At 52.7% G+C, this 139,818-nt stretch overlaps 3 protein-coding genes across 12 annotated transcripts; all 3 read left to right on the top strand.

Moving 5' to 3' along the window:
• Positions 1-18,975: 18,975 nt before the first annotated feature.
• IFFO2 (intermediate filament family orphan 2) lies at positions 18,976-70,939 on the top strand. Of its 3 annotated transcripts, XM_030805104.1 has the most exons (10): positions 18,976-19,974; positions 54,131-54,191; positions 55,479-55,574; positions 56,752-56,892; positions 57,397-57,459; positions 58,215-58,354; positions 63,185-63,305; positions 63,768-63,860; positions 64,777-64,907; positions 66,576-70,939. In XM_030805104.1, exons 1-10 carry the CDS (start codon positions 19,313-19,315, stop codon positions 66,679-66,681), a joined length of 1,614 nt encoding a protein of 537 aa, XP_030660964.1. In that variant the 5' UTR covers positions 18,976-19,312; the 3' UTR covers positions 66,682-70,939. The 3 variants fall into 3 exon arrangements, with proteins under 3 accessions (XP_030660964.1, XP_030660967.1, XP_030660966.1); XM_030805106.1 differs by lacking the exon at positions 57,397-57,459 and having other exon boundaries at positions 19,313-19,974; positions 66,576-66,952; XM_030805107.1 differs by lacking the exons at positions 56,752-56,892; positions 57,397-57,459 and having other exon boundaries at positions 66,576-66,952.
• A 1,557-nt stretch (positions 70,940-72,496) lies between these two features.
• Positions 72,497-104,565, top strand: ALDH4A1 (aldehyde dehydrogenase 4 family member A1). Of its 3 annotated transcripts, XM_003271534.4 has the most exons (15): positions 72,497-72,754; positions 85,840-85,933; positions 86,493-86,585; positions 89,431-89,478; positions 90,307-90,462; positions 92,490-92,639; positions 92,720-92,794; positions 94,031-94,218; positions 96,551-96,624; positions 98,312-98,508; positions 98,668-98,715; positions 99,528-99,680; positions 100,489-100,610; positions 101,422-101,540; positions 103,046-104,565. In XM_003271534.4, exons 1-15 carry the CDS (start codon positions 72,693-72,695, stop codon positions 103,156-103,158), a joined length of 1,692 nt encoding a protein of 563 aa, XP_003271582.1. In that variant the 5' UTR covers positions 72,497-72,692; the 3' UTR covers positions 103,159-104,565. The 3 variants fall into 3 exon arrangements, 1 of the variants encoding a protein (XP_003271582.1); XR_004028393.1 differs by lacking the exon at positions 103,046-104,565 and having other exon boundaries at positions 72,606-72,754; positions 100,489-100,704; positions 101,422-101,511; XR_004028394.1 differs by lacking the exon at positions 103,046-104,565 and having other exon boundaries at positions 72,606-72,754; positions 100,489-100,697; positions 101,422-101,499.
• A 661-nt stretch (positions 104,566-105,226) lies between these two features.
• Positions 105,227-137,275, top strand: TAS1R2 (taste 1 receptor member 2). Of its 6 annotated transcripts, none has more exons than XM_030805580.1 (9): positions 105,227-105,769; positions 105,866-107,588; positions 107,682-107,812; positions 114,522-114,598; positions 118,318-118,618; positions 120,954-121,727; positions 126,680-126,889; positions 134,406-134,529; positions 135,705-137,275. In XM_030805580.1, exons 3-9 carry the CDS (start codon positions 107,801-107,803, stop codon positions 136,631-136,633), a joined length of 2,427 nt encoding a protein of 808 aa, XP_030661440.1. In that variant the 5' UTR covers positions 105,227-105,769; positions 105,866-107,588; positions 107,682-107,800; the 3' UTR covers positions 136,634-137,275. The 6 variants fall into 6 exon arrangements, with proteins under 6 accessions (XP_030661440.1, XP_030661441.1, XP_030661442.1 ...); XM_030805581.1 differs by having other exon boundaries at positions 105,227-105,962; positions 107,440-107,588; XM_030805582.1 differs by having other exon boundaries at positions 105,227-107,588; positions 120,954-121,097; positions 121,182-121,727.
• The last annotated feature ends 2,543 nt before the right edge of the window (positions 137,276-139,818 follow it).

Here is a 139,818-nt window from a genome sequence, read left to right as displayed (position 1 = left end):
CTACTATTCCCATTTTACTGAGGCTCAGAGAGGTGGAGTGTCTTGCCCAAGGTTGTACGGCTATTATGTTGTGAGGTTCATATTTGAACGCAGGGCCGGAGCTCTTCGCTACGGTGTTATACCCATCCTTTCAGCCCTGTTTTGCAGCTGAACCACCTCCTTTCCATTTAGATGGATGGGGACTCTGGTTTGACTAGGGAGGCTTGGCCTTTCTCTGCCTCCTGCTACCTTGGCCCCCAGCCCAGCTGTGAGGACACCATTCAGTCATGTCTTTGGCTGGGTTTTTTGTGTTTTTTTTTTTTTTTTTTTTTGCCGGATTTATGTTTAGCAGGGAAGCCCACTCACAGGAGAGAGGCTGGGGCTGGACTGGGAACAAGGATGCTGCTGTGGCCTCCTTTGAGGTCCCACTGACTCAGGAACAAGGCAAGCCTCTTAGTCTGTTTCCTGGCTCAGAAACCAGCATTTATAGGGCACTCTTCTCTGATTTCCTTCCCTGCCTTCCTCTGTCTCTCTCTCTCTCTTTCTCTCTCTTTCTTTCCTTTCTTTCTTTTTTATTTTTATTTTTTTATTTTTTGAGATGGAGTCTCGCTCTGACGTCCAGGCTGGAGTGCAGTGGCATGATCTTGGCTCACCACCACCTCTGCCTTCCGGGTTCAAGTGAATTCTCCTGCCTGAGCCTTCTGAGCAGCTGGGATTACAGGGACCCACTATCACGCCTGGCTATTTATTTTTTTTATTTTTTTTTATTTTTAGTACGACGAGATTTCACCATATTGGCCAGGCTGGTCTCAAGCTTCTGACCTCAAGTGATCCACCTGCCTTGACCTCCCAAAGTGCTAGGATTACAGATGTGAGGCACGGCGTCCGGCCTGTCCTCTGATTTTCAAGAGGCTGGAAGGGACACCGCAGGGGCAGCTCCTGGCATGGCCCTGGGACCCCCGTGAGAAAGCAGACTTGTACTTGGGTGGGCTAGTACAAGTTTGCTTGCACTCAGTTTGCTTGATTCAGCTGGGAGCAGGGGTAGGGTGGAGGTGAGGAGGAAAAAGGGCGCGGTAGCTCACGCTTGTAATCCCAGCACTTTGGGAGGCCGAGGTGGGCAGATCACGAGGTCAGGAGATCGAGACCACAGTGAAACCCCGTCTCTACCAAAAATACAAAAAATTAGCTGGGTGTGGTGGCGGGCGCCTACTGTAGTCCCAGCTACTCGGAGAGGCTGAGGCAGGAGAATGGCGTGAACCCAGGCGGCGGAGCTTGCAGTGAGCCGAGATCGCGCCACTGCACTCCAGCCTGGGTGACAGAGCGAGACTCCGTCTCAAAAAAAAAAAGAAAAAGAAAAAGATGGGAGGGAACTCACCTTTACTGAGTATCTATCCCAGATCTGACACTGCATTAGGCACTGGGGAGTTGTCCCCTTAGGCAAGAGCCAGTCTCCAGTCCCACAGAATCCCCGATCAATCAACTGCAGGGTGTGTGGGAGGGGGAAGAAACTGACCATTACAAATACAGTGCAGTATAACAGCAAAAATTTATCGAGCACTTACTATGTACAGGGGTTTCACGGGTGTTATTCAATCCTAACACTGATCCCGGGCACAATCTACTGTCACTGCACCCATTTTACAGATGAAGCAGCTGAGGCAAAGAGAGGCTCAGTCACTTGTCTAAGAACACACAGTTAGAACTAGGAGGAGCCAGATTGGAACCCAGGCTGTTTGGCTCCAGAACTTGCAGTCTAAACTGCCTGTTCTATGGTCTTATCAATAACAAGAGGCACGGAGGCAGCACAGGGGACAGATCTTCTCTGTTGGGAGTGAGATTGGAGAACACAGTGGTTTCCACACCGATGCCTGATTGAGGCTTTGAAAGATGAATAGGAGTTAGGTACAAAAGAGGCAGGGAGGGTTTTCAGCAGAAGGAACAGCCTGTGTAAACCTAGAATCCTGAGCTAGCACATTAGGCTTGGGAAGTTGTAACTGGTAGTGATATTACTTGGGGATGGGTTTGGGAGTTTCAATTCAGGATCACTGGAGCATCAAACATAAGCAAGGGAGAGGTGAGGTGAGGCTGGAGACCAGGCTTAAGCCACAGAGGACCTCTCCCGTCCTGCTAAAGTGTGTGAACTTTGTATAAGACACAGTTCCCTCCCCAGGGGCCTGTCCTGAGCTTGAGGAGATGAGCGACATTATTAGGAAATGATGATGAATCCACGGCTTCCTCCCATAGAGTGAGGGCGGAAGGGGAAGGGCTGCAGTCCCAGCTACTCGAGAGGATGAGGTGGGAGCATCTCTTGAGCCTAGGACTTCAAATCTGGTCTGGACAACATAGAGAGATATCATCTCTTAAAAAATAAAAATAAAAAAGAGAGATAGTGGGAAGTGTTTGGGGGACATGCAGAACGGAGGGGGTGTGAGTTGTGGAAAGAAAGCTCAGTAAAGCATGTGCCATTTTTAGCCCTGTGTGTCCCCCTGCCCCTTTCAAACCTAACTTGAGTTCAAATCCCTGCTTGCTGCTGACTAGCTGTGTGACCTTGGGTAAGCCACTGAACTTCGCTGAGCCTTAGTTTTCTCCTCACCTATAAACTGGGTGGAAATAAATGATGGCAATCTCCCAGAGTTCCAGTGAGGAGTTCACTGGATCTTTGGCATATCACCAAGATCTTTGCCATATCAGCCAACCACCTCCACCAGGAGGTGGCAAACTCTTCCATAAAGGATTAAAGAATAAATATTTTAGACTTTGCAGCCCATCGTCTGTTGCAACTACTCAACTGTGCCATCATAGCAGGAAAGGAGCCTTACACAAGATGTAAATGAATGAACCTGGATGTATGTCAATTAAACTTTATTTATGGACCCTGAAATTTGAACTTCATATATTTGTCACTACCACAAAATATTATTTTTGGAGACAGGGTCTTGCTGTGTCACCCAAGCTGAAGTGTGTGGTGTGCGCATAACTCACTGTAACCTCAACCACCTGGGCTCAAGCAATCCTCCCACCTCAGCCTCCCAGGTAGCTGGGACCACAGATGTACTCCACCATGCCCAACTAATTTTTAAATTGTTTGTAGCAATGGCATCTTGCTACGTTGCCTAGGCTAGTCTTGAACCCCAGGCCTTAAGCTCTCCTCCTGCCTCAGCCTTCCAAAGTGCTGGGATTACAGGTGTGAGTCACCATGCCTGACTCCTACAAAGTAGTATTCTTCCTTTGATCTTTGTTCCAGCCATTAAAAAATGTAAAATCCATTTTTTTTTTGAGGCGGAGTCTCGCTCCATTACCAGGCTGGAGTGCAGTGGCACGATCTCGGCTCACTGCAACCTCTGCCTCCTGGGTTCAAGCAATTCTCCTGCCTCAGCCTCCCAACTAGCTGGGACTACAGATGACCGCCACCATGCCCAGCTAATTTTTGTATTTTTAGTACAGATGGGGTTTCACCATGTTGACCAGGATGGTCTTGATCTCTTGACCTCGTGATCTGCCTGCCTCGGCCTCCCAAAATGCTGGGATTACAGACGTGAGCCACCGAATCCGGCCATAAAATCCATTCTTAGTTTGTGAATGGTGCATAAACAGGCAGTTGGCCAGATTTGACCCTTGACTCATAGTTTGCAGACCTGTGACCTAAACTATTATATTTTTTTAGATTCACCTTTTACTTACTTAAATAATTCCTTTGAAAAGGAAAATTTTTTATCATACCAACATCACTTAACATAGATACAAGATGGCCATGTAACTATGATAGGCAGGGTGCGGTGGCTCACGCCTATAATCCCAGCACTCTGGGAGGCTGAGGCAGGCTGATCACCTGAGGTTGGGAGTTTGAGACCAGCCTGGCCAACACAGTGAAACCCCATCTCTACTAAAAATACAAAAATTAGCAGGCATAGTGTCACGTGCCTGTAATCCTAGCTACTCAGGAGGCTGAGGCAGGAGGATCGCTTGAACCCGGGAGGCAGAGGTTTCAGTGAGCCAAGATCGCACCATTGTACTCCAGCCTGGGCAACAGAGTGAGACTCCGACTCAAAAAAAAAATGATTAATGCGAATTTACATCATTAAATTCTCGACAGGCCTCTCATCTGAGCCTGGGGCCTGTTCTTTCTTTGTTGAAGAGGAATAGAGAGGTGTCAAGGATAGATGAGAATAAGACTGAGACTTTCTCCTTGTTGAAATCTGCGAGAAAAAATGGGAAAGGAATGAACGAGAGGTTCTCTCTTAATGTAAGGCAATATTTATTCAATGCTTTGCCTTGTACAGCCTCAAATCATCTTGGGATCCACGGTGGGAGGCAGCACTGATGTGATGTCGTCCTGTGCCTGGAGATGAGCCTGGCTCTGTTACTGGAGACTGCTGGTGGCTGCATGGTGCCCTGAGTTCTAATCAAGATTGCTGAATATGTGGGGAGAAAATTTCTGTCTCTGATCAGCCTCTGGGGCATGAGTCAACCTCTGCTAAGTGTTTTGAGCTTGCCTACTAACAAGTTGATGGCCAGTGCAGAGAATTATTATTCTTAAGAAGATAGTAATCACAATTATGATGAATCCAGGTTGATGAGACATTAATGCCTGAAGGCCTTGGAATATTTTTGAAAAGCATCACTAAAATAATAATTGAAATCACAACAAGGGGGAATCAAGAACATAAAAGCCAACTGAGATAGCCTCGCAACCCCGCCTGCCTTTTCTAGACACCAGCTTGCTGGGGGGGCTTCATGAGGCTTGTGAAGAAGACGGGACAAAAGAGTCAGGCTGTGACTGACTCTTAAGGTCCCAAGTGACATGATGCCTTCTAATGTTCTGGGCCTCAGTGGCCTCATCTGAGAAATGGGAATGATAATAGCGTATGTGCATGGACCAGATGAGCTCTTCTGGTCCTGTTCCAATTCTGCCAGCTCTTACTCGATGAGATTCTTAACTCCTGGTACCCAGGTGATTGCAGCATGCCAGGTGCTCTCATTCTGGGAGGAAGTACCTAACTCAGGGGTAGTAAACTCACTGCCTGGGGGCCAGATCTGGTCCTTAGATGTTTTTTATTTGACTTGTATAGTTAAATACTTATAAACAGCTTTTGGGATTTATGACATATGGTAAAGTAATAACACAGACAGAAACAAGTACAATACTTTATTAACTGGCTCAGTGAACTGTCACTTAGCAGACATTGGGGTAACCACCAACCAAGCATGTCTGGCCCCTCAGGATTCACCTCGGGCCTCCTTCAGTCACTTGACACTGTGCCATATTTTTTTTTTTTTTTTTTTTTGAGACAAGGTCTTGCTCTATCGCCCAGGCTGGAGTGCAGTGGTGTGATCATAGCTCACTGCAGCCTTCACCTCTCGGATTCAAGAGATCCTCCCCCCTCAGCTTCCTGAGTAGCTAGAACTACGGGTGTGCACCACCATACCTGGCTAATTTTTAAATTTTTTGTAGGGACAGGGTCTTGCCGTGTTGTCCAGGCTGGTCAACTCCTGGACTCAAGCTATCATCCCACCTTGGCCTCTGGAAGCACTGGGATTACAAGTACGAGCCACTGCACCCAGCCTGTACTTTAAAATGTTACTATTATTTTTAGTCTGGCCATGTGCTCTCTTGCTGTCTTTTTAAGCTGACACTAAACTGTGTTGTTTTTTTTTCACACCTATTCTGCAATTCTCTGACACCAACTGAGTGTCCAATAATTCAATTCCGATAGTAACCACTTGGAGTGAGTGAGGACTGCACAAGTGAAGGGCTCAGTCTCACAAAACTGCCTGACTTTAGACACTGGTCCCAGGAGGTCACCCAGACTTCTGACCAATTGGCTATAAATTGAGAGTTCTCATGACCCCGCCTCAGGCTCAATATTTCACTTGCATGGCTCGCAGAATTTAGGAAAACACTTCACTTATGTTTGCTGGCTTGTTACAAAGTGTGCAACTCTGAACAGCCAGATGGAAGGTATTGGGGGAGGGGCGCAGAGCTTCTGTGTCCTCTTCGGGCCCCCCACCGTCCCACCCAGCACCTCCATGTGTTTACCAACTCAGAAGCTCTCTGAACCCCATGGTTTAGGGGTTTTTATGGAGGTTCCATTATTTAGGCATGATTGATTAAAATCTTTGGCCATGGGTGATTGAATTCCATCTCCAGCCCCTCTCCTCTTCCCAGAGATGAGTGGTGGTGCTGAAAGTTTCAACCCTTTAATCATGGCTTGGGCTTTTTGGTGACTAGCTCTCATCCTGAAGCTCTCTGGGAGTCCCCTCACCAGCAAGCAAAGTACAGTAAATTCTGAGAAACTCAGAAACCCTGCTGAGAACTAGAAACCAGACAAAAAGATTAAATATTTATTTTTTAATTATATCACAGAGTGCCTTTAAGCAAAGACATGCACACTCCAATTTGCCACAGACCCCACCATGCCCTATTATTGCTCACTGCCTTATTCATAGATTTGTGTTGCCTGTTCAGCCTCTGTAGGCATTTGAAATTGTGATGCCTGCTTAATAGATATTATTTGCCTTAATAATAATTGAAACAATCATTGTCATAATAATGGTAATGATAATGTATTAGTCCATTCTCACACTGTTATAAAGAACTACCTGATACCAGGTAATTTATAAAGAAAAGAGGTATAATTGACTCAAACTCCACAGGCTGTACAGCAGGCATGGTTGGGGAGGCCTCAGGAAACTTACATTGAGGCGGAAAGTTGAAGGGGAAGCAAGCACACCTTCACATGGCGGCAGGAGAGAGAGAGAGCAAAGCGGGGAGTGCTACACATTTTTAAACAACCAGATCTCATGAGAACTCACCAGAACAGTGAGAACAGCAAGGGGGAAGTCTGCCCCCATGATCCAATCACCTCCCACCAGGTCCCTCCTGCAACACGTGGGGATTACAAATTTGACATGAGATTTAAGTGGGGACACAGAGCCAAACCGTGTCAAATAATAAAGCAGCTATCAACTGTTGGGTATTTATACTATTCCAGGGGCTGTGCTGATCACGTCAGATATAGCATCTTGTTTAATCTTCACAGAAATTCTTCTAAGTTGGCCGGGCATGGTGGCTCATGCCAGTAATCCCAGCACTTTGGGAGGCCGAGGCAGGTGGATCACAAGGTCAGGAGATTGAGACCATCCTGGCTAACACAGTGAAGCCCCGTCTCTACTAAAAAAAAAAACAAAAAACAAAAATTAGCCAGGCGTGGTGGTGGGCACCTGTAGTCCTAGCTACTCGGGAGGCTGAGGCAGGAGAATGGCGTGAACCCGGGAGGCGGAGCTAGCAGTGAGCCGAGATTGCGCCACTGCACTCCAGCCCGGGCGGCAGAGTGAGACTCTGTCTCAAAAAACAAACAAACAAAAAAAACAAACAACAACAACAATGAAACGAAAAGAAATTCTTCTAAGTAAGCACTCTTACTTAGGGACTCCCTTGGTCCATTTGTCTATTTTTCAGATAAGGAAACCAAGGATCAGAGACTTGGGGTATATTTTCTAAGGTAACACAGCAAGTAAGGCAGAAAGCTGGATTGAGCCCAGGCTGTGAAGTCGCATGGGGTCACGTGGGGAGTGGGACCAGCTCTAACCTTTGGGGACCGGGTTTTTACTGTATGAGTGGCACAGGTTTGGTGGTCAGATGTGCCTGGCATCAACCTTCATGCCACCACCCTAGACACATTACTTAGTCTTTTGAGCTTCAAGTTCCCTATCTAAAACATGAGCACAGTGACAGCCACCTCACAGGGTCACAGTCAGGATTGTATGTCTTAAGCACTGGGTAGAAGTTCTATAAATGATTCTTTGCTGCATCTGGCTGAAGCAGAGGGGTTGCTACAAAGTGTAGGGTCCCCAAGGGGTATCCTAGCTCCACCACCTGCAAGACCCAGTTCAAGGCTACCTGCTCCAGGAAGCCTCCCCAGGTTCTCAGAACCCATGCGACCTGATTCCAGAACCCATACAGCTTCTATGTCACCAAACACTCCCCCTGGGCCAGGCATATTATCCAGGTGCTTTAAGCTCAGGATTATCTCTGCTGCATCCGCCCTGCAATACCTTGGATTTCTCCTTTAATTCTCACACCAACCCTATGAAGTAGGTATGAGTACCCCCAATTTAAAGGTGGGAAAACTGAAGCTTGGAGAGAAAATTGCCTTCTTTTTCCTCTCCTGCTGTTGAAACATAACCCATGAAGCAAGGTTGGCCTCGAAAGCTGCTTTGTCCTCAATATATCCCCAGGGATGTTGGGAATGGTGAGGGCAGGAGAGATAGCATCAGATTTGGAGACAGAAGTTTGAATCCCATCTCCACTACTACTAATTTCATAGCTCTGGGAAAAGCCAGGAGCTTGCATTTCCTCAAGGGTACAAAGGTGGAAGTTACACTAGCCTCAAAGGCCATTGTGAGCCCAAAATGAAATAAAGTGCTCAGAGCAGTAGGCACATAGTAGCTGCCCAATAAATATTTGTTTCATTGCCCTTAAAGCCATGTCTTGTTCTGTGTTCTTATAACACATCTCCAGTTTCTCCCTTGGTCCACTTACCAAATGTGAACAGGTATTCTTGTTATTTAGACACCTGGGGCTGGAAACTTCTTGAAGTCAAGGGCCACTCCCAAACATCTTAAGATTTCCAACTTGGGCCTGTAATCCCAGCACTTTGGGAGGCCGAGGCGGGCGGATCACGAGGTCAGGAGATCGAGACCATCCTGGCTAACACGGTGAAACCCTGTCTCTACTAAAAAAAAAAAATACAAAAAATTAGCCGGGCGAGGTGGCGGGCGCCTGTGGTCCCAGCTACTCCAGAGGCTGAGGGAGGAGAATAGCGTGAACCCGGGAGGCAGAGCTTGCAGTGAGCCGAGATCGCGCCACTGCACTCCAGCCTGGGCGACAGAACGAGACTCCATCTCAAAAACAAAAAAAAAAAAAAGATTTCCAACTTGGGCTAGTACCTTTGATGCAGTCATATCCAATCAATGTGTTTTTTTTTTTTAAAGTGCAAATAGCTTTTCCATTTTTTTCTCCTAATAAAAGTAATCAGCGCTCATTGTAGAATAGGGAAAGAATTTTACCTCCCTCCATCATCTTGATGTGAGGATTACCTGTGATAAAGCTGGGAAGGTGGCTACCATTGTGTCTGTCACAGAGCCTTCCAAGTATTGTCATTTTCATTAGTTCAAAAAACACATAGGGCATTTCAAAAAGTGAAAAAACATCTGCTGATCTTCTGGGATGTCCTTACTGATGTTTTTCCACGTATATAAATTTAGACAATCACAGACATAAAACACACACACTTTTTAAAATGGTTGTTCTGTGTTTTACAGCATGCCTTCTTACTTTAATGATAAGTGGAGGAACTCTTTCTACACCAATAAATACAGATGTGTTTTATCCTGCTGGATGGCCCTGAGTATTATATGGTATGGATGTGCCATGACTTATTTAGTCAATCTCCTGTTGATGGCACTCAGTGATTCCCATAATCTGTTCTGGGTAGGGCTGGAAAGTGCTGGGCAGGTGTAGACCAAGGAAGCCTCCCACTGGCGGAGGCCTCTGCAGTTACAAATCAGCCATCAGGGATGTCACCAGGCTGACACAGTGACTTCTGGCTGGCAAGTAATTTTGAAGTTGTGTTAAGGACAATTAGGGAGACATTCCTGTCATGGGGCTGGGATGAGCTCAGCCGCATTCCTCCTTTTCATAGCGTTGGACGGGGCAGTCCTCCGGGAAGAAGGCCTTTTGACTCACCCTTTCCTTTCAGTCACCTCCCAGGAGGTGTCTCCATTGCTGCGACTTCTGTTTCAGCAGAAATAAGATGATGAAGCTTCAGGGGACCTGCCCTGCTTCCCTCAGAGGGTTTTCCCTGACACGTGAGAGAGTCATTTGTAAACCAGCAGTCAGAGGTGAGGTAAGTGGGGATTTGCCGGGCTCGCCTTCAGCAAGCCAGTGGAGAAGACAGGAGGGACCCCCAGGGCAAGGATGCCCTTGTCCTCCTTTGCCCTGGGGTTTCTGGAACTCCCAGGGTCTCCCTGGCAGCAACCCACTTATCCTGGTCCTGCACTCAGCTGTGGAATCGTCCGTTGCCCTGAGGCTGGTGTGGACATTGCAGTCTTTAGGCAGGACCTGGCTTACTATTTTGGACCTATGATGTCCAGGCCCTGGAATCTTCCCTTGGCCAGCGAGCTTCTCCTCTCCAAGCCTCAGTGTCTCCATGTGTAAGATGGGAATGATGGGCCTTCCTGAAACTGATGAGGTTAGGATGGAATGAAATGATGCATGTGAAGCCTCGATCTGATGCCTGGCACTCGATTTGATGTCTAGGTGCTCCATAAACCACTGCCGTTAGAACTGATCCGAGCAGGGTGAGGTGAGGATGAACGAGAGATAGTGTGTGGAGCAATGAGAAGGTGCTCAGGGGTGTTGGTTCCTGAGGTCAGGGAGCCATCTCTTTGGACAGAGATAGATGCATCGATTCATACTGCTGGGCACTTTACAGTGCTTTCCCATGACGATAAGAATGAAGCAGGAGAGGCCGTCTCTGCTGAGAGAGGGCTGCAGGCTCTGGAGTGGCCTCAGAGAGCCACCCTGATGCAGCACTTGCCCTCTGCCAGGTATCCTTCCAAGGACTTAGCATTTCATCCTTACCCTCACCAAAACCCTAAGGGGCAGAGGTGCCCTTCCTATTTTATAGATGGGGAAACTGAGGCTGGGAGAGGCCTCTGGAAGAAGCTGTCTTGTTAAGCATTGGGCTTTAAATTAATTAGGGGCCAGGCACTGTGGCTCATGCCTGTAATCTCAGCACTTTGGAAGGCCGAGGTGGGCGGATCACTTGAGGTTAGAAGTACGAGACCAGCCTGGCCAACATGGCAAAACCCCGTTTCTACTAAAAATACAGAATTTAGCTGGGCAGGGTGGTGCACACCTGTAGTCCCAGCTACTTGGGAGGCATTAGCATTGTTTGAACCAGGGAGGCGGAGGTTGCAGTGAGCCGAGATTGTGCCACTGCACTCCAGCCTGGGTGACAGAACGAGTGAGACTGACTCAAAAAAAAATTAATTAATTAGGGCACATCAAAGACAGGGGTACTGTGTCCTCAGGGCAGGACTTCTGGCTGTAGGAAGAAGAGTCAGAAGGTGGATGCTTGGGGCTGGGGCCACAGGGTCTGGCTTCTCCCTCCGGAAGGAGCTGTGAGTCGGGCAGATAGTGTCCTTCCCTCTCTCAAGGAGCCCTCCCTTCCTGAGATGGGGAAGACAGTGAAATGGTGGAAATGCTACAGAGAAATGGTGCTTACAATGGAGAAGAACAGGAGGCCCCTACCCTGGGTTACGGGGTGTGGGGTGGCTTCTAGGAGGAAGTGCTGCCCTCACCCTCACCAGAAAGTCTAACATAAAAGGGACTGACTTATTAAATGTTAGCTGGGAGGTGGAGCAATCAGAACCCTCATGCATTGCTGATGGGGAGGTAAAATTGCATGGCTACTTGAAAATCTGTTTGGCAGTATTTGCCAATGTTAAACATGTGCGTCCCCTGTGACACAGCAATCCTGCCCCTGGGGCGAGTCCCAAGAAGAACAAGTACTGTGTTCACCAAAAGACGTATATGAGAAGGTTCCAGCTTGACTCCTAGTAGCCCCAAACTAAGAAACAGCCCCAATTGGCAGTAGAATGTATAAATAAATGGTGATGTTCACACCATCTAACTCTGTGTAGCAAAGAAAAAGAGCAAAACACAACACACAACTAAATGGATGAAGCAAAACACAACACACAACTAAATGGATGAATCTCATACACGTAGGGTTGAACAAAAGAAGCCAAAACTAGACCATATGATTCCATTTAATGAAGCCTAGAAAGGAATCTGGGGAAAGAAAAGTCAGCACCTGGTTACCTTTGGGAGGTATCAACTGAGAAGGAGCACGAGGGGATGTTCTGGTGTGTGGGAAATGAGCTGGTGAGTTCATTGGGGGTGCCTGTGTAGGAATTCATAGAGCTCTATGATTAGTATTTGTGCACTTTACCTATATACGCACCTCTATGCAAAGTCAAAACAAGACAACAAAAGAGAAGGAGAAGGGCTCCCAAAGCTAAGATCTGGCCGATAAGCAAGGGCCAGCCAGTGAGGAGGGGGATGGTGTCTTGGAGGAGAAGCCAGCAGGTGCATAGACCCAGGGGCACGAGTGTGTGGTGTTGCTTCTCTGCCTGGCTCTGGGGTCGCCGATGGTGCTCCTGTCCTTCTCTTCTCTATGCCCCCTTCCACTCATTTGGAGGTTTCCACTGACACAGTGAACTAGGTTGACAGAAGCTCCTCCAGTCCATGTTTAATGTTCTACCTTTGAGTTGTTGCGGGAGGAGCTATAGTCAGAGCAGGAGAGGGGCTGGCCTTGGAATTCAAAGCTGGATTCAAAGCTCAGCTATGCCATGAGCTGTGTGTTCTTGGAGAAGCCCTTTCTCCCCTATGAGCCTCAGTTTCCCCATCAGCAAGAAGGTCTTCTTAACATATAGAGTTTTAGTGAGAGAGTTGGCTGCAGGAGGTGTTCAACAGATGCCCATCATATGGGAATGAGGGAATAAGGTCTGAAGGCAAGGGCCCCATGCCAGGACCATGGCTCCCCCTAGAGTGATCGAGTGTGGCCCTGATAAGGCCTCTGCAAATCCAGGCATTGATCATTTGTCACATAGAACTTAAACCACCACATCAAACAGTGCCTGGCACATACCAGGGATTCAAGGAGCATTGGGTTATAATAGCTGGTGCCTAATACGTGCCAGGCATTGCTCCAAATGTGTCATACCTGTGGACTTCTTTTTTGATCCTCCCAGCAGACCTATGGATCCTCCAGCAGACCCATTTTACGGAGGGGAAACTGAGGCACAGAGCGTTTGAGTGACTTCCTCAAAATCACTCTGTTAATTGATGGAGCCTGGCCCTCGTCCCCTGCACCTAACCACACTACCACACGGCCAGAACAGATGAGGCCACCTAAGCTGCCTCTACCGGGAGGCCTGGAGAAGGTGCCAAAGGCAACCAAGGCTCCCCCATGGCTGCTGACCAAGACCAGTGCTGTCAGGACAGCCGGGGGACACTCCAATGCCCTGACTTTGGCAAAATCCACGCCCTTTTCGAGGAAGGCAAACTCACCCAGAATAATTGTTGAGCCAACAAGCAGCTTAAGCTGCTCATAAGCCCTGAGGTGCCTGTGAAGGTTGAGGCCCGGCAATGAGCCGCCACTGCCAAAACCAGTAAGAGTCACCGTTTTTGCCAAGCTTTTTTTTTTTTTTTTCTTAGCTGTTGTCATTGTTTTTTGGGAGGAGAGATGGGACATCTCAGGAATTCGCCTGTGCTGCTGAATTCTCACGTGCAGCATCATGTGGACCCACAGCCACTCCCTATCCTCTGTACCATCATGTTTTACTGTTCTCTTTAATTCCACCATGAAGAGACTTGATAGGAATGTTCTGGAAACTGCAGCCTAGGGGTGGGGACGGGGGATGTGGGGAGTGGGGAGCAGTTTATTCTCCCTGGCAGCAGGACTGAACTTTGGTGCCAGAGGGCCACTGGGTGTGAGACTGTAGGAGATGTTTGTTTTTTTCCTGCCTCTTTATACATTTTATGGGCTTTCCATATTTGCTTAAGCAAAAAAGTTAAAAAATGACAATGATAATAGTTAACATTTATTGAGCATTGCTGGCATTGATTGAGCATTTATTGAACATACTGACTTTCCATGTATGAACTCACTTAACCCTTACAACCAGCTTTTTTTTTTTTTTTGTAGACAGTCTCACTCTGTCACCCAGGCTGGAGTGCAGTGGCGAGATTACAGCTCATTGCAGACTCTACCTCCCAGGCTTACATGATCATCCCACTTCAGCCTCCCAGGTAGCTAGGACCCCATGGGCATGTGCCACCATGCTCAGCTAATTTTTTTTAAAGTTTTTTTTTTTTTTTGTAGAGATGTGGTCTCACTACGTTGCCCAGGCTGGACTCGAACTCCTGGGCTCAAGCAATCCTCCCACTTCGGCCTCCCAAAGTCCTGGGATTACAGGTGTGAGCCGCTGCACCAGGTCAGATATTCTTCTTTTTTTTTTTGAGACCAGGTCTCACTCTCACCCAGGCTGGACTGGAGTGTAATGGTGCAATCTTGGCCTCTGGGGGTTCAAGTGATTCTTGTGCCTCAGCCTCCTGAGTAGCTGGAACTACAGGCACATGCCACCATGCCCAGCTAATTTTTTTGCATTTTCAGTAGAGACGGTGTTAAGCCTTTGGCCAGGCTGGTCTCAAACTCCTGGTCTCAAGTGATCCACTTGTTTCGGCCTCCCAAAGTGTTGGGATTACAGGTGTGAGCCACTGCACCTGGCCCCAGGTCAGATAGTCTTATAGTCTTATTTCCAGATGAAGAACTGAGTACAGAAAAGGAAAAATTAAAACTATTAAAATTTAAAAAGAGATAATTAATAAAGAGGAACAAACTACTGATACATGCTACCACATGGAGGAACCTCAAAGACATTGTGCTCAATGAAAGTGGCCAGACACAAGAGATCACGTGTTGTAGAATGTCATTTATCTGATATATGTAGAAAAGGCAACTCCATAGAGACAGATCCTAGATTAGCGGTTGTCTGGGGCAGGGGGTAGGAGTGGGGATGATGAAATACTCTAAAACTGGTTTATAGTGTTGTTTGTACAACTTGGTAAATTTATTAAAAACCACTGACATGGGTGAATTATGTAATATGTAAAATATTCCTCAATAAAGTAAAATAAAGAAATGCAATTACGTTCTGCAAATATAACATTTCCTAAGCAGCCATGATCCACTTTACAGGAATTTCTCCAGTAACTAACAGCTTATTCATTTGTTCACCTGAACTCATCTTCGTTGAGCACCTATTATGTGCCAGCTACCATGCCAGGATATGGGTTCCAGGGTGAATCGGGTTAGCAAGTGTTAGAAGGCTGGGCTAGAAGGGGTGGAGATGCAGATGAGAAATCCAGCAATGACAAGAGAGTATACTTGGGGCTGCCACAGGGTGGGCAGTGCTGGCAGAGCCTGGAGGAAGCACCCTCCACCCAGACCTGGCAGGTACTTGAGAAGGTTCCGAGAAGAGAAGGTTCCGAGAAGAGAAGTTTCCATGCTTGGGGTTGGGACCTGAAGGATGAGGGGTTGTTAGCAGGTGAAATGGCTGGGGAGCGGGGCAGGAAGAATAAAAGTCATTTTCTCATTCATTTCTTAATTCTTTTATTCATTCATTCAGCAATTGTTCATTGACAGCGGTTATGCCCATTTCCCTGATGAGGAAATAGAGCCTCAGAGAGGTAAAGTGACTTAGATACAAACCTTAGCCAATCTCTTGTCTTAAAAGCCCATCTCTTTCCACTCTACCCTCTTGCATCCAGAAAGAGTCTGGGCAGGTTAGACATACCACTGTGACTTTGACGGTCAAGGGGGGAGGTACCCTGCCAAAAAACAAAAACCTAATTATCCTTATTCAGTGAGAGGAGGCTGGTGTGCCCCTCAGGGATGTTCCTTTGTCTGTTGGAACCCTCCCGCTGCCTTGAGGACCCACCTTTAGCCCCCTTTGGATCTTGAATGGGGGAGCCAGCCTGCCAGCGCCCAGGGTTAAGGGGAGAAGACCACTGAATTCATTGTCTGGGCCAGGGAGGACCTACCGTTGGAAAGGGAATGGGACCAGAATTCTAGACCAGGCTTTGCTACCAATTATTCGGGTGACCTGGGTCAGTCTTTACCTCTCTGTGGTCCTCAGTTTTCTGGTCCCTAAAACAAGAGCATTGGGCTGGCTGCATCCTGAGCTACAGGACTTCTGGCTTCAGACGCCTCCAGATTGATATGGGATGGAAGTAGGGTGACACATTCGTTCTGATTTGCTCGTTCTGATTTACTTTCCAGGTTTTAGCATCAAGAGAAACCTTCTGAGTCCCTGATAAATTGGGATGGTTGGTCACCCTAGCTGGAGGACTGTTAGGTTAACCTCACCTCACATTTTACCCACAAAGAGCGAGACACGCAGCACCCGCGTGTCTTGTTCCTATGTGGCCACGAAACTATTTTCTAGCCATTTTGTCTGTACATATCGTGTTTCTAGGGTTCAGCTGAAACCCCTTTCAGGTCCAGCTACCACTTCCCTCAATTCCTTCAGATCTTCTGGGCTCTGCTTGGACATCTCCTTTTTCCTCCTCTGCACCCCTCCCATGCCTCAGGATGGTCTTTTTTGGTTGTCTCCATCAGCTCCCCTGGAACCCCTGTAGCTCCTTCCTCTGCATTTAATGCAGGATCTGTGCCGAAGCAGGTGCTCCACAAGTCATCATGGAAAGTCTGAGTATCTCCAGGGCCCAGGGCAGGGCTGCCCCCACCCTCAAGGAGGGCTTCACACCCCAATTCCAGGGCAACTTTGTTGGCAGGACAGATCCTTCCTGGAAGAGGTTGCAGGGAGCCACTCCCCAGGTGTGACTTCTTAACCCTTTCTCTTCCATGGGACCACTCAGGCATTGGGTGGAGCCTGTGGACCCCTTCTCGGAATAATTTTTTTAAAAAGGCATTAGGATTACATTGAAAAATCATTTTACTAAAAATAGATATCAAAGTATTAACAATTTGTCACACAGTAACATATGTTCCCCTTTACTAATACATTAAGATTTAGTGGTGGGTCTAATATGACTTTAATTTCGCAGTTCTGGTAGCTTAGATGATATCTTGAGATGTTTACGGTAACTGTAGTGTGTTATGTAAATACCTGTGATTTCTACTAGTGACAAAATCACAGGGACATCTACTTGCTGCCTACATTCATAATCAAAGGATATGTTAAAAACCATTGGCTGGGCACGGTGGCTCACGTCTGTAATCCCAGAACTTCGGGAGGTCGAGGTGGGCGGATCACCTGAGGTTGGGGGTTCAAGACCAGCCTGACCAACATGGAGAAACCCCCATCTCTACTAAAAATACAAAAAATTAGCTGGGCGTGGTGGCGCATGCCTGTAATCCCAGCTGCTTGGGAGGCTGAGGCAGGATAATCGCTTGAACCCCAGAGGTGGAGATTGTGAGGAGCCGAGATCGCACCGTTGCCCTCTAGCCTGGGCAACAAGAGTGAAACTCTGTTTCAAACAAACAAACAAACAAACAAACAAAGATAACAAAGCATTTAGAGATTAGTGAGGATAAAGATACAACTTTTGTCCACCCCTGTGTCATGGACCCCCCAGAATTCTATCCTCAGTCCTCTTGGGGGGTCCATGAACCTCTGCTTCAAGGCAAAGGGGTTTTGATTCCTTAGGTTACATAAACAAGAACATCATCAAGAGACGAGAGAACGAAGAGTAAAGGGCAGTGTCCAGATTGGGTTGGGTTAAGCAGAGAAAGGTTTCTAGATGAGTGAGTTTCAGAGCTGGGTGTTTAAAGTGAGTCCGTGTTGGCAGGAAGCAAGGAACTGCGGTTGAGGGAAGGAACTACGGAGAAGGTTTGCTTTTGTGGCTAAATCAAAAACACAGCAGACTAACATCACAGCCACATCACTCCAGGGCAAGCCCGTGTCTCCTTTGTCACCAAGAACACCAAGGCATTGTCCATGTAAGACAGTGTGCCTGTCCTCAAGCTTACATACAAAGAGACAAAACAAACACAAAAGTTAGTAACAAGACAAAAATTAAATTGCTATTAAAAAACGCAGTCGGAAGAATCTGAAACATGCCACATATCTGGTTAAGTACATACAACGCAAGCCACAGGCGTTCAAAGGTGGGGGTTCAAGGTGGGGGTCACCTCCCCTCTGAGGTTTGCGGTGAGGACCAAATGCGGAAATGGACACAAGGCCCGAGGCCAGCATTGTGGAAGGCCGGTTAGGGTATGCACTTTGGACCACTGTGGCTACTTAACATCTCAGTGACCTTCTCTGTAAAATGGGGATAATAAATAAGTACGGCGCCTGACATATACTAATGTTTGCAACATGGTTCGGGAGACACCAGAGACTGGAGAACTTGGCCTTTAACGTGGTAGGTGTGAAAACATTTGAATGAATGAATGGGTCCTCGGGTTGCCTCGGTCTGCCCCGGGCGGCCCGCTAAGCCCCATGTCTGTGAAAGGAATCCCCAGCTCTCGGGGTCAGCTTCATCTCAGCGTGTGGGTGTGGGTGTGGGTGTGGGTGGTGGGGAGGTGCTCGGCAGCTCAGCAGAGGCGAGGCCCAGGCCGAGTTTGTGGGTGTCATCCCGGGAGGGTCTTGCTCGGCCTCCCCAACCTCCATGCTACTCGGCTCCTCAGTGGGCGGGGGAACCAGCGGGCTTGGCTGTGCCCGGGCCGATCTCGAGAGGACAAGGCCCACAGCTAGCATCCGAGGAGCCCACCCCCGGGTCCGCAGCGTGGGGCACGTGCCGGCCTAGGCGCCGCCTTATCCCCCGGAAGGTCGATCTGGGCCTCCCCAGACTAGAGTGGGGGTGGGGTTCCGATGCACCTTCGGATACTGTGGTCCCCTAGCCCTTCCAGCCGCGGTCGCCCACATCCGAAGGAATTTGGGGCCAGGGGCATTGGGGGCGGAGAGGACAGAGAAACGGAGCCCTCTCGGCAGGCGACGTGGGAGAGGAGCGCCCTAAAAGGTGGAAGCGAGCGTTGCCGAGGCTGCTGGCCCCTTTAAGAGGCCCGGCTGGCTCTGCGGCGGCTCCAGCTAACCCGGTCCCTGGTGCAGCTCTGCGGTCCGGGTCCCCCAGCAGAGAATCGGCACCCGGAGGGGAGGCAGGCCCAGAGAGGGCGTGGCCCCGCCGGGGAGCTGGGCGGAGTCTATGCTGCGGAGAAAGCGAGAGAACCCGGAGGTGGGCGGAGCCGAGGGTCTGTGGGTGGGGCCCGGCGCTGCGGCCCTCGTGGGGCGGAGCCTCGGGCTCGGGGAACGCTGCAGAGGGAGGAGGGGTGGGCGGGGCCGCGGCGGGGGCGGGGCCAGTGTCTGCAGTGGGCGGGGCCCGCCGCAGAAGGGGCAGTGCCGGCCGAGAGTCCTCTGCGTGCGGCTGCCGCGGCCCCTCCACAGCGTCTCTGACAGCCCGGGCGGTGCGACCCGCGACCCTTCTGGCCCCGCGCAGATACCGCGGCCTCCACCGCGTCCCGAGGAGCGGCCGAGTGCCCTCTCTCGCCTCGGCGCCCGCATCCGGGGCCATCCGTCCCGCCGTCGCTGCGGAGGCCGCATCTGGCGCGCATCTGGAACCGCCCGGCCGGCCGCGCTGGAGCCCGCGCCCACCCTGGCCCGGCCGCGCCGGGAGCCCTGCCCGGAGCTGGAGCCGCACTTGGAGCCGCGGGCCCGGGGCCCTGAGCCGCGCAGCCGGCGCATGGTGAACTCGCTGCTGTTCGGGGAGATGGCCTTGGCCTTCGGCTGCCCGCCGGGCGGCGGCGGCGGGGGCTGCCCTGGCGGGGGCGGCGGCGGCGGGGCCGGGCCGGGTCCGTCGCCGGTGACGGCGGCGCTGCGGGACGACCTGGGCTCCAACATCCACCTCTTGAAGGGGCTCAACGTGCGCTTCCGCTGCTTCCTGGCCAAGGTGCACGAGCTGGAGCGGCGCAACCGGCTGCTGGAGAAGCAGCTGGAGCAGCAGCAGAGCGAGCGCGAGCGGCGGCTGCGCTACAAGACCTTCTCCCGTGAGCAGGCCGTGCAGACCGGGCCCGAGCTGCTGCGGCCCCCGGCTCCCGGCGGCGGGCACGGCCTCGGCAGCGGCGCGGCGGCCGGCGCCAACGCCAATGCCGTGGCCCTGGGCGGCCTGCCTCCCGGCGGCGGCTCGCACCCGCAGCACTACGGCCGCCTGCCCGGGACTATCTGGAGCTACACGCAGGTGCGGCGCACGGGCGGCGGCGGCGTGGAGACCGTGCAGGGCCCCGGCGTGTCGTGGGTGCACCCCGACGGCGTGGGCGTGCAGATCGACACCATCACGCCGGAGATCCGCGCGCTCTACAACGTGCTGGCCAAGGTGAAGCGCGAGCGCGACGAGTACAAGCGGAGGTGAGTGGCCGCCCCTCCCCCGCCGCCCTGGGAGGGGGCGCCCAGGTCCAGGCTGCCGCGGAATGCGTGTGCGGGCCGGGGGCCGGGCGGGCAGCTGGTACTGGCAGGTGGGCTGGAAGCTGTGTTTGCAGAGCGTCTTACGCACGCCAGGAAGGCCCAGTTATCTAGATCCCAGGATGGGGGCGGGCGCTGGCTACCGTGGGGGCCACCTCGATGCTGTCACTGGTTAGGCACATTGTTTTCTAGGTGACATAATAACTATCTGTGTTTTATGCGATCTCATTTAATTCTCAGCACAATACAGCGTATTGTGTAAGGCAGTCTTATCTTCATCTTGCAGATGAGGAAACCGAGGTGCAGAAATGCTAAACGATTTGCCTAAGGTGGCTTGGCAAGTAAGTGGTGAAACCAGGATTTCAACCAGAGATTTTAACCACTCCTGGCTAGTCTGTCTCCTAGCATAGGTATTTTTACCAAGGAAGTAGGAAATAGGCTCCCCTCCGTCAACATATGAAAAGAAAAACTCTAACCAACCCACTGCCTTTTTATTTCTTGAATTAAATGAGATCACGTGTTTGAAAATGGATGGATCTGCCCCTACCCCCTGGGGCCAGTGTCTGCTGTCTTGCTCCAGCTCTGTAAGGTCCAGCTTGCTGGGTTGGATAACCACAACTACAGCAGACTGCTCACAAGCTTTTATAAAATGCCTCCTTTCATCCCTCTTCTCCCCACTCCCTGAGTCTCATGGTTTATTGAGCCCTAACAAACTCAGCCTTAAAAGCCCCCAGGAGAAGATAATGTTGGGCTGGAGACTGGACATTGAATGGACTGAGACCACCATCTCTGGCTAGAACTGGGGTCCAGACTCTGCAAGACTGGCCAGTGCATTCCTGCCCAGCCCAGATTCCCCAGCTGGGAAACTGTCATTGCTTCCTGCCTGCAGTCTGGCCGACAATACTGTCTGCTTGGCTTTCCGGTAAGAGGAGAGGGGTCTCCTATCCTCCTCCTCTTCCCATAAGAGGAGAAGGGTCTGTCTGGCATCTCAGGCCTGGCTGGGGGAGGGGCCCTCTGGCCCTGGCAGTCGCTGTCCCAGGCACGGGCAGCCTTCCATTCGGAGATATCGGCTCTGAACTCCAGGGCTTGGAGGATGTACTGAGAAGGACCCTTCCTTCCATCTCTAAAGGTCTGTCCAGGGAGCTGGGCATAGGTCTCCTTCCTTATTCTCCCACTGGACAGGCTAGCAACTGGGTAGGTTTCAAATGCCAGCCTTATACCTGCTGGTGAGATTATCAAATCACTTGAAAGCCTGTTTGCTCATCAGAGAAATGGGAATAATAAAATCTGCCCACAGTTGCTCGAGGAGAGAGCAGGATGGTGATGCTCTTTGGAAGGTATAAAGTAATCAAGCTGATGTTATTAAAGATGATAGGCACTTTGTCAAGCTAGCAGGGAGTAGAAATGCTGAGAGTCCTCAAGCTCTCATGTGGCACCTAGCTTCCTGGGGGTAGGTCTTACACTCCACTGGGAGATGGGCTTCTCTCCTGTGTTACCTGTTTCTCTGGAGGACTTGAGAATGGCCTGCCTGGTGCCTTGCCACAGGGAGGCCACCTCGCCACCCCTTATGGTCAATGTCATTGGGGCAGGCTAGGGAAGCAGGCACTTGCTCTCAATGGTGAAACTGGGGAAGGATGGGCCGGGCCCTCCTGTCTGCCACTGTTGATTGTGTCGTCATGCCTCAGGCTTGTGTTGTGTTTGTTTTATTGTGTGTGTGCTTTTTGGACCTGGCTACTAAGGTGATGGAAAAACCGTGCCCAGTCTTGGAGGGAGATGGGTTGGCATTGAGCAATGATCTATTCGAGTTGCACCCAGGGCGTGGGGTGTGATGTCAGCTTCTGGCGCTGGCCTGGAATGAGACGGCGCTGCTGAGACAGGTGGAGTGCGGGCGTCTCTCTTCCCGCCCTTCTGGGAGGCATGCACACCTCTTCTTCCATTTTTTTTCTGAAGTTGACTCAAGACTCATGTTGAATTTTTCCAAAGCAGGTATACTCCTTTCCCGGGGCCTCAGTTTCCCCGTCTGTGAAGTGAGGTGGGTGGGCTAGAATTGTGGTCCTTGAAACCCCGGGCTTTCTTAGAGATGCTTTAGGGGTTTATTGAATATCTAATAAAAATGATAATTTAAAATAACATTAAGACGTTAATACAGTGATAAAAATGTGCTCACCCACCTTTAAGTTCTTAATATTCACTCATTGGGTTCCACTAACATGCTAACTTGTTAGTAGTATCTTTTGGGTATCTCCTAAGAATTTTCTTTGGGGAGGAGGGCAGACATTTGATAAACATTTTTTAAAAAGTTGAAAAACCACTGGGCTAGATGATCTCAAAGGGTCTTCCCAGCCTTGGCAATATATAAATCTGAGTTTGAGCTCCCAGCCTGCTTCTGATCCCCTGGCCATAAGAGAAGTCACCGTCTAAGGGATGAGACCCAGGTGTCTTCTGCCTGGACTGTTGTGGCCATGAAGGGCTTTAAATCATGCCAGGATGTCTATCACAGAACTCCAAGCAGTGACGCTCAGAAGGAGCCTAACCCAGAAGGGAAAGGTTCCAGGGTTTCTGCTGGTCCACCTGGAGGAAGCTGCACCTCCAGAGACCCCCACTTGCTTCCCCAAAGGACAACTTGGGCTGCGAGGCTCAGCGATCTTCAAGCCGGAGGCTTATTGAGTTCCACCTCCGTGATTTCTGGCCACGTCCATGTACTACCGCCTGTGCTATTACTTACATAAAATGTTTTAACAACTTCATTGAGGTACAACTTGCATATCACAAAAACTGCCCATTTTAAGTGTACAAATCAAAGATGAGTAAATTCACAGAGTTGTGCAGTCATTACCACAATCCCGTTTTAGAGCATTGCATCACCCCCCAAAAAGATCCTTCATGTCCATTTACAGAAAATTCGCATTCCAAGCCTAAGTCAGGTAATCACTGACCTGCTCTGTTTCTAGAAATTGGCCTTTTCCGGACATTTCATAGAAATAGAATCATACACTCTGTAGTCTTTTGTGTTTGGCTTTTTTCACTTAGAGTATTTTTTTTGAAGTTCATCCATGTTGTAGCATGTATTCATAGGCTGTTCCTTTTTATAGCTAAAAATATTCCTCTGTAGTATAGACCATATTTTGTTTATGAATCCACCCAGGTATTCAATATATTTTAAATTTAAAATGTCAACTCTATACCACCGAGCATCATCTCATGTGCCATCAGTGGTCCACGAACTGTGCTTTGGAAACACCAACCCAAACCAGAGCCCCTGGCCTGGGGTGCCTGGGTCCTGGCCCCAGTCACCACTGCTTTGGTTTTCCCTTGGCCCAACCAAGGTCTTTACCACGTGGGAAATGTGGTTGCTGAAGCTGCAACGAGGACAAGAGGACAAGGTTGTCAAGCGTTGATTTGGAAACCAAAACAAACATCTCTACTCTGTCACCACCCAGGGCCACTAAAATATCCTGTTCTGACTTTGCAAGCTGGGGGCTTTTCCCTGGAGATTCCCACTGAGTTTATCTGAACTCAACAGTGGAGAGTTCCCTGAGTTGGCATCCAGGAGACCTGGACTTTAGGTCCAGCTCTGCCACTAGGTGCTGTGTGACCTCTGGCCAACCGCTGCCCTCTCTGGGCCTCAGCTCCTCCACCTGTACATGCAGGAGTTCCTGTAGGTGATCTCTCTCAGCTCTCTTTCTACTTTAGGTCAGTGACTCCAAGAGGCCTGCGTCGTGGCTGATCTTTCTGCCTCTGGAGACCACACTGTGTTCGCTGAAGCCTTTCTCTGTTCTGGGCTTCCCCTTCCCTCTCCTGTCTCTGCCCCAGATAACTAGGGTCCAGGCTCCAGGCATGGGCAGTGCTGGCCATCCCATCCCCAGGCTTAACTGGTTCAACCGTTTCCCCTCTCTTCATTGGCTCCAAGGAAGGACGCAGGAAAGCTTTAAGGTTGTCAAGAAAAAGGTCCCTCCAGCCTGGCAGCTGCCACGAAGTTGCCATAGGCTGGTAGAGGAAGTTGCCTGGTGCTGGTAGTGCTGGCCTAGCTGCCTGTCAGGCAGGGTGACTCATTTGGGGGCCTGGTGCCCCTGTCCAGAAGCCTGTCCAGCCATCCTGGCCCCCTCAGGCCTAGTGTGATTTGCAGCTGGCTGGCCTTGTTCCCTTCCGTGGGAGTGGCTGAGTGTATGCGCCCCCCAGTTGAAGTCAGCCTGGAGGCTAGGTTTCTTTTTTCCTGGTGCCTGGGGTGATTGGAGGGTGGTTTGGAAGCCTGGAGAGACCACTGTGATCATTCAGCCTGGTGGCTTTCAGGTGGGCTTTTCAGAGCCCTGGAGTCCATAGCAGGGCGCCTTGGGAGACTTGGGGGACAGTGGGAGGCTGAGTACCTGAGATTTGACCCATGTTGCCCACCATAGCTCCAGCCTCTCTGACTCCCAGATTGTCTAAAAAATATTCCATTTTAAAAAGGGTTCTGCTGTTTTAAAAAGAAAGAAACCGCCGATTCAGCTGAGCACTTTCATTTTAAAGGTGAGGAAACCAAGGCCCAGAGGGGGGCTGGCCCTCAGTGCCGAGCTGGGCAGACCTTCCATCTGCCGTGCAGAGCTGGCCTGCCTGCCTCGACATGATGCCCGCATCATCTGCCCGCAGTCGAGGCTTTGTTATGTTCTTTCCACCTTTTTGTGTGTCTGTTTTAAACATTTTTTTAAAAAGCCACTTTCTGGGATGGGAGGGACTTTTGTCACAGCTATTTCTGACTGTGAGCCGGAAGGGGCTGGGCTGCTGGCCGGAATGGAGGCCTCCAAAAAGAGATGGTGGGTGGGTCAGCTGGAGTGTCCCCTGCCCGGTCCCGTCACACCCCAGGGGGGCCCTCAAGCAGGCGGGTGCTGGCCCCTGAATGTCCCGAAGCCCGAAGGCTGCCCTGGAATAGAAAGCTGAGGGCTTTGTTCCCTGCCACTCCCATTGACACTTTCGTTATTTCTGAAGCTGGCACCAATACGGATTCTTTATTTCTGATTTTCCAGTGAGGCAGCCTTCGATGATGGAAAAGGGTTTCGCATCCTGGCTCTGCCACTGTCTGAGTGAACATGGGCAAGTGGCTTGGCCTCTCTGAGCTGCCCTGGAGCTCCCCACTTCGTCCTCTGTAAAAGAGGGATCATCTTGTTGCTCTCCCAGGGATTGAGAAGGAACAAATGAGGTCTGGTGTTAAGGTACCTGGGGCTTGGCAGGTTTTGGGCATGCCTACCCCCACCGCAGCCCAACCCCCTTCCCCTGGCAAAGTCTGTTCCTTTAATTTACAAGGATTTCTCAGCATGGCCCTGACTGCCTAACAAGTCCATTTCAGGGCACGTCGCCGCTCTCTCTGTCCCATGGAGGCGCCAGAGATGGTGTTGGGGGTGGAGGGAAAACGGCCGCTTCTTTGTCCGGCATCTAAGAAGGCTGTTTGACCTACTCTTAGCAGTTGATTTGTGCCTCCGGAAATCTCTCGCCATCCCCCAGCCCTTTCTCCCAACTTCCTTTAAGAGAAACACACAAACCCCTCCATCTAGCGCCTCGGGTCCCTTGAGAACTATATTACAGAATCCCTTGGCTGGGTTGGCATTCTCACTGGGGACAAATTTGGGAGCGATTCTCAGAGCCTCAAGCTAGAGGGAGGGGAATGAGGTCCCAGAAAAGAAAAGGAAGCAGGGAGACAGCTGACGCTGAAGATTCCTTCTCAGAGGAATGCGAGGCGGGGCTTTGCCTTGGCAAACGAGACCGGATGCGGGGCCCCTGGGTCCCCCTTCCCCCCACGTGTATGCACACTCACACACACATGTACATGCATACACACACACTCACATACACATGCAGATGCACACACCAGGCTCTCCATTCAGTCCTGTGGCCCACGTCCCCACACATGACCGTGTTTGAAGGACACAGAAGGGTAGACCCGGAATTTGAACACGCCCTTTGCTGCAACGAGATGCGTTGCCTTCCAGGAGAATTGATTTAAACTGTGCCATGTGTCAGTGACACCGGAGGCTGTGGGCTTTGCGTTTGCAGTCCTGGCTTTTGATCGCATTGAGAGGTGAAGGCCGGCTGGCATTCCATTTATTTCCTATGTCGCGGATGGCTGAAGGCCCGGGACGGGAAGGAGGCAGCCCTGCCAAGTCCCTGTTCTCAGGATTAGGGATGTGTTGCTTTTTCCTGACTTTCTGCTGGCAGGCGGTCCTAAGCGCCCACCACCTCCCGCATCACAGCCCCCCACACCCGGAGTTGTAACCACCTGGCATGTGTCTGCTCCCGCATCGACTGGAAGCTCTGTGGGGGCCGGCTCCAGCTCTGCCTTCGTCTCCCACTGGCAGATCCCAGCCAGGACCTGGCCAAGGCCCATGCTGAGTAAATACTCATGCAGCAGGGAGGCCTCTGTGTCTGGCTGCTGTGAGCTAGTAGGCCTCCAGGAGGATGGGACAGAAGACGGACGACACAGACCACGTCCAGGGATTCGGCTGCTTGTAGAGGGGAGGGCCTGCACTTGGAATCAGAAGGCCTGGGCCAAAGTTCAAAGTTTGAATGAACCCCCAAGCCTGGCAGTGCCGGGTGCTGGGGCCCCAGGGCAGGAGTTAAAAGCCGAGTGACCTTGGGCTAGTCACTGCCTCTCGAGCCTCACTTTCCTCATCTGTAAAACAGGGATGCTAAGCTCTGTGTCCGGAGGTTGTGGAAGAAGTAGACAGGCTTGCCTAGCTACAGCGCAGGGCACGTAAACAGTCAAGTTCGGCATGATTTCACAGGGCAGAGAGTGGGTGCCCTACAGAGGCTGAGCTGTGCTGGCCCTGTGGGGTGGGCAGAGGTTGAGAACCAAGCTGGAAACTGGGAGAGGGTGTCCCGTGCCCTTTGCTGGCAGCATCTGTGGGTTGCACAGCCCTTTGAGCATTGCCAGACTGTGAGGTGCTTAGAAAATTCCAGGCCAGATGGGAGACTGCTGAAGGTTTGTGACGTTGCTGCCGCCTGCCCACAAGGGGAGTGTCCTCCCACCCACACTGGGCACCGGGTGCTTGGCTTCCTGGGCAGGATGTGGTTTCTCATTCTAGACCTGGTACAAGAGAGGGTAGTTGTCACCCAACAGTAAACCTGGCAAATGGCAATGCCTGGTTCTCTGGAGGGTCCGTGGAGCCCAGGTCCTGGTCTGGATTTGCCTGCGATGTGGTCTCAGCTTCACTATGCCCACCCGGGAATGGGGACAGTGGGAAGGTGGGCTTGCCCAGCATCCCTGTGAAGACTACATTCTCTCCGTAATGTAGCACAATTCTATGCATGCCATTTAATCTCTTGCACCTCAGTTTGTCGCTCTGTAAAATGGGGGTGTGGTTTCTTACGAGTTCTGCTTCCCAGGATTGAGGTAAAAGTCAATTAAAACAGTGCAGTAGGAAAACATTTTGCAAAAGGGTTTGAAAATAAATCAATATGGCTTAATGCTCCCGTTTATTGAGCACCTACTTTGTGCTAGGTGCAGTGATGACTTCTTTAAATATGTGATAATTATGGGAGCAGTCTCAAGCGGTGGGAAGTGATTATGCTCATTTTACAAATGAGAGGTTCAGAGAGGTGAAGACATCTGTCCCAGATCTCGCCACGAGTCCATCTGGGTCTCTGGACCCCAAGGTCAGTGCTCCTCCCAGGAGGTGGCCTTGTCCCATGCCCCTGGAGGTTGGCAAAGCCTGGCTCAGGGTAGGGAGGCAGGCAGGAGGCACAGGGTCTCCCCAGCACCTGTCACAATATTGCCACGGCGGGTGGCAGAACAGGAGGCGGCTGCTGCACTGGGAAGACTCCCTGCTGTCACTTTACAGTAATTATTTCTTGAGAAGCAAATGAATCACTGGCAGTAGCAGGCAGATGAGGCTCCCGGGCCACTGTAGCAGGCCTGTCCAGGCCCCTGCTCTTTGGAGAAGGTCTCAATGGGGGCTGGCAGGGCTCGCAGGGGAGGGGTTGGGGAACAGGGAACACATATTATGAACCGTCTGGTGATTTCCATGCGGTCTCATTTAAACCCGGTGGTGGCACTGCAGGATGGAAACCGAGGCGCAGAGAGGAGAAGTAACTTGGAAGTCAGGCTCCAGATCCAACCTTTATCCTGTGCTGTACCCAGAAAGGGCCATGCCCATTGCAAGCCGCTTTCCTGCTGTGAGCCTCAGTTTTCACTTCTGTGAAATGTTGCCTAGCAAAGCTGGGGCAGCCTGTGGATCTCAGACTCTTCAATTAATGCTCCATTTATCTTGCCCGGCCCCTGAGTGTCCTCAGGGCAGCAGCAAGCCTGAGGTTCTCATCACAGATCACCAGCAGCAGAGGGCCTCAGGTGTTCTGGTGGCTGTTTGGGAGCTCGTCTCCGCCCTGGGCTGGAGTCTCCCTAGCTTTTGCTTTCAGTCAGTGCTGTGAACTTTGCCAGGGAACAGGGAAGTTGTTACAATCATTTGGTGCCTCTCGTTGGGGAAGATGAGACTGCTGGGTGTGGATGTCTGAGGAGCCAAAGTGGTGGTGGTCTCAGAACAGTGGCTGAGTACACACCGTGGGCCAGGCCCCTGCCCTCGAGAACTCAGAATCTGGGGACATAGACAAATGTGTCATGCCGTGTGGCAGCATCACGTGACAACAGCGTGTGCCCAGTACCTTCTCCAACAGTACTTGTGGATAGTGGGAGCACAATAAACATGTATTAGTTAATGAATTTCATTGAATATTTATACAACATTTACTCTTTGCCAGGCTTCATTCCAAGCGGTTTGCAAACATTTAATTCATGGAAGCGCTAATAACCCTGTGAGTTGGGTGCTATCATTAGCCCATTTTAGAGATGCTAAAACTGAGCCACAGAGGCAGGGGAGGGAACTGGGCCAAGACACCTTGAAAGTGGCAAGCCCAGGCCTGGTGCGATAGCTCATGCCTGTAATCCCAGCACTGTAGGAGGCTGAGGTGGGTGGATCATGAGGTCAGGAGTTCAAGACCAGCCTGGCCAAGATGGTGAAACCCTGTTTCTACAAAAAAATACAAAAAAATTAGCCGGGCATGGTGACAGGCACCTGTAATCCCAGCTACTCAGGAAGCTGAGGCAGGAGAATGGCTTGAACTTGGAGGGCGGAGGTTGCAGTGAACCGAGATCTCGCCACTGCACTCCAGCCTGGGCAACAGAGTGAGACTCCGTCTCAAAAAAAAAAAAAGAAAGTGGCAAGCCCAGATCTGACCCCAGGAAGTCAGGCTCCAGTTCCAACCTTAAACCCGTGTAGTACCGGAAAGGGCCGTGCCCATTGCAAGCAGCTTTCCTGCTTGAGCCTCAGTTTTCACTTCTGTGAAATGGGAGTAATAAATCTGACCTCATGAGGCTGTTTGGAGGACTGTGTAAAATGATACCTGTGGAGCACTTTGTAAACTGGCAAGTGGAGTGCCTGTGGGGACCAAATCCTTGGGAGCCCTGAGCTCTACCCACACTGTGGTTTCTTTTCTAACTTCCCATGCAGGCGGAAGCTCCTTGAAGCTCCATGTAATGCCTTGTCCTCTCTTGCCTTTACATTCACACCTCCCCTGGATCCTGGGATGGGAAGTTGGGCAGAAGCCTGCTATGTTAGACAGCTTAGAGCAGAACGTTTGTGTGGAACCCAAAAGCTGGGAAGAGAGGAACTTGCAGGGTATATTTCTGCTGCCTGTCAGCTCTGAGACCTTGGGAGAGTCACTTTGCCTCTCGGAGCCTCCATTTCTTATCTGGAAATGGGAATGGTCATGTTGCGTGGATGGCAAGTGCGATGATGGTGCTCCGATTCTGGCTGCTGTGGCAAAAATCACTAAATAAGGCTGGGGGTTCTGGGGAGAGGAGCTGGGCAAGAATCGAATGGCATTTGGGCCTTGGCCCTGGCAGGAGCCCCTCCACGTGGCCGTGCTGGGGGTGGGGCCTGTCTCTGAGCTGTCTCTGAGATGCTTGCTCAGAGCCCTCTGGCCTGCGTGCTCCGACTCTGGGATGTGTGTTCGCACGGACCCTGCTCATCTGCTGCTCGATTGAGAGGCCCCTGCAGTGGAGACAGCGCCTTCCGCCCTCTTAATTGGCCATCTTTATTACTTGAGTTATTTAAGACAGTTCTTGGCTCGCTGCCACCTGTTTGCTGTCTTGGGGGAGGGGAAGAGCTACTGGTCTAAGTAGACCTTGTGAAATTCCCCGGCAGACAGGCTCCTCTCTGTATAGGGTCAGCCCATCTTCCCAGGGCCCGTTGGCACCCCCGTTTTGCTCCTGGCCCACTGTGGTAACAGGCAGAAGGCCATCTTGGGGCGTGGTAGTGGAAGCTTTAGGGAAAGCTTGTTGCAAAGTCAGGACCAGAGAGTCTTGGAGGTCTGGGTGGGACACTGGTGAGACCCTGGGGTGCCCAAAGCCCAGGGATTCTGGGAGGTAATCAAGCCAGTTTAGGGCCAGTCAAGAAAGGCTTCCTGGAGGTGACATCACCTAGGCTGTATTTGGAAGGTTCAGTAAGAGTGGAAGAGAAGGAGAGAGGGTGTTCCAGATAGAGAGGACAGCGTGTACAAGGGCCTGGAGTTGAGCTGCTGTGCAGAACACAGTGTGGAGCTGCTCCTGGTGCCCAGGCTTGAGCCTGGCACTGCCAGAACTTGGCCTGTCCTGTGCTTGCTTCTTCCCTGGCTTGTCCCCTCCTCCCTCCTCATGCTCTTCTTGGCTCTCATTTTCTCTCTTGCTCTCCTTTCCTCTCCCTCTTTCCTTTCTTTCTTGTTTTGATCTCTACTCTTTATGGCTGGCTGTCTCACTCCCATCCTGCCCGGGGCAGGGCTCTGAGGGGCATCCTGTCCCCCATCCCTCAGCCAGATGCTGGGCCCTGGTGAGTGGCTCTTGCTGCTGGGGCCTTGTGAGCCCGTGAGTGTGCGTGTATGTGCATGCATGTACGTGTGTGTGTGTGTGTGTGTGTATACACGCATGTAAGCACAGGTCTGGAGCCTCTGGATTTGGAGCCCTTAAGGTCATTGCCCTGCCTCTGGCCACTGCAGACCCCTTGTACTATGGGGCTAGGGGGTAGGGTCTTGACATCATGGTGGGGGGCAAGGGAGGCTGCCTAATGAGAGAGAAGCTGCCGGTTTGGAGCTCAATGCTGTCCACTGGGGACCCTCAGCTTCCCCAGCCCCCATTATGGTCCAAGGCCTAGGATTAGACACAGGTCAGGAATTGGGGGCTTGGGGGAGGCTTGGCTGCTCCCCTTACCTCTCCCCGCCCTGGCCCCCGATCGCCCTGGCTGTCCCTTCTCCCTCACACCTGTGACTTCCTCTCATCCCCGGAGGGCTCGAGGTACCCTTCAAGCTCATCTCATCCATCCTCCTGCTTCCAGGCAAAATCATTCCCTGACATCCCAACCAAGTTAGGTATGCCTTCTGTCTTTCAAAGCGACCTTCGGCCATTCTTTAGTGGTTTCTATTTCTCTCTCACCCCATTCGCATATTCATGACCATTTTATAGATGAGAAAACTGAGGCCCAGCGAAGGAGAGCAGCTATCTTGAGGTCACGCAACAGAGCAGGGGCTGGAACCCAGGTATTTTCACCCTGCCCCCTCCACAGGACTCTCCTTAAACCCTTGAGCTCAGGGCTCCCTCTGGGGGCTGCTGGCACTTTCAGGAGGGGTTTGGAAAACTCCCAGAGGACAGAGCACTTGGAGCAGAGAAGCCACTGCCAAAGGCATGACTCGGAGCCTGTACAGTGGGGTCTGCAGAGACAGGGCCCTGCTCCTTGACCAGACATCTGGGTCCCTGGCGCTGTGGATGAAGCTCCCTCTGCCTACAAAAGAGACATCTGAGGTTGCCCGTGGGGTTTGTCTCCATGTTGCAAAAGGCACTTATCCAGCCTCTGGCCTGGTTTTGAGGTCTTGGGATGCTGACCCTGACCTGCCTTCCCGATCTGCCAGCCCTGCGCTTGGCTGCACCATTTCTGTGCCTCATTTTCCTTTTGTATGGGATGGGATGGGATGATGAGACCCACAGGGTGTTGGTGAGCCTGGCCCAGGAAAGGCTGCCCTGTCACCTTATCTTTGGGATAAGCCCTGGAGCTGGAAGTCTTGAAAATTTTGCCTAGAATGTTGGAGTTGGGTGAACCACAGAGGCTGATCCTTCATTCCCCACAAAGACTATGTTTCCAGAGCTCCTTGTCTGGGGATGTGGCCTGACAAATAGTACTTTGGGATTTGCACATGTTTTTATATGAAAGACTTTTTTTTTTAAGAGAGGGTCTTGCTCTGTTGCCCTGGCTGGAGTGCAGTTGAACAGTCACAGCTTGCTGCATCCTTCAACTCCTTGGGCACAAGCAATCCTCCTGCCTCGGCCTCCCAAGGAGCTAGGACTTCAGGCACACACCACTACACCCAATTGATTTTTTTTTTTTTTAATAATTTTTGTTGAGATAGGGGTCTCGCTATGTTGCCGGGGCTGGTCTTGAACTCCTGGTCTCAAGTGATCTTCCTGCCTTGGCCTCCCAAGGTGCTGGGATTACAGATGTGAGCCACCATGGCTGGCTGAGTCTTAATATTACATTGCAGTTGGTTTCACACTTACCTTTAAATAAAATATTAGCATTTAAAACATCAGGACTTAAATTTGCTGGGTGTGGTGGCACGTGCCTGTAATCCCAGCTACTTGGGAGGCAGAGGCAGGAGAATGGCTTGAACCTGCGAGGTGGAGGTTACAGTGAGCCAAGATCTTGCCACTGCACTCCAGCTTGGGTGACAGAATGAGACTCCATCTCAAAAAAAAAAAAAAAAAAAAAAAGAAATAATATAAAATAAAACATCAGGACTTATCTGACTTGGAGACTGATGGCCTGAACTCAGCAAGCTACTGCTGGCAGAGCCAGAATTAACCTGATGCCAAGTTGAGGGACCTCCAACTTGTAGGTTATTCTTTTTCTGAGCCCTAAGGCGTGATTCGATTGTGGGGAATTAAAAAGAAATTTCTTCATTTGCTCTTGCTTCATGTTTCCTGTTGGCCCGTGATTTGGGCCTTCTCTTGAGTGGGAGCTCTGGCTCTGAGGTGAGACTGCTTGGAGTTGTGTTACTGCTCTGAGCCTCAGTTCTCTCATCTGTAAAATGGGGATGACAATCTTAGCTGATGAGGTTGCAAGGATTTGATGTTGCCTGCAGAGTGCTAAGTGTGCCGCTGGCCCCTCAGCTGTTACCGCTCCCTCCCTCCTGCCCTGGCCTGGCCCCCACCAGCCCCCAGGCCCCAGTTTGTACATATAAAAATGTGTACAAATCCCAAAGTAGTATTTGTCAGGCCACGTCCCCAGACAAGGAGCTGTGGAAACATAGTCTTTGTGGGGAATGAAGGATCAGCCTCTGTGGTTCACCCAACTCCAACATTCTAGGCAAAGTTCTCAAGACTTCCAGCTCCAGGGCTTACCCCAGAGATAAGGAGACAGGGCAGCCTTTCCTGGGCCAGGCTCACCAACACCCTGTGGGTCTCATCATCCCATCCCATCTCATACACAAGGAAAACAGGGCACAGTGAGAACTGCCTGCTCCCTCCCCCTTTGGCTGAAGACTGGCCTTTTGTGTTCCGAGCACTTCCTCTCCCCAGTAGAGCTGCCTGGGCAGTGAGGAGGAGGTCATGTCCCCTCTCTTCTCGAGCAGACTGTCAGTGCAGGGTGACTGGGAAGGCAAGACCTGGCATTCAAGGCTGTGTCCAGTGCAGGGTGTTGCCTGGAGCCTGTGGCTCCTAGGAGGGCCTGATGGAATGTGGATATGAATGGTGGAGTCTTTCCCTGTCCCCGCCACCCTGGGGATCATGGACTGTCTCAGCCTCCCCGTTGTGTGGATTTGGAAGCTGCCTCAGGGGGTCACATCGCTGGTCTGAGGTCTCACTCTGAGGTAGGGCCAGGAACAGGATTCGAACCTGCCTCTTGCAGACTGTTACCCAAAGTACTCTCTGCCACACGTGCGAGCTCATTCTGGCAGGCTGAGATACGGGAGTTGGAAGACAGGGGTTCAAACCCTGCCCTGCGCCCAGCAGCAGCAAGGCGGCCGTTCCGCCTTCTGGGCCCCCATAGGCGATGGGTAGATGGTTTCTGTGTTTTCATAGATTGCCTTGCGAGGCCTTGTGGGTGAAGGGCCCACTCCCAGACCTTGGCAAAGGAGTGACGTTGAAGGCTGGCTTGGCATTGTTTTTCCAGAGTTGACGTCAGGGCAGCTGGTTTAGGGTTTCATCTGTGAGACAAAGGCTGCTTTGTAGCTTCTGCCCGGTTTAAGTCCGAGCACATCACCCCCCAAGGTGGGAAACGAGGTGGAAGGGATTGTAGGGCCCAAACAGAGAAGGCTTGGGAGGCTTGGCTTGCGCTCAGCCCCTCCAAGAAGGGAGCCAAGATCTCATAATTCTATCGCCATCTTGCTCACTTCCTGAGAGCACCCTGTATGCCCACTGCAGTGTTTGAGCCACACACATGTGTTCTCTGGAACATCGCACCACTCCAGCAAGGTGGCTGCGGGTATGTCCATTGTACAGATGAGAAAACTGAGTCGTGCCAGGTAAAATGACTTGTTCCTTGTCAAAGCTAGAGAGTGGCAGAATGGGCATGTGACCTCAGGTCTCTTTGGCTTCCAAGATCACCAGTAGGTTCCACCACTAGAGTCTCGTGTTGCACCCAGCTTTGGAAAGGGACTTCTAAAAGCCAAGATACCCTAGAATCAGACTGGAGCAGATAAACCTCATGGCCTTTGGGGGGGACCTGGAGCTTTCTCGTCGGGATTCAGAATTAGGTCACTGCTTTGAGCACGTGTTGCGTATTTGTATCTGCATGTGTAGGTATTTGCACATGTACGTACAAGTTAAAGAAGGGATTTGGATACTGGAGGGTCTGTATCACTGGCAAGTGATTCCAGGGAGGTCTTGTGAGCAGGTGTAAGGAGGCATCCCAGGGGACACCTAGGACCTTCTGCACTTCTTTGCCAGGATTACCCTACTTGATCATTCATTCTTCCATCCATCTGTCTGTCTGTCCATCTGTCCATCCATCCATCCATCCGTTTGTCCATCAGTCTGTCCATCCATCCATCCTTTTCTGGGCCACGGTGCTCAGGCCCTATGTTTGGGCTTTGGGGATGATGCTGCGTGAACTGGGAGCTTGTGGAATCAGGGGAGCTTGCCAAGGGACTATTAAATCAGGGCTGGAAGAGTCCTTAGAGATTGGTTAGACCTTTTCTCTCCCTTTTGTCAGAGAGGGGCAGTGACTTGCCCAAAGTTGCACGGGGCGAGTGGCGGAGCTAGGGCTCAAAGTCAGGTCTGTAGTTCCCAGCCCCATGTTTCTGCTTCTCCGCTGTGTCAACAGACAGCTGTCACTCCTGGCCGGCAGCCCCCTTACCTAGCTCTTCCTCCTCTGCTGTTTTGATGTGTTCTTGGCTTTTCGGAAGTTGCTGGCAGCCTCTGTTCTGAGAGACTTCCAGAGGTGTCTACTGAACCAGCATGCAGGCCCCAGACTGCGGCCAAGCTTGGCCATGCTCTGCCCTGAGATGACACTCTCTCACGTCTCCCATGTCTGGAGCAGCAGGTTGGCTGAGCCCCTGAGGGGAGAGACTCCAAGGCCCTGTTTACTTTACCCTACTGGACCCTGGCTTCTTTTCCTCCAGGGGTCTCCAGAGGTCATCTGTTCCTTCCTCATCTTGGGGCTAGGACCACTGCAAATCCTCCCTGAAGATCTTACTGGCTTGGAAGCACATTCCAGAGCCCTTTCTGAGATGGGCCATCCAGTGTCCTTGTGGCCTTTTCCATTGGGAAGTGCTCCCTGGTGTCTAACCGTGATCCCTACTGCTGCATTTCCCCCTTTTTTTAGCCTTTCCCAGAGGAGGAAAGTGGTTGGACATCAATTGCCTGGTGGTTCTCAAGGCAGCACCATTACCTTGCTGCGTACCCTCTTCCCACCTACAATCTCCCTTTTCTCCACTTCCTGAGAGACTGTGCCTTGACTCAGATACAAGTTGAGACACAATCTTCATGCAGAAAAGATCTGGCTGGTCCCTGTAGGATCCCACAAGTTTCTGGGAGGGAGGCACATTCCTTTTCCAGGAGTCATGGAGCCCTCTGAGCCAGAAGTGGCCTGGATCTCAGGGATCACTCTGGTCCCATCTTTCCTGATAGGGAAACTGAGGCCCAGAGAGGTTGAGCAACACGTCCACAGCCATTCAGCCAGCCTGTCCGAGTTGGGTGTCCTCCTTCATGTGGCAATGCTGTTTCTATGGTTTGGGCAGGGGGCTTGAGAAAGGTGGCCGGTGGCCTTTTGGCCTGGCGGTCCCTGCCACAGACAGATGTCCTGGAAGCAGAACCGCCAGCCCCATGTAGCCCCAGAGGGCTCCCTGGCCTGGAATCAGTGCTCCTGCCTGCTGGTTCCCTGGGCTGGCAGATTCCTGGTGGTCCTGGGCTGCCCTCAGGGCCAAGCAGTGGCATCTTCTCCACTCCCACCCACCCTGTGGCTTCCTCTCTCCCACAGCCTCCCAGCCTCCCTTCTGGCCCTAGAGGTGCCAGGGAGGCCCCTCACCTCCGAGGGGAGAGGACCGGAGGCCTGAGTGTACACCAGTAATTAAGTTGCCAGGGGGACACTAGCTCCTATGGCTGGGGCAAGAAGGGGTTAAGCAGTGTTGCCTGCCAGGGCTGGACTCCCAGCTGGTGTCCCGGCCCCTGGGGCCAACCAGGCCATCTGGCCTGACAGATACCACACTGTGTCCCATCTGTCCCAAGGCAAAGTCTTGGGACTCTCCAGGAGGAGACTGCCTTTGAGGGCCTGCAGGGGTGGGCGTGGCCCCTGCTGTCTGTCCCTGGGGGCCCAGGCCAGTTGGGAGGGGGCTCCCCACTAGGCAGGCTGTCCTCTGGCCACGCTCCCTGCAGGGTCTCCCTAGGTGTGAGCTGGGGGAGTCTGAGTCCCTGGTGTGGTCGGAGCTTCCTCGTGCGGAAGGTCTAGAGAGGTGCAGGGATGGACTCAAGGCCACACAGTAAGTCAGCACAGGCAGAGCTGGGCTTCCCCCAAGGCCCTGCTGGTGGTTACGCCCAGTGGCTCCAGCTCACAAGCTCATTCATCCAGTCAATAGCGGTTGAGGGCCTACGGTGTGCTGGGCACTTGGTCACTCTGGATACCAGACAGTTCCCCAGTCCCAGCATGGGAGAGGGAACCCAGAGACAAAGCCTCTAAGGGGAAGCATGGCGCAACTTAGCCAAGCCCGGGGCCCTGGACGCTGTAGCAGCCCTCCCAGTAGCCTCCCTCCCAGCCTTCCCAGCAGCTAGAGGTGGGGCTTGCTCGCTAAGTGGAGCAAAATAATGTTAGGCACTGGTGTTTATGATCTTGTGGGGTCTTCACCATCCCGGGAGGTGTAGGTACTGTTGGTATTCCCATTTTACAGATGAGGAAACTGAGGCTCAGAGAGGTAAAGTCACTTTAGCAGATCACCAGCTGGGGAGTGCCTGAGTTGGACACCCATACCAGCTCTGCCTGACATCAAAGTGTTTTGGGATAAGGGACAGGGGACGGCTGCAAATGGCCTCCCACTTTGCCCCAGGCTGGCTTCTTCTCGCCGCGCTGGCCTGGACCATCTCCTTTTTGGCTTTTTTCTGAGTCCGGGCTGGGAATCCTGTGGCTGGAGGCCCAAATCTCAGAGGGAAGAGAGCCCCCGCTGGGTTGGAGTTGAGAAGAGAGGCTGTGCTGGTGCCAGTTCTTTTGCATAGCTGGGGCTAGTGACCCTCTGCCTCCCCTGTGTGGGGTGCCCGACAGCATCTGGGCAGCACTTGAGGGATTCCCCTCAGAGGACCCTCCATCCGTCTGAGAGCCCCAAGGCTCTGCCCTCCAGTGGCGGCTGGGCCAGGCCGATGGAAGCCTCCATAATGCTGTTATGATTATGTGACCCTGGATGAGTCACTGCACCTTGGTGAGCCTCAGTTTCCCCATCAGCAGAATGAGGGTGAGGAGATGACAAGCTCCAATAAAGATGCTCTCCGAGGGGCTTTGCAGTCACAGAAGGGTCCCTGGGAGGCTTTGCTCCATTTCATTCCCCCTCTCATCTTAAGGGGACTGGCTTCTCTCTCCAGCCCCATGGGTAGGTGGGAGGAACACTCTTGTTTGTGTGTTGTGGGGTTGCCTGGTGCCCTGCCTCCGCACTCCCCACTGGTTCACATCAGGTGGAATGCCAGGGCCCGCCATGATGACAGGAGCCTGGGATTAAGTAATGAGTCCGTCCCCTTGAGCTGTATTTAGTCACTAATTCTTTTGGTGCGCATGTTTGCAGTCTAATTACCTGTCTCAGCTGCACTGGAACCTGCCCCTTCCCGGCCAGTGAGGACAATGACGGCTCTGCACAGACAGGTGGCCGTTGCCCTGTCACCCATCCTTGGTTGTACAAGCCCCACGTGTCTTTTGTTAGCTGGGTCCTTGTCACTCTTCCCTCCTCCCTCCTGGAGATTGCTCTGGAATGTTCTCCTCCCCTTACCAGCGGCATGGCAGGCAGCTCCTAGTCTCTGGAGGTGCACTGAGCCAGCCGCTGCCTGTGTGGGACCTTGGACATATCACCTCCCACCTCTGAGCTTCAGACTTCTCATTTATGACTGACCTGGACGTCCCCGTCTGATGTCCTAGGATCCCGTGTCCTGTGCTTTTTTTTTTTTCTTTGCCCCACCTGGAGCCAGTTTGTGTTTGCCCATCCTCATTTAATCCAGGTGGGGTCATTCTCACCCATTTTACAGGGGAGGAGACTGAGCCCTAGGGAAGTGACTTGGCTTAAGGCTGCAGGGCCTTGCTTTCAATCCAGATGTGCTGACTCTCGCCTGGTGGGCTCTGCCTGGCTGCCAGCCCCTCATTTTTTCAGGCTGCACATGATAAGGAAAATCTGGGCTCCCAGGCAGCTGGCTCCAGGGCGGCTGCGGGTGAGTAAGTATGCGGGAGATTACCCTGAGGTGCCCTACATTTACCTCCAGGGCAGCACAGTCACTTGGAATAAACAGTGGAGAGACCCAAAGTACATATTAGGTTTCCAAAATAGCCTTGGGAGTTGCTGTTTTTCTCAAAGCTGTAAACATAACCCTGGGCCGGGGGGCCCCCACACTCTCCTGGGCACAGACCCCCTGGGCCTCCTGCCTCTTGACCTGAGTGCCCAAAGACCTGCTGCCCAGACCCCCTGCTGGCTTCCACTTAAGCAAGAGCCAGCAGACACTGGGGATGGGGTGGGAGGGTCCATGGGGGCTTGACCAGGCCTAGGCAGAAAGACAATGTCCCAGGGATGGAGAGCCGTGGACACCAACTTTCCCATCATCTGCCCCATGCAAGGTAGGCCCAGGCTTCAAGTGCAGAGAAGACAGTAGCAGAGTTGGCCTGGACTGTGGAGGTTGGGGAAACTGAGGCTGGCAGGGAGGGGCTGGCAGGGAGGCCATGTCTAAGGCGACAGGGCTGCATTGGCCTAAATTGGATCTCCTAGAGAAGGCCCTGGAGATGACATTTACTGGGCCTTTTTAATCCAGTGAATATTTATGGAGCCTCCTGTGTGCCAGGCTCTGTGCTGGGCACTGGAGTTGCAGTTGTGACCCAGAGATGGGCCTGATCTTGAAAGAGATGAGGGCCAGGTGCAGTGGCTCACACCTGTAATGCCAGCACTTTGGGAGTCTGAGGCGAGAGGATCGCTTCAGCCCAGGAGTTTGAGAGCAACCTGGGCAACATAGTGAGACCTTGTCTCTACAAAAAAAAAAAAAAAAAAAAAAATTAGCCAGGTGTGGTGGCATGCACCTGTAATCCCAGCTACTTGGGAGGCTAAGGCAGGAGGATCCCTTGAGCCTAGGAGTTTGAGGCTGCGGAGAGCCGTTGTTGTGCCCCTGCACTCCAGCCTGGGCACATGGTGAGATCTTATCTCAAAAAACAAACAAACAAAAAAGAAAGAGGGAGAGAGAGAAAAGAAAGACGAGTTAAGTAGAGGAGCCCAGTAGGGGATCAGTAACCTCAGTACCAAGTGGCCCAGAGCCTTTGCAGTACAGAAGAGTGGCACTTGACCCTGACCAAGGAGTCGGGTCGGCCTCCTGGAGGGGGTTATAAGCTGGGTCCTGAAGTCACCTTAGGTAAGGGAGAGAGAGAGGAAAATGACAGAGGGGAAGGGGTGTAGAACCTGTTGGGCAGAGAACGCAGCCCATGCCTTGGAAGTGTGATGGAGTCTGGCACAGGGGGGCTGGAGGTGTTGGGGGGATGCTATTCAGCCTTACTCTACCCTAGCATATGGCTTTGTTCTCCAGGGCTTATCACCCACCAGGTGAGACCTCTGTCTACCCTTTTGGAGAAGAAGTGTCTGGCCCATTTCTCAGATGAGCCTGATCTCCCAACCCTCACTCCTTGGGGAAGGTAGAGGGCCACTGGTGAGGAAGGACAGTATTTACAGTGGGGTCTTCCTGCACCCAACGGAGGCAATACTTTGACTAATGAGGAAACTAAGGCACAAAACATTGTTGCTGCAGGAGCTGGAGTAAGGGCCCAGGACCCTGCTTTTCCTTGGCTCCCTTGGCAACTGGGAGCCTGTGGTAGAGAATGCCGGAGAGCGTTCTCTCCAGCTTGTCACACATGGCTCTTTAGAGGGGCACAAAAGCCTTTTCTACATCTGTACACTTGATCCAGAAACCCAATCTGGGTATCCCAGAGGGATACCTGGACACGTATGCAAATGTGAGGGTACGAAGGTGTTCACAGTCTTGTTTAGATTGCAAGGACTCTGCGCTGACAGTGGAGGACCCATCAAACCAATGGCCCTGCAGCCACCTGCTGTGTCACCTGCTCGGGAGGATGCTGCCGTATATTGTCAGGTGGAAAAAACGCATTTGAAAACCACATATGGTTGCATCCCATTGTCGTTAAAAACCAATCTCATAAGAACAGAAAATCTCATAAGAAAAAGCTGGGAAGGATATAGAGCTGATGTTAACCGTAATTCTCTCAAGGAGGGGGATTCATTTGGGTGGGTTTTACATTGGTTTTATCTGGCTTACCTGTTTTTTTCTTTTCGCTTTCTTGTGTAATCATTGTAAACACTCATGCAATTTAAAGCAAGGAGAAAACGAGCAGGTATTTTTGTCTTTTAAAAATTTAAGTGGTTTTGATGTTTTGAGCAGGTATACATGACATGATTCAAAATTAAAAAGATACAGAAGGAGGGGAGATTCTGACACACACTACAGCATGGATGAAGCTTGAGGATATTATACCAAATGAAATCAGCCAGGCTGGGCGCGGTGGCTGACGCCTGTCATCTCAATACTTTCAGAGGCCAAGGTGGGAGAATCGCTTGAGCCCAGGAGTTCGAGACCCGCTGGACAGCATGGGGAAACCCTGTCTCTACAAAAAATAATTTTCAAAAATTAACTGGGCGCGGTGGTTCATGCCGATAGTCCCAGCTACTCCAGAGGCTGAGGCAGGAGGATCGCTTCAGCCCAGGAGGTGCAGGTGCAGTGAGTTGTGATTGTGCCACTGCACTCCAGCCTGGGCAACAGAGTGAGACGCTGTCTCAAAAAAAAAAAAAAAAAAGAAAAGAAAAGAAAAAGAAGAGAAATAAGCTATTCACAGAAGGACAAATACTATCTGATTCTATTTATACAAAGTACCCAGAAGTCGAATCCACAGAGACAGAAAGTAGAAGGGTGGTTGCCAGGGGCTGCGGGGAGAAGGGCATGGGGTGCTACTGCTTAACAGGTACAGCTGCAGTTTTGCAAGAGGAAAGAGTTCTGGAGATGGATGGAGGTGATGGTTGCACAGCAGTGTGAATGCACTTATTGCCACTTTAAAAATGGTTAAGATGGTAAATTCTGTTATATGGTTTATTTATTTATTTTTGAGACAGGGTCTTGCTCTGTCACCCAGGCTGGAGTGCAGTGGCGCAATCTTGGCTCACTGCAGCCTTGAGGTCCTGGGCTCAAGCAATCCTTACATCTCAGCCTCCTGAGTATCTGGGACTATAAGCGGTGCCACCACACCTGGCTACCTGGCTAAATTTTTTGTAGAGATGGGGTTTTGCCATGTTGCCCAGGCTGGTCTGGAACTCCTGGGCTCAAGTGATCCACCTGCCTCGGCCTCCCAAAGTGCTGGGATTACAGGCGTGAGCCACCGTGCCTGGCCTATTATGTGTATTAAGAAAAGATACAGAGGGGACAGAGTGACAGTTCTACCCCATAATCCCCAGCCACCCACTTCCCTGCTGAAGGGAACTGATGTTTTCAGTGTGATGGTGGATGCTTGGTTTCCTTCCTCCTGCCTCTGGGTACAAATGGGCAGTGGCAACTTGGATGGGGCCCCTTCACTCATGGACAGAGGAAGATGACCCCTGGCCCAGGGCAAGCATTCCCTTCCATCCCTGCTTGCCTGGCACAAGGCAGCCAAGTGCCCAGAACTTCCCATGCTTCTTGGGTTGAAGGGATTGAGGATCTGAGGCTGGAGGAGCCAGAGGTCCTGCCCCGGCGAGAGCTCCGGAACTCGCCTCCCCTCTCTCAGCGGGAAGAGAATACTCTTAATCCACTTCTGTGTCCCCAGCACTTGGCTTCTGGGTGAGCACTTGGGAAATAAATGTTTGTTGATTCTGTCCTGGGGGAAGAAGATGAAATGGAAGCCGGCAGCCAGCCTGAGTTGGGCTGTGGGAGATATTCTGGGCTGCCGGGCCTGGGTGTCTCCAGAAACACCCAGCGCTCGCTCCTGAAGGCTCTCTTGGTGCCAGGTCTTGTGCCAGGCACTGGGATATGGTGCCGAATTGGACACAAGGGAGATGGGACGTCCTCCTGTGTGTCTTGACAGTTCGCGTGTTGCCGAGCATTGGTAGCAGAGGGGGCTGGTTTGGCACCCAGGTACCCTGCCTCATCCCCGGGGCCTTGGCCAGTCTACCCAGAGGAACTGCCCTCCAGCTGAGTTACCCATTTTCCATGGCAGGGAGGACAGCAGAAAGGCCGTGTTCCATGACTAATCATAGCTTCCATCTATTGAGTATTTACTGGGAGCTGGGCACTGTGCTAAGTGTGAAACGTGTGTTGACTCATCTACTACAGAAGAACCAGTGGCAAGGCAGGTTCTTCCGTTAGCCCCTGCTCAAAGCTAGGGGACATGGAGCACAGGCGGTCAAGTGCTTGGCTCAAAGGCACACAGCTCAGAAGTGCAGATCCTCTGCCCCTCCTGGCATCCCAGTCTGCAGGGGTCGGGGTGGGATGTCTGCAGTCAGTGCCTGGGGGCCGGATGACAAGCTGCAGCCTCCCCGCAACCCCATGATTTCCATAGCGCAGTGGAGCCAGAAAGAAACAGACCATTTTACAGACCAGAGCAACAAGGGTGCTGCTCTCTCAGACCCTGGAGCCAGTGACAGGGAAGGAGGAGAAGGAACGAGAGTCTCCGTTTATTCGGAGCCTGTGCATACCCTCCTTTTCACAAACTGTAGCAGCCTCCAGAGGCAGGGGGCATCTTTATGATGACCAAATGGGGAGGCTTAGGGGTTGGAAATCACTTGCCCAGGAGCGTGTGGTTGGTACCACTGGGATTTGAACCTCGTTCCATCCAGCTCCAGAGCTGGGTGCCTTTCTTGCTCACCACGTGCCGGCCCCAGCTCGTTGCCTTGGCAGTGGAGGTGGTGGTGTGCCGAGGCCTTCCTGCACCCTGGGTTCTCTGGCACTGAGAAATAAGTACATGAGCAAAGTGGCTTTTTTTCCGGGTCAGTGACTGTGACCCCATGTGTACACATCTGTGCATCTGACCCTGGCATTGTAACCCAGGGGCATTTTCTAAGTGATGTGCTGGGGGTGTGGGCAGGGAGTGGGGCTTACAGAACTGACGAGACACCGTTAGACTATAGAGAGGCTGCCCAGGCTTGGGAGCCATATGGACCTGGATTTGACCTTGAACAGGTCATTTCACCTGAGTGTGTGTAGTGGGAATGATAACATCCGGCTCACAGAACTATGGTGAGAATTAGAGATGGTGGGAGTTGAATGATTAGCACCTAATCAGCATTTTACAATAAATGCAAATTCTTCCCTTCTCGGAGAAGAGTGGAGTCTGATGAGAGAGACAGGGAAGTGAAAATTTACAGCCCCTGGATGCCAGTGCTGAAGGAGTGGGTTCAGGACTGGGAACATCAGAATGGGCATAGTGACTTATGCTGGGGAAGTCATGAAAAGCTCCCTGGAGGAGGTGATGAAGGGGTACCCAAGCCTGGAAGAGGTTGGCAGTGGTACTCCAGAAACTTCATGGTGGCTTGCAATTTGCGATGCAGATTTTTCCTCACTGTGAGATGCTGGTTGAGACAATTTCCTCCTTGGAGTGGCCTGGTGTTTTAGGGGTGGGGGGAGTGCCCACGTGGGTGTAGTTTCTAGACAGAAGCAGTGGGAAGAGGGCACTGCCCAGCATGCTGCTTGGGATTACGAGTGTCCACAGAGCTGCAGTTTCTCCAAAGGTGTTTTTTGTTTGTTTTTGAGACAGGGTCTCATCCTGGTCATCACCCAGGATGGAGTGCAGTGGCCCGATCCTAGCTCACTGCAACCTTGAACTACTAGGCTCGAGGGATCCTCCAACCTCAGCCTCCCAAGTAGCTAGGACTACAGGTGCGTGCCACCATGCCTGGCTAATTTTTAAAATTTTTTTGTAGGGATGGGATCTCACTATGTTGTTCAGGCTGGTGTTGAACTCCTAGCTTCAAATGATCCTCCTGCCTCAGCCTCCCAAAGTGTGGGGATTACAGCCGTGAGCCACCATGTTCAGCCTCTCCAAAATTGTTTTCAACAAGCACTACCACGTGGGAGTGATGCTGGGAACCTGGGCAAATATAGACAGGGGGGAATTGGACAGGTGGCTCAGAAAACAACTGAAACCTCAGATTGGCATTGGGGCAGGTGACCTGGGGGTTCCCTGGGCCCCATGTTGCCCAAAAAAGCCAGCAGCCTCCCTGGGTGAACACCCTTAAATGCCTTGTGTGTGTTGGAGAGACCAGCTGGGCTCTCCTGCCCTGGACCCACCTGCTGCCACAGTGGCCCTTGTTAGGACAGACCTCACAGGGCTGGGCATGCCCATTAGTTCCTGGGGTACGTCTATGAGGTGTGGACGGCGAAAGCAGGGTTTTCAGTGGGTTTTGCTGATAGGGGGGTTCTGTGGCATTAGCATCTGGCTTCTTTCCTTCTGCCACCCCGTCCCCTTGTACTGCCAGCCACCCAGCCAGGTGAAGTCGGCATCTAGCTCATTTTCATGACCATCAACGACATGACTGTTATGCAGACAGTGGCTCTGGGGTCAGATGGCCCTGGGTTCAAGTCTGACCCCCTCACTTACAATGTGGTCCGAGAGCATTCTCCCAGCCTCTCCCCACCTCTCTGAGCAGCTGTCATTGGGAGGTCGTGAGGATGAGAATGACACCAATGGCATGCTCATGGTAGGCTAGGCACTGTTCTGGGCACTTTGCATATGCTATTCCATGGAATGTGGGCAAAACCCCTCGGAGCTGGGAGGGATTACCAAGGCCCAGAGAGGGTCATAGCTTGCTCAAGGTCACAGAACTGCAAGATGGATAGCTGGGATTTGATCTCAGGACCCTCTGGCTCCAGAGTACCTGCTCCCCTCTTCACTACACACACTGGCTGGAATGCAAGGACAAGACGTCTCAGCTGGCTTTTGAGCATTTGTGGTTTGTCAGGTGGCTTTGTGGTCAGCGTAGGGTGCTTGTCCAGGGATCATGGAAGTTGTTTTCTGGCTTGGCTGGGTGGCCCCTTAGAATTCATCCAGTTTGACATCATTGCATTACTGACGGGAAAGTGGTGCCAGGGGAGGGTAAGGGACTTGCCCCAGATCACAGAGCCAGCTGGGGCAGAGGCAGGGACTAGCTTCAGGACTTCCTGCACAAGGCTGCTGCCTTGTTGCCTGAAGGAGTGTGTGGCTGGGGGCCGGAGCCCATTTAGGGGCTTGCCGTTCTTTCCCACTCATCTCTCAAGTCCTGTTGGCTCACCACAGAGAGCCCAGAGACCAGCTAGCTGCCCTGCAAAGGGTCCCCTTGGTCACCAGGAAACAAGTTGGGGGAATGTGATGACCCCACACAGCTCATCCCCCCTTCCTGGCGATGGGACTCACTTTCACCTCCTTGCTGGGAAAACTCCTTAGCAACTCAATTTCAGTGCCACCTCTCTCAGTTGCTCCTGGGTCCCCAGAGGGCCAGGACAGGATGGAGAAGTGTCCTTGGTTAGGGGGTCCAGATTTCACTCACCCATTTGCCCCTCCCTCCCCAGGCACGTAGAGCTAGGGTGATACTTGTGAAGAGCATGGCCATCATCCGTCTAGGGCACCTGTGTGCCTCACTTGAACCTGCTCTCCTGATCCGTCCATGAGCCCTACAAGGTGGGATTGCTATCCCCATTTTACAGAGGTGGAGACTGAGGCTCCTACCTTGAGGTAGGCAGGCCCTCAGGGGATCACACAGAGGCAGATGACTTTCTCAGCTCACCCGCCCTTCCTAGAGAGGTCTGCAGAATTGCCTACAGCCTTCGACTCTCTAAGGCCTGTGGGGCTCGTGGCAAGCCCTCAGGAACTGTTTATGGAATGAATGAGTGAGGGGCAAACGAATGAATGCATGCTCCCACACCACGCTGCTGCTGCTTCTGGGAGAGGGAACCCAGTGGGTGCTGTTGAGTGCAGGCCGTCAGAGCCCTGATGGCACCCAAGATAACTCTGGATGGAGTTGGTGTCCCTGAGGCTGTCACCTCTTCTGGACTCCAAGGAAGGGCCCTATCCAGGGTGTGCAAATAGCACTGCAAATATCGTGTCCCAAGGGATTTTGGGAGATCCTATTACAGATGGGGAGACTGAGGCCCAGGGCAGAGAAGGGACTTGCTCAGGGTCATGCAGCGAATTAGCAACATAGCCAGGATGTGAACCAGGACCTCCTGCTTCCTAGCCCAGTAGCTCTCTTCCACAGGGAACTTCCCTATGGATGTCAGACCCCTCTGCCTCTCCACTGAGCAGCCTTGCGCAGACCTGGCCTGCTGGGATCCCTGGAGGAGGCTGCTGTTTCTGGTTGAAAGCAGCTCTGTGTGTCTGTGTGGGAGGCAGTGTGCTGGGGCACACTTGATTAGTGGCTTCTCAAACCTGGCCCCCATCCCCAGCGTGCAGCCTGTGCTCCGTCCTGCCCAGGCCATTACTGCCCGCCTGTAATGGAATCGGCTGCCCTGGTTAAGTGTTCACATTAAATTAATACCTCCTCCGTGGAGACAATCAGTTGGCATTTAATTTGTGTTTCCTTCCGAGAGCAGCAGAGTACAGCTGGGCAGCCGGGCTCCAATGGGCACGTCTGCAAGGCAGCCTTTCCCGGGGATCAGGGGCTCCACGGAGATGGGAGCGGGGAGGCCACAAGAGGTGGTGCCTGGTGTCCCCGGGGGGTGGGGCTTGGGGCAAGCAGGAGGGGGCCTCTTCCATGTGCAGGGGCTTGTGCTTATTGGCTGTCCATTTTCGGGGAGCGCGCCACGTGAGAGAGGAAGTCAGGAGGCAACGCATCCACACGTGCATCAGTGCTGAGCTGCCCGGGAGGTGAGCCCTGTGTTAGCAGTGGTGGCGGGATTTCCACATTGTATTCCCAGCCCTGCCCCACTCCCACTCCCTTATCGGATTTTTTTTCTGCCTTAAATATGAATTATCTGTGGTATTTGAGGGGGATGGTGTGCAAGGAGGAAGTTGACTCAGTTGTGGTTTTCGGGTTCTCTAGAAGGGCTCAGCAGAAGCAAGTGGGAGCTGTTGGGGGCACGCAGCCCTGACCCCACCGGGGAGCCTGCTCTGGTCTTCCCAACCCATCAGCTTCTGCGAAACCGCATTTGAAGAAAGGGCTCCCCTGGTCTACCACTGTGCCTGCAGCCTCTTCCTCCAGCTCAGATATTATTTTAGAGAAGAACAGCCAGTTGGGGCCCCCAGGCTTGGCCCTGGCTCTGCTGTGAGGATGCCTCCGTGCATCTGCAGGTGGGCAAACACAGGAGCTAGGGCAGCGCAGAGCTGAGGGGCACTGGTCGGGCCAAATCTGTGGTCTGAGCCACCGGGCTCCAGCATGGCTCCCTGGCCACCTCCACCCAGCCCTGCTGCAGTGGGGTGAGCTCCCCGAGGCCAGGGTGGAGCTGAGAAGGTGCCAGCCCTCCACCCTCCGGGAAGGAAGCTGCTCTCTGCCCCCACCTGCCCTCTGCCAGAGGCCAGGCCCACGCTTGGCCCAGAATGAAGTCTTCCACTGAAGGCTCCAGCCCAGCCTCACCTGAGCTCGTTTCCCCTCACCTGAGTGAGTCGGCCTAGGCGTGCCGGCCGCTTGCCTTCCCGCAAGGTGCTGGCCGTTTGCACACCTCCCTCCCAACTCTGGAGGTGGGAGGCAGCCACGCGCTGTGCAGTTCACATGGAGCTGCTGAACACTCATGGTCTGCTTGGTGCGGGGTGCTTTCACCCACACCGTCCCCTTCCTGCAGTTCTCACAGCCACCTTTGAAAGGGGGTGGCTGGTTTCCCGACTCACAGAGGGGACAACTGAGGCCCAGAGAGGGTAACTGACTTGCTCAAGATCACACAACTGGGAAGTGATGAGCAGGATTTGAACCCGTCTCTTGCTGCCCTGGTGTCTTGGGATGCTCACTCAGGAGCCCCAGGTTCGTCCCTGGAGCCTTCATTGTTTTGCTGGGCCTGCACCTACTTTCCTCCTGAGCAGGAGCCTCGAGCCTCTTTCTCTGACTGCACAGGAAGTGAAAAATCTGTGAGTCAGCCCCTCTGCTGGTGACTTCAGCTTGGGCTTCCGCCCCTCTGTAGGGCAGGATTGTTGGTCCCTTTCCTGCGGGTCTGTGTGTCATCTTGAGCTGACGGGGGAGGGGGAGGCACTGGCCCTGAGTGCGGTGGGGGTGGGGACTGGCATAGAATCTGCCCACCCCCTTTCCCCAGTGGCCGGCAGAGACTTCTCGTCCCTCACGTGGTTCCAGTGGTGGCTCCTCAGGAATGCGGAGAGACCACATCTGGCTGGGGTGGTGCTGCCACCTCCCCCTCCTGGCCACCAGCCTCAGAGAGTGCTTGTTCTGCTAAGATGGTGGCCAAGGCCCCCGATCTCAGCTGCTGTGTGCTTTTGTGGAGTCATTTCCTCTCCCTGCACTCTTTGTCCTGACATCCCTGTCTCCCCTCCCTGGCCCAGGGCTGTGGGAAGTGGGAAAGAGAAGGTTTCTCCTTCTCCTGCCTGCTTCCTGCCCTGGCCATCCCTCCCCATGGCCTGGCCTGGCCTCTCCCAGGAGAGGCTCTGGAGCCGAATGGATGAAGCTGAGTGCAGGGGCTATGCTGGGAATTTGCCTCCTGTGAGCCCCTGGGCTGGGATGGTTCAGGCTAAGGATGCTCTGGGGGAAAGGAGCTCTGGCTGGAGGCGAGGGCCATCAGGGCGCTGAGGAGTAAGTGCAGCTTTGGATTCATTCAATCATCCATCCATCCATCCATCCATCCATCCATCCATCCATCCATCCATCCAACCAATCCATTCGATAAATATCTGACTCCTTAGCAAGTGCCCAGCCAGTTTTAGGTACAGGGAATACAGCAGCAAGCACAAGAATGATCATCATAACTAGCTCTCTGGGCCTGCAGAAGGACTGGACCCTGACTTGAGACCCGGCTCCTGTGCCTGTTTTCCCACCTAGACCAGGGACCTTGCCTCTTGCTTCCTCCTTGCCCCATCTCTGTGCCTGAGACCTCCCGAGATGAGTGCCAGCCCCCGGTGGTGGTGGGGAAGGTGGAAGTGGCGGTGACCACACAGTGGAGCCATCACTGGCTTTGGCATCATGGGACTGGCTCCTTTGGGCAAGAGCTGTGTGCCGTGGGATCCCACGACCATGCCACTGGGGAAGAGGAGATCCTGGGGCCTCCGCTGCTCTAAGCTGTGGGGCAAACAATGGAAGTGGATGTGAGGCTTGGGGAAGAGATGACATTTGAGACAAGCCTGGGAGAATGGCTAGGGTTTCAGGAGGCTGAGGAGGAGAGAGGAAGAGGGGAAATGAGTTACCTGACCTCTGAGCCTCATCTGCAACATGGGGACGATCCCCAGGGGAGGGCTCAGCGGGATTTTATAGAGGGAGGTATGAGTGCCTAACGTGGTGGATACCAGCGAGAAGGTAATCAATAAATGTCCCTTCTCTCATCCAGCGCTAGAAGAGAGAAGGATTTGGAAGTTTTATGAGCTGTTGGGTCAGGGTGGGCAGGTGCGGCTCTCAGTGATTCAAGCCATGTTGGCCGCGGCTGGAGTTGTCCATAGGCCCTGGGTCTTCATTTTCCCACCTGTAAAGTGGGGACAGGGTAGCTTTCCAGCCCAGTGCATGTGCAGTATGATGGAGGGGATCTATGGAAGGACCCTGCCCCGCAGAGAGCACTGGGATGTGTTTGTCACCTCATTGGGGTGGCAGGCCTGTCAATATCCTGGAGTCTTCAAAAGACCAGAAAGGACCCCTCCCTAGCCAACAGAACAGCTCCTGGACTGCCGAGGGAGACTCGAGGAAAATGCCTTTGTGCCCCCAAAGTGATCTCTTTATGTTCATTCCAGCCTTGCTTCCCCTTTCAGTCTTAAAGGGCCCAGGCGTAGGATTCCGCCAGACCTGGGTTTGAATCCAGGCACTGCCACTTCCTAGGCAGTCTTTGGGCAAGTTGTTTGCTCAGCGTGGGCTGGGGCTGGGAGCGGGGATGGCGCAGGCTGACAGGAAACGATGTCCGCAAACCCCTGATCCAAAGTAGGTGCACCCGCCTCTTGGTGGCAGACAGCGCCTGGCCTGTCCCTTGCTGCTGCCCTCTTTGTTTCTGTTGGTCCCTCTGCCTGAAACACCCTCCCCACTGAAACCTTACTCTTGTGGGCAGACCCAGGGAAGAGGGAGGGTTGTGCTTGGGAAGCAGGTGTTGAAATCTCTGTGCCAGCAACTTGGTTGACCAGTTCTTAGTTAAGCTGAGTGCTCCCTGGCTCTGGGGGGGTGGGCAGGGAATATGGGTGTCTGGAGTGCCGTAAGAAACACATCGCCCACCTGGCCCTTCACGCCAGTCCTCAGAACGATCCAAGGACAGAGCTTTTCTGCATTGTCAACACTGGAGCTGGCTGAGCCAGGTTTTCTCCACCACCGCCGGGAGGGATGTCAGGGCGGGCGACAGGCTCTTCAGTCAAGCCAGCTGCTGTCCACATGCGGGGTCTGTCCTCAACCTCCTGGGAGCAGGCCAGCCAGCTGCCTCCCCAGTCTGGCTTTGGAAATAAAAAGCCCATGAAATCATTTGTGCAAGCTCATCCTGGGGGTCTGGTATGTGCAGCTCAGGAAACACGATTGAGATGTGGGGTTGGGGGGTTGCAGAACTCGGGGCAGGAAGGGAGAGGTGAGGTGGAGGGGCTGGGTTGTGTGGTCTTCAGAGCCTGGCCACTCAGTGCCATCTGTAGCCCAGCATCACTGGGGAGCTGTCTGCCCCAGCCCTTGCCTGCCGAACCGGCATCTGCATGTTAATAAGATGCCCAGGTGATTGGTGTGCACATTCTAGGCTGAGACTCGCTGCTGTAGAGACTGGACTAGCTTTGAGTCCCAGCTCCCTGCTTGCTAGCTGTGTGACCTTAGACAAGTTACTTTACCTCTTTGAACCTCAGCTCCCTCATCTGCAAGATGGGCTTAGTTAGAAATTCTTTCCCCAAGAGGGTTAATAATTCACATTCAAGCCAGTGATGTGTGTGTCCAAGGCAGTGAACCGGGTGTGTGGGGCCCAGACCGTACCCCCTAGTTACGGTTGCTGGTGCTCTTGCTGTTATTGTGTCTGGAAAGCCAAAGATCTGGGCTCCCACTGTCACTTTGGGTGGATTTGGGGCAAGTCTCGTTCCCTCTCCGGTCCTCGTTTTCTCCATCTGTACAAGGGGTCTGTTGGCCCCTGCCTCGCCTTTCTCATGAGATGGTTGCTCAAAGGAGAAGTGAGGGGTGCTGGGCCTCATTCCCAAGGGCCCCTCTGGGAAATGGGGAGTGTCAGGGAGGTGCCCCTGTGTGCCTGCGTCCAAGGGAGGAGTCATGTCATTCTTTATGTTTTGTGCCCTTCTTTGCCACTCCTGCTCTTGCTGCAAGATGTGTTAGCAGGCTGGCTCTAGACGCCAGGCTGCAGCCAGAGCCACACTGGGGCTCACCCTTGCACCTGCCCTGCTCAGTGGCTTTGGAATTGAGTCGCCTTCCCCGCTCTGAGCAGTGTGGCCAGGAGAGATGATTCAGCTTGGGACCTGTGCTCCAGCCTTTACTCCCTGAGGGAAGCCCCAGATGCCCTGTGCTCCTGGGCAGGGATGGGGTGGCCTGGGAACTTTCACCCCATTGTGATTCCTGTCCCCAACATGGGGCCTGCTCTTCTCGGTGAGAGGGGCCTGGGACTGGACTCCTAGCCTTGCTCCTGATATACTGGGTGATCTGGGCAAATGGCTTGACCACTTGGCCTCAGTTTCCTCATCTGTACAACGAGGGGAGGTTCAGTGAGATGGTCCTGGCTGGATTAGGCCCTTAGGTTCCCTTCCTGCCCCCTCTTAGCTTCCTCTGTGCCCTCCAGCCCTGGCAGGAATCCCAGCCCCTTGCCCTCCAGGTCTGGACCTGGGAGCCCACGCAGATCTCAGCCTAGCAGCTAATGTTGGGGCTGGGAAAGGCTGGAGAAAAGTGGGAGAGGGAGAGAGTGTGTGTCCTCCAGGAGCCCTGGCCGGGGCTGTCTCCTGTGGGAGAGGGGAGGAATTTTCCTCTGTGTATGCAAACAGTATCCGTTTTCTCTTGTTTCCAAAAGCCAGTGATGTAACCGGCTCTCCACCCCTCCCTCCCCTCTGGCCTATTTTTAGCTGGCCCGACAGCATCCTAAAAGGGTTTCAGACTGCCCTGCTCCGAGGCCATGTACGGAGGGTAGCAGTGGGGTGAGGAAGGAGAGAAGCTCCTCTGTCTGTCCCAGGATGGACAGACATCCCAGGAGGGACAGAACCTGCCCCCAGCTTCCTCCAGGGAGGAGGAACTCTGTTGGAGGAGCTGGGTTAGGGCCTTCAGGCTTTGACAGTTCCTGGGCCTATGAGGAGCTCCACAAGGGGATTCTGAGCAACCAGTGTGGAGCCTCCCCACCTGGGTTTCAGTCCTAGCTCCACACTATCTCACCCTGGCCTTGGGCTCAGCTTGTGCCTCTGGGCCTTGCTTTCTGCACCTGGGGATAACGACGGTACCTACGCCGTAGGTTGTTACGAGGATTGAATTAACTTCATGTAGAACAGTGCCTGGTACAAATAAGTCTCAGTGAAGGTGGTTCTGGAATTGGTATTATCATGCAGTCTCAGGGAACTGCTCCCACCCCTTCCTGCAGTTAAGGGCAGGGGTCCACTGAACTCTCCTCTGCCTTCTCCCCTCCCGCTTTTCCTATTCAGCTTTGGGCGGTACACATGTCAAAGTAGTGGTGTGGAAGCCCTTGGAACAACAGGGCCTGGCATATAGTAAACGCTAAATCAGTGGGAACTGTATTTATTGAGTTTTGTTTTAATGTAATAAAACAAACCTGGGTTTGAATTCAAGCCCCACCCATTGACTCGCTGTGTGTTTTTGGGCAAGACATTTATTTAACCTCTCCAAGCCTCGGTTTCCACATCTGTAAAATGGAATGATAACACCTGCGTAGGAGAGTTCTGTGTTGGTTTGGGTAGGCTGTAGGGCATCGCAATGCTTAGCACAATAAAAGTTTGTTTCTTGTGGGTGCAAAGAAGAGCCTGAGAGTGGAGCTGGCTGTAGCTGGCTCCTAAGGACCGGCTTTGCTACTGCATCTTGCAGCAACAACAGGAGCAGCAGTGCTTGCACAGCACTTTACAGGTTGCATGCAGGCAGGGTGGTGGTCCCTGCCACCTCTGTCTTCACGAAGTGCTGGGCTCATACCTTAACGTGGCACTTGTCACCACCACCTGGTACTCTGGTTATACGTCAGCCTGGCTGTCCTCTCACACCACCTCCCCTGGGCTGGGAGCTCCCAGAGGGCAGGCAGGGATGGAGGCCCCAATGCATCTTCCTTGCCCAGCTCAAGATAGGCCCCGGGTGGGTGTTGGGGTTGTGTCTGAGGGCTGGACTGGCACAGGGAACTCACCTTCTGACCACCCGTTCCTCTTGGCTTTTGCAGATGGGAGGAGGAACTCGCCAAGCGCATGAACCTTCAGACCATGGTGGACACGCTGCAGGAGGTAAGAGCCCTCAGATATCCCAACCAGGAGAGGCATGCCAGAGAGCCATGTGGCCAAGGGGCACAGTCTTCATGCGGCAAAGCCAAGAAATTCTTGCACAGCCCCTACTCTGTTACCTCCTACTGCCTGTCTCTCCTTTATGGAGCCAAGAGACCCCTTCCACTTACTCTGCTTGGAAGCTAGGAACGGACCAGCACAGTGTTGCACAAGAGCTCTGATGCAGGGGTTGAGAAGCCTGGGTCCAGGTCCCAGGGTGCAAGTCCCAGCTGCTATATAACCTGGGACCAGCGACCCTTCTCACCAGTCACTGTCTCCCCACCTGAGGCTTGGACTACATGGTTTGTAAGCCCCCAGGCAAGAAGGGTGCCCTCGGTTGGGGCTGAAGGCCTTGGAGAGGGCAGGTGGGCACGTCGCAGGTGGGCTCCCAGCCTGAGCAGGCTCTCCGTGGTGGGCATTTGGGAACATTCCCCTTGCTGCTCTAGCTGGAATCTCTGCATTTTGGGCTCTGCAACTCCCCCGCCTGCGGTGTAACCTGGGCAGCAAACTTCATCTTCTCAGCCTCTATTTTCCTCTCTGTCAAATGGGAACAAGAGTAGCAACCCCATGAGAAGGCATGAAAAGTTCTTCCAAAAATGTCTAGAAATTGCATTCTGCTACTTAAAGCATTTATCGTCTAAGAAAGTTAGAGACAGATTAATATAATTGTCAACGTGTAGAAGGAAAAGGTTGAATATCTCCCTTTCTTTTATAACGAAAGTGCTTTTTTCTTTATAAATTTAATGGGTTCATCGTCAAATATGTGGAAAGTATAGAAAAGCACAAAAATAAAAATTATCTCCAGTTCCACCCCTCCACAGTTGAAAAACTGGTGTATGACCTTCCAATCTTGTCTGTGCAGACACACACCCACACTCTTTAGACACATGTTAGGTCAACACACATGACATTGTCATTTTTGAAAGCAGAGATGGCCCAATAGTGGCAATTTCACATGGATTGATCTCATATTTTTAATGTAATAGGATTGCTTGTTAATTAACCTGCTCTTTTAATACCTGCCATGGATTTTCCCACGTAATAGATAATCCTTTGAAAAGTGTTTTAAGCAGTCAGCAGTGCTCAGTGGGAAGCCAGGCTGGGACGAGGTCCTTGGCACCCCTTCCCTGGCATGTAGGTGCCCAGCTGGGGTGGACATTGGGTGCCTAGGGCTCTGGACTCAGGTGTCCAGACTCTCCTATCCCCAGAGGACCCAGCCCATCTGAAGCCTCCCCATCTCCGTCCCCGCAGGCAGCACAGGAGGCTGACGCCATCCAGGAGGAGATGAACGAGAAGATCGAGCGGCTCAAGGCCGAGCTGGTGGTGTTTAAGGGGCTTATGAGTGACGTAAGTGCCGCCCGCTGCCCCTGGGTGTCATGACCTCCCCCACACCCATCATGCAAAGTGCTTCATTCCCTCCGAGGCTCCGGAGCTCGGCTTCTAGTTAGAATCCTGGCTGGCTGTGTTTGACCATGAGGATGACGGATGCATTGGATGCATCGGAGACCAGGCACCCTCCTCCTGCCCCCTCCCCACTTCCGCTTCCCTCGGTCTGAGTAGAGATGCATTAATCTGCCGCTTAACCCATCCTGCCCTCCCCCGGGCTCCCCTGATGGTCTGTGTGTGTTTGCTCCCACTCCTTTCCAGCTCGCCTTGATGAGGGCAGGCCTCGGTGTCTGGGTGCAGCGGGGCGTCTGGCAGGTTGGGCCAGGTGCCGTCTGGTCTATGCGGGCCTGAGAGACTCGCAGGCCCAGCGGCCTTTGGCAGGGTTGCTCCATGAGGTCAGGAAAGGCCAGCGTGCGTGTCTTTTTGACAATCCGGGGCCCCTCTGAGTATCCGTGGGTTGGGGGGAGCTGTTGGCAGCAAAGGGCTCCTTGCTGCTGGGGACCCAGGTCTCCTCCCACTTCAAACAGTGGGCAGTACAGGGGGAGACCCCACCAGAAGGCAGAAGGGGCCAGAACGTGGGTGACTGAGCCTGGCGTGGCTCCTGGTGTGGAGGGGCGTGAAGCTGGGTGTGGTTGGTAGAAGCCTCCCAGGACCCTAGTTGGAGGCCACTGGGCTCCCTCTCACTTGTGTCCAAGGGGATCTACCCTGTGGTCCTCAATGACTCCCACTGCCGGCCATGGGAGGCATCCAGGAGAGAGAGCTGCCTGTGTGGGGGACAGGTGGGGCGTGCAGGTGGGAAAAGAAGGGCTATCTTTCTCCAGCGGGAGTTGTCTTTTTTCTTCGCTCTGACAAAGTAAACACAGACCCTGTGTCTGCTGGGAGGATGCCTTCTAGCCCTTAGGGAGAGCAGCACACACGGCGTCATACTGGCCCCCGACTCCCAAGGCCCCAACCCCATTCCACCCTGAGCAGCGCCGCCGCAGCCCTCCACTCCACAGAAAAGCCCAAGGCACCCTCGGACTCTGGAGGCCTCCTCGCACCACCCCTGCTGACACCTAGGGGTCTCCCCACCTCTCTGCCCAGCCCTGCAGGCTTGCTCCATCCCTTGCTCATGTAAACCCTGCTGTCCTCCCTGCAGCCCATGACAGACCTGGACACAAAGATCCAAGAAAAGGCCATGAAGGTGGACATGGACATCTGCCGCCGAATCGATATCACGGCCAAGCTGTGCGATGTCGCACAGCAGCGGAACTCGGAAGACGTGTCCAAGATCTTCCAGGTGACTAGGGCTGCCCTGCTCACCAGCCAACCCCCCACTCTCCCAGAGCAGCCCTGGCCTCCACCCTTGCCCAGCCAACTCCTGTTTCCCTCCACATCCCACTCACTCCCTCCCCTTCCCCGAGAGGCAGCACTACCCGACCCTGTGGCCTCCCCAGGAAAATGTAGAATCAGGCACCCGTGGACTCATAGGCTTGTCTGACTGCTTCATCCTATGGCTGGGGAGACCGAGGCCCAGGGGGTGATGTGCTGTGCTCAAGGAAGGAAGTGGCAGAAATCAGTCTCCTGCCCCTCCAGAGCTTGGTTCACCAGCCCACACTGTACCCACTGCCCTGCTTCCTGCCCCTTCCTCTGGGTGTCAGAACTGGGCGTCATCCCCACGGTTGGGGAACCCTGGGCAGGTTATGGGGAGAACTGGGGGAGCTGGCCTGAGCTCTGGTAGAGGGGCCTCAGAGTTCAGAAGAGGAGCTGTTGGCCTTTGACTATTTTTCATTCCCCCCCAAAGAGGCTCTCGATACCCCCCCGACCTAACGTGCAAGTGTGGGTGCCCCCGAGAGACGGCAATCAGGTTAGCGCCAGTGAGGCTGTCTTCCAGAGAGGGCTTGGGGGGCCAGTCCAGCCGAATGAGGCACATGTCATTCTCCGAAGGCTGCTTCTTGAGTTTCGGGTTGTGGTTTGGCTTTTGCTTGAGCCCAGGGCAATAACGGTGTGTTGTCGCTCTGTGTGTGTGACTTTGATGTTGCTGGGCCAGATCTGGGCCTCCCGGGGGCCTTCTCTCCACCTCCATGCCTTCTTGCTGTCCCTCTGCCGGGAAGCAGGGGAGGCCAATGCAGCCTTCGTTTGCTCATGGCTTGTCTGCTTGGAGTGGAAGCTTTCGGTGAACCTTGCGCCGTCTGTCCTTTGCCTTTGCATGTGAGCAGGAGGGCTCTGGGCAGCATGGGGCCATATGGCCTTTGTCAGGGGTTCTCCGCCTCTCTGGCTGGCTCTGAGATATCCCAGGTGATTCTGTGTCCTTGCCTGGCCTGTTCCTCTCCCCAAACTGTGGGGCTGCTTCTGTGGTAAAAGGGCGAGCTGAGCCGGCGCACACACCAGGCCGCCCAGGGCAGGGAAGAGTCCAGGCCATCTGTGTCCCCATGCATGTCTCCCACCTCGCGCTTCCTGCTAACGCCGCCTGCTTCTTAGAGGACCTGCACCTTTCCTGGCACTGGCCAGCCCCAGTCACGCTCATCATCCTGTGAGATGCCGGCTCCCTTCCCAGTTCGCCCCTACCCTCCATCCTAGCTGAGCCCCCCAGTTACCTTGATTGCTTCCTTTCTGATTCAGGTGGTCCCCAAAAAGAAAGAGCGTAAGGTGGCTTCCGATGATGACATCTCCGAGCAGGATGGGGAGGTGAACCGGTTCTCGGATGATGAGGTCGGCTCCATGAACATCACCGATGAGATGAAGCGCATGTTTAACCAGCTGTGAGTATCCCCGTGGCCTGCACACTCTCCGTTTCCCCGGATTGCCTGGGCAGGGGCGGTGTACGGGAGGCTTGGGCTGAGAGTAGCCCACAGCACTGGAAGAATTTGGATTCATTTCCTTTTTTTTTTTTTTTTTTTTTTTTTGAGACAGGGTCTCACTTTGTCACCCAGGCTGGAGGCTGGAGGCTGGAGGCTAGAGTGCGGCGGCACGGTCACAGCTCACTGCAGCCTCAACCTCTCGGGTTTAGGGATCCTTTCATCTCAGCCTCCCAAGTAGTTGGGAGCACAGGCATGTGCCACTATGCCCAGCTAATTTTTAAATTTTTTTTGTAGGGACAGGGTCTCACTGTGTTGCCCAGGCTGGTCTCAAATTCCTGAGCTCAAGCGATGCTCCTGCCTCGGCCTCCCAAAGTGCTGGGATTACAGGCGTGAACCACTGCACCCAGCCAAGATTCATTTTCAACATTTGTAATTTGGGAAATTTCATATGTTCAGCCTCTCTTGGAAGCTCGAGGAGGTCAGGCATTGCTGAGCCTGGGGCTGAGTTGACAGGGCTGGATGGCAGCTGCAGAATCTGGACAGGTGCATACTCTTCCATTCACCAGAATCCTTTATGTTCCCTGTCTGCCATTCTCCTGCCTTTCCTTTGAAAGCTTCTTCCAAAAAAGCGGTGGGAGAAGGGGTGTTCTTGCCCATGAGATACAGGGGCTGGGCTGTCCCCTCTCTGGTCATGTGTAGACATATCTGTGTCTGAGGATGTCATGAACCCAGAAGGGGCAATGGCAGATGTGGTCTTATTTGTAGGCTATTTTTTTTTCTTTTTTTTTTGAGACAGAGTCTCACTCTGTCACCCAGAGTGGAGTATAGTGGCCAGATCTCGGCTCACTGCAGCCTCTGCCTCCTGGGTTCCAGTGTTTCTCCTGCCTCAGCCTCCCAAGTAGCTGGAATCACAGGCATGCACCATGATGCCTGGCTAATTTTTGCATTTTTAGTAGAGGCAGGGTTTTACCATGTTGGCCAGGTTGGTCTCGAACTCCTGACCTCAAGTGATCTGCCTACCTCTGCCTCCCAAAGTGCTGGGATTACTGGCATGAGCTACTGCACCTAGCCTGTGGGCCATTCTTGAGCAGACCTTAGCCAGACCCACCTGCACTAGTTTGCCATTGGTGGGCTGGCTGTATTGACTGCACAGCTTGCAGAAATGGCTCCTGATGTTCACTTGGAGGGGGCTTCACAAATGTCACTTTGCTCACTCCAGACGCCCATCCTAGGAGATAGGGTATCACTCCCCTCTTGTAGATAGGGAAACTGAGACTCTGAGAGGACAAGGGAGTTGAGCAACACCACTCAGCTAGTATGTGGCTGAGCTGGGATTCAGAGCCAGGCCACCTCCCATGCTAGTGCGCTCTCAGTAGGAGATGTTGCTTGGGGTGGTGGCAGGGTCTGGGCTGGGTATGGTCAGTGGTGGGCGAGCCTGCTGGTGCCAGCTCTTAGAAGCTGCTATACCCACTCCAGGCTCAGTGATGTCATATTAGTACCTTAAAATTTGCCATTGCAGGAAATCGGCAAATGCTACCAATCAGAGCTCTGGGAGGCTCTGCCACCTCCCAGAGCCCCCCCGGAGAGGGCATGCTCCTTCTAGCAGATGCATTTGACATCATTTGTTTCAAAAGCCCGGGGCACGGGCTCTCCTAACCTCCCTGCACAGCTCTGAGGCTGGCTCAGAATTCCATAGTCCAGAGCTCACTCCGCCCAGCCCCTTCATTGTACAGATGAGAGAATGGGCTCAGAGGGGCACACGCGGAGTTAGGACAGAGCCAGGCCCCCAACTCTTGGTCCAGTGCTTTGTCCCCCATGCCATGCTTGGAAGAGAATTCTCTCTTCTGTCCCTATTCTAGGCTGACTTTTAAGATAGACAGGAGGCAGGGGCAGGGTTGGAACTGGGTGGGGACAAGAACTCTTTTGCCTGATACTTCCTGGACCTGCCATTCCCTTGAAACAGAACTGAGATGGGAGCTGTATTTTGGGGGTTTGCTATTTAAGGGTGATAAGGAGACCCCTAGATTCTTGATTCCTCTTGATTCCCCCCATCTCATATTCTTATCTTCTGCTGCCTGCCAAGAGGGGCTTTTTTTTTTTTGAGATGGAGCCTTGCTCTGTTGCCCAGGCTGGAGTGTGGTGGTGTGATCTCAGCTCACTGCAGCTTCCACCTTCCGGGTTCAAGCAATTCTCCTGCCTCAGTCTCCGAAGTAGCTGAGACTACAGGCACGCACCACCACACCCAGCTAATTTTTTTTGTATTTTTTTAGTAGAGACTGGATTTTACCATGTTGCCCAGGCTAGTCTCAAACTCCTGGCCTCAAGTGATCCACCCACCTTGGCCTCCCAAAGTCCTGGAATTACAGGCATGAGCCACTGCACCCGGCCAATAGGGGCTTTTGGAAAGAACCAGTGGTTGGGTCTAGGTTTTCTGAACATTGCCCTGGGCGTTTCTGAGCCTAAGACAGGATTGTATGCCCCGGAGAGCCCAGGCTGGGTCCATGTGGTTAAATTAAAGGACTTATCTAAAGAAATTGTTGTCCCTGCTTTTATAAAGTCCCCAGGGCATTGTTAAGCTGACCAGGAATGGGGTGAGCTACAAAAGGAGACAGATCAGAGTGGAAGCCAGGGGGCCCCATGGGCAAAGGCTCCAGTGTGTAGAAAGAGCATTCAGATCCAAGTCAGGCGAGACTGGCTGCAGGAGTGGGCGCCTCAGTGTTGATAGAGCTAAATTGGGTTCAGTATGGAATTAGATTTAGCTGGTTGTAAAGTTACCTAAGTTAAAACAAACAGGCCGGGCGCGGTGGCTCACCCCTGTAATCCCAGCACTGTGGGAGGCTGAGGCGGGCGGATCACGAGGTCAGGAGATCGAGACCATCCTGGCTAACACGGTGAAACCCCGTCTCTACTAAAAATACAAAAAATTAGCCGGGCGAGATGGCGGGCGCCTGTTGTCCCAGCTACGCGGGAGGCTGAGACAGGAGAATGGCGTGAACCCCGGAGTGCGGAGCCTGCAGTGAGCCGAGATCGCCCGCCACTGCACTCCAGCCTGGGCGACAGCGAGACTCCGTCTCAAAAAAAAACAAACAAACAACGAAACCTCTGATCACTTTGATCACCCCCCACCCCCATTCTGCAGTTCTGTGTAGGCCGCCCTGACCCCACCCCAGGCGGGGCCCTGGGCCTTTCCCATGGACATCTCCACCAGCTGTGGGCAGGACCCTAGCCAGGCTGCCCCTGGCCGGATCTGATGAAGTGTTTGAATAATGCAGCCGTGTTAGAGTTGTGTTTTGTTTTGATCTAAGTCGGTTGTTTGGGCTTCAGACCAAGGAGAAGAGGGGGAATGTGCGGCTCTCCCCCGCTGGGGCCAAGGCTCCTTCTCAGCCCCACTCTGCAGATTTGTGAAGTGGAGGCCTCTTCCGAGTCCCTTTTCTTGCCCGTCTTTCTGTCCTTTCCAGCTTCCTGTCCCTCGGCTGGGGTTTCCTTCAGATCCCAGACGCCGGGAAGGAAGTGAAGTCAGGAAATCGAGTGTGTGATGCGGTGACCGCTGGACCCTGGCGGCTCCCGGCCACACGGCCCACTCCAGCACCCGCCCCCACCAGCTCAGGACCCTGGACTCGGGGAGCCACCTATGGGCTCCTGTGGGAATGGCTTTTGGAGGGGAGCCGGCCCGGCCTGACTCCAGGGGGCGCTCGAGACAGCTTTTTACCAGACAGCCTTCTTGGGACCTGCCCAGCCCCCAACCCAGTCCATTGGGAACATTCATTGCTCCGGAGGATCCAGGAAGGAGTTGAGGGAGGGCAGGCAATGGGGAGAGCCCTGGGATGGCAGCCTGGAGACAGGGTCCACACTGTCCTGTGCTACCAATGCACTGGGTCAAGTGATTTCACTCCTACAGACAGCCTTCCCCTTGGAAAGAGGGGTATGTTGGATGAGCTGATCTTTAGGTCTCCTCCAGTTGGGGTAACCAATGCATCTTGGGAACCCCTTAGTCCCAGGCAAACCTGCCTGGTTGGTCAACCTACTTTTAGTTCTAGCCAATAGGGAGGTCTTGACATCTCCCAGGCTTTGAATTCAAATCTCATTTCCAGCATGTATTGGTCTAGAAGGCCACTGAATCCCTCTGAGCCTCTGTTTCCTCACCTGCAAAATGGGAATGATAGTTATGCTTACCTCATAGGATTGTTTTGAGGGCGTTGCATTTTGCTGCATGCTTAGTGGCTGGTCCAGTGCCCAGCACCTAACGGGTGCTTGGGGAGTATGTTGATGGGGAGGAAAAAGCTGTAGGAAACAGAAACATTTGGCATTCTAGCCTGTTTCTGCTACATGCTAGCTGTGTGGCTTTAGACAGTTGAGTTATCCTTTCTGAGCCACCATTTCTTCATCTGTAAAATAGGTATAATACCAACCTTTCCAAATTGCAGAGAACATGATATTATATTGAGCATCTCACTCGAACTAGGGGCTCAAGAAATAGCTGTTAAATGAATGAGGAAAATTGCAAGATTGGACTTGGAGGAAAATATCTTTAGTCCCAATTAATTATAGCCTGACATTTAAAAAATACACATTTTTAATTGTATAAGCAATACATAAATACATTCTGCATTTTAAAAGAGTTAAACTCCTTTTGGATAAGGCGAATGCCCCCCTTTGGCTTACTACCCCTGTCTTTCCTGAGGACAGCCTTGAAGGTGTGTACCCGCTGGGCAGCTGCCCCTTTCTGTCCCCTGTATGGGTCCCTGGAGCCTGGCTTCTGTTCAGTCATGCCTTCTGGTGTCACCCCCACAGGCGGGAGACCTTTGACTTTGACGACGACTGTGACAGCCTGACATGGGAAGAGAATGAGGACACGCTGCTGCTCTGGGAGGATTTCACCAACTGCAACCCGACCATCGACCTGCAGGGCGAGGTAAGCCTGGCGCCTGCCTTCCCAAAGGCCAGGACTAGGGGCCTGGGGGCACCTCCTTTCAATGGTCCCTCATCCCTGTTATTTTCGTACAGCCCCCGCCACACAGCTAAACTGTCCCCTTTGGGCCGGGTGTGGTGGCTCACGCCTGTAATCCCAGCACTTTGGGAGGCTGAGGTGGGCGGATCACCTGAGGTCGGGAGCTCGAGACCAGCCTGGCCAATATGGCGAAATCCCATCTCTACTAAAAATATAAAAATTAGCCAGGCCTGGTGGTGTACACCTGTAATCCCAGCTACTCGGGAGGCTGAGGCAGGAGAATCGCTTGAATTCAGGAGGCAGAGGTTGTAGTGAGCCGAGATCATACCTCTGCACTCTAGCCTGGGTGACAGAGCGAGACTCCACCTCAAAAATAAATAAAAATAAATAAATAAATAAACTGTCCCGTTTGTTCTGTTTCCCCAGCAAGAGGAAAACTTGGGCAACTTGATCCATGAGACCGAATCCTTCTTCAAGACGAGAGACAAGGAATACCAGGAAACCATAGGTCAGATCGAGGTGAGGGCTCGGGACGTGGAGCACACTCGGGAGGCTCTCCTGAGGTCCACATGGTTGAGATCCTGGCGATCAAACGCCCATGCGTCATGGGCAGGGGTTGGTAGAGTGGGGCAGGCGCAGGATTGGAAGTCAGGAGGTCTCAGGGGCGAGTAACATCTTTCTTAGGGCCTCAGTTTCCTAATCTGTCAAATGGGGGTGGTGATCCTTGCCTGCCTCAGAGAATTAAAAAGAATATACGTAGCTGAGGTAACGATCCCATAATAACCACAGAGCTGACATTCGAGTGATAATTGAGTGACGCAAGGTACTGAGTGCGCCTGGTATCCTTACCTCTGCCCTATGCAGTAGGTACCGTGCACTCCTTTTACAGAGGAGGAGATGAGGTTGGAAGAGACCAAGTGACTTGCCCAAGGCCTTGCGGCCAGGAAGCAGCATTGAAGTGTAATTCTCCCTGGCTCCAGAGGCTGTGCACGTGATCACTTCTATAAATGACAGTCATTGCTACTATGCAGGAGAAAGGGAAGCCCAGCTGCTTCCCTAGAGGAAGTATCACTTGATAGAGGACAAGAGTCGGAAACATGAAAAAGCCTTCAGGATTTTTGTAATCAGGTCTGGATAAAGGAACCCAGAGATGCTGAGTTATCAGAACTGGGTGGGGTGCATCAGAGCCAGGCTGCTGCTGGGGTTGCTAAGCAACCATTCCCCTTTGGCCAGAAGGAGTTCTAGGGAACATGGACCCATGTGCAGAGAGCAGAGGATGAGGGAGGTTGATGTCCGGAGGCAGGGTCCTGATGGCATGGTGTCCAATGGTGGCCTTGATGGCACCATCCCTGAGGAATCCAGGAGGGGAGGTTGCTGAGGCTTCTGCCACGAGGATGACTTGCCCTCACCCTTATTCCTCATTGGTTCCTCCCAGCTTGAGCTGGCCACAGCCAAAAGTGACATGAACCGACACCTGCATGAATACATGGAGATGTGCAGCATGAAGCGAGGCCTGGACGTGCAGATGGAGACCTGCCGTCGGCTCATCAAAGGCTCCGCAGACAGGTACATGCCCGTCCTCCCAGGGGATTCAGCTGTGGTGTCCTTGGAGGGGAATTCCCAAGGCTGCAACTCGGCCATGTTTCATGCTCCCAGCCTAGCTCTCTGTCCGTCCGTCTGTCCGTCCATCCGTCCATCCGTCCATCCATCCATCCATCCAGTGACTATTAGCACACCTATGTGCCAGATGCCTTACATATCTAACCTCATGCAAGTCCCACCACCACCCTGCCCCTTGTTGATTCAATAGATACTTGTCAAAGGCCTGCTCTGTGCAAGATGGTGGGGCCAGTGAGTATAGCCCCTGCCGTCAAGGAGCTTAAGCCCCATTTTCTGCTAAATTGGGGAGCAGAGGAGGCGGACAGGGCATGCTCCCATTTGCTCACAGGAAGTGATTTCCCTTCCTTTCCCATCTGTTAGTCTGTTTTTATGGTGCTATAAAGAACTGCCTGAGGCTGGGCATGGTGGCTCACACCTGTAATCCCAGCACTTTGGGAGCCTGAGGTGGGAGGATCACTTGAGCCCAGGAGTTCAAGCCTAGCTTGGGCAACATAGCAAGACCCCATCTCAAAAAAAAAAAATGCCTGAGACTGGGTAATTTATAAAGGAAAGAGGTTTAATTGACTCACTGTTCCACATGGCTGGGGAGGCCTCAGGAAATTTATAGTCATGGCAGAAGGCACCTCTTCACAGGGCAGCAGGGGAGAGAATGAGTGCCTAGCAAAGGGGAAACCCCCCCTTATAAAACCATCAGATCTCGTGAGAACTAACTCACTATCATTAGAACAGGATGGGGGAAACCGCCCCCATGATTCAATTATCTCTAACTGGTCCCTCTCATGACACGTGGGGATTATGGGAACTACAATTCCAGATGCGATGTGGGTGGGAACACAGCCAAACCATAGCATCTCCTTCCAACCCAGGGCCTGTCCCCAGGAGACTGACATGTGTCAGGCATGGCATATAAAGCAGAGCCCCTGCCTTCAAGGACACACAGCCTTGATGGGGGACAGCCATGCTGAGAATGAGCTAATATGAGGAGAATGCCTGCCACACAGCAAAATACGTTGTCCTTGTTTTCCTCGTTTTGCTGCATTACTGTACCAGAGGGAGGGATAGCTCTGTGGGGGGCAGATCTGTGTGCAGGGCCGTGGCCTTGCCTTTCAGACCTTTAACTCCTCAAACCGCCAGAACCCACTGTGGTTATCTCCATTATTCAGACAGAAGAGCAGATGCTTAGGCAGGTTAAACAGTTTGCCTAAGTTCCCCCGCCCCCAGAGATAGAATCAGAACTGCAGCCCAGTGATGTTAACCATATCCTGCATGGCCTCCTTTTGAGCGCTGAGTCACTCAGGGTTTACTGTGCACCTACTGTGTGCCCAGACCTGGGTTAAGTGCTTGGAGGGTAAAGGCCAAGCTTGATCCATGGTCCAGCTCCCAAGGGGCTTTCTTCCTAGAGAAGCCAACACAGCCAGACCGAGTAGTGGCCGGTGCAGGGGGTTACCTCGTGAGCTTAAAGGATCTTAAGCATAGCTGAGGGAGGCAAGAGCTCAGGGCCAGGCCCCTCTGAGGGTAGATCTTATAGCAGTGGCAGCTCAGCCTTCCCACTCCTTGACCCTTCAGAGGCCCAGGGCTGCTCTGTGAATTTCCCCACTCTCTTGTGCTTCTCAGGAATTCACCGTCCCCCAGCTCCGTGGCCAGCAGCGACTCAGGAAGTACAGATGAGATCCAGGATGAGTTTGAGCGGGAGGCGGATGTGGAGCCCATGGTCAGCTGATGACTGAGGCCCTGCGAGCCTGGTGGTCTTGGTGATGGGGCCCTGCCACCTCTCCTCACGGGGCCAGGAAGGCCCCTCGGAGTGGGGTTCAAAGCCGCACCACACAGACTTTCTCTGCCCTCCCTTCTCTGGAGGCCCCGAGGGACTGCTGCTTCCTTCCTTCCTTCCACACCACCAACGGGTGCCCCGTCTCCATCCCCCACCCACCCAAGGAATGGTGCTGTCAATTTCTATTGTTCTCCACGTTACAAATGCAGACTTCTGTGCGGACTTTGCAGTGTTAACTGTGCCTTCTCCCTTAAGCTGAGCCACTTTGAGCTCCAAAGAATTATTCCTAGCAGGTGTTTTTATACAGAACTCTAAGCTGAGGGCCGGGCCAACCCGGGCATGGTGTAATGTGGTTTCTGCCGTCCGTCCCACCTGCTCCTCTGATTGGCCATGGGTTATGCCCTCCCTTCCTCCTGAGCCAGCCCAGACTGGCCTGGGGCTTGGGGTGCTCTGCCAACCCCCAGGAAAGAGCCGCTTGCCTCTGTGAGCTTTCTAGGCCTGGGTAGGGACTACCCCAATTTTCTCACTCCCTGAAGGAGAGAAAGGTGGAAGGAAGGGAAGGAAGACACATTTTAATTTTTGGGGGGGATCGAGTGGCAAAGTTGAAGGGACAAGGCACTGTGAGGGGAAGGCGGAGCCTCACTGTGTTTAAACTACTATGCAAAAAACAAAACAAACAACAAAAGCAGCTTGCCTTATATCATTGTGGAAGGCAGAACCTCTTCTGGGCTCCTGGCTTCCCCCTGGAGCTGGGAAGGAGGCCGGGGTTAGGGTGATCTGTGTCGCAGCACTGACTGGGTAGTGTGGGTTTGGCCAAGGTTGGTCATGAGGCCGGGATTCCTGTGAGGCACTGGCCTGCCTGACCACTTGCTCCCTTCCAGACCTCTGGGTTCAGGGCGGGGGCGGAGGGATCCTTTATTGCCCTGATAACTTGATGTTCTTCCCTCCCTCGCCAGCCAACAATAGAGGCTTAGAGATCTGTAATTTCTCTGTGAGAAAGTCTGAAGGGGCCAGGCCTGGTCTCTGCTCCCTTCTACCCACCTTGGGTTAGGACTGTCCGGCAGTTGCCTGCTTTTGGCTGCTGGCAGGGCAGGAGCTGGAGTGAGGACCATCCTCTTTCTGCTCCTGAACACACGTAAGTCTCTCTCAGCAATTCCCTCGACTGGCCAGTCGGGGTATTGATCTGAGCCAGCATCCCCCAAGACTTGAATGGCTTGAGTGGGCCTGCGTTGAAGGGCACTGTGTGGCGACCCTCCCCCTTCCAAATCTCAGCTTGGAGCCAGCTGAGTAGGCTTTGCTTTATTATTATTTTTTAACTTTTCATACCTACTGCAGTGGGTCTGTTGCCAATTTTAATTTTTTGTTGTCCCAGGAGCTCCCTCTAGTGGTCAAGGTAGCAAAATGTGCCCAAGGACTAGAACTTGAGTCCCTCTGCCTTGTCTGGAGGCAGAGGGGGCTCTGGGTTTGACTGGGATTGTGGTCCCCAGGGGTCCATGACCTTTAAAGCTCTTCTCTCTTTTCTGTTTCCCCCACCTGTGTTACAGTCTTAAAAGTACTGTACATAATAGATATATGTAGAGAGAGAGAGAGAGAGCGTGGGAATGTGTTAGTGACTACGTGTGGTGTAATTTATCACGATTTGGTGGCCTTCGTCATGAGTTTTTTCCTTTGTTTTCTTTTGCTGGGGGCACCTCCCATGGGTCCCCTGCGGCAGTCTGGCTGTGACGCTTCCATAGTCAGCATCTCTTGTTAGCCAAACAGTTCCCTTTGGCAGGTACTTGGAGGGACAGTGGTTTTGGAAGAGAGACGGCCCTTCTCTCTCCTCACTGACCCTTGTTCTAAAGGTTACAGGGTTCAAACATACCTGATTCTTGTTGTTATTGTTGTTGAATTTTTATTTTAACCAAAGGTTATCAGAGCCAGTTGGGCTTGGACCTCAGCTGCTAAAAAGATTTTCCGTTTCCACGAGGGCAGGAAAACATCCACCCTCGCGGGTCTCCTCCATCCAGGGCTGAGGGAGGGTCGGACAATGTGGTGTGGGAGTTTCGTGGGCAGTGTGGAAGCCAGCCCTGGGTTGTTCCCCAAGGTGGTGGGAGGGTGACAGATATATCTTTAGACTTAAGACTGTAAGGCAGCAGTGTTAGCATTGGAGTAACTAAGGTTACTGTGGTGATCGGTGTCCGGCGGTATTATTTTTACTTTCCTCCTTGTATACATAGGTCATTTGTCTTTGAGGACTAGGGTACTCTAGGGAGTTTGAAAACTGCAGGAGCCAGAAAGAGATCCTGGCCTGAGAGTCCCTTCCAGCTGGCTTTTAATATCTGCTCTCCTCTTGGGAGTGAGGACTTGGGGCAGGTGGGTGGGAGAGGGAAAGCCACAGTGTGATGGTCCTGCCGCCTGGGCTGGTTCCTGGGTCCGGCCTGCCTGACTGCCTGCCTCTCCACCACATGCTTTTTTCAGTTAATGCCAGTGGGCCCTGCTTGTCCCCTCACCATGAGCCCACAGCTTGCCAAGAAAGACCCCAACGCTCACTGGGGCAGCACCAGTCCTAGCTGGGACGAATTGGTCCATCCTTTGTAAAGCTGTAAATACTTAATTTTGACTTTCTATTTCTAAGCCCAGTGTCATATTGACACTGGTATTTTAGAATTGTTCTCAGATGGGCTCTCCTGCGCTGCCCTCTGTCTCCTATTTTTGGGGGTTTTATACAAACAGAGGATTGGGGAGGGATAGGAAGACTAGCATCCTTTTGGCTCCCTGGTTGGTTGTGAAATACACACACACACACACACACACACACACACACACTCACTCCTCTGAGACTCCGAACAGAGAAAAAAATTATTGGCAAGTCAACACATTTTTCCTTCTTGTCTTGAGAAAATGTCTTGAGGCCAAATCCATCGTGGACTAACTCTGTGTGTAGAGCTCAGATGACCTAGGGAGAATTAAACCACTTACACTTGGAATGGGAGGAGAGGGGGTGGGGTGGGGGAGAATATAAGATGTAACTTAAGCTAAATGTAATCTATTTATAAAGCAAGAGACTCTCATCTATTTTTATGAAAGGAAGGGTTTTTTAATCTAGGGTAGGCAGTTGTGGCAGCCCAGCATTTTCCTGTGTACAAGACATGGTGCATGTTGTTGCTGGATTGAATGGAACCCATTCCTGTCTCCTGGCCTCATCTTCTGTCCTCATTTTTGGTCATCCACACCCATAAGCAGCTTCAGCAGAGTGTACGTCCCACTTTACCCCATTCTCCTCTCCTCTGACCCCTCAGCACCTTGGAAGTCTTGGGGCAGGGATCTGAGGGGGTGGGTGGGCTGCAGGAAATTCAGAAATGTGGTGGGTGGGGGAAGGGACAAGGCGCATTAGGGAGGGAACAAGCTGGGCTCTGGGGGTGGGCTCTGATTAATTAGTTACTCTGACTCTGGTCTGCCGAGATCCATTTCCAACCCAGCTGCGTTGGGAGAGAGTTGGGAGGCAGCAGAGCATGGGTGACAGTGGGAGCACATGACTTCCTTGGAGTCTGGCCCTTCGCGGGTCCCAGGTGGTCAGGCAGCTGGAGCAGGAGTGGAAATGGTGTAAGATGCTCACAGCCCAGCCCTGGCTGTGTCTACTCCAGGCCAAGCCTGGGCTGCAGTCCTTGCTGTTTTCCCCCCAGGGCCCTGGGCGGGAGGGATCAGGGTGCTGGGGGTTTCCTAGGACAGGGGTCTTCCCCCTGGAGACACCAAGCTCTGGCTCTAGAAGAGCTCTTTCCCGGAGTGGGGAGTCTGGAGGGGACTGGGTGGGTGCAGGTAAAGCCGGATTCTCTCTGGAAGGGAATTTTCTGTGAATGGTTGATTTCCAGGCTCAGGGTGGGCTGTGTGTTAGTTCTGGGCAAATCCCTCACCAAGACCCCTCCCTCCCAAGCCCTCAAAGAAACGAGGCAGAGCCCTTCCCTGCAAGACCCCTTGTGGACGTTTTTGCATCTACCTGATTTTTAGCCCCATCCTGGGAGACTTTATACCCCATGATTCCATCCTGCCCCACCGTTGCTGTTGTCTGCCAGCTGGGTCTAGCATCACAGGGAAGGGGGGGATTTATACTCATGGAAAGACTACTGATCCTACCGGAAACCAACCTGTTTACTGTACTGTTGTAAATATCATGCCCTTTATATCCTGTATATTGGCTTCTTTTAAATAAAGTGAAATGTCTTAGAACTGATGGTGCTTTTTTTTGTTTTTGTTTTTAAATAGAAGGTGAATCTGGTGTTGGGGGAGGGGTAAGAGGACGGAAGGCTACAGAAACACTCAAACTCATTAGCTAATTAGCCATAAAATGGGGGATTTCATATCACCTGTTACATTTGTAGCTCACAATAAAAGCTTTGGAAGATGACAAAGCAGGAATCATTACACACATTTTACTGAAGGGGAAGAGAGGACACGAGACATCACAGGCTCAGTAACTGGCTTGGCCTGGTTTGGAACTGATGTCCTTTTAACCACAAAGCCCCCATTTCTCCAGGCTGTCCAACGTGCCCGCAGGAGGTCACCTTCCCAGGCTCTGGATTTGATACTAACCAACGTTCTAGTTTTTCTTGTTAATGGGCACGTTCAGGGCAACATTGCCCAAATGTGAACTGAGCCCACCTGTCTAGGGTCTTCTCCAAAGATGAAGACAAATAGCCGCCTCCAATCCCAATTTGCTTTTTGCCATTCCTAATACTTGGCACTTAGGTAATTTCCCTCTCCTACTCTTCATTTAAATGTTTAAATTCTCCCAAAGTATCTTAAATGGTGTAATCTGGAGAAAAATAAGTGGCTTAAGATCACGGGGGCTTTGTGAGTTGGGTACTATTACGTCCGTTTTACAGATGAGGAAACTGAGGCCCGGAAAGGATATGTAGTCTGCCTAGTGCCCTGTTGAGGAACCGGAATCAGCATCGGAACTGACTCCTAAGCAGGTGCCCGGTTCATGCTGCTGGAAGAAATATAAACAAATTAGAACAGAGAGTAAGGAAACGTAACATTACTTTAGGAATAGATTGGGTCTCTGAGACCTCGTCATCACAGAAGACTTCAGAATCCAAGTTTTAAATAGCATTCTAGTGTTTACCAAGCACACAACATTTTGCAAAGAAAGCTGAAATTTTTACTTGGGGGTAAAAGGCTCAGGAACAACTGGTTTTGCGGCCAAAGGCTTTAAATGAAAAGCTAAGCGTTGGCCAGCTCAGGTTTTATCTTGCATTGATCGTAATCTGCAAGGAAGCTAAGAAGCTGGCCGGCCCCGCGCCTGGAGGGTAGGTGGAGGGCGGCTGGGTCCTGGCCAAGAAGCTGGAAGGCAGGCTCATTCCAGGGGCCGCAGCCCCCGGGAAGAAGCAGGCGGCAGGCCGCGCTGTGGCCCTGCGGGGTCGAGGAGTCTGGTAGCGGACAGGTTTCCAGGCTTGCACAAGCCACTTGCGCCCTGAGAGAAATCAGTCGGACGCCCACCGCACCCGGGGCGCACACCAGGGGGCCGGGCGCAGCGAGTCCTTCTGCCCCGCTTCAGCACGTGTCCCATTCCGGTTATCTCATTGGCTCTATTCAGCCCCTCTCTGCTCTGCTTTGGATGGCTGCAACAGGACCGCCCCGCTGATTGGTTCAGAAGCTTGGTGTGTCACTCTGATTGGTCGGCAGGGTTCACGCCCTCTCCCCGGGTCATACCGTAAAGAGAGGAGGGGAAAACGCATGCATTTCAGGACTTCGCTTTCGGGTTCCCTTGCCCTGTGTTGTGTAATGCCCCCATTATGGCACTAGAGATATTTTTTATTAGCCGAAGCTAAATATAGTGGGACTTTGGCTGATCCCGAGCTCGGAGGACAGCCGGGGTGATCCGTTTCCCCCCGCGGATCGAGGTGGTGCGCTCTGGACGGGGTCGTGCATTCTAGCCGCGCCCAGGCGGACGAAGCAGCCAACAGCCCCGCTGCGAGCCAGAGATGCTGCTGCCGGCGCCCGCGCTCCGCCGCGCCGTGCTGTCCCGCCGCTGGACCGGAGCCGGGTGAGTAAGCACGGGGCCCGGGGCGGCCAGAGCGCGCGCCTGGGGCCCGGGAGCCTGGGAATCACTGGGCGTCCCCCGTGCCGCCGCACTCCCTCCTTGCCGGACTCCCAAGCTGCCTCGGTCAACGCCGGGTTCCTCAGGGGCTCCCCTCCGACCCCCACCCAGGCCTTTCTCCCACTGAGATTCCTTAGCCTCCTCCCTCAGGTAGTCACCTTCCTCTAGCGAGGGGACTCCTCTTCCCGAATCCTGCGACCGAGTAGGGTGCCTCGGTGGCCCTGCCGGTTCCCACGCTCGGAAAGTAGCCTCTGTGGCCACTCACGTCACTCCTAATACTGGATCTTTGCAATTTGCTGGCTTCCCCTGAGGGGCACTTCTATTTTTACCACACCACGCATCTCACTTCCCCATCCTCGTCTCACGTTCAGTGCCCCCATCCCGCCCCGGATTCCCCGAGTCCTCCTCTCCTTCTACCAGGATTTCTACCTCTCTCTTTCCCGCTCCCCACGCACCCCGACGCCCGCTTTTTTTTTTTTTTCAAGTTAAATGTTGGACAGAAAAGAGGATTCCTTTCTTCTTGTAGGTGGAATAATCATATTTACGGAGTGCTTATAATGAACCAAATGCTGGCCAGGCACTTGGCAGGTGTCTTATCATGAGGATTCAATGAGTTAATACATGGGGAGTGCACTGAACAGTGCCCAGCACAAAGGCAGCGCCCGGTTATTATATTGCCACGATCATCATCATTATCACCTCTATTTAAACTTCTCACTCCTGTGAGGCAGGTATTATTCCAAATAATGAAGAAACCCAGGAGCAGTTCAGGGGTGGAGCTGCCTTTCAAATCCCGATTTGCAAACCTGACATTGTGGAGCCAGGTGTCTGGACCCTTGCCCACTCAGTGACAAATATTCTCAGAGCCCCTCCAGCTCGGAGATAGGTTTGGAGAGGTAGGTGGGACACAGACCCTGCCCCAGAGGGGTTCCTAGTCTGGTGGGGCTGCGCACCTGTGGATCAGCTCCCCCTCCCATTTGAGTTTTGTTTGCTTGACCCCTGGGGCTGTTAGTGGCTGTGTCTCTCCTGATGAGCTGTGCCCTTTCTGAGTTAATCAGTGGCCCTCTCCCTTCCCCCAAGGGATGGCATGGTGGTGCTCTCAGCACAAATGAGTTTCAACACTGCTGTGTGTCCTCTGTGGGTGGGGAGGGGATAGGAAAGGGCGCGGGAAGAGGACATGGGACAGAGGGGTTCCTCTTCTAGGCTGAGACTGGGGCCACACTTGCCATACTCCCTGTGTGATCCCGTTTGCGGGCCTTCCCTGAAGATGGGGCTTATAGAGTCCTGTGTTTCCTGAGTGCCTGCTGTGAGCTGGTGCTCTGCCAAACACCCTAGAGGTGAGGAGTACCCAGGGAATTTACATGGGGTGGGGCCTTTGAGGAGTTTTCGGCTTGATAGGGGAGAAATGCATAGGAAAAACCTCCAATATCTAGTAGAAAGCAATCCATATTCTAAAAGATAAGCCCATGATAACAATAATAATTATCAAGCAATCAAGCACCACGGGGCTTAACACCGAGCCGATAAGTACTGTCTCATTCCTGTATTATCATGAGAAACGATCTGCCATTCAGAGATATATGACTGAAATTACAGTCGGTCTAAATCCAGATTTATGCTCTGAATTATGAGGCCTCCTAAATTGAGAAGGGAAAGAGAAAGAGCATTTTGCAACCGGTTCCCTGGGCTCAGGTTACCCCTTTAATACAGCAGCTGGCCGCATGCCCTAGACAGGATTTCTCAACCTCACCACTATTTGCATTTGGGGCTACATTTTTGTTGTTGTGGAGTCTGTCCTGTGCACTGTAGAATGTTTAGCAGCGTCCCTGGCCTTTACCTACTGCATGTCAGGGGCACCCCCGGCCCTGACAATTACGAAAAAAACCCTGGCCCTGACAGGAAATACAAGTTCCCAGACATTGCCAGATGTTACCTGGGGGACAAAAATCACCTCTGGTTGACAGCCACTGCTCTAGAGGAACAGCTTTGTTATTTGATCACTTGTTCATTTATTCAGTGAACATTTAGGGCACACCTGTGACGTGCCATGTCTGCATTTATGGAGAAACAGTCACAGGGCTTTTTCAGTGACATCCCTCAGTGTCCTACGTGTAAAACTCTAGTCCTGAGAAAAACTGCTGCTTTTGAGGAACGGGTATAGGAGATGTTTCTTAGTGTTTTCTTTTTTGCCTTGAGTGCCAGGAATCTCTGCTAGTTTTAAAAAATACCCTCGATACATGTTTTCTTTTAGTTTAATACATGTCAATTGTGAAAAGTACAGATAAGGCAAAAAAATAGAAAAATCACCTGGAATTGTACCACACAGAGGTACCCACTGTTAACATTTTGATTCATGACCCAAAGGACTATAAATCATGCTGTTATAAAGACACATGCACACGTATGTTTGTTGCGGCACTATTCACAATAGCAAAGACTTGGAACCAACCCAAATGTCCAACAACGATAGTCTGGATTAAGAAAATGTGGCACATGTACACCATGGAATACCATGCAGCCATAAAAAATGATGAGTTCATGTCCTTTGTAGGGACATGGATGAAACTGGAAAACATCATTCTCAGTAAACTATCGCAAGGACAAAAAACCAAACACCGCATGTTCTCACTCATAGGTGGGAATTGAACAATGAGAACACATGGACACAGGAAGGGGAACATCACACTCCGGGGACTGTTGTGGGGTGGGGGGAGGGGGGAGGGACAGCATTAGGAGATATACCTTATGCTAAATGATGAGTTAATGGGTGCAGCACACCAACATGGCACATGGATACATATGTAACAAACCTGCACATTGTGCACATGTACCCTAAAACTTAAAGTATAATAATAATAAAATTTAAAAAAAAAACCAAAACATTTTGATTCATGTCCTTTAACTTTCCATGAATATACATGCTTTAAAAAAAACCTCATAGAAACAAGCTCATCTGCCCATACTTTATTGTAGCTTGTTTTTTCCCTTTATACATTTGTCTGCCTTACAGTATGTTCCCAGGCCCTGGAACTGTGTCTGGCACCTGGTAAGCCCTTGGCAAACATTTAGGGAATGAATGAACTTATCGTGTGAGCCCTTCCTTGTCAATCGATATTTATCATGGCCAGCCTCAGGATAATCACCATAAACGTGTGGCCTTTATAGGTGGGCCCAGGGATGGCAGCTGTTGACAATGACTGCCATTTACTTTTCATGTGGATTATTTTACTCAGCCTCTCAGCAACCTATGAGGTAGGGGTTACCACCCCTATTTCACAGATTAAACAACTGAGGCCCATGGAAATTAAGGAAAACTTGTCCGAGGCCTTGAGCTGGTGAACACCAGGCCTCCCAGCTGACTGTCTCTTTTCTCCTTTAACCCTGACTTCCTGTTTTTTTCTCAATCAACTTTACCATCAGTGTCCTCAGTTCTCTTTGAAAACAGGCAGGATACAGATTAATAGCCAGCCCAGGCATGTAGTAGGCTTGTAAGAGTTCACTTCTGTTCCTTACTTCTTGTGCCAAGCCCAGATGTGACTCCTGCTCAGCCCATCTGACATCAGGGGGCTTGTGGGCCAGAATTGGCTACTACTGTGTCCCCTGCAGTGATCCCGGGTGATTTTGGACTCTTCTCAGGCTACCTGATGGTTTAATTTTCAAAATATCAAAAACACCCAATGCTTTTCCCAGTCTGCCCGGCCCTTGGATGGGCACAGCTTGCCCTGGGTCGGGAGCTGGCATTTCCCACCATTCCTTAGACATTCTCTGCTCTTGAACTCCTCCAACCAGCGGCTGGGGCAGTGCCTTTGGCCTGGAATGTCCTGCTGGCCATCTTGATGAGCCCATCCAGTGCTTTGTGGCCTTGGCAAGGCAGCTTCTGTCCCTTCGGTATCCTCATCTGCAAAATGGAGATGATTGTATTAACAGCCACATAGCAGGTGGCTGCAAGGATGAGCGGTGATGTGACCAGTGGTTTCCTGGATGCCTGGTACCGAATGTGTGCTCTGTGAGTATTTGAGTGGAAGAATAATTAAAACCTGTGATTATCATCACACTTCTAAAGTAGTGAAAGCACCACTGAGGCAGTGCTTGGCAGTGGCACCCCTGGGAGCAGCCTGCCTCCTGTGCCTGCATCTGGCCCGGCACACAGTAGTCGTTGAACGGTTGCTATTGAGATGGTCCAGAACACAGCATGGCTTGGATCCTGGCTCCAACTCTTGGCAGCTCTGTGGCCCCGGGCAGGTTACTCACCCTCTCTGGGCTCCCTTATGTTCTCATATGGAAAATAAAGATGACAGTAGTAATCACCTCATAGGATTGTCCTGCGGGTTAAATGGTCTCATACATGAAAAGCACTTTGGAGTGCCCAGCACCTGAAATACTCAGTAAGTCCTGCTGTGGTTATGATGATCCCCCTCTCCCACCAATGGGTTTCCCGGAGTGATCATCTTCGATCAGGAATATCAAGACAGCAGGGGCCCAGCAGTGAAGGATGGTGGCAGGAGGGGAGGTATGGACCTCAGATGTCCTCGGTCTCTTCCGTTTATTCCAATTAAGTACCCCAGATGCCAAACCCTTTCTGTTATTGTTGGTTTTGTTTGTTTGTTTGTTTGTTTTGGAGACAGAGTCTCATTCTGTTGTCCAGGCTGGAGTACAGTGTCACGATCTCAGCTCACTGCAGCCTCAACCTCCTGGGCTCAGTCATCCTCCCACCTCAGCCTCCCAAGTAGCTGGAACTACAGGCGCACATCACCATACCCAGATAATTTTTGTTTTTTTTTTTTTTTTTGTAGCGATGGGGTTTCACCATGTTGGCCAGGATAGTTTCAACCTCCTGGGCTGAAGTGATCCTCCTGCCTCAGCCTCCCAAAGTGCTGGGATTATAGGCGTGAGCCACCGCATCCAACCTTCTGTTAGGGTTTTGACCCTGCTCACCTCAGGGGATGGAAGAGACTTCTCCCCTTCTTGTAGCCTCCTTAATCCCCAAACTTTCCCTTTCCTGGCAGAGGTCATGGCATGGAGTGAAGAGTCCCTGGGCTGAGCTGCTGTGCCAGTGGACAGCTGAGTGACCTTGGGCAAGTCACTGCCCACCTTGGGGCGGCCGCTTTCCTCAGGTGGAAATGAGTTTCTAGCTGTATGGTGAGGAGGATGAATGTGTCCCTTCAGCCCCACCTGACCATGGGCCTCTGAGATGTTCCAGGTGCTTCAGCCATAGTGTAAGTCTCCTGAGTAAGGAACACCTGGGGTCAAATCCTGCTCTGTCACTCATGAGCTGTGACCCTGAGCCAGGAGTGAACCTCATCCGTAAACAGATCATTCTACGGCCGAGTATCCCTCATCTGAAATGCTTGAGAACAGAGTGTTTCATTTTTTGGGTTTTTGTTTTTTTGAGACGGAGTCTCGCTCTACCTCCCAGGCTGGAGTATAGTGGCAAGATCTTGGCTCACTGCAACCTTCACCTCCTGGGCTCAAGCCATCCTCCTACCTCAGCCTCCTAAGTAGCTGGGACTACAGGCACATGCCACCACGTCCAGCTAATTTTTGTACTTTTAGTAGAGATGGAGTTTTGCCATGTTGGCCAGGCTGGTCTAGAACTCCTGACCTCAAGTGATCCGCCCTCTTCAGCCTCCCAAAGTGCTGGGATTACAGGCATGAGCCACTGCGCCTGGCCAGAAGTGTTTTGTATATTGGACTTGCTTGGATTTTGGAGAATTTGCTGAACAAGTTGAGCATCCCTACTCCCAAGTTCCAAAGTCCAAAATGTTCCAATGAGCATTTCCTTTGAGCGTCATGTTGACACTCAAAAAGTTTCAGATTTTGGAGCATTTCGGATTTTGGATTTTTGGACCAGGGATGCTCAACCTGTCATGTGTCCCTCATACACTTGTGTGGTGGATTCAGTGAGATGATCCTGTCTCACTAAGGTTAATGGTTGGCATGTGGTGGCAAGTGCTTGACAAATGTTGCCTGATGTTTGCTGGGCAGTGGCTGAAGCAGCTCGTCCCTGGCATTGGGTCTTTCTTTCTTTTTTTTTTTCTGAGACAGCGTCTCGCTCTGTTGCCCAGGCTGGAGTGCAGTGGCACAATTTTGGCCAACTCCAACCTCTGCTTCCCGGGTTCAAGCAATTCTTCTTCCTCAGCCTCCCAAGTAGATAGGCTTACAGGCATGTGCCACCATGCCCAGCTAATTTTTGTATTTTTAGTAGAGACGGGGTCACCATGTTGGCCAGGCTGGTCTCAAACTCCTGACCTCAAGTGATCCACCCTCCTCAGCCTCCCGAAGTGTTGGGATTTCAGGCATGAGCCACTTTGCCTGGCTGGGCCTTTCTTTCCCTCCAGGTCCCGCCCTGGGCCCTGCACTCTCCCTGCTCACCTGGTGTTGCCTTTATCTCAGTGATAGAGAGGATTAGCCTTATCAGGCTCCAGATAATGGCTGGAAAAGCCAGGAGGCTGAATGAAGCAAAGATAATTTCCTTTCTATTTCTCCTCTCCTTGTCCTTGGCCACCCCTCACCCTAGCCACTGGGGAACCCAAGGGGCCCGTGTCCAGCCCCAGGTGATAGCAGAAGAGCACTGGCCTTCGAGTCCAGTCCTGGGTGCCTGGTGTCAGCCGTGACACTCATGTATTGATTGTATTTCTCAGGTGCTTACTGTGGCTGGTCAGTGTTAGGCTTGGGGTGCCTGGTAGTGAATGGAATGGATACGGGCTGGCTGTGTAGAGCCTGTGGCCTGGCGGGCACACAGATGGTCATTCAGAGGTCTATAATAGGGTTTTCACTAGTGCTTCCAGAAAAGTCTAGAGCTACGAGAGGATCCGATAGGAGCCCCATTCCGGCTGTGTGAGGTTGGACCAGTGGAGGGCGTCTCAAGCAGAGGGGACCCCAGAAAAGACCGGGGTGGCTGGATTGCTGCAAATGGGGCAGGGTGATGCGGAATACATTTGGAGGCCTTGGTAAGGATTCTGATGTCTTCATTTCAGAAGAAATGAGAAGCCACTGAGTAGTTTCTCACTGAGCTCCCCGCTGTGCCATCTCTCTGATGATCGGATTTTCATGTTAACTTTGGTTGCGGTGTGGACTTGAATGATTTGGAGACTGGAGCAGGACTGGCATGGCATGAGTCCAGGTGAAAGTGAATAGTACCTCGGACCAGGTGTCTTGGACAAGGTGGAGTCTGGGCCCTCTGTGTCTTTTCAGTTTTTCCCTCTATAGATTTCTGTATCTGCATTGGCTGGCCCACAGCTCCTTGCAACCCTGACATCTCCTGGTGCAGAAGGTGAAATGGTGCATGACCTTTGTAGATCAGATGCCAGTACTTGCAACCCTCACATCTGGTGCAGGAGGTGAAACGGTGCATGGCCTTCATGGATCAGATCCCAGCATTTGGAGCCCTGACATCTCCCGCCACAGGAGGTGAAACGGTGCATGGCCTTCATGGATCGGATCCCAGCATTTGGAGCCCTGACATCTTCCGGTGCAGGAGGTGAAATGGTGCATGGCCTTCGTGGATCGGATCCCAGTACTTGCAGCCCTGACATCTTCCGGTGCAGGAGGTGAAATGGTGCATGGCCTTCGTGGATCAGATCCCAGCATTTGGAGCCCTGACATCTTCCGGTGCAGGAGGTGAAACGGTGCATGGCCTTCGTGGATCAGATCCCAGCATTTGGAGCCCTGACATCTTCCGGTGCAGGAGGTGAAATGGTGCATGGCCTTCGTGGATCAGATCCCAGCATTTGGAGCCCTGACATCTTCCGGTGCAGGAGGTGAAACGGTGCATGGCCTTCGTAGATCAGATCCCACTTGTAGAGGGTGAGGGGGACCAACTTGAGGTCTCAGGCCCAGGGCATGAGGAGAAAGGGCACTGCAGATTTTCAGGGAAACCTGAGTCAGATTCAGACTCTGCCTTGTGCCACCTTCCCTAAGTGGGAGGACTGACGGCTGCTCTGAGAAAGGTTGGGTTGGATTCATATCTGCCTCCCAGAGCCGGACACTTCCTGGGTGCTTGGAAAACCCGGCTGAATAATTGAGTGAGCTGTTATTGACCTGATCCGATTTATCTCTCCATCCTTGCCATGTGGAATAAATGTGTACTGACTGCATAAATGCATGAATGGATGAGGAATACCGTCCTGCCAAGAAGGTCCTCATGGATCCTCAGAGAGGCCCCAAGTCCTGTGACTGATTCGTCTCTGCCTTCACCCGAGCAGCCAGTGGATGGGTACTCCTGTTAGCCCAAAATTGTTCATGAACCAAGGAAAAAAAAAAAAAAGAAAGAAAGAAAAAAGAAAGCATTGATGGGTGGGAGTCCCTAGGTTATTTTTAGCTGCAGTTGACTCAGGCTGAACTTTGAACTAGTGTCTGTTCTCCAGGCCACACTCAGACTGATGGATGGACAGCTGGGCCAGTGCTTGGAGACTTCCAGGCACAGAGAAATCCATGGGGGCATGTGATCCTGAGGTCACGGTGGGCATCTGGGCCTCTGCCCTGTGGAGGAGGGAGGCCTGCAGGATCTCTGTCTCTGACAATTCCTGGGAGGGAACGGAGAAAGGAGAACTGGCCGCTACTACATTCATTCATTCATTCATTTAGAGATGGAGTCTTGCTCTGTTGCCCAGGCTGGAGTGCAGTGGCACGATCTGGGCTCACTGCTACCTCTACCTCCTAGGTTCAAGCGATTCTCCTGCCTCAGCCTGAGGGTGTATAGGCACACGCCACTACGTCTGGCTAATTTTTTTTGTATTTTTAGTAGAGACAGGGCTTCACCATGTTGGTCAGGCTGGTCTCGAACTCCTGTCCTCAAGCAATCCACCCACTTCGGCCTCCCAAAGTGCTGGGATTACAGGTGTGAACCACTGCAACGGGGCTACTGCGTTTTAACCTGGGGATGGAATAGGGTGCTCTGTATTCCTCCAGTAGTTGCTGAGTACCTGGGCCAGCCCCTGAGGCTGTGATTTTGGGGGGCATCTGGGAGCCCATTTGTCTCTGAAAGCCTGATCTACTGAAATAGCATTCTGAGACCTTCACAATTTTCTTTGGAAAGCAAGAGCAGGAGAGGTGAGGAAAGGCCAACACTTGTAATCCTCCTGATGACCCTGCAAGGTGCATCGTGTCAACCTTAAATAGTGCGATTCAGAGAGTAGGACTAAGTAGTTTATTCCAGCCCAGAACTTGAGGATGGCCACTGGGGAGCATAGGTTCAAGTTACCTCGAATATACACTCTGATTAGCTGCAGTAACAAGTGGGCTTTTAAGGTACAGGGCAAAGAGGCAGTTTCTAAGTCATTTACCAAAAATTTATATTAAAATAATATAAGCTACTGGCGGGGCACGGTGGCTCACGCCTGTAATCCCAGCACTTTGGGAGGCCAAGGCGGGTGGATCACTTGCGGTCAGGAGTTCGAGACCAGCCTGGCCAACATGGTGAAACCCCATCTCCACTAAAAATACAAAAAATGAGCTGGGTGTGGTGGCGGGCACCTGTAATCCCAGCTACTTGGGAGGCTGAGGCAGGAGAATTGCTTGAACCCAGGAGGTGGAGGTTGCAGTGAGCTGAGATCGCACCACCGCAGTCCAGCCTGGGTGACAGAGTAAGACTCCGACTCAAAAAAAAAAAAAAGCTACTGATTGGCTGTGCATTGTTCTTTGTGTGACACTTTCCAGGATCATGAAGTTAATGGATGAGGCAGCTAGTCAGAAACAAAATGCCTTGAAAGAATTGCCACCGGGTGTGCATGCAAAGGGCATGACTCAGGTCCCGTATTCGTGTCTCCCTGGGCCTGATACCTTTTGCATACTTCACATAGCTCACACTGCTCTGAGCTATTTTTCTCTTTTTGGTAGTATTGTCCCCATTTTCCAGGTGAGGAAACTGAGGCTCGCAGACTTTCTAAGAATGCACTGAGGTCATGGAGCAGGTGTGAGCTTTGCCTCCAGATTTGTCCACTTCTGGGGCCTGTGCTTTTCCCATCCACCGGGGACCTGGGCTCCAAAGAGGGGCTAGGACAGACTCAGTTATTTGGAGTCCTGCTTCTCGGCTGAAAGAGTTGATGGTGATATCTGGCTCACCATCTTTGCTGGGTGTGGTGCCATTGAGGCCCGGAGCGCGGCTGGAATGCATGGTCAGGAGTTTAGCTGAGGTCCCTTACAGAAGCTTCCAGATGGTCCCAGGGGATTGACACTGCCTTCCCCGTTCCTGAGGGACTATGGAAACTCGGGGCTGCCTCTCCATTCTTCCCATGATGGTAGATGGGAGAGGGCCGTGCAGATTTTAATGTATTTATTGTTATCACATCTCCATATGTGGTCTCCATGGGGTCTCCATAGTAACCCCATGAGGGGGTGTCGGTGTTTTACAGAGGGAAACTGGCTTCAAGACATGTGACTTGCCCAAGGTCACACAGCTAGTGGGAGGCAGAGTGGGGGTGGGGAGTGCAGAGCTACCGGTTCAGGGTGGAGGTTGGTGAGGAGGGGAGGGGAGTAGAGAGAAGGTCCTATGTGCTCACTTTACCTGTCAGGATCTTGGGTGCCCTGCCCCTGCCTCTTCCTCTTCCTCTACCATGCAGGCCCCTCTCAGCCCCTCCCTCTGCCTCCTTCTACCTGGGGTGCTCTTCCCAGCTCCTCTCAAGCCTCCTTTAAGTCCCTCTCAGGGTCACCTCCTCAGAGAGGCCTTCCCTGACCACCCTGGCTGAAGCAGCCCTATTCTCCCCCTTGTTTGCCATGCTCACTATCTGCGGTTACCTTGCTTATTTCCTGACCAGGCCTCACACTGAAGGTCACCTGTGTGCAGCCAGGGGCCTCGCTGTCTCTGTCACTGCTTTATCTCCAGGGTCTGAGACGGCACCAGAGATCCTGCAGGTCCTCAGTCAACCTTGCGGAATGAACATAGGGCCTGGCCACACTCCTTTGGTTTTGTGTCCTTCCTTCAGGCCTCCCAGGCTGGGCCTTTGAGCCCCAGACTCCTTCTGGCCCCCAACACTCATAGCGGGGCCATTCTGTCTCCCATAGGGCAAAAACAATCTCACAGAACACTAGCCTCAGGCCACGTCCCTCTGAGACCATGATCAGATGAGACACAATAAGCCCTCTTCCTGATGCTTTTTTTTTCCTTGAGATGGAATCTTGCTCTGTCATCCAGGCTGGAGTGCAGTGGCGTGATCTCAGCTCACTGCAACCTCTGCTTCCCGGGTTCATGCGATTCTCCTGCTTCAGCCTCCCAAGTAGCTGGGAATACAGGAGCGGGCCACTACGCCCAGATAATTTTTGTATTTTTAGTAGAGACGGGGTTTTACCATATTGGCCAGGCTGGTCTCAAACTCCTGACCTCAAGTGATCCGCCCACCTTGGCCTCCCGAAGTGCTGGGATTACAGGTGTGAGCCACCGTGCCCGGCCTCCTCTTCATGATTTTTGTCTAAGCACAGACAAAAACAAGGTCTCTGTGCCACCCACAAAGCTCTGCACATCTTGGTAAATGTTCCTTTTTCCCAGTCAGACTCACCCCCACTTTCTGACGGCAGCCAATCCAGAGCTAACAGTGGCTTCCTTAAACCCTCCCCAAATCACCCTGCCAAACCCCATGGGTTTCCTAACAGCATCTTACTGAGATGCCCTGTGGTTCCCCACGCTGTGTGTTTTCCCCCATTGCGCCGACCAGTGAGCCCCACCTGTGCACCTCCAGCTGTTCTGGGTTGTCTGAGGCCATTGACACCAGACAGAGATGATATCTGGGCCTTCTGGACTCAAGTGCAGGTTTCCCCTACTCTTGATCTTGAAATAGTCATTTTCCTTTTAGGACCGAAATGCCCTTATTTCTGTAGAGAGGTGGCTGGTGAGGCCCATCCTATGCCACGTAGATGGGAAGTTTGTCAATTTCAAGTGCCCTTTGGGCATTAGCTGACTTTGTCGTCATGATTCTTCTCATTTACAGAGGGGGAAACAGGCCTGAAGGGGAAGCCCCACAGCTGGGAGGTGGCAGAGCTGAGGCTCCAGCTCTGGAATGACTGACCCCAGCGTCCTAGCTTTGAGCCACCTGACCTCCCACCTTGTGACCCTCAGATGTGGTAGGGGGTGGTGGAAAGAGGTCAGAGGATTTGAGCAAGGAGTTGTTGAGACTCAGTGCCCTGGAATCAGGCACCTCACCCCCACGGCCAGCCCTCCCGGGGCTGTGAACTGAGCTCAGGGCAGCCCTCCAACTTCATGGTCCACATCTTGGACATTCCTGCCCACCCGGAGCTCTCAGCCCTTTGTGCCAAGAGGATCTCAGCTGGTTCACATTCTGAGGAGACTGTGTTCTGGAATGTGCTGCCCTTTCAGCTTAGAGAGAGAAGGAACTTGGGTCTTTTGGGGATAAAGCCTGCCTTGTGGGAGAAGAAAGGGAGAGTAACGCTTTGCATGTGCAAAATACTTAAACATGGTTTTGCATCTATGTGTTTAAACTTCAAACAACCGAGTGAGTTCGGTGTGATTATTCTTACTTGATAGATGTAGAACCATGCTCAGAGGAGGCAACTCACAGGCTCAAGGACACACAACCGTGGGACTGGGACTTGAACCTTGGGTTGTGGACCCCCAAGGTGGGTTTTTGTTGTTGTTTTGAGATGGAGTTTTTCGCTCTCTCACCCAGGCTGGAGTGCAGTGGCATGATCTCGGCTCACTGCAACCTCTGCCTCCTGGGTTCAAGCAATTCTCTTGCCTCAGCCTCCTGAGTAGCTGGGACTACAGGCACACATGCCACCACACCTGGCTAATGTTTAAAATATTTTTAGTAGAGATGGGATTTCACCGTGTTGGCCAGGCTGGTCTTGAACTCCTGATCTCAAGTGATTTGTCCGCCTTGGTCTCCCAAAGTGCTGGGATTACAGGCGTGAGCCACCATGCCCAGCCCAAGGTGGGTTTTTGACCCCCCGTTTTCTAGTTGCATTGGATTTCAGGCTCTGGGCGCCCACCTAGGACCCCCTGTCAGAGGTAGAGGGGCTGGGGTCTGGTGGTGGGGCCGCTGCTGACCTCTCTGCCTCTGTCCCCTGCCCTTGTGTCCCAGGCTGCGGTGGAAGCACACCTCCTCCCTGAAGGTGGCCAACGAGCCCGTCTTAGCCTTCACGCAGGGCAGCCCTGAGCGAGATGCCTTGCAAAAGGTAATGGGAGGGTGGGGGGCACCCGAGAGGTGCAGGGCATGGAGCAGAGGCCGTCCCCAGCAGCCCTGAGATAGCGCTCCGTGCCGGCAGCCATCACCCGCTTCTATCCTTGCTCCCAGCCTTGGGAGGAAGCCTGGGAGGGCTGTGGGTCTGGAGTGTGGAAACAGCTGGGAGGACCAGGGTGGCAGCCTGGAACTACTCTGGGGCTTCTCAGGCCAGGTCAGATGTCATAAACCTAGTTGTTTTATAGCTAAACATGTTTTCCAGTTAATTGCCAGCATTTTAAAGATCATGAGGTTTCATATAAGTTTCAGGTGCAGTTTTTTTTATCTCTGTGTCATGGGTAGAACTCACCTTCCTGCAGGGTGACAATGGCTGGAGCAGAGTCCGGCTGCCCCTGAGGGGAGCACACATTCTCTGATGGCCACCGACCCGGCCCGGCCCCCTTCTCATTTCTGTGTCAGCCTGGGCAACTCCGTCTGTGGACTCTGCGTTAGGGTTTTAGATGGGAGGAAGCGAGGAAGGCAGTGACCATACCCACTCTTTTCCCTCTCCCCAGGCCTTGAAGGACCTGAAGGGCCGGACGGAAGCCATCCCGTGCGTGGTGGGGGATGAGGAGGTGTGGACGTCGGAAGTGCAGTACCAAGTGTCGGTATGTCCAGTGGGTGGCAGGGCTCAGCCCCTCCACTGAATATGCGACCTCTTTCTCTGACAGCTCGTAAGGTTATAATATGTGGGCTCTGACTTCAAGGCCTTCACAGTGCCCCTCCCCACCCCAGATTTTGAATTCTGTGGACCAGTAAAACTTCCCAAAGCAAAGGACGGCGCCCACACTGCATCCAGCCCATAGCAGCATCCTGTGTCTGGGCCAGAAAGGCCATGAGGGGTCCACACAGCATCTTCTGTTATTCCTCATAGATTTCTTGCCAAAGGGGTTTGGGAGCTAATGGCAAAAAGCTGGGCCCCAGGTCCCGAGCTCCTCAGATGGCGTTGGCCTAAGAAGCCCCCATGCTTGGAGTTTATCCATCCAGAAACTGGCGTGCACTTTACATGGGCCAGGAAACTCATAGATCTGTGATGTGGGGGAGAGTAAAAGGTCGGCCCTTTTGCAAACAGGGCAAGCAGATTCTGGCTCTGTCCGGCTGAAACCCTGCGCAGATGTGTGCAGGGGGAGGGGTGACTGAGGGGGAGAACCCAGGTCCCCCACTCTGAAGGTTCCCAGGACAGCCTGGGGCAGGAATTGACCACAGAGGTGTCCTGGAGCTCTAGTTGCTGGGTCAGGACTACCTGGAGCCGTCTAAGCGTGGCCTGAGGTCTGCAGGCATTGGCCAGGTCACTCTGTCTGTCACTGGGTGTGTGTGCAGGTGCCAGCTGACAGCAGCACCCGCCACCCAGCTCCCTGGTTGTCTCTGTAACTGCCTAGAGTCTGCTCTCACCTGTAGCTCCCCAGGCATCCGAGGCTGCATGGCAGCTGGGATTTTTCCAGGCAGCGAGGCTCCGGCATTCTGATAAGCCCCTGGTGGATATTGCTGATTTTCATTTCCCACGTTGCCTCGCCGACCTGGCTGGAGGTTCTGGCCATGTGCTGATCACTGTGGCACCAGACATTTGGGGTACTGGGGCGTATGAGGGCAGGATCTATGTTTGCTGGGACATAGCACCGACAGGACTCTGCAGTCCACTGGGGCCCAGGTCGCAGCCACTTTCTCGGCCCCTAAACATCACAGGCCAATCTCAGGTGTGGTCCGAATACAGAGTGACTGTGCCAAGCTTCAACGTGAAGGAGAATGGTCACTTTCTGCTCAAGCCCAGATCAGCGCTGGCCAATAGAATTTCCTGCAGTGAGGACAGAAACGTTCCAGGTCTGCATTGTCTGTTCCAGCGGCCACGAGCCACGTGTGGTTGTCAAGCAGGTGAAATGTGGCTCGTGGCTACTCTTTTAGACAGGAAAACTCCAATAACCCACCACAAGACAGATAGGTAGCAAAAGTGTTACCTATTATGACATAAACTATCTTGCCAGCCCTAGGAAGGAAAGAAGTGAAATTTCTCCCTGCTTCGTTGGTCATGCTAGCATTCACCACTGCCAGGCATTAGGTTTTGAAGGGAAGACAGGGGTTAAGGAAAGACACACACACAGAGAGGGCGGCTGAAACAGCAACACCAGTATATTGCAGAAACCTGAGGACGTGGGGGACCAGCTTAATGCCAGGGCCCACTGCTGCTTACAGGCTGGGGTACGCATCAGTACGGGTGAGACGGGTCTGGGCAGTATGGCTTGCTGCGTGGCAGGATATTGGTAAGATGTTGTTATGATCAGGTGGTTTGGCACTCTCTGGTGGGATGTCATCGTGGTGTTCCTTGTACCTTTACCCAGCAAGATATGATAGGGATGGTTTTTTTTTTTTTTTTTTGAGACGCAGTCTCGCTCTGTCACCCAGGCTGGAGTGCAGTGGCGCGATCTCGGCTCACTGCAAGCTCTGCCTCCCAGGTTCATGCCATTCTCCTGCCTCAGCCTCCCGAGTAGCTGGGATTACAGGCATCCGCCACCATGCCCAGCTAATTTTTTGTATTTTTAGTAGAGACGGGGTTTCACCATGTTAGCCAGGATGGTCTCGATCTCCTGACTTCGTGATCTGCCTGCCTCGGCCTCCCAAAGTGCTGGGATTACAGGCGTGAGCCACCATGCCTGGCTGATAGGGAAGTTTCTTTAGGTGGGCCTTTGTCCGCCTTGCAGTCAGGCGGCTGAGCCAGATGTTTCTCATGGCCTGAGCTCCTGTGAAATGTTTCACTTGGACCAAGGTCTGCAAAATAGCGGGGAGCTTACAAAATGGTGCAGTTTGGACCAACACCAGGTTGTGTTTGTAAATGTTTGTTGAGGATCTTCCTATTTAGATTAGTAAATCTGGAGCTTAGGAAATAATTGTTCTGTCCACAATGGCTTCGGGGCAGGACAGAAGTCCCAGGCATTTCACAACACCGGTGCATTCTTTTGGGCCTCACCTGGTTTTGTTGCCCATGGTGGCAGCCTCATGCTGGACCAAAGAATTTTCATCCATGATCCCCTTTGGTTCTCCTGTCCGTGCTAGGAGACAGGGAGGGCAGTCCCCATTTCCTAGAAGAGGAGACTTATGGGAGGAAGTGAGCTTACCTGGGGCCCCACAGCTAGTAGGTGGCAGAGCCAGGATTTGAACCCATGTCTCTCTGACCACAAAGGTCTGTGCTTTCCTGGAAAGACCCTGTGGTCTATGCCTTTCTCCTGGACCGTGAGCCGTCCGGAGAAGGAGCCATGTCTTACTCATTGTATAGTGGGTACACCAGCACCCTTAACAGGGAGCAACCTGTGGGCCAGGCACTGGGGAGGGCTTCATGGGAGCAGGGGGGGACAGCAGGCGTGTCCAGGACTTTCCTGGAAAACCGGCCCTAAGCCCAGCCCTCTCCGTCCTTATCCTGGCACCTCCCTCTCAGGCCGGGACCTCACTCTTCTCTCCTTTCAGCCTTTTAACCATGGACATAAGGTGGCCAAGTTCTGTTATGCAGACAAGGTGAGTGAGCCTCTGTGCCTGGTGACCCGGGGGTTAGGGTTGCTGCTCCTGCCCTGCCCTGCCAGCTGCTGATATGGGGGAGGGGCATCAGTTGCTGTGTCCTTCTTTGGCCGCGGTGGGAAGGTGGGCAGGGGGTGGCTGGCACTGAGGGAGTCCCTGGGTAATGTCTTTGACTGGGCCAGGCATGCAAAGGTTAACTTGAGCCAAATGCAAGCTGCCTCAGCCAGGGCTGAGACATTCCCAGACATGCCCATTGTGGTGGGGCAGACCTTGGACTGGGGAGGAGTGGATTCTGGAAGGCTGAGTCAGGGCAATTAGAGACACCATCGATGGAAAGCCAGGCCCAAGAATTGGCACTGGAAAGGGCCAGCAGGAGGGGCTGGGGTGGCTGGGGGTCCAGGAGCTGGCATTGTGTGGCGATGAGGGCAGTTGGGGTCTGGGAGGCCAGCAGCAGAGCCGTGTCTCAGCTCCAGTTGACCTCAAGTTTCTGGATGGTGGGCTAAGGGGCACCAGGTCCCAAGAATAAGGTAAGGTTTTGATTAGACCATGAGAGAAAGTGGAGCCAGTTTAACAGCTGCAGGACTCAGTGCCAAGGCCTTGGAGAGCTGACCAACCTGGTCGGGCCCTTCAGGCTTCAGACTGGCAGCCACTACAGGCTCTGATGGGACGCTGTTGTTGGCAGCTGTGGTGGCAGAGGGCTGAGGGCCCAGGGAGACAGGCATTGTCCCCGGATGGAAGAGAGGCCTTCCAGGTCTCTCCTCCCTCGCTCACTCCCCAGGGCCCTTCCCGCTGCAGGCGGCAGTCCCCAACCTCTCCCTCTCCCTTTAGAGCCTGCTCAACAAAGCCATTGAGGCTGCCCTGGCTGCCCGGAAAGAGTGGGACCTGAAGCCTATTGCAGACCGGGCCCAGATCTTCCTGAAGGCGGCAGACATGCTGAGTGGGCCACGCAGGGCTGAGATCCTCGCCAAGACCATGGTGGGACAGGTGAGGTGCTGGTGGGCCCGGGTGGGTGGGGCGGGGTAGGGTGGGAGTCAGTCGTGCCCCACCCATGGCAGCAGACATCAGCTGAAGCGCTTCTGGGTCCCAAGCCCTTTTGGAGACCCAGAGATGTCCTCAAGGGACAAGGCCTAGGAGCTGGGATGGATGATCACAAATTATTAGGTGAGACAGATTGTGCAGCGCCCGTGTGTCCTGCCTTGGAAATGTCCCCTCTCCTCCATCCCTCTGTCCTCGCTCCTAGGCCTTTGCCATGCTTTGCCTGGACTGGTGGTGGCCTGCCCTGTCTCCCTGCCTCCCAGCTTGGTCAGCCCCTCGCCGCCCTCAGAGTGGTCTTTCCAACACCTCCAGGATGTTACTCCTGGCTTATGACCCACCCAGACCTCTCCACCACTGAGAGGCAAGTCCCAAGACCTGAGCCCCATACCCAGCGCCCTTCTGCCCACCTCTGTCCAGCTCGCCTACTGCTCTGCCCTTCCCTGCCAAGCTGTCCCGCCCATAGTGTAGCCATTTGGCACTTAGCAGGACTCCCTGGCCATGGCAGGCATCCTCTCTGCCTCTGCCCACGTGTCCTCCTGCCTGGAATGCTTGCTGTCTCTTCCGTGCTCAGTGAACTCTTACCTCCTGGTCCAGCCCAGATGTCACCCCCTCCGTGAGGCTTCCTGAGCCTTCTCCAGCCAAAAGGACTATTCCTGCCTCTGTTTCCCCAGAGCATGTTGTTCCTGCATCAGTTACAGCTCAGATTGCACTGGAGTATATTGAGTTCCTAGGTACTGCCCCTTCACAAGCTTTTTGGACATAGTAAACATGTCTTGACATTCTCGGTCTTTTTCTGGGCTTTGCATGATACCTTTCAGGAGGCATAGCAAGCCCCTGATCAATGGTTTTCTCTGCACAGAGCTGGCATGACAGCTCCTCACCCTGCTAAATACAAGTTGAGTGAGGAGTGGCTCTAGCAGGCAGAGTGTGTGGGGGACAGGAGTCGTGGGAGAAAGGGCTATTTCACCACCTTCAGGACCTGAGCCCTACACTGCCAACTAACCTGGGTTCCTGAAGGGTAAGTTGCAGGAGCCAGAACCCCGGCTGCTTTTTGGATCAGGCATTTGCCACTGCCTGCTCCCCATCCCCATGGTGAGCACCCCCTCTGCTGCACAGAGCTGGTATGACAGCCCCTCATCCTGCTAAATGCCTTCTTAGATTGGCTCAGCAGCCCTCTGGGGTAGGCGTCGGCTCTGCGTATTTGGGGTGAGTCGCACATTGCTGGGAAGACACTGTAGGATGAGTTTAGGCTCTCTCTGTATTTGGCCTAAGACTCAGGAACTTCTAGGAAGCAAGGTACACATCTTAGCTCAGCTTCATGGGCTGTGTGTCTTTAATAGGTCGTGCACCTGCCAGTGACCTTGGGTGCCAAGAGGGGGCCACGTCAATCTGGAAAAGCCCCGTTCTTGGCTGTCCACAGTTCTTTTCCCCGCAGCTCACATTTGCTGTTATTAAGAATGGACGGTTTAAGGGAATCACAGTCTCTTGGTTTTTGGCCCAAACTAACCAGCAAGGCCGAACATCATTCCTGGGGAAGGAGCCATCCGCCTCCCACACACTCAGTCTCTGTCCTGGTTTTGCAGTGGCTAGTCTCTGGCTCATGCTAATCTGCCCTTCTGTCTGGAAGGCTCTGATCCTGAATTTAGTCTGAGGCTTGACCATAGATCCTTTGCCATGCACCACCATTCAGAGCTGCTATGAAATGAAGACAGTGCATGAGAAGTAGTACCTGGCCTGCTGCAGAGGATCAGTAAATTCTTCTGATCCCTGTCCAGCCCAGAGGGCTGGCTGCAGGAGGTGCTGGCTCAGGGGCTTGAGAATCCTTTCCCCCTCAGCCCCTGGGATGGGACCTGGTCAGCCCTCCAAATGTTTCCTGGTCCCTCCTGGGGCCCGGCTCAGTGCTCAGTGTCATGTGTGAGAAGAGGATGGACAGGAGGCTGTTGGCTGCTCCTGACCCCCGGCCCTCCGCCTTGCAGGGTAAGACCGTGATCCAAGCGGAGATTGACGCTGCAGCGGAACTCATCGACTTCTTCCGGTTCAATGCCAAGTATGCGGTGGAGCTGGAGGGGCAGCAGCCCATCAGCGTGCCCCCGAGCACCAACAGCACGGTGTACCGGGGTCTGGAGGTACCTGCAGGAGGCAGTGGGCGAGCAGGCGGGGCAGCCCAATGCCGTGGGCCTGACCTCACCACTGCCTCCTTCCACAGGGCTTCGTGGCGGCCATCTCGCCCTTTAACTTCACTGCAATTGGCGGCAACCTGGCAGGGGCACCGGCCCTGATGGTGAGATGTGGGCACAGGTGGGACAGTGGCAGCTGGTTGTCCTCCTGGTCCCAACAGACAGACGGAGGCCACCCCGAGCCCCTTGGGTCTCAGCCTAGTCATGGGGAGAGGCACAGAAGGTGGAGGCAGCTTGGGGCTGTGGGTAGGCTTTGGGACCAGAGACCCGGTTTGAATCCCAGCATCATCCCTCTCTGCCTGGGAGACCCTGGCAATCCCTGAACTTCTCTGAGGCACAGTTTCCTCATCTGCAAAGTGGAAATAATAGGAAAGCCTCCATGACCGGGTTGTGAGGCTCAAATGAGACACATCCAGCAGCAGGCAGGGCTGGCCCGGAGCTGGCTGAGTGTTGGCGGCTCTGTTGATGATAATTACCGCTGACCTTCAGTGCTCACCACGTGCCTGCTGCTGTCAGGCATGGCATGGAGATGATCTCATTTCATCCTCTCAGCAGCTCCGAGAGGGAGTTGTGACTCTGCCTCTTTGCCAGATGACAAAACTGAGACACACAGCCGTGACTGACTTGGCAAGACTGACTGACTAGTAAATAAATGATGGAGCAGAGAAAGCTTTGGATCTAGTCTCTCTCCGGGTTGATGGTATTCACGTCACTCCTCTGCCATTATCGGAGTGAGGGTGGCTCTTACCGGATGAAGTCCCAGGCCTAGCGGGGAGACGCAGCCCAGCTCCCAGACAGCCTGGGCGGGACAGATCCACATAGTCGTCGGGAACCCCGAGCCCCAGACAGGGGCACTGGATGCTGATGCCGGGGTGTGTACCAGGGACATGGATGGGGACGTCCTCATGCATCTGTGCACAGACAAACACGGTGCATGTCCAGGCGCCCACGTGCCTGGCTGCTGCACATGCCTGACCCAGGACATGTGCTGAGAGAGCCCGTGTGTACTTGCCCCGCCACGCCCGGTGAGCACTCAGTGACTCTAGCACTAAGAACAGACCTGCCTAGGTGATGGCAGGACCGGTCGGTGCAGCCTTCTGGGGAAAGGGAGCCTTGGCCAGAGCATGGGGCAGATTGGGCCGTGCCATGGCCTCCTTGGCAGGGACTTTTGGAGATAGGGCCAGACGCCTTGGAGGAGTGGGGTCGGGTAGGGGATGTCCTGGTTGGCACAGGGTCTGGTGGTTCCAGGTGAGGGATGGCCGTGCTGTAGGGTAGGGTGGGGTGGGGGTTGGGGGCTGGTGGCGCCATCCTCATGTATGACCGAAACACCTCCCGGGCAGGGCAACGTGGTCCTATGGAAGCCCAGTGACACTGCCATGCTGGCCAGCTATGCTGTCTACCGCGTCCTTCGGGAGGCCGGCCTGCCCCCCAACATCATCCAGTTTGTGCCAGCTGATGGGCCCCTATTTGGGGACACTGTCACCAGCTCAGAGCACCTCTGCGGCATCAACTTCACAGGCAGTGTGCCGTAAGTCCCTGGGGATGGTGTAGGCTGGGGTGGCTAGGGGACGTTCACAGGCAACCCTGCTCACCTGCTGTCTGCCTGGGGATGGGGCTGTGAACCCAGGGGTCATGCACTGACCCTACTCCCTTACTTGCTGTGTGGCTATGAGTGAGCCACTTCACCTCTCTGAGCTTCCATTTCTTCACCTGTACAGGGAGTGATTATCCTTAATTTGCAGAGTCATTGCAAGGATTAAACATGTTAATGAAGAGGAAAGAGCTTCACAGGCTGGAAGTGCACCCTACAGCTGTGGGTGATATTGATTTCAGTGCTACCTCTGCTACTGGAAAGGGCACGGGGGAGCGTAGAATGAATTGGAGGAGTCAGGAAGCCTTCTTGGAGGAAGTGACGTCTAAGCAGAGGAGTTGGCCAGGCAGAGGGGAAGAGGCAGGAGAAGAATATATATGCTGGGAGAGGAAACAGCACATACGATGTTGTCAAGCCAAAAACATGTGCTCTGGGGCATGGCAGGATCCTGTGTGGCTGGAGTGTGGAGTTTGAGGGCGACAGGGCAAGAGAGTGAGGGCAGGACATGGTTTGAGTTGAGGTAGGGGAGGCAGGCCGCTACCTGATCTCGACCATCCATGCACTCACTGGCTGAGCAGGACATTTGGAGCTCACACTAAGGCTCAGTGGGGAGCACACACCAGGGACAAGGTCCCGGCTCTCAGGCTGGAGGTGGCGGCGGAGAGTGGTTCGGTGACCATAAGATACTTAGGAGTCTGCAAAGGTGTCTGGCCTTTATCCTGAAGGTGATGGGAGCCGTGGAAGGTTTCAAGCAGGGAGAGTGGCTGAGTCAGAGTTCTGTGTCAGGCAGAGATTGCAAATAATGGCCCCCAAATTGGATCTGGCAAGAGGCTCTACTTTCTTTGACTCCTAACAGTGATGGCCCAATTTTGTATAATTGGGACAATTTCACAGATAAATCCAAATATTGGCCTGTCTTGGTCCCCTGGACCTGGATGCTCTGATCTTGCATTTCCTGGTAGTACCACTGGCTGGAGGTGGGTGGGTGTGCTCTGGCCCCCTGCATACCTGATCCACCCTGTTTCCTTTCTCTGCTGGCTCCTCTGGGCCTGTGTTTGCACCCTCATTCTCAGTGATCTCTTTGTGACCTGATGCAGGAGACTGGCCAGGAACTGTCGACCTCCAGGGAGGGGTTGTAGGGGCTTGAACCGGGAGAGATGAGGGATGTGGAGAAGGGGGCAGGTTCAGGTGAGAAGGATGCAGGGAGGCACAGTGGCCGTTTCCTGTCCTGGAGTTGGGGTTGGGGTGGGTGTGGGGATGAGGGGGGTAGTCAGCGAGAATGTTCAAGATGGGCACCTGGGAGGGCGAGCGGGCTCGGGGGAAGATGAATCTCGTGTTGGTCACTTCGGGTGTTATCTGGGTGGAGATGCCTGGAGGCAGCCAGAGGCCCGGGTCTGCAGCTCGGGGTCCTTCTTACCTCCTCTTCCAGGCCCCAGGCTCTGTCACCCCCTTCCCCGCAGCTTTGCTGGGGATGGGGTGGGTGGTAGCAGTGTTAGAACTGCTGAGAAGGGCAGTTTTCCAAAAGGCCTGCTCCGCCAGCCGCGGGCCCCTGGGCTCCCTGCCTATCAGCGGGCAAGCGGAGCGGGCCTGGCCCCCATTCTCCACGCTCTGATGAGCATCGGGCTTAAAGGTGGGAAGGCCATAAATTAGTATTAGCTACTGTGTCGCTGGCTCCTGGGCGATTAGCATTTTTATTGTTTTGTGGTGCTGAGGTTGGTCACACTTGGAGCCTGGGGAGGAGGCGAGGCCCTCCAGGGTGGCAGCTTTGGGCGGGGCCTGAGCTCCCTCTCCCAGGACTCTCCTCGGTTTGGCCGCTCAGTCCTGGGCACTGGGCTTGGGGGGGATCCTTCGCAGACCACAGCAGGGTCTGTTCCCTGCCAGGTACCTGCAGTGTGCCCAGCATGTCTTCAGCACATGCCTCACACTTGAGCTCATCACAAAACAACCCTGCCAGGTCAGGATTGTTCTTCCTGCTTCCCAGATGAGGTGCAGAATTCGAGGCTCAGAGAGGTTAAGTAATGAACCCAGGATCACACAGCCCTGAGTGTCCTCCTGGCTGCAGAACGTGGACCTTCTCTGCACCATCTTGCTGCCTGGCCCCCGTTGCCCGCTGCCTGTAGTCTTGGAATGCAGCCTGTTCCCAGCTGCCATCCCTGACTTGGCTCTCACCTCCTGCTGGGCTGCTCCCCGCAATGCTCCTCCCTGGACTTTTCTGCCCTCTTCCTCTGGCCTGGCTCCCTGATCCGCACCCTTTCTCCTGTGGTTCCAGCACCTTCAAACACCTGTGGAAGCAGGTGGCCCAGAACCTGGACCGGTTCCGCACCTTCCCACGCCTGGCTGGAGGTAAGGCCTGCCTCACCTCCTCCTCCCCTGTGGCCCCAGGGACCCGTCCCCTGGCCGTTGTGAAAGAAGAGTGAGGTAGAGGGGATCTAGCCACGAGTCAGGTGGATGAACCATTTCAGGCACTAGCACTGCCCAATAGAACTTTTTGTGATGAGAGATGCGTCCAGTACCTTCATTCTCCAATACGCAGCCACCAGCCACATGTGGCCATGGAGCCCTTGAAGGGTGGCCTGTGTGACTGAGGAACTGCGTATCTAGTTTTCTTTCATTTTAATTAAGTTAAATCTTAGTAGCCACTCGTGGCTGGTGGCTACTGTGTCGGGCAGTGCAGCTCTAAGCAGAGGCAAGTGCAAATGCAGAGACCAGAAGTGGGAATGAACTTGTATTTGAAGAAACAAAGCAAGGCCCGTGAGTAGGGAGGGAGGAGGGCTGGTAGGAGAAGATGGGCTGAGAGGTAGGCAGGGCTGGACGTTGTTGGCATACTAAAGTCTTCCCACAAAGAAACAGTTTCATGGTCAAGGAAATTTGGCATGTGTGGTGTTAAAGCAAAATGGACTCCTCCCGTGCAGAACTTCTCAGGGCCTTGAATGCTCTAATATGCATGGCACATCTTCAAGGGCAAGGTCTGCCATGCAGTGTTTCCCACACTCACTGGGCCACGGAACCCCGTTTCTGCAAAGACCCCCATGGACCAACTGTTTTGCGGAGCACATTTTGGGAATGTGCTGAGACCTAGAGGGAGGGAGAGCTGCAGCCAGCACATGACCAGCAGAGCTGGGACCGGTGGTTCAGCATGTTTCTCTGTGGCGTGAAGTGGGGCCCACCAGGGAGTCTGGACCCTGTTCCTGGACTGGTGGGAGTTCGGATGGGGGTGTCAGGGAAGGTGAGCACTCCTCGGGGTCAGCTGTGTGGCTTTCTGCTCTCAGAGCCTCCTTCCCTGCCTCCCTGAGGGAGAGAGGCCGCTGGTTACCACTTTCCAACCTGGAGCAGGTGACTTCATCTCTCTGTGCCTCAGTTTTCTTGGTTTGAAATTGGGGATGGTAATGGGAGCTCGTTGTGAGGCTTTGGTCAGACAAAGCGCAGGGTACTTCGTCCAGAGTTGGGCAGCTGTTAAGTGCTTTCAGCTGCTGTTAGCTGCTGCTGCCCACAGGGGGAGGAAACTGAGGCCGGGAGAGTGAAGTGACCTGCCTGAAGCTCCCTCCCACTGGGGAAACGGGGGAGTGGTTTCCAGCATGGGTGGGGAGGAGGGGCCCAGCCCTGGCAGCCGACATAGGGTGGGCTCCAATGTCCCTGGTGGTTGAGGGCTCAGGAGAACCTCACAAAAAGCTGTGCCCACTTCTGGGAATGGACTGGCTCTCCGGGGCCTTGGGTTCTTGTCCGTCCTCTGCTGTTGTGTTGGTTAGTTTCAGTTTTCCCATTGGTGTAATGGGGCTCTTAGACCTGATCACCTCTGATGCCCTTCACCCCTCCCTGGGCCTCAGTTTCCTCACCTGTGGAATGGGAGAATGGGCCTGGCCCGTGGGTCTCTGGGATGTTGGCCAACGCTCACTCTGATCCTCCTCTCGCTCTGGGCTGCTCCGTGCTCGTATTGGTCCCGGGCCATGGATGGCGCAGGTGGTGCTTTGGGCCCCTGGGCAGCTGGGGGAGCCGGCTCCTCTGGTCATTTTCCCACCCCCGGCCCCTGTAGAGTGCGGCGGAAAGAACTTCCACTTCGTGCACCGCTCGGCCGACGTGGAGAGCGTGGTGAGCGGGACCCTCCGCTCGGCCTTCGAGTATGGCGGCCAGAAGTGTTCCGCCTGCTCGCGTCTCTACGTGCCACACTCGCTGTGGCCGCAGATCAAAGGGCGGCTGCTGGAGGAGCACAGTCGGATCAAAGTGGGCGATGTGAGTGGCACTGTCACCCCCGCCGCGGCCCAGCGGGGGGCTGATGGATTGGGTCCCCGGCAGGCTCCTCTGCAGCCGGGGCTGGGGTGTGCGGGGAGGGGTCTCCCTTTGTCTCGGCCTGCAGTGATTCATCTCTTCTGGCGCCTTCCTTGCCTCCAGCCTGCAGAGGATTTTGGGACCTTCTTCTCTGCAGTGATTGACGCCAAGGTACAGGGTGGGAAGTGGGCGTTCCTGGGTGGGGGCAAGCCCTGGAGTGGGTGGGAGAGGGAGGAAGAGATACGGGGTACTCTGACCCAGGGCATGACCCAGCCCCACTGCTTTGATCAAGGCAGCTCAGCAGCCACACATAACACCTCCAGCTTCAGAAAGGGCAGAATCAGCCGTAGCCAGACAAGAGCTCATCTCATGGCCACCCTGGAACCAGGCTCAGCGAGCTCCTAATAGCATTTGCATGAGTGCATGTACATGTGTGTTTGTGAATGTGTTCATATAGGGCTCCGTGTGGCTACACATGTAGGTCTTTCCATATAAACACATAGATATCCATTTGCACATAAGCGCACACATGCATATGTCAGTAAGTCCACCCACACGCATGTACATGGAGAAGGCATACAGATCCCTACATGCTTAGAGACATGTGACCATGCATATGCCTATATATGCATTGATTGACGTGTGTCTATGTTTATATGCGAGTGCACCTGTAGTACTAACACACGTACACTTGTGTGTGTACAGACACACACACACACACAATGTGCGTGTACAGACACACACACACACAATGTGCGTGTACAGACACACACACACACACACACACAGTGTGCGTGTCTGTCCTTGTCTCTGCTGTGGCTCAGCCAGACCCTGGCTTTTGCCCTTGGTGTCCCGCGACCCTGCCCCTGTTTCAGGAGTTGGGCCCTTCAGGTGCAGGTGTTTCGGGGTGAGTGTGTTGCGGGGGCTGCCGCAGGGATGCCTTCCCAGCCTCTTAGACTTCCCTCCTTCCTGCCCACCCCCAGTCCTTTGCCCGTATCAAGAAGTGGCTGGAGCACGCGCGCTCCTCGCCCAGCCTCACCATCCTGGCCGGGGGCAAGTGTGATGACTCTGTGGGCTACTTTGTGGAGCCCTGCATCGTGGAGAGCAAGGACCCTCAGGAGCCCATCATGAAGGAGGTGACTGGGGCGGGTAGCCTGGGGTCCCGAGGAGCACAGTCCCACCGGAGCACAGCACACACACAGTTCTCCTGGAGACATTCTCCCATTTCACAGATGAGGCCCTAAAGGGAGACCCTAAAAGGGAATGAATGCCTCCTACCGGGAGAGAGTGAAGCCAGGTTTTGAGCTCAGGCTGCCGAACTCCAAATCCGGGGCTGTGTCCTTGACCCGGGCTGGGGTCCGAGCATTTCCACTGCCCACAGCAACCACGGCCACTGCAGCAATCATAATGGCTGATACTGGTAGACTTTTAATGTGGGGCCAGCTGTGGCTGAGCACTTGGCTGAGATGAGGTGGGTGTTACTGTTCCCATTTTACAGATGAGAAACTGAGGCCAAGGCACTTGCCCAAGTTGGCAGTGCAGGGCTGGAGTCTGCCTGAGAAGATCTTCCCCCCAGCCCCTTGGTGGCAGAGGGAACCATGAACCCTTCTGGAGGGAATGGTATCTCTGGGCAACTCTCGTGCCAGCTGCTGCTGGAAGCCTCTGGGACCTGGACCCTTTGTTCTCCAGGTGTGGGTTTGGCAGGGAGAGCCAGAAAATGTTTGCATCTTTTGCTGGCTTGCAGTGGGATGGACAGGACAGGGAGCTGGGCATGTTGCTGTCCTTGAGGGAACCCAGGAGGAGGCGGCACCTGACCCTTCTTGCAGACACTGAAGTGTAGACTGAGGCCCAGGGACTGGGGAGAGGGTGAGCCAGAGCAGGGGCACTGGGAGGGCTCAGGGCCCTGGTCCCGTGGAGGGTCTGATGCTGGGGCCTCTCTCCTAGGAGATCTTCGGGCCTGTATTGACTGTGTACGTCTACGCGGACGACAAGTACAAGGAGACGCTGCAGCTGGTTGACAGCACCACCAGCTATGGCCTCACGGGGGCAGTGTTCTCCCAGGATAAGTGAGTGGCCCAGGCCGCAGCCCTGGTGCTGTGCTCCGAGTGTCCTGTCCGTGTAGGCTCTCGCCCCATCTGCACCTCCTGGACGTGGTTCCCAGTAATAATGCTGCCTCTACCTTCTCTCTGTCCCCTCCCCTCAGCCCAGACAGGCAGCCAGGGCTCCCCATATGGGCCCACAGCAGCAGGCTCTTTGTTGCCAGTACTGGTGGTGCCGGTGCCAGGGTGCCACTGGGGACCAGTGAATCTGAACCTCTAGGGGCAGGGCCAGAAATTGGTGTCTTCTACTGGCTCTGTGGGATCTGGTGTTGCCCCACTGAGTGAGGTGATTGTCCCATGCTACAAAGCAGGGCAGGCCAGGGGCTGCAGAGGCAGGATTCGAACCTGGGTCACATGAGGCTAAACTTGAGGCTTTGCCTCTTCTTCTCTCCATGGCACTGGTTGCCCCCATGTCTGCCTCTATGAGAGAGTGGAGGTGAGCTTGGAGAGGGAGGAAGGGTGTGGGCCTGGGAGCTGGAGTTTCCCCTGCTCCTGAGGGACGGGAACATTGGACCAGGACAGGCCACTCCCTTCAACTTCGCAGTACCCCTGCGACGAGGCGTGCCAAGCCCCTCCCCAGAGGAGGAAGCTGGGCTCAGAGACTGGGTAACCTGACCGAAGGCCCACAGCCAACAGCTGGCCAGCATCCCTCATCCCTGACTCGGCCTGGTGCTGAACCTGGAAAGCCAGTGTGGGCTGGAGCCGGGGTGTTGAGGCTGGAGCTAGGGCTGGAGGGGAGATGAGCTGGTTGCTCTGTCACCACTGCTCTGCTTTGTAGGGACGTCGTGCAGGAGGCCACAAAGGTGCTGAGGAATGCTGCGGGCAACTTCTACATCAACGACAAGTCCACTGGCTCAGTAGTGGGCCAGCAGCCCTTTGGGGGGGCCCGAGCCTCTGGTGAGTGGTTCCCCCTTCCCACAGGGGAGCTGGGTTCCTGGTGGGAGACCCTAGATGTTACATCTCGAGGGGCTTCAGAGTAATAGGAAGGATAACATTGACTGAGCACTTACTGTGGGCCAAGCAAGTGCACTAGCTGAGGGTGCCTCCAGCAAACTCGTGAGCAAAGGGACTATTCTTCCCATTTTACAGAAGAGGAAACTGAGGCTCAAGGCCACATGGCCCTGGTGGGGTTGTAATTTTGGCTCCAGCAGCCGCACTTTCTGCACCATAGCCAGTGTCCCTTAAGTCCAACAAGCTCTACTTCACAATGGGAAACTGAGGCTCAGAAGGAGCAACAGCTTGCCAAAGGTGACTGCTCCTGAGTGGCAGAACTGGGGCTGAACCCAGGCGTGCTGGGGTTTCCCACACCGACCAGTTCTCCAGTTCTTGATGGTTGCTGGCTGGGCGTCCTACAGTTTAACTTGATGCTAACTGCCTGGGGTTAGTGCAGACCCCACGGGTTAAGAACTCGGTCCCGTAAGACTGACCCCCCGACTTCGGATGCCAATCACAAGTACTGGGACCCCAGATTACCCACACCTTGTCTGACTTTGCGACACATCAGAAGTTCCCATGATGCCCTCCTGAGTTTTGATACTTTGTTAGAACGGCTCACGGAACCCAGGGGAAGCGTGCTTACTATTACCCATGTATTGCAGAGGGTATTTTAAAGGATACAGATGCACAGCCAGATGTGCAGACACATAGGGCAAAGACTGGAAGGGTCCCCAGAATGGGCACCTCTGTCCCCCTGGAGTTCGGGCTGTGCCACCCCCTTGGCATGTGGATGTGTTTACCAATCTGGAAGCTCTCCTGACCCTGTCCTTTTAGGTTTTTATGGAGGCTTCATTACACAGGCACGATTGATTCCATCATTGGCCATTGGGGTCGACTCAACCTCCAGCCCCTCTGCCCTCCCTGGGGCTGAAGGTTCCAAGCCTCTAATCACAGGATTGGTTCCTTCGCCAATCAGCGCCATCCTGCAAGAGCCCTCATTAGCATACACGCGTGTGATTAGAAGGGGCTTGTTATGAATAACGGAAGACGCTCCTTTCACCCCCGTCACTCAGGAAATTCCAAGAGCTTTAGGAGTTCTGGCTACAAACCAGGGAAGAAGGCTAGATATGTACTTCTTATGGCACCCCAGGACCATGCCAAGTCCCTGCCTGTCAGTCCAGTGCTCTCTCCACGCCGCGCCCTGCCTCTTAGACATCCTCGCATCCCAGCAAGGATGCAAGGCTGGGTGCGATGTGGAGAGATCAATGGAGGCTCCCCACAGACTGGAGACTGGAGGCAGGGTCTCTCGTCCATCTCTCTGGCTCTTCTGCATGCTCCAAGCTTGGCAGCAGGCCCGCTGCTGGCCGCCCACGCCGCTGGCCCATTGATTCCATCATTTCCTCCCCTCCCCTTCTGCCCAGGCTGTTGTGTCTTTTCAGAGAAAAACAGAAGTGTCTTTTCCACAGGAACCAATGACAAGCCAGGGGGCCCACATTACATCCTGCGCTGGACATCGCCCCAGGTCATCAAGGAGACACATAAGCCCCTGGGGGACTGGAGCTACGCGTACATGCAGTGAGCCCCCCTCGGGCTCCACCGTCCAGCTGTCTGTCCGTCCGGGTGGCCGACCTCACTGCACAGACCCCACTCCAGCCCCTTCACCCCTTCTTCATGCACAGCTGCCTTTCTATAATCCGGGCTTGACTCCCTTCTTACCACTGCATTCTGGCCTCTCCCACGCCTCAGGCTCTGGTTTGAGATCGTGCTGGGGAGGAACATGGCCACTGCCTCTTATCCCATCGGCCATGTGGGAGGTATGACCCCGGTACCCGGCAGGTTCCCCTCTCCCCTCCACTGGGCCCAGTGGCTCAGGGACCCGGGGAAAGGAGATAGAGCAGCTCTCGGGATCCTTTGGGGAAAAGGAGGCCATTCTGGGCCCCTTGGCAAACTTCAGCACCCACAGAGGCTCCTGGCCTTGATCCTGCCCCTCCAGGTGTCCAGGGTAAGTGTAACTCAGACTGACCTGTGGCGCACGGGGCACCAGCCGGCCTTGCCCTCTCTGGTCTGGGCTGTCTACCTTCCTCACTGTAGCTCTGCCCAGACCCACCTGGGCCAGTAGGCCCCTGTACCCAGCCACACACCTTACATGCCGGTGTGCCTTACTCCAGGTGCCTGTGTTTGGCCGAGGCCTGTGTGATTCCTGGTCTGCACCACATGGCGGGGTTGGGGGTCCACTGGAGGCCACCTGCCAAGGTGTGGGATGGGATGGTCCTGCCAGTTTGGGCCGTGATTCTGGAAAACCTTGGATGGACCTTCGTCCTATGTCAGCCTTCCCTCGGATCCTCGGGCCCTACCTGTAGAGACCTCCACTCCTAGAGCCAGGCTCAGGGTCCAGGATTTCCCTGCAGGAGCTCAGCCACCACTGTGCCATGGTGACACAGGCCGAGGCAGACACTGCCCCTCCCTTCTCCCAGCCCCCAGAGGCCTGGCCTTGGGTTCGTCAGCGTGGGCTGAGGACGTTGCCTGTAGAATCCTCCTTTGCGTGGGAGTGGCTCTGTGTGGACCAGTCCTTCACTGGCCCATTCTTTTTTTGACACAGCCAATCTGTGACCACGATTCCTCCCACAGATGCCTCCTGCTTGGATTCTGAGTGGTCAGGGATCCGTAAAGCATGACTTTCAAGGATGGTTTTTAGGGGACTGTGGAAGTGTTGGGTCTTCCTCCAGGATGCCTGCATGAGACCCCCCCAGAGCTGGTGTGGCTGTTCCCCAAGTGCCACTGGCCCATGGATGGGGGTGGGTGCTGGTGCCACCTGGGCTGGGTGTGGGTTCTGCGTCCTTCCAGGATCTGTGTCATTTCCCATGAGGGGCCAGGGCAGGTGGCTGGGGGGTCACGGGCTGGAGTATTCTCAGTTCTACTGGTTCTACACTGTGAGGTGGCAATGGGATTTGCTCAGATGCCACCCAGTAAAATGCCTGTTACTTAATCAAAGTGGTGGATGGTCTTTTTGGAGGGGATGGTGGGGGCAACCAACATCTTTTAAGTCTGGTGGCATTGCCAGTGTGTCACCTGGTCATGGGTACAGTGCTCTCAGTGTGACAGAAGGAACAGTAGGTGCTGATGTTTGAAATTGTCTGTTGGAGGCGGTGGGGCTGGGTTCACATCCTGGCTCACTGCCTCCCAGCCAGGTAATTGCCACAAAGTTATGCAACCTCTCTGACCTTCCATCTCTTCATCCGTAAGATGGGGTAACCGCTCCCTCTCCCCACCATGGGTCATCATGAGAATTGAATGAGTTAACACATACACATGCTTAGAATAGTGCCAGACACATGATGATTCAAAAATATTACCCATAAGGCTGGGTGCAGTGGCTCACGCCTGTAATCCCAGCACTTTGGGAGGCTGAGATAGGCAGATCACTTGAGGCCTGGAGTTTGAGACCAGCCTGGCCAACATGGTGAAACCCCATCTCTACTAAAAAAAAAAAATTAATCAGGCATGGCGGCGTGCACCTGTAATCCCAGCTACTTGGGGAGGCTGAGGCAGGAGAATCGCTTGAACCTGGGAAGCAGAGGTTGCAGTGAGCTGATATCACGCCACTATACTCCAGCCTGGGTGACAAAGCGAGACTCTGCCTCAAAAAAAAAAAAAAAAGTTACCTATAATCCATTTTCATTGTAAGAACCACTATCCTGTGTTGTGATGGTTAATTTTATGTGTCAATTTGGCTGGGCATGGTGCCCAGGTATTTGGTCAAGCATTCTGGGTGTTTCTGTGAAGGTGTATTTGGATGAGATTAACATTTAAATCAGTGGAGTTTTAAAGGTAAAAAGCAAGGCAGGTGACCGTTCATCCTGTGGGTGGGCGTGGTCTAATCAGCTGAAGGTCTTAAAAAAGTGAAGAATGAGCTCTCCACGCAGGAAGGAATTCTGCCAGCAGATTACCCTCACACCGAATCGCTGCAGCTCTTCCCTGGGCCTCCAGCCTGCTGGGCTGCCATGCAGATTTTGGACTGAGTAAGCCTCCATAATCGCATGAGCCAATTCTTAAAACCTCTCTCTTGCTCCTGTTCTGTGTCTCTGGAGGTCCCTGATGAGTATGTGTGCTGAAGACCCTGTATGTTTCCTTACAACAGCCTTTGGAAGGAAATTCTGCCATGCTGCCATTTTGGAGAGAAGGAAATTTAGGTACAGAGGTCAGGGGACTTCCTGGGGGTATGGTATTACTGAGATGTAAACCCTGGTCTGTCTGATTCCAAAGCCTGTTCTCTCTCCTTCACCCAGATGTCCACGGCTAGTGCTGAGCTGTCTTGGAAAGACATGCTCAGCTGGCCAAATGATGACTGACAGGAGCCACTGTGGCCAGTTAGCTTGAGCCCAGGTCTGTGCGCCCTAGCCCATGCAGGCCAGGTGACTTGTGGAGGGGTGGAAACGTGTGACCTGGCCTGTCCCCCCCAACCTGCCCGTGATGTAAAATGGGCTGTTTTGTAAACCACACTGACACCTCCAGGGACAATAGGCAATACCCAGAGTGCCCTAGGCTGGAGCACAGAAGGGAAGGGTGGCAACTGCATTTATAGTCGTGAGACCGGCAGGCTGTGAATGTGTTTGAACCGTTGGTGTGACTTGCTCAAGATCACACTGAGACAGGGTTGGCTAATTACTAAATCCTTTATCTACCTGGTCGCTTAAAGCTTTGGCAGTGACCTTACCAGGTAACTGTGGCAGGACCCACGGAGGTCGGAGGTGGGATAACCAGCTCAAGCTCATGCAGCTGGTTAGGAGGAAGGCTCGGGCTTGCACCTGGGTCTGTGGCTGCCCACGGCCCATGCTCCTCGCCACCTGTTCCACTGGGCTCCTGACTTCCAAGCTCCTCCTCTCCTACTGTTATTTTATCCAACCTTCCTCAACCTGCCACCTTTGCCTCCTTTTGGACTAGGGGTGACTCAAAGCTGTTGATTACCCTGTTCTCTCTCCTCTCCCTCATCCCCTAGACTTGGTGCTGGTGGCTCTTGAGGGCCCAGTGCTGGCTCGGGGACCTGAGGCCTCTTTGCATGGTCACCACAGTAAGTCCCTATGTCTGCGGTGGCCCAAGGAGCCCCTTCATTTCCCTGCTGTGGCCAGGGCCAGGGCTTGGAGCGTGAACCATTTGACTGAGGCCGGATATCCCTGCCACCACTGTCCCACGGGCCGCCAGTGGAGCATGCCCTCTAAGGAAATGAGGGGCCACCTGTGCTGGCTGCAGGTCACCAGGCTGACCCAGAGCCCCTGTTGGCGGGGGGTGGTCAGGGGAAGTGGCAGGAGGCAGACCCACCCTCTCCAGAGAGTCTTAATTTTCACTAGTTCATCCCCGCCCCGTTCATCGTCTTATTTCCTGGGTGTTCTGTTTAGGGGCCAGATTAGTAAATAACAAGAGCCACCATTGTTTGAACACAGGGTGTGTCCCAGACATTGGGCTAAATGCTTCGGGCATCATGGCCTTGGATCCTCATGGCAATCTCATGAAGTAGGTGCTGTTACTCCCATTTTACAAAGGAGGAAACTGACACCAATGGGTTAAATAACTAACATGCCAGTAGGAAATAAACAAGCTGGGTTTTAATCCCACACCTCTGACTCCCAAGCCCTGGGCCATAACCACCACTGCACGGTGCCCTGGAGCTGGACAGGCGCTGGGCTCAGATCCCAGCCTTAGCCCCTTGTTCCTGTGCCTTGACCTCCCAGCTTCAGACTCCTCCAGGAGCTGAGGACCAAATGAAATATTTAAAAATGAAACGCTGCATCCCATGGCCTGCCAGGGTGAGGTGCCCAATCAATGTGAAATTTTAATTTTCAACCCCAACACTTCTTCATCCTAGATATGTGTGTTCCCAGGAAAGAGGAGAAGCCAGATTTAAATGAGCACCTATCAATAGGCCAATTGTTTCTACGAATTATCTTGGACCGCACCGGCCTGTGAAATGGTATTTTAGCCCCATTTCACAGATGAGGACTGAGGCTTAAAGAGGTGAAGAGAGACCTGCTTAGTAAGGGAGAGGGGCAAGAGAAGAACTTGTTTCTGATGAACATACCAGCAACCCCTTGTCCTCGTCCCTCACAGGAATCCATCCGTCCGGGTGTTCTGTGCGTGGATGGGAGGAGGCACTGCTGCTGTCATGGCTCTGAACACAACCAGCCAGCCTTGTCCTTCTGTGTCCGGGGGGCTGTCAGCCCCCCTGGATGATGGAGCAGGTACCACATGCCCCTCAGGCACCCAAGGTAGAGCAGAAGACTGTTCCAGGCCTCTGCCATGCTGTCCCTCAGCCCTATGTGCCCAGGCAGTTGCCCTCATCCCCCAAGCATCTGGTCCATAGAGGTTGGAGGGAGCTGACGTTCTGTTGGGCACCTGCTCCAGAATGTGCATCGGGGCAGGCATTGCTGGAGGGAGAGTGAGGCTCAGTGAGGGAAATGCCTGGAAGAGGCCACACAGCACGTGGCGGAGCCAGAACTGGAACCCCAGTGAGTCAGATTAGAGTCTCAGACAAGAGCCATAGAGAGTCATAGACCCCAGCCTTTTACTAGGGCTAAAATTGAGGGTCCCAGCCGGGCGTGCTGGCTCAACGCCTGTAACTGCAGCACTTTGGGAAGCTGAGGCGGGAGGATCACTTGAGGTTGAGAGTTTGAGACCAGCCTGGCCAACACGGTGAAACCCCGTGTCTACTAAAAATACAAAAGTTAACTGGATGTGGTGGTGAGCACCTGTAATCCCAGCTACACAGGAGGCTGAGGCAGGACAATCGCTTGAACCTGGGACACAGAGGTTGCAGTGATCTGAGATCGTGCCATTGCACTCCAGCCTGGGTGACAGAGTGAGACTCCATCTCAAAAGTAAAAATTAAAAAAAAAAAAATTGAGGGTCCTTTGCCAGTACCATGCGAGGCACGAAGCCATCAGCACTGGAGTGCATCATTTATTGGTGATCATTTACTAAGCAGGTCTTGATATATTAACCTCATTTAATCACCGTTTGAGGGTGCCTGTGGTCATTTTACAGGTGGGGAAGCTTTGAGGAGTCAAAGCCTGCTTGTTGTCCCCTGTCCCTTGGGTCAGGCTGGGGCCTCAGGAGCCCCACAGAACAGGACCACTCCCTCGTCCTCATCCCAGCCCTTTACTTTCCATCAAGATCTCCCTGAGCCTCTTCCTTCCCAGGCTGAACATCTTTTATTCCTTCAGCTACTCTCTGTGGGATGTAGTTTCTGGATCTTTGTCTACCTAGTGACCTGCTCTGGTGATGCCAGGGAGTAGAGTCTGGAATCATCCTGAACTGGGATCCAGGCTGTGTGATCTTGGCTGAATCACGTCCCCTCTCTGGGCCTCAGTCTTCTCTGCTGTCAAATGGGCACATAATGTTGATACTACTCATCCCTTACCATTGTTAGGAGGATTGAATGATCTGAAACGTGAAAACAGATTTAGTGCTGGGCCTGGTGGCCAGGAACAGGTCAGTCAACATGAGCCAGTACTGTTAAGGTCACGCACCCATGTGAGGTCTGATCACCACATCACACGGCAGGACGATCACCTCTCTTGTTCTGGAGAATCTGCTCCTTTGGCTATAACCTTAAATTTCACTTGGCTTACACGAATACAGTGGAAAGATTAAGAGCTCTGGAGTGCAATGAAAGTGGATTCAGGTCGGGCGCGGTGGTTCTTGCCTATAATCCTAGTGCTTTGGGAGGCCGAGGAGGGAGATCACTTGAGGGCAGGAATTTCAGACCAGCCTGGGCAACGTAGTGAGACCTGACTTCTACCAAACAAACAAAAAAAAAGTTTAAAAATTAGCCAGGAATGCTGGCATGTGACTGTGCTCCCAGCTACTTGAGAGGCTGAGGCAAGAGATTTCTTGAATCCAGAAGGTTGAAGCTACAGTGAGCCATGATCACGCCACTGCACTCCAGCTTGGGCAACAGAGCAAGAGAGCAAGATCCTTTCTCTTAAAAAAAAAAAAAAAAAGTCAGTTCCCAGGGACTTTGGATAAGCCACTTAACCTCCTGAGCTCTGGTTTCTTCATCTGTACAATGGCGATACAAAATCCTTCACAGAATTCTGGAAAGCAGATGCGGTGATGTTTGAAAGCATCGCAGAGGCTCCATAAAAGCTGTTTCCTTTCCTTTAGGCTTTAGTCACTATTACCCTTTTGGCTCTTATTGAGCTTGTGGTCATTTGAGACCTCCAGCTCTTTTTCTGGTTGAGAGGCAACCTGCTCACCATCGCTCAGCAAAGTTTGGTGAGGAGGCTTGAGTGGATCCCTGGGTGCGAAAGAGTATCCCAGCCACAGCAGAGTCCCCTCCTCAGGTCTTAGCCGATCCCTGGCTTCCCAGCTTTAGGAGCCCACACCACTCCTTGGACTTCTTGTCTCAGAGGGGTCGGGTGAGGAGTGCTGATGAGGCTGGGCCCTCTGAGAACTGGCTTTGAGGCCTTCCCAGGAACCCTCCTCTGAGGTGCTTCTGAACTAAGTGGGTTGGCTTAGGAACTGCCCGTCTCCCAGAACTTTCTTGGGGTGGCCCTGCATGCCCACCCCCTCCCCAACATAAGCCAGACTGGAAGTGGGTTTCTAGCGGCCCAGTTTTGTCCTGGAGTATGGAGTGCTGGTGAGAAAGAGGGAGAGAGAATGGCGGGTGGGGAAGGAGGAGACAGGAGCGAATAGAGAGATATGCAAGTAGAGAGACAGAGACAGATCAGAGGGTGGGGCAGGGGCAGCAGCTGATGTATCCCCCAGTCCCTAGGGTCAGGATCCTCTTGGGGGCTCCCCCTGTGCCCCAGCCCCCATCCAACCACAGAGCAGGGGGAGGAAGGGCTTTCAGGGCAGTCCCTTCCAGCCGACATGCCCATTTCCTTTCCGTGCACCTCAGGGGAAGCAGATGCCAAGGCAAATGGGCAGCTCCTGGCTGGCTGTTTCCATTGCTCACCCTTCTCTGCTTCCCCTGTGGACTTTGCATAAGTCTGTCATGGCTATTGGTCACCTTGGCAGCCACACAGGTATGAGCATGGGGACCACAGGCCCTGGACCAGGCGGTGAGGGTGATGGCTGGGGCTGGCCTGCGCTGTGTCCAGCCACGCGGGGGCATGTGCTGTGTGTGCGGCACTGAAGGAGAATCCCAGTGACGGCATTCCCAGGCATCTGTCCTTAGGGAAGCCAGTGCTCTGGACGGCGTCCGCTTGCCCCTCCTAGATAACGTCAGGGCCTGAGGGGACCTTGCAGATCATCTCAGTCCAGAGTTCTCAGATGAGCCTCAAGGGCTGGCAATGCCCCGGATGTGGGTGCATGGCTGCGTTTGTTGGGGGTGTGTTGGCGTGCAGGGCTTTCATCAGAATCTCAAAAGGATGCTCATCTCAAAACCATTAAGAAGCACTGAGTCCATTTTACAGATGGGAGGATGAGGCCCAGAGAACGGAAGTGACTTGCTCAAGGGCAGCATCGCAAGTTGGGGCAGAGCTGGACCAGGATTTTGACTCTCCATCCGGTGCGCCTTCAGATTTCGGTCTTCAGAGACATCATCTATCCATACTGGCAGCCCGCTCTAAAAAGCTCTCCCTGTCAACGGGACCCCCATTATCTCTTCCTCGTTGGAGCCGCTGCGTCTCTACCACTCCCGTTAGTCCCCATTAGGGTGTTGGGTTGTTCCAATCCACATACTCGCTATGTGCTTTTGAATAAGTTACTGGTCCTCGCTGAACCTCAATCTTCTCTCCTGCAAAATGAGGAGATAGTAGCACCTTAAAAGGTAGAATAGGCCAGGCGCAGTGGCTCACGCCTGTATTCCCAGCACTTTGGGAGGCCAAGGCGTGTGGATCACCTGAGGTCAGGAGTTTGAGACCAGCCTGACCAATATGGTGAAACCCCATCTCTACTAAAAATATAAAAATCAGCTAGGCGTGATGGCATGTGCCTGTAATCCCAGCTACTCAGGAGGTTGAGGCACGAAAATCGCTTGAACCCGGGAGGTGGAGGTTGCAGTGAGCCGAGATCGCGCCACTGCACTCCAGCCTGGGTGACAGAGCAAGACTCCTTCTCAAAAAAAAAAAAAAAAAAAAAAAAAAAAGTAGAATAAAACAGAATGGCGGGGCATGGCAAGGACTCAGGGCAGCACCTGTCGGTCAGTGGGCACTCAAATCACGTTAACAACAGAAATTGCTCGTGCTCACTATCACCATCATTGCCCATGTTTCATGGCACAGACCCTGCCTCCCCCAAGGAGCTCTTGGCTGGTTGATGCCTTCCTTCCTCTTTACTCTATCCTGGTGGCATCACACACTGTCCTGATGTACTTTTGATTGACTTTATTAGAGCAGAGGGCTCAAATCCCAGCCTTAACCCCTTGTTCCTGAAAGAAATCTGCCTTTCTGGACTTGGTCCGGAAAGTCAATGTGCCTTTCTGGACTTGGGTGCCTGCCCCTCTCCAGGCCTCAGTTTCCCTGTCTGTATACTCGGTGGGTTTGTGGGTCTCCATAGGCTCTCTCAGCTCTGACACAATACATCACACTGCGGATGGGCCTGGTTCCCCGGTGTCTGCCAGTGTGCACTGCCCTCACCCGGGCCCTGGTTTCTGTCTCCGGATGGTAAACCCTGCCACACAGTGGGCTCAGCCGGTGCCCACTGGATAAACAGCTTGCTTAACCGTTCTTGTTCTCTACCACCCTCCCCGTCCCAAACCCTGAGACTGGGGCTTTGGGCCGACTGACATGGAGGCAGATGAAGACAGTGCAAAGAGGGCAAAGAGGGCCTCCCCACTCTATAGATGAGGAAACTGAGACCCAGAGAAGGGAGAGGCAGGCCCAGAGCCCATACGTCCCAACACCCCATGCAGGGTGCTTCCTTTTGTTTTATGAGTCCCCACCTCCCATCCACTGGTTTACCCAAAGAGGGGCAGGGACAGGCCCTGATCACACAGCCAATTCTGCCTCTTCCTGCAGCACCAGGAGGCCTCCCCCTGTTGACGTAAAGGCCCACGGGATGGCCCTGCCCCAGGAGTGGTCAGGGGCAGGGGAGGGGGTGCCCTGAGATCAGGGCTCCATCCTGGGGTTCCCAGTTAACTTAGATGCTCTCTCTCTCTCTGGCATACCCCCACCCCTAAGCTTTGCCAAATAATGTGGCTTTTCTAGACGTCTCCAGAACATCCCAGTGCCTCCTGGACTCTTTATTCCCCAATTCAGAACTGACATGTGCAGTCATATGTGCCTTCTTGTGGCTGTACCAGGAACGAATCCTTCCCCAACACCTGGGGTGGGACCTGAGTTGAGGGAGGGCAGGGCCATCCCAGAACCCCCATGGCAGGAGGTGCAGTGACAGCTTCTGTAGGCAGAACACACTTAGCACAGGCACTAAGATCTTGGGCAGCCTGGGTTTACATTCTGGCTTCACCACCTAGTAGCTTTGTGACTTCTGGAAAGTTGCTTAGCCTCTTTGAGCCTCAGTTTCCTCATCTTCAAAATGGTAGTAAAAATGGCTACTTTGAAGGGGAGTTGTACGAATCAAATGATAATGTATATAAAATGCTTGGCACAATGCCTGGCATTTAGTAGACTCTGGGTGGATTTAATACACACCAGCCATGGTGATTTATACCTGTCATCCCAGCACTTCTGCAGGCAGAGGAGGGAGGACCGTTTGAGGCCATGAGTTCACGACCATTCTGGGCAACATAAAGAGACCTCATCTCTACAAAAAATTAAAAAAGCTTAGCTGGGTGTGGTGGCATGTGCCTGTAGTCCTAGCTACTCGTGAGGCTGAGGTGGGAGGATCACTTGAGCCCAGAAGGTCGAGGCTGCAGTAAGTTTTGATCATGCCACTGCACTCCAGCCTGGGTGACAGAGACCCTGTCTCTAAAAAACAGAAACAATAAATCACACTCTGGGAAAGGCGCTATTTGTTGTTACGACCCACTCATAAAGCCCTGGGTATTTGGCAGGGCGGGCATCTGTGGTCTTGCAGATCCCTAGAATGCTATCCCAGGAAGATCCTTCAGGGACCCAGACCCAAGGAGGCCAGAGTGGCTGTGGTTTGGGGCACGTGGTGCAGGAGAGACCAGGCTGGAAAGGCCAGGAAAGGGAGGATGAGTGAGCTGGGGCCGGGCTGGGGAGGCCTCAAATGCCAGGACAAGGAGCTCAGACTTGATCCAGCTGGTGACGGGGAGCCCCGGGGGGTATTAGAGCAGAGGAGTGATTAGCTGACAGCTGTGGTTTGGGGTTTTAAACAGTCGGTGTGGGGCAGATGGAGAGGTGCAGAAAGGGGGTTATGAGGGTCTACGGGGGGTGTGGCATGGAAAGTGGGAGGGCATGGAGAGAACCCATGGGGCAGCGGCGGGTCAGTGCTGGGGTTTTGGGCCAGCTGACATGGAGGCAGACACGGGCAGTGCAAAGAGGGGCTCCCCACTGTACAGATGAGGAAACTGAGACCCAGAGAGAGGAGAGTCGGGCCCAGAACCCGCACCTCCAAACACCGCTTGCAGGGTGCTTCCTTTTATCTTATGAGTCCCCACCTCCCATCCACTGGTTTACACAGGCCCAGAGAGGGGCAGGAACAAGCCCAGATCACACAGCCAATTCTGCCTCTTCCTGCAGCACCAGGAGGCCTTCCCCTGTTGGCTTACAGGCCCACGGGATGACCTCGTCCCAGGAGAGGTCAGGGGCAGGGGAGGGGGCGCCACTTTGGCTCTGCGGTGGCTAAAGACATCCAGCATCCTTCAGGGTAACTTCGAGAGGCTTTGGGACACAAAGGGGCACTTTCAGCTGGTCCTGGAGCCCACGGTGCCCCCTGCGGCAGTTGATTTCATTGTAAAAAGAAACAACCTCGAATTGTGGCAAACTCACCTTTCTCCAAGCCTGCTCCACACCCCCCAGTTTTATTTAACTTAATTCCCACACCAAGTCCATGCGGCTGGAATTGTTATCCTTGTTTCAGTGGGGAAGAAACAGAGCCTCAGAGAGATTAAGGAACCTGCCCGTGCTCATCCAGCAAACAGCTGATGTCAAATCCAGGTGGGTCCAAGTCACGTGGTTTCAAGGTTCCCCAAGTAGAGTGGACACACACAGCAGGATCCGGTTAACAATGTAAGGCTGGTAGCTAGTGCCCAGCAACAATGCAGACAGGAGGCTTGTCGCTGCTCAGAGTGGGGGAGGTTCCCTTAACTGGGGGCAGGAGTGGTTCCTAGGAGGAAGGGAAGCTCAGACTGGGCCCTGAAGGAGGAGCAGGGCTTGGCTGGGGTGGGGCAGGAGATGGCATGTTTTTATTTGTTTTTTTTTATTTTTATTTTTTGAGATGGAGTCTCACTCTGTAGCCCAAGCTGGAGTGCAGTGGCACAATCTCAGCTCACTGCAACCTCTGCCTCCTAGGCTCAAGCAATTCTTGATTCTCATGCCTCAGCCTCTCAAGTAGCTGGGATTACAGGTGTGTGCCACCATACCCAGCTAATTTTTTGTATTTTTAGTAGAGACTGGGTTTCACCACGTTGCCCAGGGTGGTCTCAAACTCTTGAGCTCAGATGATCTTCCTGTCTCCGCCTACCAAAGTGCTGGGATTACAGGCGTAAGCCACTGTGCCCAGCTGAGCATGGGGTTTTTGATCACCTTTTTGTACCTTGAAGCCTCTGCCCATCAGAACCCTGGAGTACAGCAGCCGGGTGTGTGCCTGTGAGAGACCCATCCCAGCCACGTGGTGTGTGGCAGGTTCCCTAAGGCTCGGCCACATGTAGGTAGGGCTGGAAAGGAGCAAAACAGCACTAATTGGACAAGGGTCTCTGATGCAAATGGGTCCCTAATTCACCGGAGCCACCTCCCTGCCTCTGACTCCTTGGGGATATTCACCTTTGAATTTAGGAATTTTCAACTTTCTGTTTTGCCAACAACCCTGCCCTTTGGTGTGGGGTCCAAGGAGTCGGGGACCCAGAGCGTGTGTTGCTAGGCTGACTGATGGCAGCCTTCAGAGGGAGTGAGACGGCCCCTCCCTCACTCCTTCCCCCATCCTCTTTGCCACTGCTGTTTTTTGTTTTGTTTTGTTTTGTTTTAATCAAAAGCACTAATTTTGTGATGTAATGTGATGTAGTGATGAAGGACCCAGCCCCGGAGTCAGACCATGTGGTTTGAATCTCAGCTCTGCTAATCAGGCAGCCCGGGCTGGATTTCTTAATTTCTCAGTGCCTCCATTTCTTCATCTTTGAAATGGGGTTAGTAATAGTCCCGGTTACTGCAACCATTGTATGAGATGATGAACCGCAAACACCAGCATGATGCCTGGTTCTTATCGACGATGGCTACCACTTTCTCAACACCTATACATCACTACATGCCTGGCCTGACTTGGCTGGACTCTAGAGCTTGGGCTCTTTTGGCCACAGTACCCTGTTTCCTGATAGCACTTATGTCCTTTACTCCTGAAATATTTGAAATGTCAGGAAGATGAGACTTGTCCTTGGACAAGCGGCAGAAGGCCAGGGCATGGCCAAGTTATCAGGATGCTGTCTCTTTCCAAATAGGGACCCCCTAAACCACCTAGCCCCTCTATGCTCTAAGAAAGAATCATCATAATTCCAGCCTCCTTTCCTCCCTCTGGGCCCCCAAACCTCTCCACCTGCTCCAGGTGCCCCACAGTCAGTGGCAGGACCATTGCTATGTAAATGTCTGTGCAAATACCCTGGTGTCAAGCCGCCGATTCTCCAGTTAGGCAGGACTACCTCCTGAGACCATCACTTCCCAGTCATGGGACCCAGAGCAACGACCATCTGCTCCCTGTTCTTCCTGCTACGGATCCTGTCTGAGCCGGCTGAGAACTCGGACTTCTACCTGCCTGGGGATTACCTCCTGGGTGGCCTTTTCTCCCTCCACGCCAACATGAAGGGCATTGTTCACCTTAACTTCCTGCAGGTGCCCATGTGCAAGGAGTGAGTCTCCAGTGTGGGGCTGGAAGTGGCAGTGGGGATGGGGTGGGAGGCCAGGCCTGGTCCTGTGGGTCCTTGGGAGCCAGGCCAGCACCAAGGGCTTAGAGCACTCCTCCCCATTCATTGCCAACCCCCTTATTCTGGATCCATGCCCCAGCCCACAGGGAGGTCCCATATAATACGGGTTACCAAAATCTTTGGCGACTGTGCTCTGAAACACTGAGACTTGGGTCATCTCAGTGCCATTTTTTTAAAATAGAGTTACAGAATGTTTGAGCCTAGAGGGCTCTTAGAGGCCATCAAGACTGCTCCCACCCACTTTGGCAACTGGGGGACTCCCAATGGGTCCATGTCAAAGCCCATTCTGAAAACCTTTGGGAGGCAGGATGTGATTTTTCTGTAGCAGGTTCTATGGAGGGTAGGGGTGCTTTTGGGCCTAGAGGGAAGTTCCTCTTCCCCCACCTCCTCCCTGAGCCCCTTCGGATGGCAGCATCACTTGGAGATTGTGGGGGCTGTGTGCATCTGCATGCAAGCACGAAGGACATGGAGCCAGCCTGGGACTAAAAAAGAGTGACCTCTTGCAGAGAGGGTGAAGGTATTGTGGGAGACGAGAAAGGTAGGACAGTGCAAAAGATGATTAAGGGTTGACTGTAAGAAATGCATCATTTATGACATTGGGGAAGATTATATGCTGGCTTGAGAATGGTGAAGGTGATGGCACCAGGCATAATGCTGGGTTTTCTAATGCTTGTGATCATGGTGGGGTGTATAATGATGTGATGGTTGTGATGAAAGTAATGGTGGTGATGCTGATAATGTTGATAACAGTAATACTGGTGATGATGACAATGATAAAAAGTATAGTGATGATGATGATGATGGTGGTAATGGTGGTGATGATGGTGATGGCAGTGATGATGATGGCAGTGGTGGTGGTAATAGCGTTGGTAATGATGGTGCTGGTAGTGATAATGGTGATGGTTGCGTTGATGATGGTGATGGTTTTAATGATAGTGTTGGTGATGATGGTGATGGTAGTGATGATGGTGTTGGTGCTGATGATAGTGATGCTGATGATGGTGCTGATGGTGGTGATGGTGTTGGTGATGATGGCAATGGTAGTGATGCTGGTGACGGTGTTAGTGATGGTGTTGGTGATGGTGGTGATCGTAGTGATGCTAATGATGGTGCTGATGGTGTTAGTGATGGCGTTGGTGATGGTAGTGATGATGGTGATGGGAGTGGTGATGATGGTGATGCTGATAATGATGGTGCTGATAATGGTGATGGTGGTGAGGGTGTTACTGATGGCATTGGTGATGGTAGTGATGATGATGTTGGTGGTGGTGATGGTGGTGATAATGGCAGTGATAATGGTGGTGCTGATAGTGATGGTGGTGACGGTGATGATGGTAGTGATGATGGTCACAAGGTTGTGGTGACAGTGATGGCCCTGGTGGTGATATTGGTAATATGGATAGTGGGTGATGATGGTGACAGTGGTGATGGTGATGATGGAAGTTTTAGTGGGTAATGATGGTCACATTGGTGGACATCGGTAGAGTGGTGGTGGAGGTTACAGGGATAGTAGTGATGATGCCCACATGGATAACAGTATCAGTGGTCGCCATATGGACAATGGTGACCCTAGAGATGTGGTATGGTGACAATGACATGGTGAAAATGCCCGAGTCTTCTGGAGTGGCTCTTCTCAGTCAGTGTCTTGGCTTTCCTGTGGCAGGAAGGAGGAGTGGGCTGGTTCTCTTATCCCTTCCTTCCTCATTCTGGATCTGTTTCCATCTCATGATGCTGTGGCCCCTGCAGGTATGAAGTGAAGGTGATAGGCTACAATCTCATGCAGGCCATGCGCTTCGCGGTGGAGGAGATCAACAATGACAGCAGCCTGCTGCCTGGTGTGCTGCTGGGCTATGAGATAGTGGATGTGTGCTACATCTCCAACAATGTCCAGCCAGTGCTCTACTTCCTGGCACATGAGGACAACCTCCTTCCCATCCAAGAGGACTACAGTAACTACAGTTCCCGTGTGGTGGCTGTCATTGGCCCTGACAACTCCGAGTCTGTCATGACTGTGGCCAACTTCCTCTCCCTCTTTCTCCTTCCACAGGTGAGGCCCCTGGGCCCTGGAGAAGGACCTGGGGAGGGGGGCAGAGGAATGGCTGTCTAGAGGCCTCAGAAGCCACTTCCTCCATCAATCATGGGAGGTGATGATAGGACCAGAAGCAGGGTCAGGACATCAGCCCAAATCTTGAGAAGGCAGCCCAGCTTATGGACTAAGGGCTCAGGCTTTGGAAGTGGGCAGATCTGGTTGTGCAACTTGGCACCAAGTCTTGGCCACAGTGAAGCCTTTGGCAAATCTCTTAACTCTTCTAGGCCTCAGTTTCCTCACCTGTAAAGTGGGATGATAAGCGTTCCATCCCAGGACTGTCTGAAGATTACTGTTCAACCTGTGTAAATTTCTGGCACACAGTAGGTAGTAAATAATGTTTTATAAAGCATCTTGCACAGGAATAAAAACTTGAAGTGCTTAGTATTATTCTGTACAGCTACCTAGCACAAGGTCTGCCTCATAGTAGGTCCTCACAAAGGGGTGATTTGTATTACTACTATTATTATAACTATTATCATAATCATGATTGAAAGTGCCAAGTGCAGTACTGGTACAGGCTATATATTCATTAAAGATCAGCTAGCAAAAGACTTGGCACACAGTAGTTAGTCACAAATATTGTGATTGTTACTATTTAATGTTAGTACTTTTACATGAAGCATCTAGCTGAGGACTGAACTCATTCATTCATGTAACAGATATTTATTGAGCACCTACTGGGTGCCAGGTACTGTTGTAGGTGCTGGGATACAGCTGGCAACAACATAGAAATCACCGACCTTATGGAGCTTCTCTTCTAGTGGAGAGAGACAGAAAATAAGTGTAAACAATAGGTGATGCAGGATGTTAGAGGTGAGAAGTGCAATGAATAAAATAAAAATGTGGGCAGGGTAGGGGGGCTCTGGCATGTCAGTGGAAAGGAGGAGTTGTTAGAGGGAGATTGCAGTTTTCAACAGGGTGGTCAGGTGGGTCTCACTGACAATTGGGCAAAGACTTGAGAGAGGTGAAGGAGTGAGGGAGCCATGAGGGACCTAGGAGAAGAACATTCCAGGAAGAGGGGTTAGCAAGTGCCAAGGCCAGGAGGTGCCTGGTATGTTTGCGGAACTAGATGAGCAGAACTGGAGCCAGAGGGAGAGGGGAAGGAGATGAAATCAGACAGGCGAGAGCTGTGCAGATAAATGATGGAGCCCTTAGGGGCCATTCAAGGACTGGCTTTTCCTGAGTGACGTTAAGAGCAGTTGAGGAGTTCTGAGAAGAGGAGTAAAGTGAGCTGGCATGTGTGTGGGCAGGGTCACCGGGCTGCCATGTTAAGTGTAGACTATAGGGGAAAGGTGGGTGGGTAATGCTGCGGTGCAGGCCGGGGATGATGGTGGCTAGACAGGAAGGAGCAGGGAGCTGGTGGGCACTGGATGGATACATTTTAAAGGTAGAGCCAAGAGGATTTGCTGATGGATCCAGTGTGACCTGTGTGCAAAAGAAGAGTCAAGGACGACTCCAGAGTTTTTGCTGTGAGTCACTGGAATGATGGATTCATCATCAACCAAGATGGGGGAAGGTGTGGATGGAACAGGCTCAGAGGAGAACAAGGGTTCGGTTTCAATTTGTGAAGTTTGAGATGTCAGGCAGGCAGTTGTGGTATGCATCTGAAGTTCAGGAGAGAAGTCCAGGCCAGGGTTATCCACTGGGAGTTGTTGGCATGGAAATGGGATATAAAGCCATGAGGCTGGATGGGACCACCAAGGGAGGGGGAGAGCAGCTGGAGAAAAGGTAGGGACTGAGGCCTGAGCCCAGGGTCCTCCAAGGTTAAGACGTCATAGAGAAGAGAAGGAACCAGGAAAGGAGATGGAATACCCAGTGAGTTGGGAAGAAAACCATGGAGCCCTGGAGGTGGAGGGAAGAAATGTGGCTAGTTGATGAGCCTGATGGTGATGAGGGGGAGGAGGAAAGTGCTGTGCTCAGTAAGAGTTTCTAGATGATGGGGATGATGGCTGTCATTCACCTGGCCCAGGAAGTGGTTCTCAATAAAAGCCAGTGTGCTGATGACCATGAGGATGATGGTGTATGTGGCTTGGCCCAGGGCGTGGTACACAGTAGGTGCTCAGTAATCATGATGAGGCTGAGATAAGGCACCTGGCCTAGGGCCTGGCACACAGTAGGTTCTTATTGCATGGGGCTACCTGGGGACCATGATGATTGACGATGGTGTAAACCACCTACCCCTGGGGTAGCTTGCACTAGGTGCTTCCCAAATGATGACGGTGGATAGAGCCCTGGGGTGGGGGCAGAGCACCCAGTGGAGCCCTCACTCATGCCACGACCCTTCCCCTTGCAGATCACCTACAGCGCCATCAGCGATGAGCTGCGAGACAAGGTGCGCTTCCCAGCTTTGCTGCGCACCACACCCAGCGCCGACCACCACATCGAGGCCATGGTGCAGCTGATGCTGCACTTCCGCTGGAACTGGATCATTGTGCTGGTGAGCAGCGACACCTATGGCCGCGACAATGGCCAGCTGCTTGGTGAGCGCCTGGCCCGGCGTGACATCTGCATCGCCTTCCAGGAGACGCTGCCCACACTGCAGCCCAACCAGAACATGACGTCAGATGAGCGCCAGCGCCTGGTGACCATCGTGGACAAGCTGCAGCAGAGCACGGCACGCGTGGTGGTTGTGTTCTCGCCTGACCTGACCCTGTATGACTTCTTCAATGAGGTGCTGCGCCAGAACTTCACGGGTGCCGTGTGGATCGCCTCCGAGTCCTGGGCCATTGACCCGGTCCTGCACAACCTCACGGAGCTGCGCCACATGGGCACCTTCCTGGGCATCACCATCCAGAGCGTGCCCATCCCGGGCTTCAGTGAGTTCCGCGAGCGGGGCCCACAGGCTGGGCCACCACCCCTCAGCAGGAGCAGCCAGAGGTCTACCTGCAACCAGGAGTGCGACAACTGCCTGAACGCCACCTTGTCCTTCAACACCGTTCTCAGGCTCTCTGGGGAGCGTGTCGTCTACAGCGTGTACTCTGCGGTCTACGCCGTGGCCCACGCCCTGCACAGCCTCCTCAACTGTGACCACAGCACCTGCACCAAGAGGGAGGTCTACCCCTGGCAGGTGAGGGGGTGGCTGCCATAGAGACTGCAGGGCACCTCCATCCTCCTCCCTTGGGGTTCTGGGCAAAGGGGTGTGAAATGGCACGAGTATCCCATTCTTCCAGACACATAGCACTAGTCCTTCCTGGTGCCAAAACAAAATTGCTTTTTAAATTAATTGAACACTCACCATTCAAGATAGTAGTCTGTTCTTGGGAGATTCAGGTGGAATGCACCAGAAGGAAATCCCACAGGCAGTGGGAACCGCAGCCCCTGCTCTCCCCAAGTCTCTCCAGGGTTGAGAGCCTGGGACGGGCTTGTGTTTTCCCGTGGACCCTCTAAAGGCCTTGCATTGCTTTTATGGGTCTTCTCATTACCCTAGTTCTCCCTCACCCTGGTTCAGACGTAGACTTTAAATCTATCCTTCTGGCTTGACACACACATCCACATCCACAGGCACACACAGAAACCTCCCACCACGAAGCTTTCTGGGATATAGGAGGTTTTACTGAGGATCAGAGGAGCAGGGGGGATTTACATTAGAGATGGGCACTTTATACTTTGCTATTAGAGATCTCTGTTCTTAAACGGTTCCTTGGCTTTTTCACAGTTTGGGGCCAGCCTCCCACCCTGCTGTTTAGCCACTTCCCTAAACCCTGTCCATCTCTCCTCTTTGTTCTCCCCTTTCGCCCACTTGCTAGATCCTTCTCCAATCCTCAAATAACTGTTCACTTCCTTAACAGAACAAATCAGTTTGCTCTGAAGAAATTCTCTCTCTCATTCTATTTAATTGTACCTCTCTATCCCATAATCTCAGATCCTAACCTTGCAACCTTAAACATTTTTCTTTTAAAAGATTGCAGTTGTTCTTTAAAGGAATTCTGGTGCCAGTTGGTAAAAATACTGCGTATTGCTGTATGTCCTGTTACATTAATAATACACATAATTATCATGGGTGCTTTACTCCTCTTTGAGTGCCTACTAGGCACTGAATGCCTAGTATATATCACATCTAACTCATGACCCTCCTGTGAGGATAATCTATAGTTAGAAAAACTGAGGGACAGGAAGTCAATGTGACTAGCCCGTGACTGCTCAGTGGTAAGTGGTGGACCGTGCTTTCGAACCCGGGTCTGGCTCATTCTGCTGTGGTTTTCCCACTTCACCTTCCGGGCATCCTCCCAGCTGCAACTGGCAGGAGCTATGATGAAAGACAGTTGACTTTTTCCTTCTCCCAGCGTCAGAGACCAAAGGGCACCAATCTTAGCAACCAGGATGTCCCATCCCTTTTGTTGAGCACCTACTATGTTCCAGGCCTGGGGGACCCCCAACCTAGAAGCAGATGAGGACAGTTAATAAGATCTGTCTGCCAACTGCAGCAGGGAGTCAGAATTGCAGCTGTGCGTGGAGCAGGGGCATCATCGTGGTGGGAGAGGGTCAGGGAAGGCAGGACTGAAGTAGGGAGTGAACAGGCACTAGACCTTCCAGGAGGAGAGTGGGAGAGTGATGGCCTGGCCACATGATTGGGCTTGAGTGGTGAAGACTGAGAGGTGACGGGAACTGCAGGTGATACTGGAGGGCATCTAGTGCCCTGAAGGAGAGGGGGCTTTGTCTAGAGGCAGCAGGAGTTCATAGAGCATTCCAAGCACTGAGACGACGTTCTTGAGACAGCCCAACAAGCCAATTTAGGGCTGGGGATGATGCAGTCAAGCGGCAGGGAGCCCAGCCCACTCTGTGTAGGCTTCACCCAGGGTCTCTGCTGGCATAAACAGCCTCCTTGTGAGAATTAGAAAATGATGCCCTTTTGTGCAGACAACTTAGACCAAGATGCTCTTTGGCTTTGGATGGACGCAGACGTGTGGCAGGCACATGGCTTTGTGGCCTGAATGGGCTGGACTCCAGCTGTTCCTCCCGGTTGTCCTAAATGGACCCACTCATGCAGGGCACAACCTGCAAAATGGTATGTGGTGTCCTTACTACCTCCCACCCTCCTTGCCGGGTCACACGATGACACTGTTTATTTTTGTCATAACACGTATCCCAAGTTGTGATTGAGTTGATATCCTTTGTTTGTTTATTGGCTATTCCCCACACCTCCCAAACAGAGGCTAGTGAGAACAGGGACCCTGTCAATCCTTTCCAATGCTGTATCCCAAGTTGCTGGCACTGGTCTGGCTTGGCGTTGATTCTCAATGAATATTGGATGAATGAATGAATGGGCACTTAGGTGCCGGACACTGTGTTCACCTCTTTACATGAATTCTCAGTCACCCCCAGACAGACACTGTTGAGCAGATACTGTTACCACACGGTTGCTCTCCCATACACAGGTCAAACTGAGGTTCAAAGAGGTGACAGGCACCCAGCTAGGGAGTGGCCAGGGGTGGTGGTAAGGGATGGTGATGAAATAGTGCTGGGGTAGTGGGGATGGGTACCCCATGAGAGGCGAGGCAGAGAGAGAGGCCTCAGGGGCAATGAGAAGAGTTGGAGATGACACTGGGTGGATGTGCTGCCTGTGGTGATGGTGGTGGTGGGGTCAGATCAGTGGGAGGTTGGGTAAATCCAGGTTGTCAAATTTGTGGCCATCCCAGCAAAAATGTTCAGCAGGTTGGCTGGGTGCAGTGGCTCACACCTGTAATCCCAGTACTTTGGGAGGCCAAGGCAGATGAATCATGAGGTCAGGAGTTCGAGACAAGCCTGGCCAACATGGTGAAACCCCATCTCTACTAAAAATACAAAAATTATCTGGGCATAGTGGAGGGCGCCTGTAATCCCAGCTGCTTGGGAGGCTGAGGCAGGAGAATTGCTTGAACCCAGGAGACGGAGGTTGTAGTGAGCTGAGATCTCACCTTTGCACTCCAGCCTGGGCGACAGAGTGAGACTCCATCTTAAAAAAAAAAAAAAAAAAGTTCAGCCAGTCATTGAATCATAGAGGGTCGGGGTTGTGAGGTCTTCTTAGGTTCTGGTCCAATCCTTTTATTTCACAAGTGGGGCCCTTGGCACTGGTCTGGCTCTTCCCCACACACCTCTCTCCACCCCTCAGGCATCTTGGATATGGCCCACCTGTTCGTACATTGTGAGGCAGGTGGCGGTGAGCTGGGCAGAGCTTAGCAATCAGACCTGGAATGGAATCCCAGTGCTGCCACTACTAGCTATGCAAACCTGGGCAAATTTAATATCTCTGAGCCTTGATTTTCTCATCTGTTAAATGGAAGGAATCATAGGCACCCTGCTAGGTTACTGAGGGGATGTGCAATCATGATGCAAATTACCTGGGGCAGAGAAGAGGCTGAATGTACTCCTCCTCTTCCTCTTCTCTGACACCGAGTGCTGGCCTCAGGAGAGAGTGTGGGGTTGGAGAGGTGGATTTGAGTCTGCCTTAAATGTACAGCTTATGCTGGGATAGGGGTGGGGCTAGATGGTGAAGGGGAAATGGGGTTCAACCTGATGAGGGAACCCCAAGGTGCCCAAGCCCCTGCCAATAATAGTCTAGGCTCCCACCCACTCAGGACAATTACAAGGCCAGTGCTTTCTGACCCCTTGGGGGTGATATCTTGGATCCCTTGAGTCCCAAGTGCTCAACCCTGCTTGGACAGGTCACTGCAGCGGTGCAACATGGGCACCCAGGACCTGACTCCCAGGGGCAGGGAGTGATCCTGCCCCTCAGGCCGACCACCTGGTTGGAGCCTCCTTCTTGGCTCAAACGACCATTGCCCTTGGGCCTAGCAACCTGTGCACATTCCAAAGAGTCTTTCTGAGTCAGGACCTCACCCGCTAGGCAGGGAAGGGAGAAGGCCAGGGCCCAACTCCCTTGGCTACCTGTCTGTGTGTGTCAGTCCCTGAGGCCAGGTGAGCCCTAAAGATATAGCCCAATGGACACTACCATTTATGGAGGGAAAATCTAGGAGCCAGGTCCATGGGATATTTGAGCTGGAAGTCCTTTCAGGGTTAGCCCAGCAAGGTTCAGAAACTTGCTCAGAGTCACACAGCAAATTGTGGACAGAACTGGGACTGGACTTTAGGTCGGAGGATGCCCAGTTCAAAGTGTGCTCTAGTTTGTCCCAGCTGCTGCCTACTGAGAGTGGTGGGGGGCTGGGAGGTGGGGAGAGACTGGAATGAGAGCCGACCCTAAGGTCTGGGGAGGCAGGAAGGACCCAGGGATAAGGGGAGACCCCAATTGACCTTTGCAGGTGACAGAGACAGTGGACTCTGTACCTCATCTCATGTATTGGGTTAAGAGGGATGACTGAGGTGACTTCCAGGGAAAAGGAATTCTTTTTTTTTTTTTTTTTGAGACGGAGTCTCACTCTGTCGTCCAGGCTGGAGTGCAGTGGCGCAATCTCGGCTCACTGCAAGCTCCGCCTCCCAGGTTCACGCCATTCTCCTGCCTCAGCCTCTCCGAGTAGCTGGGACTATAGGCACCCGCCACCACGCCCGGCTAATTTTTTTTTTTTGTATTTTTAGTAGAGATGGGGTTTCACCGTGGTCTCGATCTCCTGACCTCGTGATCCGCCTGCCTCGGCCTCCCAAAGTGCTGGGATTACAAGCGTGAGCCACCGCGCCCGGCAGGGAAAAGGAATTCTATCAGCACCTTGGTAGGAGTGCTTCCTGTCTCAGGCTCTGCTCTAAGTCCCTAACATAGATGAACTTATTTTTTGCTTCCAAGCCCAGAAGATAGAGTTTTTATTGCTCCCACTTTGCAGAAGAGGAAATGGATTCAGAGAGGTTAAGCAAGAGGCCCAAGGCCTCACAGCAAGAGGGAGAGCTGAGGCCTGAACCCAGATGTGTCTGGTTCCAAAGCAGAGGTCTCAGCCACTGACTCCTAAATTGCCACCTTTTTGGAGATTTATTGCTTCCATATTACAGAGTTGGAAATCAAGGCTAGTGGAATGGTAGAATCTTTCCCAAGTCCAGGAAAAATTCTGGCTCGCATTCTGATGCTAGCTCCACTTCCCTTCCCTCTGTCCCCGCCAGCTGCTTGAGGAGGTCTGGAAGGTCAACTTCACTCTCCTGGACCGCCAAATCTTCTTCGACTCGCAAGGGGACCTGGCTCTGCACTTGGAGATTGTCCAGTGGCAATGGGACCAAAGCCAGAATCCCTTCCAGAGCGTTGCCTCCTACTACCCCCTGCAGCGACAGCTGAAGAACATCCAAGACATCTCCTGGCACACCATCAACAACACGGTCAGCCAGGGGGCCTGGTGGGTGGGCAGGCCTGGGGCGAGGCCTGGGGTGGGGCCTGGTGGGTGGGCAGGCCTGGGGCGGGGCCTGGGACTCATGCTGGAGTGGCTAGGGCCCTTTTCATTATGGACAGAGCCTGGAGATTCTTTATCAATCTCTGGGGGGATGTCTGTTTGTGGGTGTATCGTCTGGGGTCCTTTCCTTCCCCCATTGATTGTGAACTATGCCTGTTCAGGGCTTTCTAGTTTCCCAGGAAGAGGGGCTCAGGGGCCTCTGCAAGGTGAAACGTTCACTGAACATGTGTGTGCCTGGCCTGGTGCTAAGGATTTCAATTCTCACATCAACCCCGGGGCAGTGGTCCCCAACCTTTTTGGCACCAGGGACTGGTTTTGTGGAAGACAATTTTTCCACAGACTGAGAGGAGGATACTTTCTGGATGATTCAAGTGCATTACGCTGTGTGCTTTATCTCTATTATTATTGTAATATATAATTGTAATATATAATGAAATAATAGTACAACTCACCCTAATGTAATATTAATGGGAGCCCTGAGCTTGTTTTCCTGTAACTAGACGATCCCATCTGGTGGTGATGGGAGACAGTGACAGATCATCAGGCATTAGATTCTCATAAGGAGTATGCAACCTAGATCCCTTGTATGCACAGTTCACAATAGGGTTTGTGCTCCTATGAGAATCTAATGCGGATGTTGATCTGACAGGAGGTGGAGCTCAGGTGGTAATGCAAGCGATGGGGAGCAGTTGTAAATACAGATGAAGCTCTGCTCTCACTCACCTGCTGCTCACCTCCTGCTGTGTGGCCAGGTTCCTAACAGGCCACAGACTGGTACTGGTCTGTGTCCCGGGGATTAGGGACCTCTGCTTTATCAATAGCTGGTAGGATCTCTATTCGTGGGTGTACAGTCTGGGGTCCTGTCCTTCCCCCATTGATTGGGAACTATGCATGTTCAGGGCTTTCCAGCTCGCCAGAAAGAGGGGTTCAGAGATCTCTGCAAAGTAAACACTCACTGAACATGTGTGTGCCAGGCCTGGTGCCAAAGGCTTCAATTCTCATATCAACCCTAGGAGATAAATGCTACCATTCTCTCCATTTTATAGGTTAGGAAACTGAAGGCACCGAGAGGTTGTGTGACCTGTCTGAGGCCACACAGCTAGTCTGTGGTGGAGGTTCTCTATATACAGCATTCAGGCTAAATCCTGTGATATGGCTTGGCTCTGTATCCCCACCCAAATCTCATCTTGTAGCTCCCATAATTCCCACATGTTGTGAGAGGGACCTGGTGGGAGATAATTGAATCATGGGGGTGGGTCTTTCCTGTGCCATTCTCCTGATAGTGGATAAGTCTCACAAGATCTGAAGGTTTTAAAAATGGGAGTTTCCCTGCACAAGCTTTCTCTGCTTGCTGCCATCCATGTAAGACATGACTTGCTTCTCCCTGCCTTCTGCCATGATTGTGAGGCCTCCCCAGCCATGTGGAACTGTAAGTCCATTAAACCTCTTTCTTTTGTAAATTGTCCGGTCTTGGGTATGTCTTTATCAGCAGCTTGAAAGTGGACTAATACAGCCTGTCATTGGATACTCTTGTTTTAGTATGGTAGCTATGCCTTCAACTGAGTCTCACATCTGTCAATCTAAAGATCCATTATTTTACCCTCTTTGGAGAGTAGACCATCAGAATTCTGCTGGAGTAGGAAGGGATAGAGACCTGCCTTGTGGAGTTGGGGAGGGGATCTAGAGATCTAAAAGCTTCTGTAAGAGCCTTCGTCACTCTCCTTTGCTAATAGCCTGCCCCTTCTTCCCCCCAATCCCCGACAGCACTCTATCCCCAGTTGCAGAGGTACCTGATGCTGTGAGTTTCTGAGTGCCTTGGGGATTTTTGTGGAGTAAATTAGGGCGGTGTTTGTGTTAGTTTCCTGGGGCTGCCATAACAAAGTATCACAGACTAGGGTGGGTGGGGAGCTTAAACAGATGGAATTTATTGTCTCACAGTTCTGGAGGCTGGAAGTCCAAGATCAAGGTGTCAGCAGGGTTGGCTCCTTCTGAGAGCTGTGAGGTAGAATCTGTTCCAGGCCTCTCCCCTAGCTCCTGGTGGTTTGCTGGCACTCTTTGATATTCCTTAACTGTGGATGCACCACCCATATTAGTCTGCTCTTGAATTGTTACAAAGAAGTGCCAGAGACTGGGTAATTTATAGAGAAAAGAGGTTGAATGGGCATACTGTTCTGCAGGCTGTACAGGAAGCATGATGCTGGCATCTGCTCAGCTTGTGGGGAGGCCTTAGGAAACTTACAGTCATGGTGGGAGGCAAAGGGGGAGCCAGCTTGTCACATGGCTGGAGCAGCAAGAGAGAGTGAAGGAGGAGATATCACACACATTTAAACGACCAGATCTCACAAGAACTCACTCACAATCAGGAGGAGAGTGCCAAGAGGATAGTACGAAACCATTCTTGAGAACTCTATCCCCATGATCCAATCACCTCCCAATCACCTCCCACCAGGACTCACCTCCAACATTGGGGACTACAACTGGACATGAGACTCGGGTGGGGACACCCACATCACCACCCCATCTCTGCTTTCACCTTCAGGTGATGTTCTCCATGTGTCTGTCTCCAAATTCGTCCCTTTTATGAGAACATCACTCATATGAGATTAAGGACCCACCCTCCTCCAGGATGACTTCATCTTAACTAATTATATGACTATGTTAACTGCAATGACCCTATCTCTGAATAAGGTCACATTCTGGGGTCCTGGGCACTAGGACTTCAAGCAGGATATAGTTCAGCCCATAACACTGTCTTAGCTTGGGTGTCTCCCAGAAAGCAGAGCCTGAGACAAGGGTTTATGTGCAGAAGATTTATTCCAGGACAGGATACATGGACAGGAACAGGAGTGGGAGACTGGGGAGAGTTCCACAGGGAAGAGGGAAGGTTGGTCCAAGAGAACAACCTTAAGCCAGACACTACTCTGAGCAACTGGAGGTCAATCTTACTGGGACCTCCCGAAGAGCCACCTTAGCATTGTCTCCCAGAGGAGGGAGGAGGGTGGCAGTAATCCACTAGCTTCCATCGCCTGGTGGTCAGGGGTTGCTCTGTGGGGTGTTAGCTGCAGAGGCCTCCCATGGGCATTTCATACTGCAGCCTTAGGGCAGAACACAAGACACAGTTGTGTAGCCGAGGCCAGGTACTGACAGGTGGCACTTGCTTGAAACTGGTGACTGCAGCGATGGCTGGAATAAACAGTGGGTAGAGAAAATATGAGGCAGGCCACAGAGAGGTCCATTTCTTGTTCCACTCAGTGGCTTTCCTTGAGCCTGAGGAGTCAGACTTTTTAGAGCAGCAGCCAGCTCAGTCTCTAACAGAAAAGGAGTTTGGTGGACTTAGCCACTACCCAAGGTTGTCACTGATATTCATCTCTCTCTTTTGCCGACCATTCTGGATTTCTTCACTCTCAGCCAGCATTTGGCTGCTCTCAGTCACTTGCCTGGGGGGTGATCCAGATCTTCCTCCCCAAGGTGTCTGGGCCCTTAGTTGCCTTGCATTTCTGGGCTGTGCCTGCTGCAGATCCCCATCAGCAGGTGCACTGGGATTGAAGCACCCAGGGTTGCCTGGTGAGTCCTTGGGTGCCAGACCTACTCCTTTCTACTCCACTTGTGTAGCAACCACCTCAGCTCCACCCACGAATCCAGGTCAGTTACCTCTGCCTTTCTTGGCCTTCTCATTTACTGGCATGAGGACCCCAAAATGACCACATGGTAATTGTAGAGCCCTATAGTGTCTGCTGGTGGAAGTATTCCCCCTTTGGGGACCAGAATCTCTATTCCAGCAGAGTGTAAGATTGTAGAGAGGAGAAGCACCAATGCTGCAATAGGTCCATGAGAATAATGGTGCATGTAGCCAATCTTTCTGGTTGCTGGATACACATATTCTAGCTGTTGGGGCCACAACACTATAAACAAACCATTCATTCAAAACTTCATCTTAAAGGGCAGTGTCCCCACCTTGCAGGAGGTCCTGAAGATGGTACCTTAGCTGAGCTTTTAGTATGCCATCTCATCACCTGGTTAGATAGGATACTTCTGGGTAATGTGGTATATGTTAGGATCAGTGGAGCCTGTGGTCACGTGCCCATGTCACACCCCTTTACCATGAAGTTGACTCCTGATCTGAGGTGATATGGTGTCCTGCATCAGTAAATCCTTTTCTCTGTAAGCCCTCAGATGGCGATGCTGCACTGAAATCAGGGAAGGAAAATTCTTATGAGGTTGAAACACTGCTTCTTCCGGAGAGGAAAGGATCTGATGTAATAGATCTTTCAGCAGTTGGTTGGCTGGTCTTTTTGAAGAATTGTGCCAAGTCAAGGGCTCAGCATGGGTCTCTGATGCTGGAATGTTAGGTGTTCTGCAATGGCAGTGGCTAGGTCAGCCATGACAAGAGGAAGCTCAAGCTGTTGGGTTCATACCTGTAGCCTCCATCCCTGACATCATGGCCACTCTGTGCAGGCCTTGGAGTGGCTGAGGACAAAAGCCAGCTGACCTCCATTGGACAAGGCAACCTTCTTCTTGTTCTTTTTTTTTTTTTTTTTCTGAGACAGTCTCGTTCTGTCGCCCAGGCTGGAGTGCAGTGGTGCAATCTTGGCTCACTGCAACACTGCAACCTCCACCACCAGGGACCAAGAGATTCTCCTGCCTCAGCCTCCCAAGTAGCTGGGATTACAGAAGTGTACCACCATACCTGACTAATTTTTGTGTTTTTAGTAGAGACAGGGTTTCACCATATTGGCCAGGGTTGGTCTGGAACTCCTGACCTCAATTGATCTGCCAACCTCAGCCTCCCAAAATGCTGAGATTACAAGCATGAGCCACGGTGCCTGGCTGGGACAAGTCAACCTTTCAATCTGGTTTCTATGACTCTGTGTTTGCTCTCTGGTTTGCATTAACATGAGACACAAGATCTTCATGCTTTGTGCTCACTCTCATGGATCCATGCATATACCTTTCCCCAAGCAACCTTGTCTCCATTCTTCCACTCTTGCTCCTTCCAGGCCCCTGAACAACAAGCCAAGCCATTCCATATGTCCAGGATCTCAGGAATATCCCTCCTTCAGGACATCTCTCCATCCACACAAAGCAAACAACCAAGTGTACTGCTTGCATCTCTACACACTAGCAGTATCTCCCATCATTACTTTCCTTCAGGATTCACCCTGAAAAAAGCTTTGTATCCTTGAAAAAAGCTTAGTATGGCAGCAGTCCACTGTCAGCTCACATTAATATATCAAACCAACCTACTTGTGACTCATTCCTGAATGTTCTCCTCTATTTATTTGTCATAAAGAATCTCTCCATGAGGTCTTAGGTATGATTTGAGGGAGAGGCATTTGTTACAACAGAAATAGATACTGGAGTCACAATAATTGATTTAAGAAATTTACTTGGACCCACTGACACTTCTTGGACACAATTTCCCTTATATGAAGACTTGTTTTTATTCCTGCCTCTCTATAAGACTCTGTGAATCTGATAGTCACTTGATGTCCTGGGGTCAGGTACTCAATTTCCATGATGGCCCAGCAGGACTCCAAGAGTTGATTTTCAAGTAGCGAGTAGCATGTTGTTGTAGAAGGCATGGCATTGTTGCATCTCTCTCTTTGGGCTTGCCAATTCTTATAAGCATAGATAACTCAAACATCATCAGATCTCCTCGATCATGTGTCCCCAGTGGCAGGATTGCTTATACAGAAGCCAGGGCCTTCTTCAGAGTCATTTTCTGGACCTGTTACCCTCTGCCTTGAAACTGAAAGCCTTTTGAATCACCTGATAAATGGGTTGCAGCAGTATTTCCAGGAGCAATTTATGTTGTCCCCCAAATCTAAAGAGGTTTATAAAGTTCCATCCTTTCATGGTAGCGGGTGTAGGGTGGATGACATTTCTATTATCTTAGAATGGATGTCCTGGCATTCTCTGTACCATTGCCCTCCTAAAAACATCACCAATGTAACAGCACTCCCAACCCCAAGTTTTGAATCTTTGTAAGGTTTATCTCCAATCCTCTGGCATTCATAGGTCTTACTTAGATATAAAAGTGCTTGCTACTTTGTACTAACCAGGTCCAATTACCATGGTGTCATGAATATCATAGACCAGCGTGATATTCTGCAGAATGTCAAGATGGACACCTTCCATGTGGACTACATTGAGATCGAGAGTGAAAGAGTAAACTCTGTGATAAGATAGTGAATGTTAGTGATTTGATAAGATAGTGAGTGTTAATGATGTAACATCTTCCTTCTTTTTAAATACAGATGTTTATAATAATACATTTCCGTCTTAAGTATTGTTTTCACTGTACCCCATTAATTTTGGTACATTGAAATTTTTTATTTTTGTGATAAAAGACATATAACATTTACCAATTTGTTTATTTTTAAGCGTGCATTTCAGTAATGTTAAGTATATTCGCATTTTTGTGCAACAGATCTCTAGAACTTTTTCATTTTGCAAATTTCTAACTCTATTCCCATTGAACAACTCCCCATTTCTCCCTTCCCCCAGCCTCTGGCAACCATCCTTCTACTTTCTGTTTCTATGAATTTGACTACCTTAGACACCTCATATAAGTAGAATCACACAGTATTTGTCTTTTTGTGGGGTTATGTTGTGTTTTTATTTTCATTAATCTCAAAGTATTTTCTTATTTCCCTTGTGTATACTACTTTGACCTATTGTTATTTAAGGGTATGTTGTTTAATTTCCACATATCTATGAATTCCCCAAATTTCTTTCTGTTATTGATTTCTATTTCATTACATTGTTGTTGGAGAACATACCTGTTATTATTTCAGTCCTTTCAAGTTTATTAAAACTATGTTTACTATTTGCTATAAATAAATAGCAATGGTGTCAGAGGCCAAAATTTTCTCCAGTGTCCTTTTTTGTCTCCCATTTTATCTTTGGGTTTCCCTAGATATTCCTTCTTAAATGCAGTCTCAGCCTTGCAGTTATTTCGGTTGTATCCCTTGATTGACGTGGTGGTGAGATAGAGGGGAAGTGTTCTGTAATCCTGTGATTAGGTCTCAATCTTTCAGTAAGCCTGTGCCCCAGAACTGTGACCTTCATAAGTGCTTCTCACCCCCACCCCCTTAGGTAAGACAAGAAGGCTAGAGAGGGCTGGAGTTGGGAATTTCTCTTTTCCCATGTCAGTTAAGCTCTGGTAAAATTCACATCAGTTGGGTTCTGGTAAAGTAGTTTCCCCTGAGGAAAGGCATTTGTTAAGGAGAACAGAATGCTCTGAGCATCTTTCAAAATGGCTTCTTTCCTTATCCCCTGCTACAAGCATGAGGGTTTTTGCGTTTTTTTTTCTACAGTTTCCACCCCAAAACCTAGGGGGTTTCTAGGCTTCCTCCCCTGAACATCCTGCTGGTTGGAGAGGGGAGGGGGCCCCCAGAATGTGGGAAAAGAGGACTCAGGGTCTCTTGCCCTCCTCCCTCCAGATCCCTGTGTCCATGTGTTCCAAGAGGTGCCAGTCGGGGCAAAAGAAGAAGCCTGTGGGCATCCACGTCTGCTGCTTCGAATGCATCGACTGCCTTCCCGGCACCTTCCTCAACCACACTGAAGGTATGATTCGCAGGCCTAGCACTCCTGCCCTGCCCCCGCCCCGCCCCTAGGGCTTGTCCTCCTTGGCAGGGTCTCTGGAGTCCCCCCCAGGGGGTGTGAGTGTCCAAAGGCCAGGGACCAGATCTGATTCCTCTTGTATCCTCCCAATACCTAGTGTAGAGCAAAATCCTTCGTACAGGCTGCTTCAGAGAGGGAGGGAGAAGGGAAAGGACAAACTCCCCCAAGCCGGACTGCAGCCGATCCCACTCCACACACACATAGCCCAGGGCCCAGGGAGTCAGGCTGGGGAACACCCACTGGATGAATGAATAAATGAATGGTGTTTGCAATAGGAGGAAAGTTTCTGGCAGACAGGGAAGACACTATCTCATTTATCCCTCTGGCCTCCCAAGTGCCTAGCGTAGCTCAAAGCATAGCATAGTTGCTCACTGGCTGCTTGTTGAATGACTTCCTTGATGAGAAGAATGATCATTTCTCCCTATAGAACATAAAATCTAGGAACATGCAGACAATGTCATCTCTGTTCACATTAGTGTTTAGCACAGTTCAGAGTTGGAGCTCAATTCTTTTTCATGATTTCATGTAAATTAAATGGATGATGACATTTACCAATACAAGTATTTAATATGTGCCTAGCAGACCACAGGACACAGAGGAGGTGGTGAACAAGTTTGTGGAATGATTTCATTGGCCTTCCTCCCACAGTCAGTCAATAGCGGGGAGGTGAGGGCTGGGTTTTATCCATCTCTCTGTGGCCTTCCACGCCAGGTCCCTATGACAATGGATGGTGCTCAAAAACACGTGAATTGAACGCATTCTTTGAGTAAGTGGTTGAATGCCTCTCACACCAGAGGGTGCGGTCTTGGAAGGGAGGAACTACAGTTGGTAGGCTCTGGGTCAAGGAGACTTGGGTTCAAATTCTGCCTCTCTAAGTTACTGGCTTTGGGAAAATTACTTAACCTGGCTGAGCCTTGGTTTCCTCATCTGTGAAATGCAGTTGCTGTGAGGATTTGATGAGCCAGTGCACATGAGACTTGAGGAGTATTGGCTGTGAATGCAAGGGTTGCCCTTGGTGCTCTCTCTCCATCCCTGGGTCCTGGCCCTGTGCAGGGCTAGGAGGATGCAGGTGCTTGGAAGATGGGCTTGGCTAATGGGAGTCGCTGTGGGTTTTGCAGATGAATATGAATGCCAGGCCTGCCCGAATAACGAGTGGTCCCACCAGAGTGAGACCTCCTGCTTCAAGCGGCAGCTGGTCTTCCTGGAATGGCACGAGGCACCCACCATTGCTGTAGCCCTGCTGGCCGCCCTGGGCTTCCTCAGCACCCTGGCCATCCTGGTGGTATTCTGGAGGCACTTCCAGACGCCCATGGTTCGCTCGGCTGGGGGCCCCATGTGCTTCCTGATGCTGACGCTGCTGCTGGTGGCATACATGGTGGTCCCGGTGTACATGGGGCCGCCCAAGGTCTCCACCTGCCTCTGCCGCCAGGCCCTCTTCCCCCTCTGCTTCACCATCTGCATCTCCTGTATCGCCGTGCGCTCCTTCCAGATCGTCTGCGCCTTCAAGATGGCCAGCCGCTTCCCACGCGCCTACAGCTACTGGGTCCGCTACCAGGGGCCCTACGTCTCTATGGCATTTATCACAGTACTCAAAATGGTCATTGTGGTAATTGGCATGCTGGCCACGGGCCTCAGTCCCACCACCCGTACTGACCCCGATGACCCCAAGATCACGATTGTCTCCTGTAACCCCAACTACCGCAACAGCCTGCTGTTCAACACCAGCCTGGACCTGCTGCTCTCAGTGGTGGGTTTCAGCTTCGCCTACATGGGCAGGGAGCTGCCCACCAACTACAACGAGGCCAAGTTCATCACCCTCAGCATGACCTTCTATTTCACCTCATCCGTCTCCCTCTGCACCTTCATGTCTGCCTACAACGGGGTGCTGGTCACCATAGTGGACCTCTTGGTCACTGTGCTCAACCTCCTGGCCATCAGCCTGGGCTACTTCGGCCCCAAGTGCTACATGATCCTCTTCTACCCGGAGCGCAACACGCCCGCCTACTTCAACAGCATGATCCAGGGCTACACCATGAGGAGGGACTAGTGCCACCCTGTGGCATCTGGGAGGGAGGGAGGGCCATGGCATTGGGAGGTGGAAGCCAGGGGTCTTCCCTGGCTGGTTCAACTCCAGATGGAAGCAGGGAAGCCATCCCCAATTACTCCCACCTTGCCCTGGTTAATAATTTAGCATTCCTTGGAGGTCCTTTGCATCGGGGCCATTTTTACCCACTTAGTGATGGGTGTCTTAAAACATCCACACTTCATTGCTTTCCCTTGACCTATTTTACATGCCAGGCACTGTCATCTTCTAGGAAAAAAACTACCCAAGGTGACCTATTTGTCTCCAAGGACAAAGTCTGATTTAGCAGCCTACAGCCACCATCTGGTGGTCGCAGTGGGCACCTGCGAGTTGCAGCTCATTCCCTTCACTCATGTTCAAGGCCAAGGGAGGCCTTGGGTGCGCTGGGCTGGGCTGGGCCGGGGTTGGTGTGGGCGGGTGGGGCCTACCATTCAGCATGTGAGCTCGGATAGTGCAGCCATGGCTCCATTTGGTAGGTGTCTCACGTGTCCATTTCCTTTCCTTATTCCCGAAGCGCTCGGGCCCAGGTCCCTGGGTTATCTCTAAGGGATGGCCAGGCATAGCGTGCTTCCCAAATGCTTGTGAATAAACCTCACTTGGGTGAAATGAATGCACTTCCTTCCTGTTTTCTGACATCCCCTGAGGAAGAACATGTGGAATCAGAGAGACCTCAGTCTCAATCCCAGTAGTGCCACTTCCAAACTGTGTGACTGAGCCATTGTGTTGACTTTGATGGGGACAACAGCTAACACTTATTGCCAAGCCCCTGGCTAAGAACTTTACTACTTTACCCATGTATTCCTCACAAAACTCTATTGGCTGTGTGCAATTATGCTCCTTATTTCACAGATGGTGGGGTGAGGGCAGGGGGAAGAAGAACTCAAAGAGGTTATGGAGCTTACCCAGAGTCATAAAGCTTGTCTGAGCACCTCCTTCCCCTCCCCAGAGCCCATTCCTGGAGCCACTGTCCTCTACGGAGTAACATCCAGGCAGCCCTGCCTGGGAAGCTGTCCCCACCACAGTGCACAGGGGGAAGGCTCCGGCTCCCCGGCCAAGGAACTGTGCTATGGCAGGGGCTTCAGATTTTAGACAGGTGGCTGGTGGGTGCAGTGACCAGGAAAGCCTTTGAGAGAAGCTGGCATTTGGAAAGAGCCTTGAAGGACAGAGAAGTGTTGGAAGGCAGGAAGTTTGGGTGTGTGGGGGAGGGGCAGGTGGGGACAGCAGGAGGAAAGGCGGGGTGGAAAGAAGCCCAGGCAGTTCCAGGAGGATCGTGTGGCTGAGAGTGGCCGCACTGTGAGAACTCAGCTTCGAAGGACAGCTAGGGCCATATGTGGGGGGCCCGGCCCTGGGTGTCTGGACCTTGTCTTCTCTGGGTGGCTACTGTCAGCATCCTGTGCACATGCTGGTTTACCCCTCTCCTGGGTTACCTGGGATGCCATCCAGGCCCTGTCTGGCCACTGTGACCAACCTCCTCTGTGGCTGGGTCCTCTTCCCACAGTCCCCAGTGCTGGCCTGGCCTAGTGGGCTGGAGACTGCTGGGCACAGACCCCAAGAATAGATGGTCAGGGTCTTTCCAGAATGTCCCTTCTCTGTCTCCTCCAGTTACTTCCCAGGGGAGCCCAGAGCCTGGGCCGAAGCCCACCCCAGCCCTGAGCTTTCGGGGAGCCACTCTGCATGATCCGTCCCTGGATGCGGCTGTGTCCCATCCCCCTTGCCCTGGGGACCAGATTGTCAGAGGCTCAGGGAGTTTTAAGCTATTAATTCTCTTTTCTTGCATGCTTCTGATGCCTTGGTTTAATTTTTTTTTTTTAAAGAGATAATCACCAAATTTCTTGGTTCTGCCTCGCGGACCACCATGAGAGTAGAGAATCCTGGAATCCCACTGACCTCAGAGGCCCTCTGCTCCACACCTCCTAAAGCAGCCCCGAGGCTGGGATCTTAAGCCTTTAAAGTTCCCCTCCAGTGATGGGAGCCTCACCGAGGACAACTGTAGTCGTCAAAAAATTCTTAGATTGAATCAAAACCCTACTCCCTGGGATTTCAGTTTGTGGACTCTAGTTTTCTCCTTTGGGACCATGAATTAAATCTAATTCCTAGCCTAAGCACGGTAGCTCACGCCTGTAATCTCAGCATTTTGGGAGGCCAACTTGGGAAGATTGCTTGAGGCCAGGAGTTTGAGATCAACCTGGGCAATGTAGCAAGACCCCATCTCTACAAAAGTAAAAATTAGCTGGGCATGGTGGTGCATGCCTGTAGTCCCAGCTACTCAAGAAGCTGAGGCAGGAGGATCTCTTGAGTGCAGGAGTTCAAGGCTACGGTGAGCAGTGATTGTGCCACTGCATTGCAGCCTGGGTGACAGAGCAAGATCTTGTCTCTCCCTTCCCCACAAAATCGAATTCCTCTTTCTCATGATGCATTTTACATGCAATAACAAAAAGAATTGCCTTTCAAGGAGCACCTGCTGTGTGCCAGGTACTTTTCACACATCATTTCTAGTCCCCACAATGACCATGCCCCATGGGTACCAGTGACGTTGGTGGACACAGGCTGATGCCTCCCACACCCCTTCCCTCTGCCCTACCCGGCAGCCGCTATATGGTTCCAGGGAAGATGAGGCCATCTCCTGGCTCCAAGGGCTGCAACAAGTGACCTAGGCCAAGCCAATCAGCACTGTTCTTCCCAGTCTGCAGCGATTGGCTCAGAGGTGGGCACACGACCTTGGTTGGTCCAATCAGAGAGACTCTCAGAACTTTTGCTGGAACCAAGCTTCTTTGTATAGGAACTTGCAAGGCCCTAGACTGAAGAGCTGGGGGCAGTTCTTGTGGGATCACGAGGCGAGTCAGCTTCAGGGGAAAGCTGAACCTTACAGAAGGCAAAGAGGAAGAATGGAAAAACTCAGCCCTTAAAACTCTTTGTGAGCTATTGGATCTCACCTGACGGCAGCCCTGCCTCTGAAACCTTCCATTTCATGAGTCAGTTAATATCCCTTATTGCTTAAGTTAGCTTGAGTTGGATTTTCTATCCTCTGCAACCCAAAGCATCCCTGTACTACTGTAAAGGAAACTGAAGCTCAGAGATGCTGATTAACTTGCCCAGGGTCACTCAGCTCTTAAGTGAGCGAGCTAGGATTTGGGCTCAAGGGGGGATTT

The sequence above is a fragment of the Nomascus leucogenys genome, chromosome 24 (genome assembly GCF_006542625.1).
Source record: "Nomascus leucogenys isolate Asia chromosome 24, Asia_NLE_v1, whole genome shotgun sequence".
Lineage (NCBI taxonomy): Eukaryota > Metazoa > Chordata > Mammalia > Primates > Hylobatidae > Nomascus > Nomascus leucogenys.
The sequence above is the reverse complement of the archived record's forward strand: the minus strand, read 5'-3'. Positions and strand labels throughout refer to the sequence as shown.

Bases quoted from the DNA above. Each gene is read 5' to 3' on its own strand.
- IFFO2 (XM_030805104.1), top strand. From the start codon at position 19,313: ATGGTGAACTCGCTGCTGTTCGGGGAGATGGCCTTGGCCTTCGGCTGC. The intron at 57,460-58,214 runs GTTAGCGCCAGT...TTTCTGATTCAG, and splicing joins CCCCGAGAGACGGCAATCAG to GTGGTCCCCAAAAAGAAAGA. The intron at 63,861-64,776 runs GTGAGGGCTCGG...GGTTCCTCCCAG, and splicing joins AAACCATAGGTCAGATCGAG to CTTGAGCTGGCCACAGCCAA.
- TAS1R2 (XM_030805585.1), top strand. From the start codon at position 116,315: ATGGGACCCAGAGCAACGACCATCTGCTCCCTGTTCTTCCTGCTACGG. The intron at 116,497-118,317 runs GTGAGTCTCCAG...TGGCCCCTGCAG, and splicing joins CAGGTGCCCATGTGCAAGGA to GTATGAAGTGAAGGTGATAG. The intron at 118,619-120,953 runs GTGAGGCCCCTG...TTCCCCTTGCAG, and splicing joins CCCTCTTTCTCCTTCCACAG to ATCACCTACAGCGCCATCAG.
- ALDH4A1 (XM_003271534.4), top strand. From the start codon at position 72,693: ATGCTGCTGCCGGCGCCCGCGCTCCGCCGCGCCGTGCTGTCCCGCCGC. The intron at 72,755-85,839 runs GTGAGTAAGCAC...CTTGTGTCCCAG, and splicing joins CGCCGCTGGACCGGAGCCGG to GCTGCGGTGGAAGCACACCT. The intron at 101,541-103,045 runs GTGAGTGGTTCC...TCTTTTCCACAG, and splicing joins TGGGGGGGCCCGAGCCTCTG to GAACCAATGACAAGCCAGGG.